This window comes from Chrysoperla carnea, chromosome 3 (genome assembly GCF_905475395.1).
Source record: "Chrysoperla carnea chromosome 3, inChrCarn1.1, whole genome shotgun sequence".
In the NCBI taxonomy this organism is placed as follows: Eukaryota; Metazoa; Arthropoda; class Insecta; order Neuroptera; family Chrysopidae; genus Chrysoperla; species Chrysoperla carnea.
The window spans coordinates 70,123,904-70,265,645 of record NC_058339.1 but is presented as its reverse complement, the minus strand read 5'-3'; the positions used below and the strand labels follow the sequence as shown (position 1 = coordinate 70,265,645).

General features: G+C 28.6%; 5 protein-coding genes across 7 annotated transcripts; 1 reads left to right on the top strand and 4 right to left on the bottom strand.

Annotated features, from left to right (window-relative positions):
- Nucleotides 1–6,945: 6,945 nt before the first annotated feature.
- Nucleotides 6,946–9,048, bottom strand: LOC123295653. Of its 2 annotated transcripts, none has more exons than XM_044877071.1 (7): nucleotides 8,829–9,048; nucleotides 8,527–8,700; nucleotides 8,324–8,453; nucleotides 8,217–8,257; nucleotides 7,981–8,139; nucleotides 7,583–7,756; nucleotides 6,946–7,187 (listed from the first exon to the last, which is right to left on the bottom strand). In XM_044877071.1, exons 1-7 carry the CDS (start codon nucleotides 8,896–8,898, stop codon nucleotides 7,021–7,023), a joined length of 915 nt encoding a protein of 304 aa, XP_044733006.1. In that variant the 5' UTR covers nucleotides 8,899–9,048; the 3' UTR covers nucleotides 6,946–7,020. The 2 variants fall into 2 exon arrangements, with proteins under 2 accessions (XP_044733006.1, XP_044733007.1); XM_044877072.1 differs by having other exon boundaries at nucleotides 7,981–8,082; nucleotides 8,829–9,047.
- Nucleotides 9,049–12,495: 3,447 nt separating this feature from the next.
- Nucleotides 12,496–16,350, top strand: LOC123296212 (pancreatic lipase-related protein 2-like). Its single transcript, XM_044877673.1, has 6 exons — nucleotides 12,496–12,557; nucleotides 12,625–12,838; nucleotides 13,886–14,091; nucleotides 14,717–14,908; nucleotides 15,860–16,060; nucleotides 16,127–16,350. The coding sequence occupies exons 1-6, from the start codon at nucleotides 12,512–12,514 to the stop codon at nucleotides 16,348–16,350; spliced, it is 1,083 nt and encodes a 360-aa protein (XP_044733608.1). The 5' UTR covers nucleotides 12,496–12,511.
- A 9,836-nt stretch (nucleotides 16,351–26,186) lies between these two features.
- LOC123296211 (serine/threonine-protein phosphatase 6 regulatory ankyrin repeat subunit B) lies at nucleotides 26,187–88,684 on the bottom strand. Its single transcript, XM_044877672.1, has 15 exons — nucleotides 88,349–88,684; nucleotides 82,266–82,367; nucleotides 50,731–50,832; nucleotides 47,858–47,974; nucleotides 37,172–37,478; nucleotides 36,289–36,584; nucleotides 36,129–36,222; nucleotides 35,862–36,070; nucleotides 34,573–35,800; nucleotides 34,307–34,506; nucleotides 33,499–34,242; nucleotides 32,704–33,385; nucleotides 30,180–30,403; nucleotides 27,403–27,538; nucleotides 26,187–27,337 (listed from the first exon to the last, which is right to left on the bottom strand). Exons 1-15 carry the CDS (start codon nucleotides 88,682–88,684, stop codon nucleotides 26,967–26,969), a joined length of 5,148 nt encoding a protein of 1,715 aa, XP_044733607.1. The 3' UTR covers nucleotides 26,187–26,966.
- Nucleotides 88,685–106,824: 18,140 nt separating this feature from the next.
- Nucleotides 106,825–134,689, bottom strand: LOC123295217 (TGF-beta receptor type-1). Of its 2 annotated transcripts, none has more exons than XM_044876471.1 (9): nucleotides 134,535–134,689; nucleotides 127,636–127,747; nucleotides 120,713–120,861; nucleotides 110,633–110,878; nucleotides 110,334–110,564; nucleotides 110,094–110,261; nucleotides 109,167–109,339; nucleotides 108,858–109,097; nucleotides 106,825–107,581 (listed from the first exon to the last, which is right to left on the bottom strand). In XM_044876471.1, exons 1-9 carry the CDS (start codon nucleotides 134,608–134,610, stop codon nucleotides 107,456–107,458), a joined length of 1,521 nt encoding a protein of 506 aa, XP_044732406.1. In that variant the 5' UTR covers nucleotides 134,611–134,689; the 3' UTR covers nucleotides 106,825–107,455. The 2 variants fall into 2 exon arrangements, with proteins under 2 accessions (XP_044732406.1, XP_044732405.1); XM_044876470.1 differs by lacking the exon at nucleotides 120,713–120,861 and adding an exon at nucleotides 113,513–113,673.
- Nucleotides 134,690–137,729: 3,040 nt separating this feature from the next.
- LOC123295491 (TBC1 domain family member 13) lies at nucleotides 137,730–140,647 on the bottom strand. Its single transcript, XM_044876865.1, has 8 exons — nucleotides 140,560–140,647; nucleotides 140,423–140,496; nucleotides 140,225–140,350; nucleotides 139,705–140,003; nucleotides 139,270–139,468; nucleotides 139,000–139,201; nucleotides 138,153–138,275; nucleotides 137,730–137,971 (listed from the first exon to the last, which is right to left on the bottom strand). The coding sequence occupies exons 1-8, from the start codon at nucleotides 140,577–140,579 to the stop codon at nucleotides 137,845–137,847; spliced, it is 1,170 nt and encodes a 389-aa protein (XP_044732800.1). The 5' UTR covers nucleotides 140,580–140,647; the 3' UTR covers nucleotides 137,730–137,844.
- Between the last annotated feature and the right edge of the window lie 1,095 nt (nucleotides 140,648–141,742).

Here is a 141,742-nt window from a genome sequence, read left to right as displayed (position 1 = left end):
AACTCCCATATAATGATAAATATTTTTATTATATTTTATAGATATCTAAAGTATTCTTAATAATAAAAACAAGTAAAGTAGTGATATCAATTAAAAAATGGGTTGTTATAAGATTTTAATATTATTGCAAAAATTTAAACAATTTATTTGCGAACAATCTTTGTAGAAGTACGCAAATATGCACTAAGAGAGCTAAAAAAAAGTTTGGTTGCACTGTGATATCTTTAGCAAGAATGTGAAGCCGTAAGGAAATGAATTTCCACAAAACTTTATCGCGTGTTTTATATTTTATTATTCGCTAATTAATTATTAAAAAATATTTTTTATTATTATGGGAGTTGGATACTGGATACACTCAAACGCTTGAAGGATTGGAATACCTTCTCTTTATATTAATTTATTCTACCAATAGACCTTTTCATTTCAATTACGATTCATTTTTGTTTCGGACAGACAATAATAAGTTGAACAAAGATACAAGATATTTGTTATTCCTTTTATGACATTTTTTTAACAAACTGTCCGAAACAAAGGAAAATCACTTTTTATAATTAAAAGGTCTATTATAATAATATGATATCGCATAAAATATGATTTATTTCGTTTTATTTACTTCAACTACGGCACTACTAGCGATATATATTGACCTTTTTGATCCCTACTTGTTTTATATAAAGTAAAAATTGTCTCAAGAAGACTTGGATAAAATTCAAAGGCTTTACTGGCACATACGAACTTTATCAAGTATTAATTCTCATCAAAAACTCTTAATCATACAATTTTCTCACGAAAATTTAAATTGTAAGTTTTTCATTATAAAATTTGCTTGGGCTTCACAACTGATACTTATATAAAAATTTTTTAAAAATATCCTTTTTGTATACTTTCAGAATACCAAAGTAGAATTATTAATTTAAATTAAAAAAAAAAAAAATTAAAAATCGAAATACGTGTTTAGTTTCTAAACTAAAATAATAATATGGCGTTTATATTTTTTTATTATTCTATAACAAATTTTCTGAACATAACGAATTTATCAATATTTTTTAGCAGTATTTTTTTAAATAGTTGACTGTTATATTTCTCTTGTGACCAATTACATAATATTATACAAATTATTATATAAATATATATACTATTATTATATAGAAGAAAAGTAAAATATGCTAATTAAATTTTACAAGGAATATTATGTTTAAACAAATCTATATATATTAAACAAAAATAATTAAATGTGAATAAAAATTTTTATTTGAAAATACCACCTGATTTATATTGATATATTAATTATTATAGCTTATAATACAATAACTCTCTTGGTGACGAGAAAAGCTCTAAGGGTTATTGTCCGTATAATACACACAATACAAAATTCAAATCTTCTACAAGAGAGTTTTTTCTGTCAATATCTGTTTTTTGTGCCAAATATCACATGTATATTTGGATTTAATTTTTAGCAAGACGCGCCTGTGATACAAAGTACTTTCGTTTTCTAACATAATGTAAATTGTTAATTTTAACTTTATTCTCTAAAGATTTTGTTGATGATTCCTGGACATGATTTTTCCAGACCAATAAAAGTTAGTTTGTCTCGGGAAAAAATTCGTTCTGATTATATACGGGATATTTGTTGACATTCAAGGATAAAAATTATAGAAGACACTTGAATTTTAACGATCATTTCAGCTGTAAATATAGTTGTTCCAGTTGTTTCATTTGCCTATTCTTTAACATTTTATCACACCGGGAGAAAAAAAATCCTACTTAGCTTTTACCGTCACCGGGAGAGCTACTAATATGATCGATATACAATTGCGTTTTGTTTTTACTCAAACATTTAAATATTTTGAAATGGACTGAAATTTTAGTGTATGTTTTTAGGTCTTTAATAAACTTCTTTTTTTAATATATTAGATGTAAAGTAGGTGCAATTAAAATAAATTTAAAGAACTGATATAAATTAGTAGCTAATATTTTTTTTAAATCAACAAGATGTTACAATGTTAAGCTTTATCTTGTAGAATATTTGTTTAGTAACTATTTATTTTCGATCGAAATGTTTTAAGTAACTATTTTGAAAACAATTGGTGTTCAAAATTTTTGCATTTCAAAAAATGTAATTTTAATTTGTTAAAACTAGTAATTTTAACAAAGTAATTCAATTTTCTTCCTCGTCTCTCGACTAAATAATAATAAGGACTGATTGCCGGCTTACTATCACAATCAGACTGCTTGGTGTGTGCCACTCTTAGAAATACTGTAATCAGAGTAGGGCTATGAAATATCATCCTGTGTATTGGATTTTAATACTAAGACAGGCTCTATCTAGCAATAGAAAAAAGAACTATAGTTTGCAACGCCCATAGATACATAATATTTAATTTTTGTTTACAATCTTGTAAACCATACACTTATAAAAGAGTACAGCACATTAAAATGTATAATAAACTAGGTATCTTTTGCCTTTTAATTCAATAAAAAAAACAATAGAGTTATTTGAGTATGGTTAACATATTTAGTATGCTAAAATCGAATACCATGTTTAGTCAGAAATATTAGTCAAAGCAAGTTAAAATTGAAAGTCTACAATACTTTGGCTAAATTTGACGATTTTAAGTGTTTCTTTAAGTTATGGATTGTAGAGGTAAATATCACACTCTCTTTTGGCTGTATGACCTCAAATAGTGTCCACAAAATAGCATTAAATAACGGGGAAAAAAGGCACTAGTGTAACGGAGGGTATGACCTAAACTGAACTATATGTATATGTATAGTCCTCTGGTACTTTTCGTTTCACAGAAAATGTATTTCTTAGTTCTAGCCTCTACAATTTAAGTGGCTAAAAGTTTCTCTGCAGTGTTATGAAAGAAAATATGCTGGTGGACAACTCTTTCAATTTTATTTATCATTGTCATTACCGAGAAAATATTTTGCAAGGAATTGAGAATACATAATTAGTTTACATAAGTGAACTGAGTTTTCTCAAAAGGAAGCAGAAGGATAAAATTAAAAGCATGATTTCTATAAAAATATTTAATTACAATTTTCTATGTGGTAGGGCTTAAGATTCGTAATCTCTTGTGCTTAAAGCAATTGAATATCGATCTATATAATTATACAAAAAATATTTGTACTTTCACAGAGTGTGATTTAGAAAAAGAAAGTATTTTATATGATTACATAATTAATTATGTTGTATATAATATTTTTAGTATATTTATGAACAATGTTTATAAATGTATTATATTATAATATCGTATATATATATTATATATAAGCTTATTAATTATAATTATTATACAAAAATTATTGATTGTATTGGATCGAATAAAAAAATAAAATAATTTTAATAAAAGAATAAAATAAAATTAGAAACAGTTAGATGAAGATGATGATTCTCGATTTATAAAATCGATACTATATTGGGTCGAGAGCTAGGCGTTGTATCTTTTTGAAACGGCTGGACATTTGAAAGGCTTTTGTCAAGGTCGTGTTTTTTTTTCGCTACGAAAATTTGCATAACCGAAGATTTCTCTTTCTCAATGATTAATCATCAATTTTAAGCTGGCCACGCAGTTCGTTTGAAACATAATTTCTCGGATGTAAAAATTTTCATTGAACAAAAAGTTGCTAGACAAATGATAACAGCCTCTCAAATTGCCGACCGTTTTGAAATGACTGTCAACTACTACGCCCGACCCTAGACCTGTAAATGGTTTGTTAACTATATTATTATAGCGTCTCGTGTAGTTGTTGAAACATCTCTCTCATCGTGCGTAACATAAATATATTTGATTTTCTTATTTTTGTTTATTATTTTACTTTGTTTACGCAAAGCTGAACATATTATATATTCGTTTCGAATAATAACACGACGCTTTTTAAAATTTTCACCTAATAAGGATATTCATATCGAATTCTCCTCACTCAAATAGATTTCATGCACCAGATTGTCGATGGCTGTGTAATTAGTTTCGATAATGAAACGTTTTGTTATTTTGTAGGATAAGTTTTTTTCAAAGAAAAAAATGTAAGGCTATTATATCGGAAAAATTGGTCACCATTTACAGAAATTGCACGACCAGAAGTTTCTGTCAAAGAAACTTCATTTGTGGAATTTTTCTATGTCGAAAATGTGATTGCAATGCGCGCGCTGAGGAATTTAGCCTACAAAATGCGAAGAATAAAATAATCAATTTTAGATAGAGGAAAACGGTATGTATTTATTCGATAAAGTAACCGAGGTTTTTGTTTTATGTAAATGCAGTTAAAAATCTAAAATTTAAGCTATTTTAAAAATGAATTTCATGTATAATGCTTCGCATAAACATAGTAAATTTGTTTACTCTTTGTAATTAGGCTTTCAATCAACCATGCTCTCAGCCAATGACCATTATTAGTTTTGCTATCATTTTTTCTTTCCAAAGCTAAAATATTAGCTCTCTTTTTCTTTCTTTTTTAAATGTATAAAATAAACATGACTAGAATGAATTTTATGTGAGAAAAGTAGGAAATAATTATATTAAAATGTTTTTAGGCAATGAATTGAATGAAATTTTGGCGGAAAATTGACAGATTAAATGCAAAAAAAGCGTAGAATATTGTTTTTAGAGCTTTCAGCATTGCATAACACGTAATTATTAATCATTTTTTCATTATTTTCGTAAAAAAAAAAAAAAAAAAATGGTTAGGTTGGTGTTAACTCGGAATCCTACGACCTTTTAATGATAGCTCTGGCAATTATCACCTTTTAAAATTTTATTTGTATTGTAGTCAATTATTTTGGTAGACGTTGATTTTACCCAAAAATTGTTGAGAACAGCATTTCCAAAATTAATATTTCCTGAGGTAATTGACTTCGTTCCTAACCTTTTAGATATTGAAATGTTACGGTGGCACAGCTCTAATCATGAAATTTTCGCTGGACTCAGGATTTAACACAATTCTTAATGTTTTAAATATACTGAATTCAAATTTATTTTATCCAAAGAAACTGATGAATCAATATCGAAAACACTAGAATATTTTAATTTTTTTGTTCTTAAATTCATTATTTGGAAATATTTAATTATGTTTGGACTCACTATAATTACGTGTATTCAAAAATAGTTTCATTTTCATTTTAAGAACGTGTTTTTGGTTTTTAATGCACAGTTTTTCTTTTTTAAGTTTCAATTTTAATGGCCAGTATCTCAATTGAACATAGTTTTCGCAATTTTTGTATACTATTCAATTAACGCTATATCTATAGTCACAAATGAATATAAAAAACGTACAGTTAAATATAAGTAATTATTGTAATTTTTATAAACTTTTTAGTTTAGAGATTTAAACAAAATTTTTTTAATTATATTTCAAAATTGAAATATTATTTATTTCATTAATAACTAATATTTCAATTATAATAGTAGCGAAATATAATAAAATAAGAGAAAATACTTTTTGTTAAACCAATTTTAAATAGATCAAAATTGAAATTTTTGGTATCTGTGATTTTTTTTAAATTCTTGGTCTAAATGAATTTACGATTTAATTGGTTTAATAAAAATGTTGCTCACATTATTAGAGGGAAAACAAACCATAAAACAGCTATTTATAATTCTGAAACAAACGCTTTTTGCACTATATTTAAAAAAATAATAATTTACTAAAAATGGCCAAATTGGCTGAATATATTATTTTAATTATGTGTAATTTTTAAGTTCCAAGAGCTATTTTTTTGTATTAATTATAATTATTATTATATACCTAATGTTTTAAAAAAGCTGATATATGTAGTTACTGAAAAAAATAAAAAAATTATAAAACTATTTTATTGTTTCGTTTATCACTAAGTCATAAAATGGGAAAACACCTTCTATTGCAGACGGCCTGCAACATTTAACCAGATCAATCGAATGTCCATTGGTAATTTATAATATGCCTCTCTACTAGGGTTTTCGTATTTCCGGGTATTATCGAGAAAAAACTAAATGTTGAGTAAAACATCATAATTTCTTTTTTTATATGTTTATGTATTATTATGTAATTTTGATTGACTTAATACTTTAATAAATATCGGTGACTATTTGACTGGTTTCTGTAAACCATCGCAGATTATTTTTACACAAATATTAGCGAATATTTTCAAAAATAACAAATAATATTGCTCTAGAAATATGCTATAGTTTTGTGTGATGTCATTAAACAAACAGCCAATGCAAACCGTTTTTCATCACGTGAATCAGCTAACAGCTAAAAAAAAGTTTAAATTTTTGTCGAGGTTTTTTGAAAACATGCAAAATCATTTTTCGTACAAAAATACTAATTTTAACTACCCCCTACTATAGAGTTCCATAAATTCTGTATGATACATACAAATTTATTCAGCTTTATCGAAATTGAGTATTAGAATTTTTTCTTGATTTTTTTTTTACAACCACTTTGAAAAAATCAATAAAATTGCAACAAAAATTTCTCATCATAATAAGATAAAAATTGGTTTAAAAGCTAAATTTGACCACAAAAAAAGCTGTATTTGTGTTGTTTGGGCCAAATTTACTTTCAAATTCAATTTTTAGCAAATTTTTACAAAACTCATATTATATTGTAATATCGTATATATATTATATATAAGCTTATTAATTATAATTATTAATTAATAATCAACTGTTCACAATAATCACATTATTGTGGCTAAGTGATTTTAATAAAACTGCACCATTTTGAATCTATTTAAATGCGAATTATTAATAGAAAATGTGAATTTCTTATTACCATTAATTTCAACAGGATATCTATTAGGGATAGGATTCTGTATTATTATAACACATTTATGGGATAATAGGAATATCTGGATTTGATTTGCAATATTTAATAAAAAATAAAAAAACAATTAAAATAATTATTTTCATTAAATTTTATAAGTAATAAATCACTTCAAGTCCTTAAATTAATACTAAAAAATAGTTAACAAAGTGAAAAAAAATTTATTATTTACACATCATGTTTTGACATAATTTCAAGCAAAAAATTTATTATTTACACATCATGTTCTGAAATAATTTCAAGCAATTTGATTTTCACCCGATTTCTGTTAGGTCGAGTCATTCGTTTTAATGCTGGTGCTAATGATAGTAAAAATAATATATCTTCATCGTCTTTGTATATTTGTTTGATATTATCATCGCAGTCTTCCTCTAAATGTTCTAAAATGATAAAAATATAATTTACAAATAGACCTATAACGCATGCTAAGTCTATGGAATGCTAACAAGAAATCAAAATCGCAATTGAGAAACATATTAGCTTGAAATAGGTAAGCACGTATCCAGATTATTCCAATCGGGACAATTGCTCCCTCTAAAATGTTAGTAAGTCATTAACTCAAACAAATTGAAACATAAAAAGCATGTTAGCTCATAATAGGCAACCACTGAGTCCGTGCGAATTCCAACCGGGGCAAGTACTCCCTCCAAAATTTAAGGTAGTTATTAGCCCATGGCCATAATACAGTTTAATGGCTTTTGGATAGAATGTAACATCTCAAAATTTTTTCGGTACAGAGAATTAATGCCATGTTGTATAATCAAATAGTTACTACCTTCTTCGTATTCCACAAGATCTTGAAGATTTTCATCGTCATTGTAATTTTCCTCCTCGGTTTGACTCGTATTTTTCATAATTGACGAAAATGAACTTTTACTATTCTCAAATTCTTCTATGTCATATTTTCTTTTCTTTGTCTTAGATTGCTGATTTTCCGCATCAGAATTATCTAAAAAATTTTAAGTAGAAAAAAATTCGAAATTATGATTATAAAATTTTGTTCTTCCAAGTGTGGTTCTTAACTATTTAATATAATATTAACCCGTATTTTCCAATATATTTGAATTGAAGGAGTTTTGTATTTATTCCAGTTCTCCGATTTGGAGGAAAAAGAGCAGTAGACATTCAGACTCATAATTCAATTTAAACAAATAAGTTATAATAGAATTATACCTTCGTTCGTAGGTGCAACAAATAATTTCCTAGCATTCCATGGTTCCGGAATTGTATGTTCTGGTAAGGAGTTAGATATCGTTATGATTTGCGAACTATCATCTGTAAATACAAATAAAGGATCACTTAAATCGTCATCCGAATTTGTTGTATCATTATCTAAAAAAATTCAAGGCGACAATGAAGGTTGATATTTCCATTAAAATTTGTTTCATCTAGTAAATAAAAATACATACGTGTGGTGTTCTTTGATTCTTCTTTTATCGCACCAGAGTATCTGGAATATAAAATTAATTTTTAATATTTAAATCAAAAAAACCTATTTTTCTAAATAAATTTTTACCTTCGCGGTTCAGGTAAATAATCCGAAAAAAATTCTAATTGATTATATAATCTCCATCCTTTAGTTCCTAATCGCCTTTCTCTCACAAATCTATCTCTTAAATTTCGATATCGTTTTTTAACAGAATCAACTATAAAAAAAAATTTGTTTAAAAAAACTTACTTAAGTTTAATTTCATCTTAATCATTTATAATAAAACGAACCATCAAAATTTAATTGTTCACTAATCTTCACCCAACATTGTTCTTTTGCAATTTTATTTTTATGTCCAGGATGAGAATGATCATACAAAAGTGGATTCTTTTTAACTAATTCAATTAGTTGTAAGTTAAAAATGTGACTTTGTTGTGAATCCATCTCAATTTTACTATAAATTTCTGTAACAATGAGAAAATAACGAACATTTAAAATTAAACTAATCAAAACATGCCTTTATTATTAAAACGAAAAATGTTAAACGGATTACTTAATCCGTTATAAACATTTGACAATCACAACACTGTACCTTCGTCTTTATTTACAACTGTATAGATGCTATTACGTATAATTTTATAAGGCGTATGTGAACCAGACATTATTTTATTTCTTTTAAATTCACTGTTTAGGACATTAATGTTGTAATTGATAATAAATTAATCATGCAATTGAAAATATACTAGCTGAATAATCTGGTAAAATAATCCCGTTAGTATCACTAAATTTTATTATAAATCTGACAATTTATGCTTCCAAACGCATCAAACATACGTCATGCATTCAGTGCTGCCACTTTATTTCCGTATGGTACTACACGTATCTATAAGCACTAGATTTCCGTTAAAACTCATTCGTTTACTTTGGCGGTTGTTTATTATTTACAAAACTACGCATACGCATACACTCTGTGATACATACCGACCATGATTACAAAAACATAAAATATTTTAAATGCCTTAATAAATTATTTCCAAGGATTGATGTTACTTTAGAATGACTTTATTAATCCAAATAAGTGAACTATTTTGTATAATTACCAAACTATTGTATATTTTCAAAAACGTAAAAAAATAATACTTACGTTATTGTATGACATAATACTGCTCAGAGTCATCACAACTGTTTAAGCAAAATTCTTCATAAATTTTAGTATTTTTATTTTGCCTAGCCTACTCATGCAAACTTTTGATTTATAATATTTAGAAATTTTTTTCTAAAAATACACATTTCTTACCGTAAGCGTACACAAACTTTTTAGCGTAAGCGTAAACTGCGTTCACACTGTTAATATGTCATTTTAACGGATTTTTTGAATAATCTTCCATACTTTTACTAATACTTAAGGCAGCCATAATTGTGTGCGTTGTTTAAACTCTTCTATACAGCGTATTTCAACAATTAAATTAATTGTTTGTTTTCACTTGTTTTTGTTTTTGTTTCTTTTTTTTTTAAATTTCTTCAATTTGATTAAAGCCATAATATTATCTACGGTTTTAACGACTATTTTACATCCTATGAAATATATCAGAATATATTAAGTTTAGTCCCAAAGTAATACTTAGAAATTTTCATGTAGGTGTTCATAAAATCACCTTTTTAATGAATTTCCGTCTGTCCGTCAGCACGATAACTCAAAAAGGAAATCACATTGATTCCCGCGCTCCTTTAATATCGCTATGTCTGGACGAAAGCACTGGCGTTACTAAACCTATACGTTTAGCTATTTTGGCTCAATATTGCGTTGAGAACGTCAAAATTATTTGACAGCACGTCTACGGCCTAATTAAACAGTTCTTTAGAAAAAATGGTACGTTGATAGATAAATGTTCGGCACCCCTGGTCTAAAAGACTCATTTATACATTTTATTCCAAGAGCATTTAATGTTTAAAATTATTAATTGCTTAAAATATGCTCATGAAAATTTCAGAGCCTCAGTTGGCAAAGCTTTTTATTGTTTCCACCCAAAAAATTCCTGGAGTAAATTTAAAAAGTTTGAAAGCAGCGAACGCTATACTGCTTTCAAGTGCTCAGAACCGCTGTTTTTGACATGACTCCAGTTAAATGAAATAAAATTAAAAAATACTAATTAATTTAAAATTATAATTTTTTTAACTTGTTAACTTATTTTTGAAATACTATAACACGCCTCCCCATCATAGTATAGTTTGATGGACCCTATAATTTCGTTAACATTTCTTATCATGTTCCATTTTTTTATAAAATCCTAATAGGTAATATTATTATTTATGTATTATTAATAATTCGTATTATAAATTTGATAAGTTGGTCACTTTTTGGAACAATGTCAGATTAACCCAAAATTTGTATGTTGTATAATTTTATAATTAATAAAAAATATAAATATATATTTATTAATATTATTATTCTTTTTTTCGTTGCATAGAATAATTAATACTCATTAATTTATCGAAAAAACAATTTATTATTATATATTCAATTTTTATCATTTTTTATGAATATTTATTTTATTTACCATATGTGTGTAAATTTTTATTTTTATTTTAAATTATATTTTAATTTTTTATTTGAAATATTACTACTAATATTAAAAAAAATAGGTAAAATTTTTGGCGTCTTCGTTTTACGTAACAAATACTTACTGTTACCTATAATGGTGAAAGAAATAAAGTTCGCTAAAGATTCGTCATGTAAAATTCAACAAAAAATTTGAAAATTAATACCAAAATTTCTTAGGATTACATACTTGGTTTATTAAAATTGAATAAAATTTACTGGGGATAAAGCAAAATCAATTTTTTTAATTTTAATGATTTGACGCAGTTAAAAAATTTTTTTTATTAAAATAAGTTGACCCGATATGTAAAATTCAGCAAAAAATATGGGAAAATTACCATAATTTCATTGGATATTTGCGTATGATAAAGCAAAAACAACTTTTTGGATTTTAATGATTTCACCAAGTACAAGAAAATCAATTTTTTGGATAACTTTGCCAATCTTTTTCTGCTATATAAAATCCAACAACAATTTTGAAAAATTTAACAAATAATTACTAGAATTAGATACATTCTTGGTTTGTTAAAATGGATTAGAATTTGCGGGTAATAGAGCAAAATTCATTTTTTGATTTTGATGACATTGTTAGGTACAAAAAATCGACTTTCCATCCCAAAATCAATCAAGTGATTCGGAGTATAAATTCGTTCATAATCGATATTAGCGCATTCCTACAAAAGAGATGTTTACAAAATATGTGATGCCCTGACCAAGATTTTGTTCCACGTGGGCAAAAGCCGTGGGGCAAACATTATTAAATTAATAAACCTGTAAAATGTTATTTGTTTTTATTGTTTTAATTAAATAATTTTATTTAACGATATCCAGTTTCACTTTTTTGTGGATATTTAGGAGAGCTTGCCCAGATAATCTTTCCTGTGTCATTGAGACACGCAAGTTAGATTTTACTCGCCGAGGTATATTCAATGAGATGAGGTGCACACTCTGGTATGGCGGAATTATTTTAAAATTCTCTTTTCCACCACTAGGCCAGAGTTGGTATTGAATATGCGGTACATCTGAACCACTTTTTTCACTGTCTCGATATCGATATCCCAGTTCCTGACACTAACATTTGGTTTAGATTGAAAAACTCACAGTTGAAATAGGTCGAGTACCTCCAGAAACAAAGTTTGCCCCAAACCATTAATGACGGAATCTAATAGACGTATGAACTGTACATGGGGATTTTAATATAACTTTCAACTGTTTTGCTTACTCTATCGCCTCTGAAAATAATTACTTGAATACTTTCTTATTTATTTTATGAAAGTATTGGATATAATATCATCAGCTTATCGATCTCGTTAGACCTTGATTGTGCTTCGTGCCCATATGGATGGATCCGCACTTGTTTGGCCTTTACCTAATGTCTCACTTCTGACGCCTAGATAAATAGAGGCGGTTATACAAAATTACTGAAAACTTTTATTTACTCACCTTTTTAGTTATATTAATTAACGCCAATGATAAACCAACGAATTAATAAACAATGGAATTTTGTAGAAAAAAAAGTAGATTAAAATTTAAAAACATGATAGGTACAATATGAAAAAATGTTGCCAAACAACTTTTTTTTTATATTTAAATATGATTTGTGAAGTGCCTCAAAATGAAATATAGTTTAATTAATTTTAATCTAGGTTTGCGAAATAAACGTATGCACTGTCGAAATGTTCTTTATTGGGATATTATTATTAGCGATTTCTCAAATTCAAGGTGGTCTCTCTTATAATTTAAACTATTTTTATGAAACAAATATTAATGATAAAGTTCTGTTTTATAGCGGAAAATAGTAGTGATGTGATTAAATCAGAATTGACTAGAAAATATCCGGGATATGGGAAAACATGGATGTTTTTTCCGGATGGTGAAGGAAATCCAACACCTTTAATTTTAAATCCAGAAGCTGTTGATATTGACACTGAAATGATGTCTCATAGTATGGCTAAAGCTGCTGATTCGGCAGCAACGCGAACTGAATTCCATTTATATACCAGGTATTATGGATGTATGATCGTATTAAGTATTAAGGAAGTTGGTTTGTTTTTATGTAGTTGGAAAAATTCTAAAATAATCCTGAAAATTTTAGTGGGGTTGCCTGATTATTTAAATAAATAAATGACTTCAAAAATAATTATATTTAACATTTGTCTTATTGGAAAACGGTATATAGATTATATGTTTTCATAGATTTCTCCAAAATTAGTCTGTAGAAATTTTCAAAAAACTATTCAAATTAAAGTTAAAACCTTAACAAGTGAAAACAAACAATTGACTGAGTTAATTGTTGAAATACCATGCATAGACAGTGTTGCTTACTCTATCACATTACACATACATACATGTCACACATACGTAACTAATATCCCCATATAATACAAATTATACAATTTACACCTAATTTGCGCCCTCACAGATAAACAGTGATGTTTACGAAAAAAAGTTTCAAACAAAAATTGTTTATTTTTTGACAAGGAAGATTTTTTACAATTAAACTTTTGTTCTATCTATAACGGTTTACAAGATGGGTAAAGGTAAAGACCCCATAGGTAAAGACCCAATTGACCTATGTTGCTCATTTACGAACTTGACCTCACTTTTTACGTCCTGGTTACGCTGTAAAAATTTCCGCTTGATATATTTTTTCGCATTTGAGTTATCGTGTTGGCAGACAGACGGACAGACGGACAGACGGGCAGACCAAGTCTAACAGAAACAGTCTACATTAATGAAGTTGTAACAAAATTTATCATCAAAGTTGAAAATAAGGTACAAATAATCTCAACTACAAGTCTAAACTTGCCTTGGCGCTTGTACCACTTTAAATATTATTAGTGAACTTTTACACGCACCCAAAAAAACTCGATTAATGTAGTTGGACAGAGGCGTACGCAAGTATGCAATGAAGGGGGTTTGAAAGTTCAACCCCTCTCTCCAACTTGAAAAAAATGATAGTAAATATACATTGTGTAAAAATTTCTTAAGTTTTTAAAGTAAATGACTACTATTTTATTGGTTTCATTTTATGCTTAATGGGTTTACAGGCAAAATAAAGAAGAGTACTTTGAACTTCAAATAGATGATGAAGATAGATTGAAGGTCTCTAACTTCGATCCATCCAAAGACACTAAATTTATAACACATGGTTGGAGATCGAGTGGACGTGTTGATTCTTGCAAAAAGCTTAAAGATGCTTTTCTACAGAGAGAAGATGTAAATGTGATAATAGTTGATTGGTCGGACTTAGCATGTGAGTCTCATTTTTATCAAAATTTCCAATTCTCTAATCCCTCATCCACACTTTCGTGAGTGAAGTAATCATTACGACACTCTTGTCTTACTTCACAATATGGAGTGTAGAGGTAATCTCTATCCTATTCTAACAACGGGTTTAGATCTTTATCTTACTTCTATTACCTAGAGCACTTCTTTTAAAACTTACACTTTTGCTACATCAGCGTCATACTTATTTTCTGTATTTTTTTGGGCATTTTTTATACACAGATATCCTCCTTTACTCTACCTTCAATACTTCGCAAGTATCGCATTGTTAGGACTGACATACCTAGCAGTGGCAACACTTGCTGCGGTCGCTCTCTGTGTGCAAATCGATTACAAAATTATCATCATGTTTATAATAAAAAAAATTCTTTTCGAATAATATAAATAATCCAAGTACTCGTCTAGATGCCTCGAGTGCCTGCCTCTGACTCAGTTACAAAAAGCACCCTTTTTCCGAAGTCAGGCAAGGCGAGGCGAGCACAAACAAGACACCTCAAGGATAACCTCCACATTCTCGTTTCTTGCCCGATTTCGTACTACTTCGCAAAAGTGTAGACAAGACATTACAATTATTTTTTTTTTTTAAATTTAAGCAAATATCATATATCCCGTTGCAAAAACGTATACGAAAAATGTAGGAGAGTACTATGCCGAAATGATTGATTTTTTGGTGGATAATGGTGCAAAAACTGATCAAATGCATTTAATTGGTCATAGTTTAGGTGCTCATGTTTCTGGTGTTGCTGGAAATTCAACCAAAAAAGGCAAAGTTCACAGAATTACAGGTAAATTTGTAAAAATTATATATAATAATAAGAACTGCATACTAGGCGCTTACTGTGATGTAAACTCGAGAGAAACTTCCCGGTTCTTGGACAATTAATTGCCTGATTATACCGCGTTACTTTGGGCGGCTAATAAGAGAAATCTCTGTGAGAAATACAATGGCGGGCTAAATATTTACATTGCTATTCCCCTTGGGTTGAGCTTTAGACAAATGTAATAAATGCAATACGTTAGTGGTTTGTGGCCTTAAGTTTTGCCATTTTCGGTATGGTTGCAATGTGCTTCAAAACTTATGATATTAAATATTTTTGGTTTATTTATTCAAGTGTTGCAATCTTGGCATTTGAATTTCTTTTAATTTGTTCAAATTTTTAGAACTATTCAATATTTCTCAAAAGGAATCCTTTTACTGATCTTGTAAGAATAGGTGGGTAAAATTATCCCATTCCATTTTTTTCAAATAGTTCACATAAAATATTAATTGTTCTTTTACATTGCATCAACGATTACTATGAAAACAAAAATCAATGGTAAAATCATGTAAATCAACGCATTCAAGATCATATGATGGGGGATCATTTTACCAATTATAATTTTAGACACAAAATCGGTATTATTTTAACGTATATAAAATGTATTATTTTACCCGTAACAACATATTAAAATATCGTTATACAAACTGACCTTTAAATCTATTATATGCCTATCAAAATGTGTTATAATATTATCAAAAGTCAACAGAAGCCAAGAGTAAAACAACTAGCCGGCGAAAACTAGCACAAAAAAAATTGTTGCTGAACGACTAACTTGATCACGTGGAAACTCCACGGTGGAAATAATCTATCAATAAATGTACTAGATGGCTTACAACTAGGGATCATTTTACCCTGAAGAATCATTATATGGTACTTTCCTATCTTATATCTTGAAACAAATTGACGTTTGTGTAGGTTTGGATCCAGCTATGCCACTTTTTGAGTCAATGGCATACAACGAAGATCGTTTAGATGAAGGAGATGCTTTTTTCGTGGATACTGTTCACACTTGTGCAGGCATACTTGGATTTTCGGGTGCATTAGGTCATGTCGATTTATATGCGAATGGTGGAAGTGCACCACAACCTGGATGTGGAGGTTTTTGGGAATTTGTCGGTATGATTTTTCCGTTTAACAAACGAGTGAGTAAATGATATTTCTTAACTTATATTATGTTAACAGAGGCTTGCAGCCATGGACGATCATGGGATTTATTTCATGAAACTGTTATCTCAGAGGAGCCTATGAAAGGTGTTAGATGTGATTCTTGGGATGAATATGTTAAGAAAAAAAACGATAAAGATGCATATGATACGGTAATTGGATATCCAGTTGATACATCTACTAGAGGTACATTTTATTTCGAAACTAACCCAGCATCTCCTTACATTATGAAAAAATTCTAATATTAAATAGATTAATTTTGATACTAAATGATTACCCATTAATTATAATTATTATTTTTATATGTAATTTGTATTTATTTTAAGTAATAAAGTTTGCCTTTAATATCTGTTAAAACCAAATGAAACAATATATAAACTTAAGGTAGTACGAGCACCAAGGCAAGATTTAGGGTTGAAATTATTTGTACTTTATTTTCAACTTTGTTAATGAATTTTGTTATAACTTCATGAATGTAGACGAAAAATAAGAATACATTTTTTCGATATCTGCGTTGGTTGCACTACCGTGCTCATACATCCTTAATTAGTCGGGCACAACAGGTGTTTTTTGTTTTCTTTAATTTATTGAGGATTTAACTTTAATTTAAATAGTTTTTTTATTTAATTTCCACCGACTAGTTTTGTAGAAATCCATGAAAACTTATCCATCTCCCATTTACCAATAAGACCAATGTTAAATATACCTAAATAAATGACCTTTTGAAGTCATTTATTTATTTAAAAAATCGGACAATCCCCCCTAAAATTTTCAGAATTGATTTAGACTTTGTCCAACTTTATATAAAAAAAAATCAAGCTTGTTATTTCAAATTGCCTTGGTGCTCGTACATCCTTAAGCCTAATTCGAACAGAAATGAGCTAAATAGGTAATTTTATAAACATCTGAACTAAAATTTTGTTTCTTTATAACCAATATTTTTAATCGTTAAAAGCTTTAGACTAAATTTAATACGTCCTTATATGATTCATTTTTGTAGCGTCTAAAATTATTTCCAGAATATAGAAGTTTTTTCTTCTTTTTTTCAAGCAAGAAACACTGATTTCTTGGTATGAATTTCGATGAGCACAATTTCTTTAGATAGAATTCAGTTAAAAAATCCTTTTCAAAAAAAAATTGAATAGAAATTTTCTGGACTCTTGCCTGTTATTCAATCTCTGCATCTTAATCGGAATTTCAAAAATGATTTAGCGTTATTACTACAGTTATCAAAATCGGAATAAATAATGTTTTTCGATCTGGATTTCCTAATCCCTAAACATTTTCGACACGTAAATTGATTTTGAAACCAAAGAGACTGGTAAGAAAGTTTGAAAACTTTGGAAATAAATAAATAAACTTTATTTAAAACTATTTTTTATTAACAAATACTATTTTCATAACATATTAAAAAAAATATAGTAACAGTTAAATGTAGAAAAATTAATCAACAATAAAATCTACTTATTGATTACTATTCAAGTCTTTGATTTCTTCTTTTGTTTAGTGTTTGATTTTACATTTGATTGATTATCATCATCTAACTAAAGTGTTGAAGCCATTACAATCAAAGCAAACTGTTCGAGTTCTAAACATTTACTAAATTCTATTTATTAGTTAGGCAGATACAAGAAGAATGGATTATCTCTTTATATCCATTTGCTTAAAAAATATTGAACTTAAAAAAAAAGTCATTGTAGCTCGGAGATCGGTAAAATAACCCATACAATTCTTAGATATCAATTTATCAGATTTATTTTTTTTGGTTAAATTTTCCCAAATTTTTCCCAATTTTGACTGATACATCAGCTTCCCAAACTGACTTTCTTGCTTTATCCGTCGTTTTCTCTTACTTATATAACATTAAACTTCAAGAATAAACTGATTGCTTTATTCAGCGATGTAAAATAGTTTCATACAATTCAAGATTTCCAATTTCCGTTAGACTTATTCCAATTTTACAATATCCCTTTTGCTCTTTTCTTTAAGGAATATAATTGTGTATAATTATTGGTGATCCATCTGAGTCAACGTCCTCTTCTTCTGATGAATCAATTTCTTCGTTTTCTACACGTTTTTCGCTGTCTTCTAACAAGCCTCTATACTCTTTAACAATTGATTGCCAATCAACAACATTTTCTAATCTATTAACAATAGCCATAACATTCATTTGTGAATCTAATCGATTAAATTGAGCAATGGAATATGAATCATTTGAAAATTGTCTATATTTTCTAACTTGAGACATTCGTTTTTTGTTTAGTTGTTGTATTCGCTTGATTTCCGCTGACGTTGGGCGTTTTTCACAACAAGCTAAATGGGCAAAATTCAATATCAAGCATTAATAATCGATAAATTTAAGATACGTAAAGATTTAAGACTCTACAATATAATTGGTTTGTCTAATATTAGTTTAGGTTCCAGCGAGGTAGGTTCTAATCGTACTAATGGTATTTGCTTTTCAAATTAATCGGAATTTCGCATTTTTGGGTAATTTTTATTTGTAGGGAATATTCATGAAATTTAAATTTGGTTCAAATATTTTTCTTCCGTAACTTTAATGACTGGAAATTTCCACTAAATCATTATTTTAGTAATTAATATCTTTTTAATTGCTTAAAATTAATTAATAAAAGTACAAATTCAGTGAGGGCATTTAAGAGTTTGTAAAACGGAAATTCAAATTTTTTATACGGGCGTGACATCATAGTACGGGCTTGTCAAATTTGTTGACATACTATATGATATTAATTACTTACATTTTATATGGTATTTCATTAAATTATACTATTCTACGGCTTTTTATTAAAAAACTTAATAATAATGTATGTAAATTCTGTGTTGTAAATTCATTTTTTTAAAGTGTAAATTATACATTGAACTGTCACCAATTGACAGATCACGTACTTATACGTCATCAACAGAGAGCGCCAAAAAATTGCGTTTAAATATCTCAAAATTATAATGTATTTTAAATATTTTTTACACTTAAATACAGTGTAATTATTGTTTCAGCACCTTTGACGTTGTATAAATAAATTTGGCGACTATTTTAAAAACGTCCGGACGTCCTATCCTGATTGACCCTGTATATGTTTGAACATTTAACCAACTTTATAATTTGTGTATGAATTCGATAATTTACTTACCTTTACATTTGCAAACTTCACATAAATATATTAACCAGGTGGTAATTAAATTCATCGGTGCTGGAGATGTAGTTGTATGATGCATTGATCGAATTAATTTCGATAATCCAAATTTCCATTCTATGTCTGATTGAGCCTAAATAATTTTTTTTTTTCATTTTTAAGTTTATTAAATAATTTTTTTTTGTGCTCAGTTTAATGCGTAAATTTTCTACTCTAAATTATTTGGAACTGTCCACATTTGTGCATGCAATTCACTACTTGTGATAGACATTAACATTTATATAGTCTAAGAGGTGAGAGACAAAAAATTGCAAGCATTTTCTAAAGGCTGATTTGGTAATATTTACGTTATATTTGTGGAGTAGAGAAATTATGTAGCGTTTAGAGCGTGAGAGCGGCTTTAACTCTGCAAAAAAGTAAAAGTATTTTCTAAAATTTGAAAATATTTATATTGGCGCAGAATATTATTATAAACATAAAATTTATAGTCAGCCAGAAACTTGTCACCTTTAATCGGCGACTGACACCTTTTGTAACAGAAATATACTGACTGGCTTTATTTTTTATATTTATAATAATATTCTCCACCAATATACAAAAATTTAGATTTTAGAAAATACTTGAACGTTTTTGGCAGAGTTAAAGCTGCCCTCGCACTAAACTCTACAGAAACCGGTTGACTGACGGCTATTTTTCTCTCCCACCAATATAACGTTAATATTACGAAATCAACCTTTAAAAAATGCTTGCAATTTTTTGTCGCTCACCTCTCTACTAATACGACGAGTAAGTAAAACATAGGCGGATTGAGACGGAGGCCAAGGCCTAGAGCAGTAACATTTAGGCGGAGCCGAATTAAAAAAGTTTAGGTTAAATTGTTGATTTTAATTTAAACATTGTAAGAAAAGGGGGGCAAAAAAGACAAATTTGTATAAGAAGAGCGCATCAAGGGAGCTCCAAGTTGATTTACGAAGGTTAAATTGATTGGGTTTGGTCATAAAAAGTTTGTGTTTTGATGCCTTGGACCTAGTGTGCCATCATCACCAAATCCGCCACTGAAGCAAATTATTTGCTTATTAATGACTAGGTACTTATTTTTTTCTTTAAAAACGATAGAGAAATTAATTTTGACTTGGATTTGCAGTAAAGAATATGTTATAAACACATCCTATTAAATAAAATTTTTTTGCAGGAATGCCCTTTTTTAAAATATTCGGATTTAGCCTGTTTGATACCCGTCGATCCATCTAACTTATATACTTATATTATAGTCAGTTCAATTTTTTTCTAAGAACGTATTTAAGGTAGATAGTTCTCACACTCATCTGGTTAAATTATCTTAATTTAGTAGCAACTTTATCGCTTTATCGGTACGATACAAAATGTCTTATAGGAATTATCAGTCGTTGAGTGTTTTTGTACTTTTAAAACAAAGGATTGTCGTATATGTAAGAATGTCGAATTATCGGCAATATCGTTAGCCTGACAAGTGGTATTCTCTCCCGAGACTGCGAAACTTTACAAATATCATTGGAAATTTTAACCAAAGAGGTTCTAAGTTCTGTGATAATCTAAACAAAATCAACGATTGCTATTAATTAATCTGGAAAATATTCTCTAGCTACTCTAAGCAACATTTCTTCCAAAACATGCCCCTTTTCCATTTACGTTTTTCCAAATCTATCGATTCACTCATCTTCTGTTCGTAGAAAGGGTGTTCTATTTTGAAGAGATTTGTTTGCACAATGAGTGATGAAGTACTTGCTTTGTTTCTAAGCTGTTTTTGCAATGGCTAATGGCTTTCGATAAAAAAATTTTATATTTCGTGGCAGAAAGTTATGCAAAAGAGTGAATCGGCCATTAATAATAATTTAGATGTAATATATTTTCGAATTTTTAAGGTTTTTTCAAAGATAATTGATTGAACTCATGAACTTACTTTTAGAAATATGTAAGACAAAACACATAAATAGCAGTTTACATATACATGCAGGCTCTTAAATTTTTGGTTGGCCTTGTTGCTTCACAATTCTAAACACTTAAAATGAAAGTTTCTTTGTTTTATAAAATATGCCATAGGCTTAAAAATGTTTAAGCAAATAATCATTTGACAAGTCGAGCCTTTCCTCCACTCGAACAAAGGGGCTAGTAAATTCCCTTGTGATGAATCAATTTTTAAATATGATGTTATGATAAGTCTTCTCTTCTATGCCTTTCAATTAATTCCAGAAGAGTTTTTCGTAAGACATGATATTTTTACAAGCAATTATTTAGTTTTACCTGTCGCGGTGTCTGTAATCAAATTTTACAACTTAAATTCGACCCACTTCCCGGTTTTGGATTGAGCTGTAAATACGACCTGATTTTCCCATCGCTTCCACCAAATTTGGTATATATAGGTTTTTTAGTTTTAAATTGAAAATTTGAATAAACAATAATTTTTAGGAACAAGTTTTTTTAAAAAGTAGTAAATAATTTTTCTTTACTCTTAGAAGACTATTTGTAAAAGTTTGACGCGCTACGAATCATTCTTGATATTTTAAATTGAGCTCGTCCAGCTTTTACAAGTATTCATGTATGGTTGACTTCAAAGAAACATCATTTCATACTTTTTACTACCTATAATAAAAGCTTGTCCCTAAAAAAGAGTTTTTTATCGTGTATTATTAAATTTCTTCAAATCTCATATTTCGTCCATATCGAACAGTGAGTGAAATGTTCATGATGTACCGCTTTCTGAGCGAACAATAGCTAAGCTGAACTTAATACAAAATTTTCATTGGTTTCCATTTTTATTTTAACACATTGGCTAAAACGAAATTCAGAGTTCTTCATTCTATTGGTTTTTGCTTTTTGATTTTCCCACCTTCAGCATATTTCAAATCAAATGATCTATTTGCTTACATTTTATATTAAGCCAATGACATTTACACACAAAAATTTATGCATTCATCTAATGATAATTTATAAACAAATATTGGTATTAAAAACAAATGGTACACAAAATCATGCTAAGAGTATATTTGATTGTTTTCTAAAACGAATCTCGAACAATTGTTTTGTAAGACGTCACATAAAAAACATATATTGGGTACATTTATTACACAGAGGAACAGGAGAACCACATGCCCCATGCATTAAACAATTATTTAATTATAAGCTCTAATTCTTATATTAATATACAGTGGCTTTAAAAGAGATTTAGAATTTTAAATGAGTTTATACATAGATCGTAATATAGCCGGAGAAAATCTTCAAGTATATCTTGCTATTTTTCTACCTGTTTCGAGGTATGACTAGGGCTCCACTTTCAACGAATGTTTGTTTCAGAATCAGTTCAATTTTTTTGACTTTAAAAAATAAACTTTGGCAATTTCTTCTATGTTGAATATACAAAATGCAATACTTATATTACGATTGCGATTTACGAATCTGAATTTTTTTCCCCATGTAGGTACTTTTCACTCATATCCTAAGGAAGCATCCATAAACCACATAATTTGGTTAAAGTTTGGTTAAAAGGGAGGAGGAATCATTGAAAGGGCTACGTTAGGCTACATGGAAGGAGGAAGGGATTCAAATAAGCTAAAATTGAGTCACGTAGTTTATAGACACTGCTATGAATGAAAATAATTTGCAGTTAAAGTTGCGAAGTATGGATATTTAATTTCAATCATTGGGTACTTTTTAATTTGGTTTGATAATGAAAAACTACACTCCATACCGGGGGAGGGGTGGTAGAAGGAGGTCTATGGTAGGTTACAAGGCGGTGAGAGGGCGTGTTTTTCCAAAGAATCTGGAATTGAGCAACGTAATGTATGGATGCTCCCTTATTTCGCAGAGATATAAACGATATGAAAATTATAAGCTTTTAAAGTTCTAAACTCTTTCTTTAGCAATGCACTGTATGTAGAGTATGTACAAATCAAATTATTTGTTTTAAATCTCAGGTTTTAATAAATCTCAGAATCATTAAACTTTAAATAATTACTCCTCTTTAGCTACTAAGAATTACTGGCGATAGACGTTATCATTCGCAATGTAGAGTGTTTCCTCAAAATGACCACGCAATAGTAATAGTATTCACAATAAATATATTGTTCTCTGGAGTGAACTAGAGAACAAATTTTTAAATTTATACCAGGGGTAATACTTTAGAGACCGTGGGACGTACAGAAAGGGTGTTTTATTAAATGATTAATACATACTTGAAACTTCGTAAGTGACTTCATTTTGGCAAATCTAACTTCTCTCTACGACTTTTTTCGAAAGTGCAGCGTTTTCAAATGAGCATGATAAAGGTATTTAAGCTATCGGCCTGAAAAAACGTGGCATGGAATTTGCTGGACACTATAACCACTTGATAACATTAATAATTATTAAACAATTCAGCAAAAGTGAACCATGTATGTATTCAAAAGCAAAAATACAAAAGTACGGCATGTTCGAGGTGGTAGACAAGCTCATCGGAGCAGTATTTTTGTCGGACAAAATATTTTATTGTTTAATAATTATTAATGTTATCAAGTCGTCATAGTGTCTGACTTCCTTGCCATTCCTGTATTTTTTCAGGCCAATAGCTTAAAAATGACCTTATCATGCTCATTTAAAAAACAGTACTTTCGAAAAAGTCGTAGAAGGAAGTTTGGTAGACTCACCAAAAGGAAGTCACGGAAGGAAGCCGAAGGAAAACACTCTATCTGTCACACGGTCTATTATCTTTTTTCTATTTGACGCCAAAGAGAGGCCCCGAAGAATATTTATATCTTTTTGGTGCAACTAATTAATATCTCATTAGTAGCTATATCTGATCAAAGAGCCTTAATCATCATCCTATTGTCCAAGTGTGGTCATTCTGTGTCACCCTACATACAGAGAAAAACTGAAAATAATAATTTATTGAAATGCACATCGATGATTAAGAATTAGAAGCGTTATAATTTAAATAATATAACACGATTGAGACAAGTACACGATTACACATATTTATTGATTAGTGTTTGAAGCATTTTATAATCACGGGTGTAATTTAATTAATTTTAATTTATCAATATCATCGCACTATATTTTTTATATTCACATTTAGCTCTAATCGTTACCTGTATCCTCTGATATGTATCGCTCATCATTGCGATAAGCAATTTAGTGAGTACAATCACAGAAACCAATAAATACACTCCGAACACGATTTTGAACATTTTTTCAATCCAATATGGTTTTGGTTCATTTGTTTTTAATTTTTTTGATGGGGTTTGACCGAATACAGCGAATAACAGCATTCCGAATATTTCAATAGGATTCATTCTAACTGTAATCATAGAAAATAATTTGAGATAAATAAATAAAATATTTTATAAATACCTGAGATCCATTTTTTTTTTTTTGGTTGAATAAATGACCAACATATCAATTAATGCTAGGTAGAATTTTGAAAAATAGACATTGCCCGTCCATATAAATTATTGGCGTAATTTACTAAAAAATTATAATATTTACAGTCTTTTTAACATTTTATTTAAAACTCATGCAACGATTGCATAATATTAATTTCAAAAAACCTTGGCTTGAAGGATTCAAAAAATTCAGATTTAAAGTTTTTTTGAAGATGATGATTAATGTTGATTTTCAGTTTTATTATTTTCTTTGAAAAATCCTTAAGTGATTTTTAAATCTTTAAATATAATAAATTGATCTGTTTGCTCGCTGACAAAAATTTCCAGACAGTAACTCTATATGGTTCTAAGAAAAAATTACAAAAGATTGACTCGTTTTAGTTAAGTTTGAAAGTTCAAAAATATAATCGATAAAAACAGGACGTTTTTAACACCTGACAATAATTTCCAGCTCTTATATCTAGCGAGTGCGAGAGTATTGGGAGTGTTGGTTATAGCGTGAGATGGTTTTCCATTTATAAAGAGAAAAGATATTGGAGGTGTTTTACGGATCAACTGTCCTCTAACTATGCTACTTTTTCTTTTCTACATACGTAGGTACAATGCAAGTAACAATAGGAATACCATTCCAGGAATAAATCGGTTTGATAAGAGTTTCTAATGTCTAATCATGATATGAAGACAAAACACAAAATTATTGTTTATAAAAAAATAAAGATTATTATTATTTTTAGAAAATAAACTCAGTAAAATTAGGCATTTAGTCACATGGCAGCAAACATCAATCAGAAAGTGTTACGTCACGCCATGCCAAATACTATTAATGTTGTTTACATTTTATTAGAACGAAGCAAGTTACTTGATTTATTGTTAAACACAAAAATATTTGTTTATTTACAACTTTTACAGACAAAAATGATTGTTTGGCAAGTCTTGATGTCATTCAAGATGCCATGCAAAATGCAAAATACATAATACAGAGATTTTTGTTAAATAATACTTTTTTGGTGTAAATCAGATATTAAGGTGACGTATAACTCAATTTTTCAAATTTGGGACAAACGCCTATTAGATAAGGACAATTATAATATCCCATTATAATTTGTCAGTGAGCAAATAAATTTGAATAGTTTTATTTGTTTCCCAGAATTATAAAAAATGAAAATATCTTGTGTTTAGGTCTTTAAAAATATATACGAACATTGTATTTATTAACTAAGTTTAATATCAAATTAAATACTATATATATAATATTACATTTTCCAATAAATAGTAATCGATCAACTATCTTTTTTGTTTTTAATCGAGTGTATTTACAAAGAACGTTGTGTTATATTTATATTTATTTATAAACAATTACTTTGTTCAATTATACATCCGAAATTCTTCTGCACCTTTTCAATGAAAGTGTAAGGAAGATCGAGGCACTTTTTTAAGAAGATAATAAATTCATTAAAAATAGAAAAAATAAATTTTATAAAATTATTTAATGTGAGTACTTAATTTTAATAAACAAAAATTAAAATTTGACATTAATAACCGTCCCGCTTGACAACGGTAACTTTGTGGTCTCACAGGGCATGTGCAAAATATTATTCGAATCATACAATATTGCATTAACTTTGGATCACGGGCAATGCCTTCGATGGGCCTATATACGTCCGGCACTTGTAAGTTCGCTTATCTGAATGTGGCGGCGGATTGTATCTCATGTACATCTGTGAAGCTTATACGCAGTGGTCGGGAGATAAAATCAGCGCCTCCAAATTCAGATATGCGAACTTACAAGTGCCGGACGTATATGGGCGTACTCAAAACCCAGAGTTAACTCTCATACTTTTCTAGTCTTCTTGCAGGATTGTTAATGTCTCAATTAGAAATAAGAAGTATAAATCATAATTGCCAACTCGAAAAAAATTCTTTCATTACAAAATTCATGTGTATGGTAAAAAATCATTAAGTTCAGTTCGTATTTTTTGATAGAAATCGATTGCTGAGAAAATGAATGATTATTTGAAAAAAATTATCTAAATATTAAACTGATGCTTCCATAAAAAATGCTCCGATCTCAATTTATTACAAAGTAAATGTAAAGTTATATAATTGAGCAAAGTAAAAATTATTGAATGTAAAAAAACTTGATGTATAAAAATATTTTCTCCAGGTACAATTTTACATATAATTTTATAATTACAGTGTACATTTAACAAATTATTATATTAAATTTTAATTAAGGCAGGGAGAGAGACCATGTAAGTAAAATTACATGTTTAGTAGTGTAATTTATTAGAAAAATTGTATGTGCCGTCATATTTACTGAGCGGGTGCAGCAGCACCACCCATAGCTGCTGGTGGAGGATTGTCACCATTTTCCTCATCACCTTCTTCAATCTCATCTGATGTATCTCTAACCTCTTCAGCTTCACCCATTAATGCACGATATTTTTTCGCTATCGCCTCCCAATCAGTTACATTCTCAATTCGCATAGTGGTACTAGTAAAACTTAATTGAGACCCTAATGGACTTAAATGTACAACGGATAGTGCAACTGAATCTTTGGGAGCAACTTGCCCACCTTTTTTGACTTTTGATAGCCATTTTGCACCAGCTTTCGTACGTGCACTCATTTGATCTCTTTGTAATCCCATCATGTGCACTAAACTTGGACGTTTCTGAGTTTTCGCTACAATTAATTACAACAAAATAAATAGAAAAACGCTTTTATTTTGAAAAAAGTTTTTGGTATACCTCTTGCTTTGCACATTCCAACAAGATAAAAGAGCCAAGTGGTTATTAAATTGATGGGCGAAGGTGCCGTTGTTGTACGGTGCATTGACCGAATCAGCTTAGATAATCCAAATTTCCATTCGATATCTGATTGAGCCTAATAAATGGTTTTTGTTATTAAAAAAATGCATTTTAAAATTATGAAATTTTTGCTAAATATGATGAGTAAACTAAAAATGATCAGCTGCGCGATCTGTTTAAGCGCGTATTGTTTGATTTGTGTTATACAACAAAAAAAATTCATGTTGAGATTTTCGAGATTGTCGATATACATGCATTGTTCATTTTGAGATGAATAAGGCGCGTCTAAACTTATTCAAGCAAAAATATTGAACTGAATATAAATTAGCGGCTGAATGGAATCGTATCTACATGCAAATTTATTTTTGGAATATTCTTAAATTGTAATTTTTGTATGTACGATTAATTGAATTGATTTAGCTAAAGCCGCAACAGCCAAATTGGATGTGTGTAAAAAAAATATGGTTATTTGAGTTTATTGAAAGAACAATGGATGCATTCAACTTATTTGGAAAATTCATGCTTGGAGTATATAATATGTCTGCTAAGATTGCAATGGTTTTAATACTTTGTTTATGTTCCTTGCAGACGCAACAGCGAAATGACATTAAGTACTGAGTAAGTCATTTTTTTAGGAGAAAAAAGGAACATCCACGCTTTATACATACACTTTGAAGTAGAGGATCAGGAGGACAGCATGCTCCATGCATAATAAATATTCTTAAGTTGACATTGCACACGAGAATTAAAAAAAATTAAATTAAAAATGAATTTCATTATGCATATATTGATTATAGTGCCTGCTCTCATGCCATGGGTGCAGCTCTTATTCAACACACTAAAAATAAGCCGTCAATTAGAAAAGAAACATACAACATAATACCAACTCAGGAAACGTCCAAAATAAATCTGTTGTAAAATTATCGTAATTACGTTAATGTCTAACACTTCCAGATGTCGATTGAAACTTTCTAATGGAATTTTTAGGAAGAGTTAAAAATATAGGTACTATAGGTAGGCTCTTTTGTAATCCGACCAGTAAAATATCTATGCTTGTTTTATTTTGGTAATCACATAGGTAGGCATATTTTAGCGTTTAAGGGGGTATTCTAAGTCTAGAAGCCTAAATTGAATGAAGCCTAAAAAAATGAAAACCTTTTGATAGCCTTTTTTCATGTTATTTATTGACATTTTAAAAATATAATAAAAAAATAATAAAATTCTTCGAATTACAGGACGGTGAAGAGCTACAAAAAAACACCGCATCCTGGTTGACAGGATTTCAGGCCTTTGGAATGATCCGAAAGAAAAAAAAATTCGAAAAATTGGCCCCTTTTTTTGGCTTTTTCGAATTTTGATACTCAAAATTGAAATTTTTTTTAAATCCAAGGTTCAGACGAGAGGGAAATTTATAAAGAATATTTCCACCAAATTTCAAAGGAATCCCTCGAGGAGAACTTGAGATATCATGTCAACCACCTCGAAAAATGCAGTTTCAAAAGCTCGTTTTATGTTTAAAAGACAATTCCTAGTACCTCGGATATTATATTATTATCTTTGGATTAATCGGTGATCTCAGATCTATACATTGGGCCTTCTTTTACTTCATACGCAATGTCTTGCAAAGTTATTCCTGATTATCGAGCTATTTTGCCTTCTTTTGTAGCAACAGCAGCTCGGGGTACAGAGCTATTAATTCGAACTTCGTTACCAAAAAATCCGCTGTATCTCCGAAAATAATAAGAATTTTGAAAATTACGTTGAAGTACGTACATATTCTTAAGGATCTAGCCTTTAAAAATGTGCAAAAAAAGATCGATTTCATTTCATTTTCAAATTTCTAAACCAGAATTGTGCCTTAAGCAAAAAATTGTCGAAGTAAGATGTCACATTTCTAAATGAGAAAGAAAACTCAAGATTTATACGAGATTTTAAGTTGGGGGGGGGGGGGTCGAAGAAAGCTTTGTATTCTTCCAAGAATATATATAGATATGTTTCGAAGGTCTTGTTGAGGTAATGCTGTTGCTGATACGCCTCGCTCTGAATAGTATTTATCTGAACTGCGCGTAGATCAATAGTGTGTAGATCAATAGCGCGTAGATCAATTAGCGAGTATAAGGCTGTGATTAGGTATTAATGGTCTTCTTACTGGGATTATGTAATCCACTTTAATAGTGTGCACTTTTCACCGATTAGTAAACGATATGATGTTCACGTTTAATAAGTGACCTACTTTTTACGGCTGTTTTTTTTTCTACTTTACTAATATTGTAAATTAATATTGAATTGATATTCTCTTGTATGTTTACTTTCTACTGCATAACTTATTTCGAGGATGTCCAATAGGGATGTTCTCATGCCATGAGAGTTTGGTCTATTATTATTAACTTAAAGAAATATGGATTATGGTTTATTGGATAAATGTTACCTCCATAAAAAAGCAGCTGCCATACATTTAATTCATTACCTGAATCCTCTGGTATGTATCAGACATCATTGCAATGAGCAGGTTTATAAGCACAACCACTGACACCAATAAATACACTCCGAACACGAGTTTGAACAATTTTTCAATCCAAAGAGGCTTTATTTCGTCAGTTTTTAATGTTTCTGCTTGTGTTTGACCGAATACAGCGAAAAACAGCATCTCAAATATTTCGATTGGATGTTTTCTGACTGTAATCATAAAAATTAAAAAGAAGAAATCAAATGATTACCTGAATCCTTTGATAAGTATCTGACATCATAGCAATCAGTAGATTAATTAACACGACTACTGACACCAACATATAAATTCCGAAGACAATTTTGAATAGATTATCCGTCCACATAGGTCTATTGCGACGGTTATTCGGTCCACTCATCATCATTTCACCGTAAGTGGTTTGACCAAACACGGCGAAAAATAATAACTCGAAAGCGACCAATGGATTCATGACCACTGAGAACAAGCAATGTTAAAAAATTTATATATATTATCTGTATAATATATTCTTTAAATATGTGTTTAGTAGATTGATGCTCTAGAATCTAGAGGCTAGAGGCAAAATACACCTAATAATACGAGACAATTTGAGACAAAACGAACACGGAAAAAAGAACAAAACGAGTAACAAAGGGAACTTGCAATCCCTTGACAATAATCACATTTTTTAATTAACAATAACTAAAATCTACAATTATTATTGGCCTTGTGCACAAAACAACACACGTCATTGCAAAAAATATGCCGCATGGAAAAGAAATAGTCACATTATACTAAAGGCAAAACTCTGATAAGTTTGACTTACGGATTTATCTTTTAAATAGAAATTGATGAAAGAATTTACCCTGGCAAATAGTTGATTTCCAGAAAAAAAGAAGACATTAAAACAGAGACAAAACACAAGAAAGAAGAAGAGAGAAATTTTATTGAAAGAAAAATGCAATCAAGATCTAGCAAACTTGCACACGCGCACAAACACACAAGAAAAGAGGGGACAGATACACAACACACACAGAAAACACAAAAAACAATTTTGTCTACAAATTACTGCTAACATATTTTTTTTCTCAATCAGCTACAAAATACGAGAATAGCATTTGAAAAAGATCACACAGTTTTGTAATATCACTTGCGAGTCGTTTTTTGTAGACTTACTCCCCTCCTGTGGGACATTCTTCTTTTTGATTTTGGCATGTGTGTGTGGATGATTGAATGTATTCGAGTCGTCTTCAAGCCATTCTGATCCAGGTGCAATGGTGGAATCGTCACCAACACCAATGTTAGTGTTGTGATCTGTTAGTTGTGTTAAATATGTGTATTTTTTTGTGTTTTATCATAGAAATTATGATTTTTGGAATTTATATGTAAAAATATAATCAGACACAAAAAATGCATTTATTTTAAGAAATAGTAAATCCTTAATTCGCTGATTATATTTCCACAAAAAAAAGTTCTTAGAAAAGTTACTTTCTTCGTAATTTACTTTTAATTGGCACAGAAGTTTTTATCAAATTTTGATGTATCCAGAAAAAAAAGTCTGTGTTAAAATTGTGAGCAAAGATGGAAAAAACTGAAATGGATGACATTTTGTCATTTTCTATCCATTTTAAAATTTCGAGTTGTTTGCAAAAATTTTTCGTTTCAATACTAAATGGATTTCTTGATCTCGCACTTCAGTTTTTCCCTGCATTTTAAAAATTAGTTGTGGTTTTTTAATTTTCTTTTTTGTGATTGGGATTTTCCTCTATGAAGACAAAATTTACATCCATATATCAGAACAAAAATTTGGATTTATATAGGTAATCTTAAAGGCTGTCTTTACTTAAAATTTTGTAGAAATTCATGAAAAGGTTTTCCTTCTTATAAAAAGAAAGATTCTAATCGGAGAAATGAAATATAGTATCGAATCTAAGTGAAAGTGTTTTTCGATTTTTAAGGTGATAAGATATTTATTTCGAATTTAAAGAAAGCTTAGAAAAATCTTAATGTTACAGTCTTGCCTATGAACACTCAATTCTCAAAAATAAAATCGATCCTGATAAAAATATGCGAGATGTTTCAATTTGAAAAAGAGTTTGGAATTAGTTGAAAGAAAGACAAAAGTTAATCTATTTGTCGCAAATACTTTTAGTATTTAAATGACATTTTAATACCTTGAGAAGATAAAATTGAATGCTTATAAATAATTGTTTGCCCAATATGTTTGGCTAACGCAGTTTAATTTGGATTGGCCTGGCTTTCCCCGAATGCACGGTTGTTCTTATAAAAGTAAATTTCAAGTCAGATCAACTTTAAGAAGTATTGTCCCAACCACGAAAAATAAAACAATGCCATGGAACTTATTTTATAATGATCCTCATTTGATTTCCACACTTTTTCGAGAGTATAGGTTGAATTAAAGAGTTTTGTAGTATTTTAATAGGAGCCCTAAGCAGTTTGTGAAATAAAAAATTCTTTCAAAACGGTTTCCTATAAATATTCGTAAAAAATTAATATAATGTTATAAGCCCTGGTGATTTTTCCTAAGACGCAGAATGAGAACATTTATCTTACCAATTGTTAACGATATCGTACATATTTAAACTATTTACATTAATTTTTAAGAAGTTTTATTCATTCTCTTATTAAATAGACGGGCAATTCAAAATAATTTTTTCTAATTTAATAAAAAATAATTTAAAGACAGTTGAATGTTGGCACATTTTTGAGAATTAAAGTTAATTAATTTGTAATATAAAAAAAATTGTAAAACTTACCATCAGAAAAGTAACCGGCAAGATCAGTGCGAGGTATGTTGTTCGTTTGATAATTCTCAAAAGGTTGATTTAATGCGACAAAATGCATTGAAAATCCAAACACGAATATCGCTAATACTGTTAAAAACTTAGCTAAATCCTTCATTAAATTACCAATAATAATAGCCCATGGACCGAATAAATGATGAAATGATAAAAAGTCTAATATTTGTACACAAGCTAATAGAAATGAAACAGCAAAAAATTGATTCCTACAATACATCAATGTTGGCCAATATTGTTTAGCTATAAAAGCAAAACCAGTAACATGAGCAGCAACGCCCATCATACCAAATAGTAATACAGTTAATTTGATCCAACCAAGGCCAGATTTATCACTTGGATTTGTTAATTCGAATAATAATAAGCCACTAAGCCATACTAATAGGACCCATTCATACCAATATGGTAAAAGACTTGGTCGAACGACTTTATATATTGGGGTGATACCGACAATTAATAGAAAAAACATTAGATATACGTGGGACGTTAAATATGACATGAACTTTATAATGGGAACCTTATTATATTTATGACCTAAGGGGAGTGTAAATATTATCCAGACAGGGGGGCATAAAATGAATGATATGAACAGGAGTATTAATTTCCATGGCGTCCAGTTGAGTGACCCTCTCCAAAGTTCCTGGAAATAAAATACCATAATTATTTGGTGGTCGCTAATAGACAAAAAAAAAAATTGTTGAAAAAATGAATCAAACTGACTTTATAGGTTATAGAAAATTACCTATTATTTACCTGGAGATATCTTTGAACAACAGTATGCGCAATAACTTCCTTCTGTTCATTTTCAATTAAAACATCTAAGAATTCAATATTTCTACGATCCGTTGCCGTCAAAATTTTTCCCGCTGAATCAGCACCCGCTGCTAATGCTAGTAATTCCGTAGCCATTGCTTCACATTGTTTACCAGCTGCTATTAAATCTTTAGCTCGTTCTTTTTCTTTATTTGAGAGAGCTATAAGAATATTTGATAGTTTTGCTGCCGTATCAACTGGCGCAGGCGATACTAAAACAAATTCTTCGATGGGTTTATTATTATGCGCTTTGGAACATACCATTAAATTATATACAAATCGGCGATCTTCCATTAAAGCGTATGTATCGTGTTCTTTGTGCATTAAATATTCTAATACGTCATTATGACCTTCGGAGGCCGCGAACCATATTGGTGCACAGCCTAAATTTGTTTCAGATTTTGGGGAAGCACCAGATTCAGAGAGGAGTTTAACAACTTCAAAGCAACCAGCTTTAGATGCACAATGTAACGGTGTCCATCCATTTTTATCGGTTGCGTTAATTTCAGCTCCTTGCCCAAGCAATACTTCCACCATTTGGTAATGACCATGCGTAGCGGCAATATGTAAACCTGTTTTACCATGTCGATCAGAACTTTGGAGCAACTCAGCAGAACGACTTAGAAGTAAACCAACAACTGACATGTGCCCACCAAAACATGCTAAATGTAGTGGATTATAACCCTAGAAATAAAAATTAACAGTACAGCCAAATGTTGCGCTTATGATTAATCGCAGCAAAACCTACATTTTCTGTTGTAGCAGCGTCAACTTGAACACCAGCAGAATTAAGCAATAGCCGTACGACATTTTCATTTCCAGAGTAAGCAGCTAAATGCAATGGTGTCATTCCAGATTCATTTCCCAACGCTGGAACTAAGGACGTTCCATTTGGTGGATCTGATTTCACAGCCCCAGGAACGTGTGACAGTAATTCACGTACAGTATCTGGAGTATACAAAAGTTTGTTTTAATATACTTATTTCAAGCTAAAAGTTTTCGTCGAGTGCTTACCTGCTTGGCCAAAATAAGCAGCTACATGTAAAGCTGTTACTCCCAATTTTTTGCTTGTTACTCGTAATGTATTCGACGACCTCATTACTTCCAGTACTTGTCCATGACCGTTTTGTGCAGCCAAATGTACAGCTGTAAATCCAGCCCTATTTTCATCGGTACACGATGCACCTGCTCTAACTAAAGCTCTCACAACTTCTGCATGGCCACCCTCAGCAGCTAATTGAAGTGGTGTAGCATCAGTTAATTTATTTCTCGCCGTTATAACACCTTGTCGATCAAATTTCATCAATTCCTCGATCACTTTAACCGATCCTTGAATAGCTGCAATATGGGCACACGTATTTCCATCTTTGGACGTCGCCATTACCAAACTTGGATGTTGTTGTAAAAATAATTGGGCTACTTCTGAATAATTATTTTGGGCAGCTGCATGAATTGGCTTTTGACCCATATCGTCAGTTGCATCGATATTTGCACCAAGTTCCAATAATAACTTACAAACTTCTATCTGACCAGCCGCAGCTGCTAAATGTAGTGGAGTTTGTTTTCTCAGAGTTAAAATATCAATAACAGCATTATGGTCTTTGATTAAAAATTTAACTAAATGAGTGAAACCATTCATCGCTGCTAAATGTAAAGGAGTTCTACCCACTCGAGATTTAGAGTTAATAAAGGCTTTATGGGTTAGTAATGCATCACAGACTTGTAAGTATCCTCGTTCGGCTGCTAAATGCAAAGCGGAACGACCATCAGTATCGAAAACATCTACCCTCGCATGGTTCCCAAGTAAATTATTAACTAATTCCATGTGACCACGATGCGAGGCTATCAACAACGGTGTCCATCCAACAGCCGATTGACGATTCATTGCTTTTTGAATGTCAGTCGATGACATATTCGATATAATTTCCGATAGTACATCATTATTACCAGCCATTGCAACGTAATGTAATGCACTTTCGTGTGCATGTTTTGTTTGTAAGCCGATATCAGCTCCATTTTCTAATAATAACTTCACTACTTCTCGATCTGACAATGGAACTACAACCTGTTCTTTTTCAATTTGACATGCATAATGTAATGCACTGCACCCTTCTTCATTCACGTTATTTATATACGACGTAGCTTTATCCGCTCCTTGTTTATCTTTCACAAATCCAATTAAATGTCGAACTATTTCTGATTGACAATTTCGACAAGCTAAATGTAATGGAGTCTCACCATTCTGGAAATATATTTCATATAAGTTAAATCATTTACAAAAATATTTCATAGCGAATATTTACTTTGTTTTTGTATAACGGATCCCCTCCATCTTCTAGGAGAAGTAAAAGTGTTACTAAATTTCCATGTTTTGCGGCAAAATGAACTGGAGTTTCACCATCGTCATTAGCTAAATTGGGTCGAGCACCCGATTTAATTAACATCAGTGCACAGCGGTCCCCATCTGGAACTTTTGCTGCTAGATGTAATGGTGTCTCATGCAATCTGCCACCTAGTTAATTCAAATATCGTGAAAATTTATTCGAATTCATAGTCTGCATTATACTTACCTCGTACATGAACTTCAGCTCCATATCCTAATAGTGTTTCAACAACCGCAGGTTTTGCTGACTCAACAGAAATATGTAAAGCCGTATAATTATCCTAGAAATACAAATAATTATCCATTATTTAGCGCGGTTTTTTTAAAATTTAAACTGAGCAACTTACATTTGTGGTAACATCAACTTTTTCACCTTTTTGTAATAAAGTATTAATTATTCCTACATGACCGTATCTAGCAGCTGTATGGATACTTCGAGCACCACCCTTATTGGGCATATGTAAATATACACCTTTTTTAAATAACATCATTGCACAATCTGCGTGACCATTTAATGAGGCAATGTGCATTAATGTGCTACCATCTTTGGTACGTTCGAGAATACTTGCTTTAAACTTATCGGCTAATAGTTCTATAATATTTGCATGGCCATATTCAGCCGCTAAATGCATAGGAGTACGATCTGGAAAGAAAGTTAATCTGAAGTTAATAAATAATAAAAGTGAATGAGTTTATAGGTTCTCCGGTGGAATTTATCTTCTAGAGTATAGATCTGATCATGGACTCTATTAGAAGAAAATGTCTTTATCAAAGATACATGTCTACATCAAAGCTCTAATAATTGAAGAAGAATCATGTCAACTATAGTTAATGGTTTGGAATATTATCAGATAACTTGCTTTAAGAACCATAAATTCTGTCTACGAGAGTAGACTAATTAAACAAAGAGGAAGATATAGATTAGTGACGTCGTTGTCCGATATCACCATAGACATACATACAAATACATATAAATCTAGTTTTGCTAAAAAGAGATGGGCAATCAATCTTTGAATACTTTTTTTTCCCCTAAAAGGAGATGGGCAATCTTTGAATGCAACTTTGCTTATAACTTCTTCGTTTTTAAATCAATTTTAATTTCACTTTCAAATTTGGTCATTGCATAAAATCTAGTTTTACATTTTTATGCATAATAAGGCAAATTCAACATCAGGCAACTACCGTATTGTCAAAAGCTTAAAAAATTTATTTAAAGTAAGGATTTATTACCTTGATTATCAGTTATACTAGCGGATGCACGCACTCCATAAAAATATTTAACAAGAGTTTCATCGCCTTCAGCAGATGCAATATGTAAGGCGGTTTGTCCTTCACCGTTTTGTATATCAACATTAGTACCATAATCAACCAGAATGCGTACCATATCCACATCACGACGACGTGCTGCCAAATGTAATGCTGTATCTCCATTTGCTGTGGTCGCTTTTAATTGATCCGTGGTCTGTGCCCCAAGCAATTCACGACACATAGACTGATTACCAGCCTCAACGGCCAATAGCAGAGGAATTTTACCTCTCTGAAATAAATACAAAATAAATTAGAAAAATCCATGATTGTTGGGATGGATTTGTGTAATATTTCGCCCTAAACCCAGTCAAAGTGGACAAAAAGAATTATTCAAAATTTTTTTGTACGGTTTTCACAAAGGGGCTTTTCAGACACTATCTACTCTGTAAATCGAAATGAGGTCTAAATTTTTTTAAATAAAATACTAGAATATACGAATTATGAATATATGAGCCCGAATTTGTTTTTAGCACTTATGGTTTAATTTGATAAAAAACTTCCATCTCAATCTCACTCGTCACACGAGCTTGTCTATTTACTACATATTAAATATCCAAGTTTTATTCCAAAAACTACACGTCATATTAAAAATAAATAAATTTTTATTGATTAACTGTGTTCACTATTGATTAACAGCATATTGAAAATCCAGGTTTCGATATCGAAAAATCACCAATTTTTAAAATTAAAACTATATCTCTTAAGAAGTTTTATAATCGGAAACTATTTCTTTGAATTGCACTTACAGAAACATTTTTAATCTTTTTAATTCGTGGTATTATTTCTTTAAACTGCTATCCACTAAAACATGCCGCCTTATGCCCTTGCCCTAAACTCTCTACTGGTAAATCCGCCACTGTTAAAAATACTTTTTACAATTATTTTAATTTTGGAAGTATTTTTTCAAGTTTACAAACACAAACCCAACAATGATTTCATCACGATTACGAACCACCAAACAAAGTTTTTCTTTGGATGAAATTTAGTTTTATTTGCAAATGAAATATTTTTTCTTAATCCCCACCAATTTTGACCTTAAGTGCAACAATTTTCAATAATTTATTATTATAAACAATTTTCATACCTTATTTTATAAAATTGCTGTAATTTACAATGTAAGTACCTACTTATTTTTTAATGTCACGAATTTGTATATGAAAATTGAAAACATTAATATGTCAGCGCAAATCATTTCGTTTGAAATAAATTTTCTTTTTAGTGAAATAACACTTTAAATTTATTGTGGTAGGTAACTTATATTTAGAATTAATAGCCAAATATTGAATAAGGTGCCTTTTACTTCAGGCATCTTTCATTTCGATCATGAATACTGACGTTATTTGTTTAGCATTGTCTAAATTTCAAGGAATTCGATCAAATTTTATAAAAACATATAATTTGATTTTTTTTAAAATGATAATATAGTTTTATTTAAATCAATTTACTTTTTTATTCTTTGATGGTAATCATTAGTTAATAATTTTAGGTGCATGGTAGTGCACAAAGCGAATTATTTTTACGGTAGATCGAATTCAAAAGCTTTCGTTAATATTATTTGAGGCATGCAAATCTATTTTTTTTTTTTTTTTTTTTTGGGTAAGTTATTTAAACAAAGTGCCACAGTAAATTTTTCATTTTTTACTGCATTTTGTCCAGTTTGAGTTTTGAAAAACAATCTAGACTTTTGATAATTGGAGGTTTATATATTTTTTCGTTCTCTAGAATCTTATTAGAAGACATTTATTTAGAATATTTCTTCATAACATTATTTATAATTTATATTTTTCTCATGAATCTTCTCAGAATTTCTCATGTGTTAATGACAATGGGCTCGACTTAAATCTGCATGAATTAACCAATAATGAAATTAAAAATTTTGTTGATTCAATTTCTAGTTTTGCTAATTAATGGATTGAATATTTCGTCAAACTGTTATTTTGTTATAAACTTAAATACTTTATTTCAATATCTTCCCCTAATATAAGCTATCATAAAGGCCACCCTGTTAAGACTCAACCCATTTATTAATTGAACGAGGATGAATCGCCAGGTGAAATAATATTTACTGTTAAAAAATTTTGTACGGGTCTTTTTTCAAAGATAAGAATCAAAATTGAAAATATTTCAACAAAAAAGAAACTACTTCGTGTATTTTTATTTCAACACGTAATTTTTTGTTTTTTCTTTTATTTGGAAAATATTTGCGAAGTAGGAAACAAAATTTGGACTTATTTAAGACGATTATTATCTATTCATTACGCTTTATATAACTGTAAGTTTGAAACTTAACCACTTATTACCAAAAATATTACCTATAAATTTTTAAAATTGTGAAAATAGTCTGTTCTCAGTCAATTATTGAATAAATACACAGAAGAAATATACAGAAGAAATATACAGATATGGAAAATGTACACATATCATGAGAATCGAATCATGTACCTTTTGGGATCGTGATAAGCGTTTTTCCATTTGATCACAGATGAGGGTAAAAAATTCTATGCATAAATCATAAAATTTAAAATTTTACTTTTAAATCATTCGAATATTTGAACAATAAATTTCTTTTATAAATTAAAAAGGAAATTAATCGAACTATAAATTAAAAATGAATATTGCGAGTTCATCGAACAGTAATTGTAATATAATTTTATCAAAAATTCTGTATAAGTATAAAATTTATGAAAAAAATTTTCGTTATTTTAAAAATTCATAAAATCTCAACTACATATCAAAACTGAATAAAACCGTTTACGTTACGAAAAACAAATAAAATATTTTAAAACCATTATTTAACGCGCATGACAAGTGATACCAGTAAATTTTTTTTGAGAGTCATAAAACTTCGGACTATTTCGTTATATGAAAATAAGTATAAAATATTATCTCTCTGATCATTTTTGCATATTTTAACTAAATCATTTCGAGATACCTCATCTGGTGTTAATCTTGCATTCACTGTATGATGTAACTTAATTAATTTACGCCACGAAGACGACATTTTAAGACACTTTTTTCACACAAATTCCTCTATGTTACACAAAATAATTAGTAATTGCACAGCCTGTTGTTTTGGTTGTGATAAAGGACTCATTTTAATTTAATTTTTAAATTAAATTAAATAATATTTGATTTCAAGTGAACAGTTTAAAATACGAACTGTTTATGTCTAAAAATTTTTTTATAAATATTGGGGACCTTGTTTAAATATAATATAAATATTATAGGTACCATACAGGTATCGGGGAATCAGCAAATACTTTTATTTAATTTGACAGAGAAAAGACATAATATTTTTTTGGTATACCATCAAATATTGAATTGACGGAATAGAAACACGCGAATAAATAGCCAATGGAAAAATGATCGTTTTATAGATTTTTAAAGAGATAGTAGTAGATATTGTTGCACAGTAGATATTGATATATATGATTTTAAAATAAATTTTATGTTATCTATAGGTTGATCATTATATATTTTAGATGTATATTTAAATGTTTTTTTGGTACATTTTAAATTTTAATTTAACTATCACCTTTTGTAATTTAATGCGCACGATAAGTTTTAAAATTCGTAGCACAGGAGCTGCATTAGCTAAGCGAATTCCCACAGAAATTGAAAAAAAGAAAGTCTGAAGTACACTAACTAATTTTTCACTAAAAAAAGAATAATCGAAATCGGTTGGCGTGATATTGAGTTATTCATCCTCTTGTCGTACATGCAAATTAAGAATTTTTCAATAATGACTTTTATAGTTTTCTCATGGATGCCGTTCTCAGAACTGGAGTAAAATGAAACGGGACCACACGGGAAGCAACAACTTTCAAATAGATAAAGAATGATCTAAATCGTTTCACCCAGTCGAAAGTTCTAAGGTAACACACATAAAAAAATAATACAGTCGAATTAATAATCTCCTCCTTTTTGTTTGAAGTCGGTTAAAAAATAGAATTATACCCGTTAACCGATTTCGTTGTGATGAAGTTTTAGATAATCTAGCTTGATTTTTAAAAATGACCTTTTTACGGGCACACAATTTATTTTAGTTCACTTTTCCCACCGGATATTGATAAGTAATATACTTTTTAACAAACTCAACCTATACGACTAAAAGAATTATCGCAATATTTTATGATGTCTACATAATTTATGTTGCATTTTCTTTGCATTTATTGGTTGTTTTCTTTTTTGTTAATATTAAAAAGCATAACATACATAGATATTTCTACAACTTTCATTTATGTTTCTGTTATAGTAAAATTGTTTATTTTATGATAATGTGATTTTACCATGATAAACACACCACCACCCTCTGAAAACATCAAAAATATCAACTACGAGACAAGACAAGACAGCATGTTATAAAAATATGTCGTAGGTATTCAAAAGTTTTAAAATTGTTTTAACTAAATTATTTTTAACTATTATGGAACTTTGTAATGTTGAAACATTTTAAAATTCTTTGAGCTTTTAAAGTATTATCCTACTAACATAAATAAAATCATTATTTTCAAAATGTAAACAATAATATTAAATCCATAATTTAATCGATTCACCTCTGGCATCGTACCTCCTAAACGGATTAACTGATTTGATTTTTTTGAAGTGAAAATTTATAAAGGCACGTTAGACGATATATAATATATGTATAAGAAATAATCACTACATATTATAAAACAAAGTCGCTTTTTCTGTCCCTATGTCCCTATGTCCCTTTGTACGCTTAAATCTTTGAAACTACGCAACGGATTTTGATGCGGTTTTTTTTAATAGATAGAGTGATTCAAGAGGAAGGTTTTTATGTATAATACATCCATATTATAGTAGAGTAAGAGGTTGAAATAGGGGTTGAAAGGGATATGCTTCAAAAAATAAAAAAGTTGTGCATCGATTAAGCTCAAATATTGACACGATATACAACCAGCTTCAAAGATCTATTGTTTTTATCTACTTTTAACCTTCGGAGGGTAGAAAGGTGTAGCGAGAAAGTGTGAAGGGATTATCGAATATTTACAAATATACCTAAGTGGGGTATCAAATAAAAGAGCATGACGTGTACATTACAAAACTGTTATCCCACGCAAGGAAATGTGGAGGGAGGGGTGCATGTGGGGATGTTGCCCAGCAAAGCGGGTAGTTCACAGCTAGTATTTAATAAGGTAAACTCTTATGGTTTCGCGTCTTCAACATGCTATGAATAAAGCTACAGATATAACACCATAACCTAGGAAAAACGACACCTATGTAAATATAATTAAAGCTGTACAATTAACTATTAATAAAGTGATTATGATATTTAGTAACTTAAGATTACTGTTCATAAATAGCTGGTTTTTTTAATATTATTTCAATTTACACAAATTAGAAACTGTAAAATTTTAATTATTCATACTGTAATTAATTAAAAAAAAAAAAAAACGCAATTATTTAAAAGTTTTACGTTTTCACTTCTGTCGACAGTTCCCATGGCTGACTATCTTTTTTTTCTGTCTGAAAGGTAATTTGAGGTGAATATTTTGGGTATGTTTCAAGAAAATCTGCTCAGCCGTTTGAAAATCGTCTCATTTTTGTTTTGTTGTTTCGGGTACGGGAACCTTAACTCGCACTTCGAATCATAGCTAAGAACATTTCGATCAAATAATAGATACACAGTCTCGTTCAAATAACAAATTTTACTTGACGATATTCTGCACATTTTCAATTTTTATTACTAATTTACCAGCGAGGTGGTAAAATTTTTATACCATGTATATATGTAATATATATATTAAGGTATATTTAGTTAAGTTTAGTTCCGAGTTTGTAACGCTTAAAAATATTGGCGCTAGGAAAAAAAATTTGGTATAGGTGTTCATAAAATCACCTAATTAGTCCATTTTCGGTTGTCTGTCTATCTGTTTGATATAAAGCTGAAATTTTTATAACGTGCTCAAGACGTAAAAAGTGAGCAACATTGGTAAAGGTCTTTTGTCCGTAGGACCCATCTTGTAAATCGTTAGAGATAAAGCAAAAGTTTAAATATAAAAAATGTTCCTTATATAAAAATAAACAACTTTTGTTTGAAACATTTTTTCGTAAACATCGTAAACAAATGTACAAAAGGTGCAATACTTTTTTCTCTAAGATATATTTGGTGATATACATGTGATATATACATGTCATACCTATTTTTAACAAACCTTAGAAATTTTAAACCTTAGAAACCTTAGAGTTTTTACTTATTTAATAAATAAGGATAATCAACTAGTGCAAATTTTGTGACGATGAGATATGTGTGACATGTAGTATGTGTAATGTAACAGTGTAATCAACACTGTCTATACATGGTGTTTCAACAATTAACTCACTCAATTGTTTGTTTTCACTTGTTAAGTTTGAAATCTGTACGTCTGATGTTAAATTAACTTTTATACTAAACAATAGTGGATATAAATTATATAATGATCCTGTATCCAATATCAACAAATAAATAAACCTTGATTTATGAATATCATTTTAATTGGAAAATAATTTTAAAATTCCGTTTAAAATTATAAATGTATTTTTTGTTAAATTAAAAATGACAAAGTAAATATTTATATAATTTATATTTTATATAAACCAAATATAATATAATAGAAAACAATGAAAAATTACTTGTTTTCTTTACAAAACTAAGTATAAACAAAACGATTCATTAATTAAAAATATTTAGCTTCCGCTAAATAAATCATTTCATACCTAATTAAAGTAAACAATAATAATACAAGGGAATTATTTTATTTTTATTCTAAATTAAATTTTATGAATCAATAAAATTTTCATGTGCATTTTCATTTCATGAAAAAACAGGTCATTAATCTGATTTCATTTTTTAAGTAAAATGCAAAAATAATAATAAAAGTTTGATGGTATATAATGGAAGTATCAATCAGTGGCGTAGCTAGTATTCTCTTCTGGTGGAGGCAATCAAGATTATGTATAGGAAAAATTAAAGACTTTTTAGTAAAAAACTTTCCAATATGCTGATCATACGATTTGGAAAAGTTGTGAAACCTTTTCAAAAGTGGGTTTAAAATATAATTTCGATTTTTTGTCATCTTCAAGAAAGTTTTCATTCAACTGCATGATTGTTTTTTAGTGGTTTTTAGCCCCTTGCGGTGTTAACTTTATAGATTTGAGCTGTTAAAGTTTGTGTTTTTAACATATAAAACCAAATAGAAGGGTTTTTAAAGGTATGCTTGATTATGTTACAAGGCTAATTTTCTTAAAATTAATTTGTAAAACAAATATTCATTAGTTAAAAGCACGAAAAATATTTTTCTATACAGAAAATTATAACAAGCAGCACTTGTTTTTCCATAAAATACATATTTAAGTGATTTTCTGGCATGAATGGTATCAATATTTCGAAAACAATGGTATGTATCGAAAACTTTTACTCTTAATTTTCGTCTAATTTTCCCAAGTTTTAGCCGAATTCAAAAATTTGAAACGTAAGTCTCAAATGTTTTCATACACTTATTTTTTTTGGTAACGTTCAAACTTTTTTCTTAACATTATAAGTAATAGAAACCATCACACACTGATCAAACAAAACTTAACACACTGATAAGTTTTGCAAACAAAATATTTTCTACAAAATATTTTTTTAACGTCTTTTTGTTAGAAGACCTTAAAATCTTTTTTAAACAAAACAGTATGTTTAACAATGATTTTGTTTGATCAGTATCTGTTAAATGGTTTTCTGTGACAAAAAAACGTTTTATCTAACGACATTTCAGAGAGTTTTTTTTATAGAGAGAGATAAGCAGAATGTCGGGAAAATATAAGCCTTCACGTTTTCTCTCCAATTTTTACATGCTATTATCTCCTTTCATTCCTTTCTTTTATGTTTCAAAATTGGCTTATTTTAAGAGTAACGCTGTTCCTCTCAAAGATTAGTATATGTCAGCTTAGTATATGCTTACCAGGAAAAAGGAAATTTTAATATAACAAGTTTTACACTTTCATCTTTCATACGAAAAATTATTCGAATAGAGAATATTGCTTATTGGCTATATTTTAGTTCACTTTCTATGAGATAAAACTTTGATTGTCATTTCAGTATTTCTAAGTTCCAAAATTTACTCTCGAAGGCGAGACTAACTTTCCATCAAAATAATTGCGCCACTGAGACCCGGCTATACACGGTTAATTATATTTTTCTTATATGAACCTATGTAGATGATGTTTTTTTTTTAAGCTTTAAAAACAAAAAGTAAATAAAAATAAAAATTTATATGTATGTTATTGCTTGGGTTGGGAAAAGTCGAAAATATTGTTGGTACCATTCACCGCCTATCATCCAGTCAGTATATATGTATATAGGTATATTGTTGGGTAATTTTATACACGCGACAAAATGTCGATGAATCCAAAGTACAGAAACTATACCATATTCTGCTTTTATGCATACAGAAAAAAAAGTAGTATTGGAAGCTTTGTGTATAGTATTTTCACATATTTATATGAACCACGATGGAGAGGGGGAGATGATTCCACCTCCTCTTTTGGAGGTATGAGAAGAAACCGATATCTGTGTTATATTTTTGTTATTTTTAATTTTTTCACAGGATAAAGAGTACACTACCCTTTTGATGTCTGAATTGTATATGTTTGTTTTTGTTATGGTTTCGATTGAGACATTTTTTGTCTGTGGTTTACTAATATTTTTTTTTATTCTTGAAATTTATTCGATATAGGACCGTAGTCTTGAAATAATAATAAATTTATTCGTGTTTTTATCGTGCTTAAAGTTTTTGTTCTTTGAATTTGAACAGTGTTTACATCGAAAATAATAGATCGGGCTAGGAACTCGGCCCGTGAGGCTTGATTTTAGGGTGAACATTTGTAGGAGCAATAACTTACACGTTTTTAAACAATTAAAATGTCTTAAAATATTTAACATAAAAAAAATTTCCAAACACATTATAAGCCAGTCAAATTCTACATTAAAATCGCAAAACGCGATTGTCGATATATTTAATTGTTCAAATTGAATATAGTTTCAAAAAATAGTAGCAACTAAATTAATGTCAAAAGCTCATAGACTTTGAATTGAACTGCAAAATTTAAGGCAACTTTACTGCAGATAGCATAACTTTTCTTTTCTTTGGACGCCCCTAAGGGGTCCAAATAACATACTTAAAAAGCAGCTTTACACCGCTCTTCGCATGCGATTTTAATTGTTTTTTTCGTAAAAAATTTTAGTTAACTTTTATTGAAAAATTGAAATCGATTCAGTTGTACAACTAAGTTAAACTGGGTTATCTTAGCACGGACTAAGGTGTAGTTTTTGATTTTTTTGAGAGGAACATTACACTGTGTCTATGCTGGTTATAATTATTGTAAAATTACGATCTGAGTACGTCATATACATATATTATACAAAAAGCAATAAATGCTAATTTGTAATATATTAATATACAAGTATATAATAATTAGAAAATACTTAAAAGCAACCCCTGTTATCATAAATTTTGTTGAATGAATTCGTGATTAAAATATGAATTATTGCTTTTCTAATTATAAAATATTTTTGAATATATTGATCATTTTTTGAAATATTCATTTATTTTATTACATATTAACAAAGAGATTCAAGGTCCGTTGTCAATATTCGATGGTAAAAGGTCGTCGTAATCACCGCCATTTTTGAATTCAATTTTTTATAGCTTCTGTTTTTTGGTATTATTTCACAATTTTTAATGCATTAAGTTTAATTAATTAGTATTTTTCAATAATTTAAATTGGACATTTTCTATAACATTAACATGTAAAGAACTGCAAATTAATCATAACAGCGTCCTTTATCGCCAAAATTTTTCACTGAATGCGCTGGCATCAATTTTTTTGTTACTACCATGACTACGCACACATATCAAGTAATGCGATGAAAAGGTAAAAAATATGACTCAATATGAGTAAGTAATTGACCAGACTGTTGTATAGGTATAATATATTCCTTCGCCAAAAACAATGTGTATTGTTAATAATGGCGCAGGGAAGTTGAAAACCGGTTAAAAGTATTGCTTATTTTCTGTGAATGAATCTTTGTGTAGCTTTGGTTTTATTCTTATTGTTTTGAATTCCAAAAACATTTTTTTTTTAAATAATTAATGGTAAATAAATTAACAGCTATCCATTCTAATAAAATTTTATTTAGGGACGGAGAGAAGATATAACTTATAAAACGTGGACAGTGTATTCGTGACCAGAATTGGAAAATTTTGACAACAATCTTGTCGATTATTGTTAATTATAGTTATCGATTATAGCAACTCTAAATAACCAAGTTAAACATGTTCATACATGCGGTAGAAAATATTCATATTTGATTTTAGCAACAAGAAAATTTATTCGCTATTTCGACATTTCAAGCACTCTGATTAACCATTTTGCTCTAAAGAGATTGCAAAATCTTAAAAATACTGAATAATCCATTATGTGAATTATTAACTTGACATTAAGATATTTTGTTAATATTTCTGGCGATGGGCGGGTAACGTTAAATTATTTGAGGGTATATTCGGAAGATTATCGAAATCAACCGATGTGAATTTATTAAAAAAAGAAATTTCTACTTACCCCGTCAACTTTGAGCCGAATATCTTTCCCAGCTGCAGCTAACAATGCTCGTAATATTGAAGTAGCCGTACCAGTTTGTCGGGATGCCACCAAATGTACAGCCGTTTGTTGTCGCGACTAAAATAATAAAAATACACTAATTAAAATAAAATTATAAATAAATATAACTATTTATGTAAAAACTATGCGAACTATTTTCAATAATAATTAAAAAATATCAAACACTATAAATTAAATGAAACTTCTTCAACATTTAGAGTCAAATATATCCTCCTGTAAGTGAAAGCAAGAAATTATATGGACAATTTTGGGACAAGATTTTTGTTTCCTAGAAAGGTAATAAATAAAGTTTCTCGTTTTTAAAATTGCCATTCCAGGTCTGGATCACGTGTCAATATCTAGATGATGAAAGTTATAAAAGAGGGAATTATGTACTTATATTTAGGTACTCATTTATTATTTCACAGGAATATATATTTAAAACACGCTGGATTATTTAGAACGTTGTTCTACTTTTAAATTGCGTAGACTTTTAAATCATCAAAAAAATTTAAAATTTGAGTTTGAAAATTTCTATTCATTTTAAGTACCTATTGAACAGATTTCTTCCTTGAAAATTCCGTAAGATAGTAAATGATTGTACTTCTCTCTTGGATAATTTTCGTTATATATATATTACCACGTGTATTCGAGCTAGGATTGATATTCTAAAAACGAAGGTCTCTATTTTCTTACCTCTTCTAAGTTTTTTCTACTCTATTAGAGAATAACCCACTTTAATTATAAATAAACAAAACTATTTATTATTAAACTATGTAAAAACTATTTTCAATAATAATAATTAAAAAATTTCAACCACTATAAATTAAATTAAACTTTTCCACATTTCTAGAGAAAAATTCACTTTTTTTCATTTAAAAAATCAACACAATGTTAAAACTTTTCGATTCGAACTAAAAAACTTTACAATGTTTTTGCAACAACAATTCTGTTTACAGATAAAGTATGGATGGTTTTTATCTATGTTTTTTAGTTTTTTATTTATTGTATGTAATTTAAATTTGCAAAATTATTATCGACACGAACTTTCATTTATTTCTATTTAAATTGTGTTAAATTTGTTATTAAAATTGCAATAACTATTTATTTTACTTACTATTAGGTACCTGTAGTTTTATTTAGTTTTCGTGAGTGTAGTAGTAAAACTATTTGTAAAATTGTGTATATGTGTGTATGTTTGTAAAATGTTTAGTGAGCTTTCAATATTGTAGTTCTGAGATAGAAGCTCACATTCGTACTTAGTTTGTTTTCTATATAGATATTTGTCACGTATAATGTGCTTCAGGGTTAATGTGCTTTTATTTCAAATTTTGAAATTCCAGAACTGCGTAAGTCATAATAGTAAATTTTTGTGTTAAGAATACAAGACAAAAGTGTCTATCGGCTTTATAGCTTCAAGATTATAAGATGAGTGGAATCATTTATTAATTTAAATTTTTAAATCCCTATCTTACCTAAAATTCTTCCTTGATCTGCCTTATCCTAGATCACATAAGCAATTTATAACAAATTTAACACAATTGGCTTTAAAGGTGAAAATCTGACAGCGACCTCAAGTTTGACCCTCAGGGTTGCTTAAAAATCAAATCAAGTTCGAAGTTAACAAGAGAAACAGTCTTTTAATTAGAAAGCTATATTTCTTCGGTAAAAACTAAATATTCTTGTTGAAAATCGACCGAATAGATTCTGCAGTAGTCCAGTGCACTTACGGACTGACCCAAAATTTTTGATACTAGATTTTTTTTCATTCTTTCAATAGGGAGTAGTTTGAAAACCTTAAATCTGATTTTTCGTATTCGGAAAATTAACGCTTTCGCCGCCATCTTGGAATATATTTTTCGTTTTGGCCCATATCTTGTGTTCTATTTGCGTTTATCTAGCGCAATATTCTTGCACCCATAAACGGCAAGTCGTTGGACTTGCCTGCGTTTTATCTTCGAACCCATTTATGTCAAAGTAAACGATACGATAGATAGAAAAAAAGTTATTTGTGTTCAAGTCAAAAAAATTTTTTTTTATAACAGGTTTTTGTAAAAAGTTTTTTAGTAGTGTATCTTCTTCTTCAAGAGATATCAGGCTGAAATCTTTTACAGTGTGCTTAGGACGTAAAAATTGAGATCGAGATCGTAAATGAGCAATATAGGTCAATTGGGTGTTGGGTCAGTGGAACCTTTTTTTTAAACCGTTACCGGTTGAACGAAAGTTTTAACGTAAAAAATGTTTCTTATAACAAAATAAACAACTTTTTTTTTCTCGTAAACATAACTGTTGCAAAAAGAAACTCACGAAAAAATTCATGAATACCTTTTTTTCTAGTATACTGTGAAATAAATGGGTTTGAAGATAAAACGCAGGCAAGTCCATCGACATCAAAATCATCAAATTTGAATGAATAGAACGCAAGATATGCGCCAAAACGTAAAAAAAGTCTTTTTCCAAGATAGCGGCGTCTTTTTCCAAAATCATGTTTAAGGTCTTCAAACAAGCCTCTATTGAATGAAAGAATAAAAAATCTAGTGTCAACACTTTTGGGCCACCCCTCTACGATTTACGTAAGTGAATTGGACCAATTATAAAATTTATTTTTACAAAATTATAAAGCTTTTTTATTCGATTTCTACCCAGTTCTAAGAAAATAGTTTACAATATATATTTTACTTCTCTTGGGAGTCTGACCGTTTATCAAAACTTATTTTTATTTTTATTATTAATTTATTTTTACATGCAGTATATTTATCAAAAAAGAAAGACTAAGAAATTTTTTTAGGAGAGCAATTAGGCAAACAAAGTTCAAAATATTAATAATTACATACCCCACCAGTTGAATATGGATCCACTCCACGTTTTGACAACAGAAGTTTAACGACATCTTCACGGGAGTACATTGATGCAATATGAAGAACATTGTAGTTATCCTGTAAAAATTATACGATTCAAATACTAGAAATAAAAAATATTGAAATTGTGTAATTTATAAAATTGGCAATAGTTCAAATATTTATGAACTAAATTATATTAAACATTGATAATATCGAACAGAAATTCATTTTTCATATAAATATAATACATACGTGAAAAAAAAACTGAACTTTCAGCATTGTATAACACATTATTCACATACATTTGTCTCTTTACAATAAATATGGTGGGAGCGCAAATAAATATGTTATACATAGTAAAGAGGGATATACTATATAACTTAATTGCGTTTCCACCTTTTATTATTTCAGTCTATTACACTCAACAAAATTTGTTTTTTTTTTTTTGCCACATTGATGCGAGAGACATTTCTTATAGTTTTTGAGGATGCTGAATTCGAATTCGGATTGAGAATTTCTCTAATACGTAAAGTTTTCAAAATATTTTAAGCTAAAAGAGGAAAATGGTTTTTTTGTTATATTCGAAATTCCGTAACACCACTATATATTTCTTTTTTCATATGAAAATTTGAAAGACTTCCTTTTCTTTCCCTCTTCCTTTAAAATACTTTTCGAATTATTCCGATATCCTTTTTGCTCTTCCAGAAATCATATCACATTTATTATAGTTAAAATACCTATACATTGTATTACTACTAATATAAATATTTATGTATAATTAATTAATTGTATACTTATATATTTATATATTACCTATTCCTTTTCTTGGAAGAAGATTTTGGAAAAATTCAAAAAGGCTTTTGAGGGGAATTAATGGTATTTTCTAATGGTGTAAATTTTTTCGTGAGAAAAAACTATTAACGGGTGAAATATGACCTCAAATTAAGAAGAAGAACAAGTTTTTTCCATGTTAAGGGACGAATTTCTCGATAACGTAACGTGATGAAGCAATTTTGCGCTCAGATTCATAGTCAGCAAGTCAAGTACTTTTCAAAAAGTAAAGTCATGCTTCTGTGCCAAAATTGTGTTGACCAGTGTTATTATATTGCAAAAGATGAATAAGGAATATTGATGATTTTTTTAATAAAAGCTCATTCATATAGCAAACAGATTATTTTTCAAATAACTATAAAAATAACCAAGATAAAATCCATCAAAGATTTGCTTGTGTCTCTTTCTAACAAAACAGAATGTATGGCAAACATGGTCTATAACGTTAAATACTATGTCCGATCTCTCTGTCTAATTAGTAGTTTAAAATGCTTATTTCATTCGTATTTCTTGACCGATTTTAATTTTGATTTTACTTTTGTCATCTTTTTTACGGTATTTTCATATTTTGTTAAGAAATGCGAAAAATTCATAGATATTCCCTATTGAGATGAAAAGTAGTTTTTTTTTTTGTACAACATTAAGCAACGTTAATAATGTTGTTGGAACAAGTGAGTCAATTCATATATCTTGGCGCGACCATTACATCAGACGGTAAATGTATCAGTAAAATAAAACGACGTATAGCTCTGTCGAAAGTAATATTTAATAAATATAAACAAATATTAACGAACGAAAACATAAGTAATAAAACCAAATTTCGTATTTTAAAAGTTTGACTGGTTTTATTATATGCATGTGAAACATGGACAGTGTCCATTGCTGCTGAAAAACTATTAGCTGCGACATAAATGTGGTTCCTGGTTCATGGACCCAACGAACAACAAATGAAGTTGTTCTACAAAAAGCGGGTGTAGTCCGTGAACTAATAAAGACTTTATGGTTTCGTGAGGTCAATTTCTTGGCTCATATAATTAGAAAAAAGTGCCAAGAATATGATATCCAAACAGGAAAAATTTTTGGATCTTTGGCGAGAGGAAGAAAACGTCATAGTTATCTTAAAAGATTAAAATTAAATATGTCAATTATTGACATTCTTCATCTCGCCAACGACAGGGACGGGTGGGATCACCAACGTTTGTTAATAAAACATGGTACTTCATTGATTGAATAACGTATAGTTTTCTTTTTACTCTTCGAAATGATACAATTCGTTTTAAGACTGCGGAATATTGGATATTTCTTATTGTACACATTCTAACATATTTATCATTTCTTTTGTGTTTATTTAAAAAAAATAATGATCTAGTTGCTTTAGTTTACAAGTAGTTTATGATTGTTTGAATAATCTTTTATATAAAGTACATAAAAACATTGAATAATGAATAATATTATAGATTTTATAATACTTAATTATACAAAACGATTTTGTATAAACTTATAGTACATCTATTCATCTGATAATATAAATATTATTTGTAAAAGTAAAAAAAACATAATATACTATATGGTATAGTAACAGTTTTAGAAATTGGGATAAAAATAAAAGTAAATAGAAACATTTCGACACTTCCGTTACAACTATTTGATTAAAATTTATGTTATCTAAATGATTTAGCATAATAATAGATATACAAAAATAGACAGGTGAGAAAATAATTTATTAAACCATATAATTTATAAAAGGTCATTAGCCTAGAAAATTTTTACGTATATTTACCAATTACAGTGAACCTCCGGTAATCCGCCAAACGTTTTGCAAGGCAGTGCGAAATTTTCGAATTTGTCGGGCTATATAATACTGTCACATTTCAAATACAGTTTCTGTCGAGAAGGTTTTTAGTTTTCGTACGTTAAACGTATCTACACATTCTAGTTTTCCTTGTCCTTCAGAACATTGTGATTTAAGGAGAGAATTTTATCTTTATTCTGAATTATTCAGAAGAGTAGATTTTGGTACATTAAATTTGACACAGACAATTAGTGTCTTTCCACTTTCGTAAACGGATACTAACCTCAGTTTTTCACGTAGTGATAGCGTTTTGAGCCTTCGTTTCGGCATTTTTCAAATTAACATCCGTATGACAGTAAAGAAAAACTCAAACTGAAGGACATTGAGTGTCAAAATTAGTTAAATGCGAAGTTTGCTGGTAGAATAAGAATAAGTTATAATAAACAAACAAAATGATGTTATCTCAGTTCTCAGTTACAGAGGTCAATAAAATATAAAATTGTCTCATTGTCTCATTGAAAGAGGTAAATATGACGATAAAATTAAAAGAATGAATCCCAAATCTAGAGCTCGAATGGCTCAATTGGTAAGACGCTTGGCATGAATCCAAGAAGTCCGGGTTCGAGTGTATTTTTTTTTAAATTCTCTTTAATTAAAATTTCTAGACAAGATATTTGTCAATATTTAGTTTACGCTGTATGTATCATATTAAAATCGTCAACTATAATCGAGAGTCTTTGATGTAAATAAATATCGTATACATGATTAAAAGTAAACAATACAAAAAATAATAAAGGTTTGCTTCGTCCCACTAACAGACGAAATTCAGTGGCAAAGTGTTCAGTGCCAAAGTGGACGTCAGCATGAGTTCTAGTTATGAAGGTTATCCTTTATCCAAGTCCCACTTAACTAAGTTCCACTATATAATACAAATGAGTTAAAGAAGCACTTGCATAAATATACTTGTTAAAACATGGTTTTTTGATAGAAGTAACAACTGTTTAATAATACTATTACCTAAATAAATGCTTTTTAAATTGGTTTTATTTTATATGTATAGTATTTTACATTAAATTTCTTATGCAGTAGTCATGTATCAATTACATTGTATTATAGTATATTATGTCTGTATTGCAGATAAATATTATAAATTGTTTAAAAATGTAAAAATATTATTATTATATTTAAATATTGTTAAATGTTAAATAAAAATTTTGCATATTGTTGTTATGATTGTTGTATATTTTTTATAACAAAAATAAAAATATCAGCAATATTTATTTATATGGTGTCAAATCTTCACACCACATCTATGTATGTAATCTTTTCCAAAGTAGTTCCCTGTTCTTTCGATTATAAAATCAAAAATAAACTGAGTCTGGCGCGACCTCAAAGTCTACACGAAAAACTTTCCAGTATAAAAAAAATTATAAAAAGGTCTTGTTAACATTTATAGATCATGTTTCGAACATGTTTTGCAGCTTATGCTGGAACGATCATTATCTCCATAAATAAATTTAGAGTTTAATTCACTTTTCAGATTCTGTTTATCGAGTTTTTTCGATTTTTATACCATGTATATATGAAATATACATAGTATATTAAGTTTAGTCCCAAGTTTGTAACGCTTAAAAATAATGATGCTAGGAAAAAAATTTTGTCATAGGTGTTCATAAAATCACCTAATTAGTCCATTTCCGGTTGTCCGTCCGTCCGTCCGTCCGTCTGTGGACACGATAACTCAAGAACGAAAAAAGATATCGAGCTGAAATTTTTACAGCGTACTCAGGACGTAAAAAGTGAGGTCAAGTTCGTAAATGAGCATCATAGGTCAATTGGGTCTTGGGTCCGTAGGACCCATCTTGTAAACCGTTAGAGATAGAAGAAAAGTTTAAATGTAAAAAATGTTCCTTATCAAAAATTAAACAACTTTTGTTTGAAACATTTTTTCGTAAACATCACTGTTTACCCGTGAGGGCGACAATTAGGCGGAAATTTTATAATATGCACTATACTTGATTATCAGTTATGTATGTGTCACGTGTTTGTATGTGTAATGTGATAAAGAAATCAATACTGACTACGCATGATATTTCAACAATTAACTCAGTCAATTGTTTGTTTTCACTTGTTTATATTACCATTAAAAAACGGCTCAACCAATTCTGCTGAAAACAATTCTTAAAGTTTCTGTTCTTAAATCCGCGATTACGCGTCGAATAAGCAAAGTCACGTGTTCATGTCATGATTGGCTCGCGAGATAATCGAGGCAAAAGAATCCGAACGAACATTCGCAGTGTAGAAGTGATATCTAAGCACCAAGAGACTTATACCCTGCTTTCAAAGCTAAAAAAGCTACTTACGATTGAATATGCGCCTCTTCCTGGCATCTATTGGAGTTTATGGTAGTACGAAATAAAATACATTAGCAAAACATCATTTTAACTCAAAAAATACTGAACAAAGCTCGGTCATCCAGGTACTCTACCTTAAAGAGTAATAACTAATAAAGCAATATTTACTTTGTTAGTTTTGACCTCTTTAGAAAATAAGCATTGTTAACCTTTACGCCCATTTAACATAATTATATTAAATTATAACCACTAAGCTTTTCGTTTACATACCTAATATATCTACTATAAAATATAAACTTACATTTCTAAGTGGGCGCAGATAATGTCTAGATAAATAAATACAAATTCAAGATACTTTCTATTAAAAAAAAACATCTGATATTTATTAGCCATAATTAAATTTCCATAATTTACTGTTTTTTCTCTTTTATATTATTTAATGATATTATAATAATATCAAGAATTACTAAGAATATATGTGAATAAATTTCACGTGAAAAACGTCCGAATAAATATACTGAGACGGTTCACAGAGTATCGTTGTAATAAATTAATATGGTCCTAGTTTTTCGCACGTGAAATAGGAATTTAGATCTGTAAATCAATTTTGATCGTAGTCTATTCAGAATTTTTTTACCAGTCTTTGTAATTTTGACCTATAAAAATATATCTTTTTTGACGTTCAAGCCAATAAAGCATCTTAGATCTCAAGAGAGTGAATCTCTTGAGAATGAACGCAAGTTCGAAAAATTTTGAGATCAAATAAAAAAACTTGTAGTCATACACTTAGAATAAAATTATTTTTTAGTATTTTATTTATTTATTATAATTTAGTATGTACTACCAAAAGCCTATAAATATAAATTCAATTAAATTCAATTAAACTAGTTTATATTTTATGTATACGTTTGTTAATCATTTCCAACTTTCGATCAGCAAAAACTACCTAGAATTTCGTATTGTGTTTAATAAAATAGGCAAATTTCAACGGAAATATCTACCTGTCTCGTGCCATTAAATTATCTCTATGTTTCAGTTTATTCCCAATAGCTCAATTAAAAGTACCTAAATATCTGTGAAATTTCGAACTATTAGCTTAATCGCGGAAAATTATAATTGATCAATAATGGTGTCTGGATATTATTGCGTTGAATGCTTAAAATTTTTAAAAGTGTACATTTCTTCTTCAACGTCCCCTCAAAATACTTAAATTATTAAATGATATTAAACAATAAAAAACTTCCTTTTCTCCTCAAAACCCTTGTATAGTCTATATATGTGTAATCAGTAAAACAGACCCGAAATAAATATATACGGAAAAAATAGACCGAAAAAGAAATCCAAAGGTTGTAATTACGAGTTGGTTGGGTTGAGTTTGCCGACCATAGAGGAGATTGTAGGGTTCTGAAGTTTTTAGTCCTTGCGTTCAAAAATGGGACAGAATTTTTTTTCGGTCTATTTTTTCATAAATCGAATTTATACTCTACATACAGTTATAATATATACCAGCGATTTTCTATATAACTTTCATTCCCGTGTAACAAACTTAACTCATGGCTACCAACTCGTGTAAGTAGCCACAATATTAAAGAAAATCATTAAAATGCGTAGGAGTCGAAAAGAGACTAACTGAAGAATGATATATAAAAATATTATGTATAAAAAATCATATAGAAAAGAATCATATAAAAATTGTGAATGAATCATTATAAAACACGCAAATATTCCATTTAGATATTTTTATGGTATTCATTTTTAAATTTATTCTTAATTTTTCTTTATTATTTTTGGTATTTCTTTTAGTTTTGTTTTATTTTGGAAAAAACACATATTTCAAATAGTTTTTATAGGTAACCAATTAAAATGGTGAAGAAATCTATGCAAATATTAAACAAGTAAAGAAGATTGTAAGTAAATTAAAAATTATCTATTTTTTGAACATAATTTATTTACGATGTCTATTATTAACTTTTTTTATGGTCCTTCGTGTAAAAAAGATATATGAAATATCTATAAAAAACATGAATTAAAAAATCTGCTATAAAAAATTATCCTTGATGAATTATAAATAGAACAATTTCCAATTCCACGACGTATCAAAATCATAGTCAGAAAAGCAGACTACGAACGGTCATTTAAAATTTTCAAAAACAAATAGCAGTGAGGTTTTCAACACAGCGAAAGCTGCCAGGAACTGGTGATTCTTGAACTGAAACTCTGTTAAGGGATATTGCATGCTATTAAGTCGAGAATCATTTTCTATAATAAAATCGAGATTGTGAGATATTACCAACCGCAATTCTCTGCAATTCAATACCCTAAATCACAATCATTAATAACATTTTCTTTGTCAATGAAATTACAATTTTATGATTTTTCTCTATTGTCATTAATACATCAGATTTTTCCCGTTGTTAGTGTGATTGTGAACTAAGACCTAGATTATTCTTACAACTCACGATTTAGTGAAATTTACACAAGAAAAAGTCTTTGCACTTACAGTTTAAAAACAATACGAACAATGACCCTGTTAAATTATATCTATCTTTTATCAATTATATCTTCGTATGGAGTCTTGTTAATAAGTTCTGACTGTATGATTAAAAGAGCTAACCCGTTTAGATCATTTTCTTGTACTTAAAGATAGTTTTCCACCTGCTAAAAGAAAAAAAAGCTTCTCTAACCTGAACATTTTGTTGCTGGTGTTCATAGTGCAATGTGCTATTCCCACGTTTGTATAAATGTGTGTTCTCTAAATTCTGTTTTCTGTTTCCTTGTTTAAATGATTCAGAATGTGGTTTTATTAAAATTCTTTCAGATTAAAGGTCGTATTAAAAAGATACGCAGTCCAGAACGAAATCACTTTCTAAAGAAAATGGCTATTTCCGTCAGGGTCAATGGTAATAGCTCGCACATTTTGCTAGAAAGAAATACTTATCGTTATTTCCATTGTTAAATGTAACGAAGAACTGAAACTTTGCTACCCTGTTGCGAACATATTTTATTGAATAAAGAACAACATATTCCTTGCAACTAACAATTTTTTTTATTTAGTATAGTACGGAACCCTGAATGGCTCACTGTCAATTTATGAGAACAATTTTTAAATGTGTACTACCCACAAGTATAAAACCAACTTTAAAAAAAAGTTAAAAGTTCACTTTCAACAAGTGCACTTGTGTCTTGTGGCATTATGGAAACGAACCTTTTGAAGATGTCAATCGGTGATGACTATCCTTTAACTAGACACTACAGAAACTGTCTGGAATTATTAATAATTATTTAATAATATGTCCGGATTTATTAATAATATGATAATGTTTATAGTTTGTCTTATGTAGTTAGTTAAAAATTTTCTTTAGTAGTATTTAAAAAATATAATGCTTTATTTGTTGATGTTTATCTTTTGCATCTGCACATTTCTAATTTCTAACCTTTAAAAGTATTATTAAGTGTTTATTATTACGTTTAATTAGAAATTTGCACATGACAAAATACCGACATCTTCAAAAAGGTTCGATTCCATAATGCCACGAGTCACAAGTGCACTTGTTGAAAGTGAACTAGTGACTTTTTTTAAAAGTTGGTTTTATGCTTGTGGGTAGTGCACATTTAAAAAATAGGCTAGTGTAGCGTCAGTTTCTCATAAATTGACAGTGAGCCATTCAGGCTTCCGTAGTATAGTACGTAAAGCAGGAGTATTATTGCAAATTATGACTTCTAAATATGTGAATATTAGATTATATTAATAAGCTCCAATGTATATTTTGAAAATTAAAAGTAATTTTTCTGCACAGTTCTTGTAGACTTCTACAAGGTCGTTCAAACGTTTTACATATGTTTTTGAAGATTAATTAAAATTGATAACAAAACTTAAAGGGTTAAAACTGAGTAAGCAACTCATAAATCATGACATTGAACTATGTATGGTATATGTAATCCAAGTGTTCGAAACTGAATGCCTTGTCGTAATTTTCTTAATGTTTTAATAATTATTTTATTGATTAATATAAACAACAGTTTGTATAGGATTAAAAAAAGTTTTTTTTTTATTACAAAGGTACACTAATTTTGTCACTGATTTCATATTAGATTATTAGCATTTTTATTAGTCAAGGTCAATGTGAATTATTAGTTTATGTTTTTTTTGTAGATTAGTATCGAAATAAAATAAAATTGAAAGTATAATAATTATAACAAGATAAAAAAAAGTGAAGTATTTTTCTTAAACTTAATTATGAATACTCAGTAATCAGTGTGCATTTTAAGTTTTGATCAGATTTGTTCCTTACAAATTTTTGGTAAAATAATAATTGATGGTTCTTCTCTCTTCGAAAATTTTCGTTATATAAATATTTTCATGTGATCTCGGTGTGGGATCGCAATTTTAGAAAAGGGGAAGCTTAATTTGATATCTTTTTCTATCTTTCTAAAAAAGAAAAGAAAAGACTTATCTAGATAATTTTTTGTTTTAACGAGTATTTACTGATCTATATTATATATTTTATCGTTTTTATTGATACAAAGGACTCACCTACATCTAAAATGCAGAAAATTTATCATTTTTTGGATTTTCTTATGCAAAGTAAGAAAATCTTGAATAGTAAAATAAGTAAAGGGTTAACACTATGATATTATTTTAATAGAATGCGCTTTATATTACTCGATAATAATCGTAATAATGGGTGCGTTTAGCAGAAAAAAGCGCTAGGAAGCGCTTGTAAGCAAAATGGCAATTGTTAAGCGGTAAGCGCTGTCAAATAGTAAATAGCTATATTCCTCTAGGACGCTAAGTTAGCTTTAACCGGGGAACCTAACCTAATTTAAATATATGTTTGTAAATTATTCATATTAAAAAATTACCATTAATGAATAATATATTAAATAATGTTGAAATATTGAATTATTGAAGTTAGCAAACATGTCCTGGCCGAAAACTGTACAGTTTATTTTTCAGCGCTAGTAAGCGCTCTCAAGCGCTTTTTTCTGCCAAACGCACCCAATCTTTGCCATGAGGTAAAAAAAGGGGAAACTTTTAATTTAAAACTTATTTATAGAATATTCTTCTTTGAAGATATTAACTTTTTAGCAAAACTTGAATTAAAAAATGGTGTTATTTTTGTGTTCTTTATAGGAAGGAGTAAAATAGAAGTAAAAAATTTGTAGACTAATTTTTTCTTATTTTAAAATAACACTATTTTTCTCTATCCATCTATAATTATTATACAAATATATATTTTTTATTGGTCCGGTTTCTGAGAGGTCAAAGCCTACTGCGTATTCACACATTTTTTTCTCCTATTAAAATACTCAAATATCAGTTTTGTATTTTCATATAATACTTACTTATATGTACAGTGGGACCTCAATAACTTTTTACGAGTTTTCGACTTAACAAGTAGTTTGTGTACAGAGGATTTAATTGCTAAAATTTCGACTAAGAAAGGCGCTATTTTCACGTCATTATATTTTACTATGACTTAAGTTACAAAGTAATAATATATTATATAATTATACGAGTAATTCTTGTATATAAATTTGTAAGTCGTTTTTGGATCGAAAAATCAATCTAGCTAGGTTTTATTTTTAGAAAACGCCGTTTTATGCATGTTTTTAGAAAAACTGAAACATAAAATCTTCAAAATATAACTCTTCCTGACATCTTTTATCGAGTATATATACGTGGTTCGTTTCGTATGCATTATATAATGTGTGGTCCGTGCGGCTATGTTAGTTTTAGTTGATTTGTAGCTGGTGCGAAGAAATAAAGTACATTACTGGGACATTCAAATTGGTATTTTTTAAGAAACATTTTAAACAGTTTTTATATAAGTGATAAAATTTGTGTCTTTTTAACTCAAAAAATACCAATGGGTTATTCAGGTATTGTACTCTCAATATCTCGAAGGGAAATAATATTTTGTTCGAGTTATAAAGTCTAAATAATTCGAGATACCGCATATCTAAGGGTTCTGTGTTTTTTTCGACTTAGTGAGAATTATGATTTAACGAGGTTCGAGTTCGAGGTTCCACTGTATTTTATTGGTGTGAAATTGATATAAATCAACTATAATTTATTATTGTTTTACAAGCTACTCAGAAAAAAAATAACGCATTATCGCCGCTTATCTAGAAGACATTTTTATCATACCATCGCAAGCATTATTTATGATATCAATGCAGTATAGTTCAATATCATTAACAACCGTTCGTTTACGAAGACATTTTCAAGGATTGGTTGTTGAGAGCTTCAATTTGTGGAAGTCCATGATAATCGTTATTTTGTTTAAAGGTAAAATAAATTAATTTTACAACTTTTTGTTTTAAGTTTGCAATTCCACTTTTTATTTAAAATTATTTAAATTTAGTTGACATGTTTCGGGTTTTATCCCATTGTCGAAACTGTGAAGACATCGTTACAGGTGGCTCTTATTTATACAAAAATTTTTTAAACAATTTTTTGAAAAACAAAAAACATAATATTTTCAAGGATGTTTTGCTTTCTTTTTGCTTTAAAATGGATTTTAAAATGAAATTGCATGTGTTTATAATAAATAAGTTGTATTGTTTTTATGATTGAATAATCATTTATGAGAGAAAAATACGCGTCGAGTAATAACTCATGCAATTTCATTTTAAAATCCATTTTAAAGCAAAAAGAAAACAAAACATCCTTGAAAATGTCTTCGTTAACGAACGGTTGTTAATGATATTGAACTATAAAAAATGTTGATTCAAAACATAAAGGTGGTATATTATAAAATGTAAAGAAAGAACTCATACGTATACGATTTATATATTAAAACAACACGTATTTCATTGCGTGTCATATACGTTTCACGATCACGTCTTAAAAAGTAAAGTAAAATAGATATTATAAATATTATAATGGTGTTAGTACATTATTATTAAGTTACAATGCCCTAGTTTTGTTAGTAGGTATACCTTATTATATTATTAATTTTCACAAGCAGCTCATAAACTTATAATGTTAGATCGTTAGATAAAGACAAATTTAGGTCCCACACGTTTCTGCCTTGAAAAGCATTCAAAATGTTTTCAATGTTTAATAAAATGATTCCTTAAGGGGTTAGGTGTAGTCAGAATTTTCAATAAATGGTTTTTTGCATTTTCTTCAAGTGTCTTAAATATCTTAGAAATATTCTCTGAAAATTTGAAGTAAATCCGACAAATAATTTTCGAGTTAATCGATAATAAGCAAAGGATTCTTAGGCGTTCTGGTAGCGTTTGAGAGCAGGTTGATAGCAGCAGCTGAAAGCGGCCGGCAGATAAGCTTGCTAGCGACAACACTCGAGAAGGTAGAATGTAGAATGTACGTAGACAACATCAAATAAATATTTTCGAAGCTATTACAACTTCTGAAGAACTATTATATGGCCCAGGAATAGATGACTTGGTGTAAGTAATACGTATTACTTTACGCAAATTGAGTGTAAAACTTCAAATGCGTTTATCTCAAAACTGTGTTTTTTGAACTGGTGACCACTGTAACTCGAAAACCCTTCAATAGATTTCAATGAAATACAGCTTTTTGAAAACATGAAAAACTATGTTGGTTTTTTTCCCGAAAATCTGGAGAAATTTTTTCTGAGGCCATTTTCAAATTTCTGTCAAGTCAAGTCGAAACCTTATTTAATGATGCTATGTTTTTACTTTTATAAAATAAAATAATTTACTGGCAAAATAAAATTCTTTAAAATTGTCATTTTTTCATGTCCCTGGCTACACCTAGCCCTCTAATCTAGGTCTTTTTCAATCCTTTAAATTTGGCCTTTCTCAGATCTTTCACCGATATTTATGACGGGTTCGGGAATTACAAACTTTGGATGGTAAAAATTTTCTTAAACGTAGAAAATTTTATTTTCTTGTTACAAAAGCATGTCCTAATTTCAACTCTTTTGTTACTTGCTACACTTATGTCCATTCCATTCATAGGCTGTTTCAAAATAAATACGATTTTCGACATGTAAGCGAATGTCAAAACTTCAGAAATTGCCCCTCATTCAAAACTACTCTTTCATATTCTTTTACCCAGATGGAGCATTTCAATCCATCATTATCCCACGGTATAATAAACGAACGGTTTAATATAAAATATATGTTTTGTTTGTTTCATTGTAGTAATTATCTCCATAATAATTATTACTATAATTATACAAATAATTTGCTAAAGACATCGTAAAAAAGATTTGTTTTTAATTTAATTCATATTTAACATTCTTATCATTTAAATTTATTTAATTGTATTTATGTAATCGTTTAAATATGTGTAAATAACTTTTATGTTTTTTAAAAATAATACAAAATTTAAGCAAACGTATTTTTTTAAAGTAGGTATAACCATAATTATTCTAAAAAATAATTTGTTTGTGTCATTTATATATGACTATATAAATATAAAAGTTTCTGTGTTTTTTGGTTAAAATGCTGAATGAGGCCTGAGTTAAGACTTTAAATAAAAATACAATAACAGGCTTAAACTGAGTTTCAGAAGCGTTGAATCAATATATGGAAATTAACTTACAAGTAAATTGTTCAATGTAAATTATATAATAAAAAAATAGCATACTCTCTAATGGTCTAGTGGACCCCAAAATTCTCTATTTTTAGCCAACAAGTACATCATCACTATTTCTTTAGTATTTAAACTTCGTTCATCCAACACATGCCGATTTTGACGGCGTCCTGAACCAAAATTGGTTTTCGCTGGTTTCGTTCATCCTCAATTACACGGTGCCTGTATACTTGTATAAGAATTTATTCTCATATACCTCCTATTTTCGCTACCATAGATCACTTTTGAGTTCTAATCGACTTCAATCTGTCGATATAGACCACTTTGAGAATATCTGGCCCTAGCCTTTTGAGAGACTACTACTGTGTTTTTTAAGATTTAAACTTAGCAAGGATGCTTGACGTCATTAGTGATTTTCCCAAAACATAGGGTATGAAAATTTGTAAAGAAAGTAAAAAATGAAAAACCAAATTAATAATTCTCTCCTTGGTAAATTACCTGAACCCATATCCGTGCCATTTTACAATGTAAAAACTTTTATCTAATTACTTAAATATCTGATTTCTAATAATAATAAATAATCTTTGATAATATCTCTAGAAAATACTTAATGAAACTCGACAAACCAATATATATATAATATGAACCATAGACTGACTTATTGCACATAAATTTTAATAAACAATAATAATAAACAATAACATACAGAGTGTTTTGAAAAGATCGCATTCTGACAGTATAATAGATCTTTTAAATTTTCAACGCCCCGTAAATGGTGCCGTCGTAGGCCCAGTTCTTACGGACCTAAGCCTACATCCATCACTGACGATAACATTCTTAAGTATAGAGAAGTTTTTAAGCATTTCAGGAAAGGCATCCTTTACAATTGTATGCAACAAGAACAAGATAAACTTAATTATATCACTAGTGACTTATTACGTGATCACTAAAATTTTTCAGTTTAAACAGTGGATAGACCTCGTCGTTCTTGTGCCCGAGATTTGTGCCTTTAAAAGCTTTTGATCTAATCATCAATCAGGCTTAGAAATCATAGGATCAGAAAGTTTTATTGAAAGTATTATAAGTGTAATCGAAAGTATTTCTTCATAACCTAGCGAAAACCCTGACTTTTCTGTTTGAAATTCCATTCTCTTTTTCACTGTAGGTCCTCAATCATTTCAAGACACTCTATATTCTGTTATCTCATATTTATAATCTAAAATACATAAGTTAAAAAAAATGGCAAACTTATAAAATTGCATAAAACTTTATAGCAAGAAAAAAAAAGACGTATTATATTTTTAATAGTAGCCTAACATTTAACCATATAATTTTAACCTTGATAAAAAAGCACTTGTTTATTAACTAACTTTGATTGATTGTTTTTCATGTACGTTACGCTTGTAATAAGAAAATAGCAAATAATAATTTTCATAACTTATTACCGTTAATTATAGTCTCATGTATCATATTTTTAAAATATTATTTTGAAAAAAACTTGAAGATATGCATAAATATGGAACTTTAAAAATAAATACAGTAATCATAAGGTTGAAATGGTACTAGTATTTTATAAACCGATATTTTTAGCGGTATTTTCATCCAGTCCCAGTTTTAGGTGCTTCCTTATTTTAAATATTTTAAACCCAATCACGTTGTACTTGTTACCAGCAGCTTTATATTAAATTTATAATTGGCTAAAATGTAGTTTTTTAGATTTTAAAACCACCTTGCGTAATATATGTTTGTAATAACAGAAACTTGGTAATACTTGAAAGAATTTCCCTTTTTTTTCAAGTTTAAGACTAGCCGCCCCCAACCTTTAGATCTTGTTTATTTACGAAAATTCACTTTCTTTCTACCAGCTTGAGAGAAAAATTAACAGACACGTTCTTGAATATATAGGCTTTAAGTTTTCAAAATTAAATTCAGGTTCTTATTATTCAGCTTGTTTATTTTTACAATTTCTCGTCTGTTTTGTAGCCTCACATAGAACTTATGAATATACCTTAGATATACCATAGATCTAGAAGGGGCCTTAGAAAAAGCTTTCAGTTAGAGTTGAAGTTTTTAGAATGGTCCGTCAAAAATTTTATAGCTTGCTTATTTGTAATAATACATGTATATTTTCCAAATTTCGATTGGAAGTTAGCAAGTAGTGCACCTTAAAAATACGTCCCGAAACGCGTTGGGTTGGCATTAGCTTTCTCTGAATTCTTAAGAGTAACAAATACCAGATTTTGTTGCTTCTTTAAATAAAAACTTCACATGGAAGTTGCATTATTTTAGTTGACTTTGTTAATTTTGGCATTTACCTAATAATATAACGATACGAATATGCATGAAAATCTTAACATTTTTATTATAAGAGCTTTATCAAGACGTTTTTGTCTTGGCAAATAGCATTCAATGACATTGAAATTCCAAACTACAAATAAAGGATAAGTTAAACGCCATATAATGACATTAATAATTACAGTTATTTTAACTGTTTCTATCTAAAGCTCTATTTATTTTTCAAGAATCTATTTTTGTAAATTATATTTTTTTTGAATAAATTAAGTATTTTTGATATTTATGTATATAATTTGTACCTACATACCGGAAAAAATGGAATTCTTTTATATGATTGTCAAGATCTTGTGTTTTTTTGAAAATAAAAATTAAGTGTAGATAAAAATCTAAATCAATAAGAGGTTCCGTGTTACATTTGTATGATATATCCGTTAAAAGAAAGAAATCCGTATGTAAATACATGTTTTCAATGTCAAGAGTTGAATTTGTATTGAATTTTAAATTAAATTCCTGTGAAGCTGTTGTTTCGAGAATCATAAGGGGGTATCCATAATTAAATACAAACGATAAGAGGAGGGGGACTAGTCAAAGGTGACATTGTGCGACAAGGGGCACGGTAGTCAAAAGCTTTGTGACGTCTCGTGAAATTTGTTCGTAAACAGAAACTGTTATACTTAAGATTTGTTTAGGTTTAACAGGAAATTTAAAAAGATTGAATGTAAATAAAAATTTTTTTGAAACGGCTACTTTGGCCGTCCTTTAAGGAGGCCGGGTACAAAAGTAACACTTTGTACTTTCACCTTGGTTGCTGGTTAGGTGTTAGTTTTTTAATAAAATTATTATACCCATATATAAATTCCGTGCATGCTCTTTACATTAGTATCTTTATTTTCCTTCTAATAGTATAATTTGTATGAATCACATAGACTTAAAAAAAAATTCGTAAGTTGTTACTTTCGACCATGTTAGCGGGTCGGAAGTAACACTTTGGCGGGTCGAAAGTAACACGAGGGTAACAGCACAAAGGGAAATAAATATGTTATGATATAAAGAATCCACAAATGACTTATTAGAAAAGTTTTTATGAACAAGAAAAATATACATTTGCTTTCAAAAATTATGTATTTTATGGAAACAAATCAATATTATTAACTCCTCGAAAGAAATTTTCTTAGTTTAAGTAATGAGATCTATTATATTATATGATTATCATATTTTCTAATCAGATTATTCAATATCAGTCTTAAGTAACATTTTACTTGTGTATTTGTGTACCCACTTGTATAAGTAAAATGTTACTTTTGTACCCATTTTTATCCCAAGCCATACAGATAACTTTAAAACGGATGGTGGCAAAAACGGATTAAAACATTGTACAATCAATATAATCAAGAAATAATATGCAAACAATCAAATTAATATCATGCTATTAATACGACGTAAATATAAGTAAACTTCAAAAATCCTACTTTTGATTTGTAAAATCACATATTGTCCCCTCACGAAACCTGATAGCACGGGGTCCGCGCGGTGGCGGATTGTAAATAAAGAGGGCACCACCGGCTACCATTTGACGCCAGTGAAGCGGTTTTTCGACTGTTAGATAAACCTACAGAGCATTTGCTACTTCCGACCCGCCGTTACTTTTGTACCCGGTCTCCCTATTTGTATCGATTGCCTTATTTGTATCGAACTATTTGAACAAAGCCCCACGAATTTTCTTAACATTGATAATAATTTTTTTTTAAATTTTATGTGGTTAGTTTTAATAAAAATAACGTTTTCGTCGATCAATTTTTGTTACGGTATGTGAAAACACATTGGTCATTCATTTTAAATGTTAAAAAATACGAAGGTCATTGCGGTATTGAAAATATTTTCCGCATACAATTTTTTTATTCTTCTTTAGATTAAAATTAAATGTATGAGTTGGTATATATACTTTCTTTTTTTTCTAAAAATACAGATATTTAACTTTGATTTCAAAGTATTCTTTTAAAATTACATTAATTAAAGCTTTTTTATTTAATTTATTCGTGTTAAATTTATTCATAAAACTTGTTAATTGTATTCTATTGTGAGTGTCCGAATTTTATACTTTAATTAAAAAAGTTGGACATAAGATATCTTGGAAATTTATTATTTGAAAGATTATTATTGCAATAATACACGGTAAGTAGCTAAAAATGAATATTAATTTGGTAATAAACTTTTCGCGATGCTGCTTTTGGCATTTGAAGAAACTCTTATAAATAATATTTTGAAGTGAAAACTTCTTTAACCGCGTTGAACAATTTTATTATAATAGTTTTTTAGAAGGAGATAATAATTTTAGTTTGGTGGTCACCATGGTACGACGTTGAAAACATCGATTCACAACCGACCAATGAAGTTGAGTAACATTGGACACAGTCAGTACTTGGATAGAGACTGCAAGAAAACATTGTGTGCTTTAGCCTTTTTATTATCTATAATAGTTTTTTGTACCTATGGTCGCAAAACTCTAAAATAATCGATGAATTGACTTGATATACTGGCAGGTTACTGCACTTATACCTAAGAGTACTTCTTATACATAATTTACATCCCGAAGTTATCACGGGGATTAATATTAAAAAATAACTTAAAAAAGGAATGGGAATCATATCAATAAATGTCAAATGCTTTTCTACTGCTGCTCTTATAATTAATATCAGACAAACCCACATCGAAACTTGGCCGGGTTATGCTCATAATTTCCACGAAGGACACACAGTGTGTCCACGAAGGACACACTGAGGCTATAGAACCCCTTGTGATACCATATATGTGTTTTACCACCTTTCCGCTGATAATTTCATTTATCAGCTGCTCAATTTCAGAGTCTGAGTACACCTCTTTCATGTATATAATATCATGCACTACACCAGCCCATCACAACTATTAATTAAATTAATTTTGTTGCGACGGCGGGAATGAACCCACTACCCTAGGCATATCGCGGACGGAATCGGTCACGCCTTAACCAACTGAGCTTAAAGGGTGAAAATTAACTTAAAAATTAAATAAAATGTTTTAAGTTTTCACCTCTATCGGCAGTCTCCATGATTGTCTATCTTTTTTTTTTAAAGATATCTCATATAAGACTTGCTTAATTTAAGTTTCAAGTTCGGACACTCTTAAAGGAAAACTCTTTATATGTGTTTTTAATTAATTAATGAAACCCTCCCCCTTTTGAAGTAGTATTTAATATGGTAAATTTTTCGTCTATTTTTAAATACTAACGTAAATGATTTTGCATATTTATGTTATCCTTCTATGACGTCATATGAATATAATCAGTATTCTAGTCTTAGTTGCTTGAATAAACCTCATAAATTTTGATGTTTTATTCAATTTAACTTTATATATATTATTAAAAATAAAATTTGATTCTTACACACGCAGGCTATTGAGTCATCTAAAAATGCACATTTTTAGTTCACAAACCAAATGTTCCTTGAAGGGAGAATTGGGTAAAAAAATTTTAGATCCCGGGACAGGCGTAATATTTGATAGTCATTTCATAACGTTTGGAAATTTGAGAGTCTATTGTCAAAGCCGTAACTATGCATCCTCCTAGAAAATATATATAGACGATGAGTTCCCTTTCGGGGGTAAGGATATAATTGAATTTAAAGACGTAAAAATCATTTTATCTGGAAATCAAGAAAACAATCCGTGGATAGAGTCTGGTGCGACCCTTGAGGTCTACACGAATAACTTCCCAGCATAATAAAGAGTTCTAAAATTTAAAAAAATAAAAACTCGACCGGCTCTATAAAATTTTTTTCGGATCATATTGCCGTTAATACGCTTTGACCGGCACCTCGACGAAGTCGATATCATTTTTGTTCGCGCGATGTCAACGATTAAAAATGTCTACGGGCGTACGACACACACACGCGCACACATACTTCTTCTCCAAAATAGTGTTAATGCCTTGTCCTAACCATGAAACGTAAAGATATTTTGAAAATTTCAAAAATCCGATCCATTAAAATAACTTTCCATGGTGGGAAGTTAACAAGATCTACACGCAAAAAGGAAAATCTGTTCATTTTCTTTTAATTTCTATTTTTTATTTCACTGAACGATTTTACGGAGTATATAAGCATTAAATTTTTTTATTCGCTATTTTCTTTCGAACAATAGTTTTAAGCATGACTATAATAATAAGGAAGTATGAGACCTTATTTATGAGCACGTATATGTTTAATTGAAAGTGACAAAGGTAAAGAAATTTTGTTCACATAATATATACTCACTGACATTATGTAAAAATATTGCATAATAATTTATATACTGAGAATGATTTAGTACTTTTTTGATTTAAATTAATATCTGTTTAGAAAAATTCATGTCGGTTTTATCTTTTTGCTTTTATAAAAATAAATTAATAATATTTATTCAAGTAGATAGTACGAGAGTTGGCAACGTTTTAGAGAGTTTATTTTTATTTTATTTTATTTTTTGAGAGTTTATTTATTAAAAGATTAAGTACTGGCTTGTTCCTTATAGAGGTTGCGTTATCTAACGCTAATTGTGCTCTAGAAAAGTAAACTCAAGAAAAATAAGTATCAAGATAAATGTTTCAAACGAAAAATATTAATTTAAAAGGCGCACATCTTATACGGGTATTGAAAGTTTTCCGATTCAATTAAAACCCATCTCTAATTCATAACTGGCAAACATTAGAGTAACACTTTAAATTAGAAAGTTTTTTTAAAAAAACGCAAATATTTTTTGTTTGAAATGTTTTTTGTAAACCAAATACTTTAGACAGTAATTGATAGCAAAAATACCTTCCTTCTAAGACCCTATAAAAAACTAAATATCATAGCTTTTTGTGCGTTTCTTCATTCAATTTGAACAAAAAATGGTCTTTATAAAAAAGTAAACAATTTGTAAATTTTTTTCAAAGAGTGCCTAGATTTCGCAGATGACTTACGAGAAAACAATTTTTGGGTAAAACTTTTCTATACGTTTTTCCTTAAACTGTACGGTTTGCGTAAAAATGTTTTGAACAAAAATTGTTACTTTTTTAATCAATAACAACTTTCTAATTGAAAGTGTATATCTATTACCTGGTATGGAATAGGACGAGCTTTCATTGAGCCTGAAAAGCGGGGTCTGTAAAGTTTAACGTTTAAAGCGGGGTTTGTTTGCGTAAAATGTGCGCCTATAGATCCAACATTTTTTGCATGAAAGGATTTTATCGATGAAATCTTTCTTTCGAGTTTCAAGCCTATCTATGTCAACTTAAAAAAGCCCTCTGTATTTTATTTTTTAGCCTGTTTTTCCTGTCCATGCTATATCTTTATTATTCCATTATCAAATCGCATGATTTAACGCTCATTTTCAAGTTTATCGTGCTGGCTCTTGAAATAAAATAGACTCACGGTCAAAAAATATACCACTTAGGAAAAAACCGAATAGAAAAATAATTTTCACATTTAATTTTTCTCATTACGTAATTTGTATATCATATGTGTAATAAAATTACCTATAAATAAAAAGTAAATTACTATTGATATTATATTATTTCTGAAGAATTCTCCACGGGTCGAGCTTGTAATATTATTTAGTTGTAAAACTAAATCATATTAAAATTATTGCCACACTTTAATGTTTTAAAAAAGTTTTTTTTTTATTGTTTGAATAATATAGTGCGATGTTAACAACGTCAAAACTGTCAACGGCTAAAAATTCTTGAAAATGATTTCAAAATCAACTTTTTTGCAGCTTTTTACGGGAAAGCTCATTAAATAGTACCTTTGATTATCGACTTATGAATAATTGTTTTGAACAAGCTACATTAGAAAAAATGGAAAAATTAACATGTTTAACGTAATTTATAAATTTTCTTTAACGGGAAATCATTGAAACAAACTTTACATTAATCGAAAAAATTATTTTTCTAAGAATATACAGAAATAACATAAACAGTAATTATAGCGACCTACAGGATGACATTTTAATTTAAGGAAATTGAATTTTTCTTTATGTATGTACTAAAGTTATTTAGAGTACCTGCTCAATAAAATATATCTAGATTATTTGATATCATAATAACTGTAGTACGTAATAATAAATCATCAGAGTTATTAAAGTATAAATAAAAATTATTTCACTACGAAGGAAGGATTTTGTAATTTAGGTTACGGAGAATATTGACCGATTTACATATTGTTCTAGATTCTAGGTGTTAATAATATTGTGAAATAAATTCGAATAAAATTCCGGTAATTATATTATTTTTTGTTTAAAAAAGTAATTCGAAAATGACCAATCAAAAAAATTTCTTTGATATTAAAAATACGGATGGATACCTTGATAAAAAATTGTAAAAATTAGTAAATAAAAGAGTCAAAAAGTACTTAGAATTGTCTAATTTATAGTATCTAATGACTTTCATATTAAATTTTTTACTGAAACCACGAAACAATGCTTATTTTCATCAATAATAATTTCTGCGAAAATCTGATTTTTTTCCAAATAATTATATCTCGAAAACGGTGAGATTAGGTTAAAAACTTCAGATATAAAAATTGCTGAGAATAGGGGTAATGCTGATGTCAAAATGGCTGAAGTGATAAAAAATCATTTAGTCCGATCACCTATTGTCTAAAAATCGAATAATTTTCTTAAATGTTAACTAAACAGCATGCGGTTGATTTCCGTAAGTAGGGTACTTCTGCCCGACCCTACACAAGTACACGTGGATATGATTTTATTGAGTACACTCAGACAAACATTTGCCACCGGCTTCGATAATAATCCACTAACGAGGAGTCGATACCTGGGTCAAAAACTTCATTGCGTACAATAATTGTATTTTAAGAAACAAATTGATAATTGTGTTATTTTGTGTAAATTTCACAGTTTAAATTTGGAATAAAATCAGCAGTAAAATGTGAATGGAAGTAGCTTTAATATTTGAACCAGGAATTTTGGGTGATCAAAAACCGATGCTGAATTATTTCCCCCTTGAATTACTTATGCTCTACGTATTACTTAAAACATTGTGCAAATAAATCAAGGGATAAATAATAATTTCATTACTATCTGCAATAATCCATTTAAGTTATTAAATATGATATTAAAAGGTCAGTGTAGGTTAGATTTGTTGCATCTTATTAAATAAGGGTGTTGCCAGATAATGTGATATTATATCACCTATAAATTTACATTATTTTTTAAATATCAGCTTAATAAATCAATTGATATAGGTAGGATTTTATTTATAGCTTATTTATGGCTTTAAATTATGATACTACTAGCGTGATACCGATCCGCTTCAATCCCCCTTCCATAACATTGGAAATAGTAATATGGATCACAGTTAACACATATGTACAGTTTCAATTTTTAAATGTAAAATAGTCATAAATCATTAAATATATCAGAACAGATGACCATAAATTGTATCTCGTTCACCATTCTTACAGAAATCTTTGATTAAGCTTTAAAATGATTTAGATGGCGCAATGAAATGCCAAAGACAAAATTAATTTTTTTTTAAATATATTTTTATAATTATGGCTCATGTGTTATTTTTTGTATGAGCTATATTATTGTAAAGTTCCATTCAAACGCATTCAGTAGTTTTTGCGTTAAGGCGTAGTAAACAAACAAACAAATAAACAAACAACCTTACTTTCACATTTATAATAAGGAATTTATGAAAAAATTATTTTCAATTATGCTTGATTTTATAACTCGATTTTTTTGAAAAAGTTTCATTATATTAGAAATCATTTCTGATTTGACTCTCCTCCCCCCTAAGAATTGTTAAAATTATAGCTATTCAATTATTTTTTCTTTACCATTGATTTTTCGATTCTACATTTAGGAGATGCAAGAGAAAGATGGATATCTCGAGAAACTAATACCAGTAAGAGATATCGCCCTAACTGCCGTTTTGGAACAAGACTCGATCAAGTTACTCTCATCAGAGACAGATATAACCTGCCAAAATTTAAATGACTCTGTGGAGGCTTAATCAACACAGCTGCATCACAAGATATATGGGAGATGTTTAGCAATGAACTAAAACTGAGTCAAAACTCCAGATAGGTGGATATCTTTGACCGGACGCGGTTATCTCGCACGGATTTCCCAAACATCTCGTGGGTCAATACTTTTTCTCAATCATATTTTTGCTTTTTTAAAGAATCAACCTTTTTTTGTCCCCTTCACTTAATGGATATTAAAAGAATTTGCTTATTTTGGAAGAAGGCCTAAAATTGCAATTTTCTGCAGTACGGTAGATACCGCATTATTTCAAGGGTAGAATAAAATGATTTTTGTAAAGTTATAGAACTTAAATAGTAATTTCTTATGGGTTTAATTTTCTCAGCAAAGTAAAAAAAAAAACAACCTTGGTTTCTTGCAACAACTTTTTTTTGGATTTTCTAACCTTTTCACGAATAATTATATTCATTGTCATGATAAAATGTACTTGACTTACAAGTAATCAAACCACTCAACTAGTTAATAAATTTTTCTTTTTTTTTCTAAACATTTATGGTATATTCGATATATTAGTTTGAAAAACATACTTTCATGAAAAATAAATATAGCGTTAAAATAGAAAAAAACAAACCATTATCACGCATTTTGAAGTTATAACTTGGAAAAAAACATTTGTGTGAATAACAATCATTTAAAATGAAATTATTTTCTTTTAAGTTATTTGTTGCAAATTTATTGTTATATAAAGCTTTGTTCATATTTGAATACAGTGTTGAGAAATTGCGTAGAAAAATATTGATAGGCATAAACATGTGAGCCAAAAAGTTTATAAACATTTTTACCTAGAGCTACATATTTAGAGTGATTCGAAAATTGTCTGAATAAAACATCGACCTTTAGTTTTGATCTTAAAAGAAATGTTTCACAAATTTGAAAATTGCTACAAATACCATTCTAGAGAGATGGGTACTAAAAGCGCCTGATGAGTTTCCAGATTTGAAACTATTTCCTTTATCGCACCATATTTGTTTGCTGGTTGGGAGTTAAAACCAAAAAAAAAAAAAACTGCAACAGACACTAAAAATCCACATCTAGGTTACCTAGGAAAACTACAACTTTTTCAATCGATTCAGGTTGCCATGAGTTATGAGAAAAACATTGTTTTAAAACTGTCAATTAGTATTTTTTGTCAAAATTTTATGTTTTATCATTTAAAAAAAAATATTTGAGTTAAATTTTTAAGAGAGATGGGTACTAAAAGCGCCTGATGAGTTTCCAGATTTGAAACTATTTCCCTTATCGCACCATATTTGTTTGCTGGTTGGGAGTTAAAACCAAAAAAAAAAAAAACTGCAACAGACACTAAAAATCCACATCTAGGTTACCTAGGAAAACTACAACTTTTTCAATCGATTCAGGTTGCCATGAGTTATGAGAAAAACATTTTTTTAAAACTGTCAATTAGTATTTTTTGTCAAAATTTTATGTTTTATCATTTTAAAAAAAATTGAGTTGTGAAAGTTATCAGAAGTTAAAGAAAACAGAGATAATTTAAAGTAAGTACAATGAAATTTTTATGTTATGTCATAATAAATATTCTAATAAAACCAAACATAATGTATTCACATATTGGGTTGACTACTTAATCAAAAGTATGCTTTTTTTAAACTAATACTAGAATTCAGTAAAAATTAAAAGTAGCTATAAATTAATTTCTTTAAAGAATCAAACAAGTATTTGACTTCTAAAATTAATACCTTAAATGTTCAGAAAAATATCTTTTAAAATAAAAAAATTAAGCGCTACATTTATGATGTACCAAGGTACGAAAGGAATAAAGTTTCTACCGGGTGTCCCACGACACGTCACGATCTGTTTTTGTTAGATGATTTTTTTATGGGATATATTTTTTAAGGGACGGTCCATATACTTCGATGCTTTATTCCAGCACCTTTAGAAAGAGGGGTTCCATGTAGCCTACCGTAGCTTTTATTATAATAATCCCTTGAATGGAACGTCGTTTTTAAAATCAAGCCAAGTAAACATTTTGTATTTTCTTTTTAACATAATTTCTAAAAGCATACAAATTTATTAGTGTGAACTTACTTTTAGAAATAAAAAACCTTGCTTTACACTTTAAAACAAAACTTTTTATTTTATTTTAAATAATAATAGTTATTATTGTTATTTTTTTGGATTTAAACATAAATACATTATTAATATTATTTTCCAATTTTCATCACGAAGCTAGTTATACTGTAAAGTTTTTATTTTTCCAATTCGCCCATTTATTGACCTAATTGATGACTTTTAACAAAGTCAAACAAATCAAAAACCAAACCTATATGTATTTTTCTAAGAAAGAAATCGACGACTTTCTGATTAAATATAGAATTGTATTCATTTCAAAACTATTTCAAGTTTCAAATATTAAAATTAAAAATCAATAGATATGCTATACTTCGCGGTATATTAATGGCCAGTGTTTGTTTTCCCTTAAGAGGATATATAAGCTCTAATTAAGGACTGATTAAATGCCTTAACATTTTGAGGTTGATCATTCCCGAATTAAAATCATATTTGAAGGATTGCTTAAGCTTCGTTCAAGGTTTGAAAACAACCTAACTTGTCTAGTAACGGCATAAATTCAAAACCCTCAAAAAATTCCAAAGATGTAGCCTTAATGAATAGTATGGTCTGTTTGATTATTTAAGGTATTTCCAGCATTAATGTACTTATAGGCAGATTTGGCCTATTTTTCTTACAGACTCAGAATAATCTTAGCTCTGAGATCTCGAAATTGCATAATTTTTTGTCGTTTAGATCGCGAGATAATCAGTTGCAAAGATCATGGTTTCCCCATTCAAAGCATGCAAAACTCACTGCCCTCCAAGCTAGTTTCTACGATATTAAGAAATTCTCTCGACAGAATTGAAAAAAAGTAAGGCAGTTGAAAGGAATTTTTTTAGAATAAAATATAAAAAATTTTTAGATATTTCTGTTTTCGAAATATTAATTTATTATATCGTGTTTTTAACGGTCAAAGTTTCTGAAACTTTAGAATTTAATAGTAAGCTCTATTAAGTTCTGAAATTTAATTTCTCGTTAAATACTGTCGAAAAAAAGATTGAGAGGTGTCGTGGGAACTATATTTATTTTCGTACCTTGGTTCATTATTGATGGAGCGCTTACATACAAGATATTTTTCTGAAATGTATTAATTTTAGAATTCAAATACTTGTTTGATTCTTTAAAGAATTTGATTGTATACCTTCTTTTAGTTTTTACTGTATGAATTAATTATAATATTAGTTTAAAAAAGACATACTTCTGATTTAGTAGTCAATCCAAAATGTGAGTACATTACATTTTGTTTGATTAGGATATTTATAATGACATGACATAAAAATTGCATTGTACTTAAATTCTCTTTGTTTTCTTTAACTTCTGACAACTTTCACAACTCAATTTTTTTAAATAATAAAACATAAAATTTTGACAAAAAATAAAAATGAACAGTTATAAAAAGATTTTTACATTTTCTCGAAATTCATGGCAACTTGAATCGATTGAAAAAGTTTTAGTTTTCTAGGTAACCTAGATATCGGTTTTTGGTGTCTGTTGCAGTTTTTTTGGTTTTAATTCCCAACCAGCAAACAAATATCGTGCGATAAGGAACATAGTTTCAAAAATTTTTACCATATCTATTATACTAATATTTACTAATATTTACTATTTACTATTATAATTATATTTTGCTCTGCGTTCCCACCATAATGAAATACATTATCATATATAAAACGATGATTATTCGATCATAGAAATAATTTGCTTTATTTTGACGATTTTCTTCTATTTTCATAACTTTTTTTATCATGTCACGTCATTAAAATACACCCTGTGTAATGTAATTACACCTCTTTATAATAAACGTGACAATTTAATAATAATTATTTTAAAATTTTCAATATAGGTATGCATGTTTGATCCTATTTTTAAACTTTAACTTCATTGAAGTAATTATTAATACAATATCTAATCAAATTATTGTATACCGACAGAATAGGAATTATACATATAAAATGTAAATATTGCATGTCACAATGATTTGACTTGTGCTTACAAACGAACAAATTATCGCCTACTACCGACCTATCACTAGTGCTACCTAAACTATTTAAATATTCTTAACACCCTTTAATGATCATTGTTTAACGCATTCAATTTTCATGTAACTAGTAAATAGATATATCAAATGTAATTAAACTGGAAATTATTCACAAGGTTTTAATTATTATAGATTGGGAGGCACTGTTACAAAATTTATGATATTTGGTACGAGTATGGCAACGCTGCAAGATTGAATAACGAAATTATTAAAACAAAATTTAAAAAAAAAAGTGGATAATCACTGGTCATCGGGCTGGTCATCTGGTCTCAGGAAAGAGTAAACATATTGCGTACCGGTGCTTAATTCATACCGGGCAGCTTTCTCCTAATTGATGGCTTTTTTGCGAAAAATGATGATCAACTCACAAACTAAATGATAATCTAGATTTTTTTTAAAATTTAGTTTTATTCGGAGGTTAAATGTAACAAGTGGAATTTACAAAATTTAAAAAACCGCCAAAGAAATTTTTCGGGTACTGAACCCTTTTTAAACGTATCTAAGAACACTCTCCGTTAAAGTACCTTTTTTCCTTAGAGCCTTCTACAAACTGAAACAATTTTGAGGATCATCGCATATTTTTCAGTTGTTTCGGGTAAGGAAACCTAAACTCGCACTTGAAACATAGCTAAGAACACTCCCGAAACAAAAAAATCGGTTCACCCGTTTAGGCGCTACGATGCCACAGACAGACACACATAGCGGTCAAACATAAAAAACCTTTTTTTTTTGGTTCGAGGGTTAAAAATTAAAGGTGTATTAAAGGTGTCAAAAAATCAAATGAGTTTGTTATAATATTTTGACATTTTTATATAGCTATAAAGAATACGGCCACACTAATATTTTTCTTAAAGTTAAATATGGCCATACTAACATTTGACTATTTGGTCAGTTTCATACAATATTTTGAGGGGTTTCGATACCAAAACGAAAATGTTACCAAAAAACTGAAATTTTGTGTGTGTCAATTAACGAATATTTATTATGCCTTCTGTATAAATTTTAAGTCCATTCTCTGTACGGTTTACGATAAATAAATTATTATTTGAAACAGTTCTTTTGCATGGAGTGGTATATGATAAAGTCTTAATAAATGTTGGTTTTTTCATCAATAAGTGCTTTTAGAAATGTTAGCATTTAAATACAAATTTTTTATCAATATTCCTCAAATTTTAAGCTTTAAAATCATACCAAAATTAAGAACTGTGCATAAAAATGAAAACTTTTGTTGATGACTTTCATACCTAATTTCTCATAAACCGTTAAGAGGATCGATATGATATTTCCACAAAAGTCGAATAAAAAGATGATTAATTGATAAATAAAATTTCAAATTTTTGTTATTATTTTCGTTTTATGGTATCGAAATAATTTTAAAAGTTAGTTCGCTTTTTTTTATTTCCTTATATTTTCTAAATGGTACCAAAACAGAGTTTCTGAGAAAGTACATTTAAGTTTCTATGCTATGTTTTATCTATTCAACATACAATATTATTTTTTATTCATTCCTTGTGCAATTTTTTCAAATAAACAATTTTTATGATTAACTGTGCATTATTAACTATATTTTATTATCAACAAGAAAAAGTTTGTTTTGGAGGTCAATATTTTTCTTATGTATAATACTGGAGCACCATTTACATGACGGATAAGTACCATTTATCAATTGGTAACTTGTGGATGGTACTTTCTGATGCATCTTAATAAACAGCGAAAATTATTATAATACATTGTTGGCTTAATCATTGATTATGCCTACTCTGCCTTAAATACATCCAGAAAGTAATACCTTTTCATTCAATTTAAGGTATTGCTAGCATGAAAGCACTTGTCGGCAGATTTAGCCTATTTTCTTTCACAGAATCAGAATAATGTCAACTGTCAGATTCCGTTTCAGAATTTTTGGTCGTTAAGGTAGCGTAATATCAGCTGCAAAGTTTGCGATTTTGAGGGTCAAAGCATGTAAAACTCACTGCCCTCCCAGTTTTTTTTTACGATATAAAAAAATTATCTCGACAGAATTGAAGAAAAAGTAGGAGAGTTGAAAGAAATGTTATAGATAAAAAAACCACGTTTTAACGTTTTTGGTCAAAATTGGGACCGGAGGCATTAATTATCTTGTGTTTTAAATGATCAAAATTTCTGAAACTTTAGGATTTAATAGTAAGCCTTATTCTAAGCCTGTGAAAAAAAAATTCGTTAAATTCTGTCGAAAAGTGGGTTTTAGCATAGGAACTGCAAATACCATGTTAGAAATACCTGAATAAGGGTTGCCATACTTATGACACAAGTATTTAAATTTTGTATCGATTATTATTGTTTATTTTGTAAACAATTTTTGTAAAACCAAGACCTGTGTCCTCAATTTTGTACAATTTATGGGCATGAAAGACCTTGATAAATTTTAATAATATTTATAGGTATATTTTTACAAAAATAAATTTTGGTATATAATTTGCCTCTTTACCTAATTAAACAATAATAAATTTTCTAAAATTACATTATTAAAGTAAATTTATTTTTAAAATTGTTAGATATCTTATACTCAAATCAATGTTGATTCATTTTTTAACTTTGTGATACAGTTCTAGTTTTCGTCCCGAAAATAGATATAAGAAAAAGTTTTATGTTATTATAATCATAACAATGATTTTAAAATGAAAAAAAAAAAAAACTAGGTATACAGAAAAATTTTATAGATTCCGAACAAATTAACCGATCAATTTAAATTGATGCTGAGAAGTTTATAATTTTTCGGCTTCATAATAGTCAATTTGAACTTATGATAAAAATTGTAAAAAAATTTTGTTATGATTATTAATTTTGATATTATAATTAATAATTTTGTTTTAAATTTTGTTATGTTAATCACCAAACCATTTTTGCAATATTTACCAAGGCAATTTAATTTTAGTGGTAGTTATAAATTTTAACATTTTGTTTCCTATGCAACGCTTATTGTCGCGAAATATAGCCTTGCTATTTGTGAGGCGTTCTTTAATTTATAATTTACAATACGATAGTTTTTTGAAAAAAGTTTTTCAATTTTTCTTTAAGATAAAAGCAAAACAGCTTTAACTATCAAAATTCTTCCATTAGGTTATGTGAGTAAGACAGAACTATAATTTTCACATTCATTTTCAGGAAACCCAAACGCCAGAAAATTTTTGCCTTTGAGGTATACGTTGATTAAATAAAAATCATTTTTTTAAATGTGCTGAAAAATTTATTTCAAATATTTGAACTATACTAAATATTTGAAAGGCAACAATCTAATAATTTTAGATGACTAAATTATAGACTATTTAGAATCATAAGGGAAGTTTTTATAAATAAATTTTATTGTTATTGGTCTGCCCTCCAAAGTCAGTTTTCTTTTTCCTTTTTTTAACTGTTTACTGAAAAGCATGATATATTGCCATTTTAGTTATTTATAATTTTGTCTTTATCTTACATACAGGAGTACCATATTATATTATTTTTTTAATATTTTTTGTTCATAATTTATATACCAGTTTTATACATTATATACGTATTATATTTGAAAAACAAACTTACATTGTTCCTGGCACCGACATCTGAACCCAGTTCAATCATACGATCTACAAATGATGTTCGATTGTCTTTGACAGCATACATTAACGGTGTCATTCCTGTTGCCTAGAAAATAAAGAAAATTTTATAATGTAAAATTAGATTAATTTAATTTTAAATATAATGCAAAAAAAAATGCAATTTTATGATAGTAATTATTAATCCATTAATACTCATTTTACTCGAAGGAGAGGATCATGTTTTAGGCCAGTAAACTAGGCCTGAATTCGTGATATTTCAACAAACGAGAATTCTGTTTTATGACTTATAAAAAAGTTGGTTTAAGGGATGGGAAATATAGAAATTCAAATAGTAGAAAAACTGATCGTAGCAACAAATTTCGATTTTTGCCCCAATTTCGAATATCATTTTTTTTATAATATGGTAATACTTGCTAATTGAAATACGATTTTATTTAATATCAAAATTGATTTAGGAAATTGGGGTAAAATCGAAATTTATTTCAAAATATCCTAGAGAACTCATTTATTATCTTTGATTATATTTTTATGATCGTAGCAAATTCTTCTTCGTAATATCTACTTTCATTAATCAAATTTTTTTAATGATTTTTAAAGTGACTTGAGAGCTTATAGAAGCTAGTAATTGGCCAAACTTAAGCTAAATAAGCGCTCTATATCATTATAAAATGTAAATTCCTATTTTTGCTATTAATTTCGCAGCAATGAAGATATTTGAGTAACAAAATTAAGCTTTTGGTTTGAATAAAAATTAATATTAATTTTTTTTTTTTTTTGAAATTTTAATGCAGTAATTTCAGATCGCATTACGATAGCATTAAAGATTTTTCTAATGCGGTCAGCTTTTCTACAGTTAGGAAATTTTTTTAACTATCTAAAATTTTCTTTTATGCTTGTTAAAAACCACCAATTTCGTTATACCAAAGGATGAATAAACTTATGCGAAATTTTAAAAAGGTAATCATAATTTTCTTTTATGATGCTATTACATGACAGAAGAGAAATTATGCATCCACAAGTTGAAAATAAAGGTGTCATTATTAAAGCTATGTTTTATTTATGTCCAAAAATTTATGATCATATATACTACATTTTCTACATATATACTAAATAAAGTAAATATTCTTTTTAAACGTTGGTTTAAAAAATCAGGAATGAATTCCTTTAAAAAAAGACGTTTTTCAAAAATTTTATTTCAAAATTGATTCAAAAATCAATTTTTTAATTAAAAAAAGTTAAGAAACGTTTTTTTCTATTTTTCCAATTGTTTTTATACAATTTTTTTATGGATTAACTCTGTCCATATACCTTCATTTTCCGTGAGCCTTTTGATACCCCTCTCAAACGTTTAATTAAACAGACGTTTATTAATTGAAAAAAGGAGATGTGTACTTATGCGAACTCAATGTACGGTGAAAATTTGGGAGCTTTTGCTTTTAGTATAGGTACAATTAATCTTGATTATATTCATTGCAAAAACTTTATTATGGCAATTAAAAATGGGGTAAAAACTTGATCGTAAAAACTGTTCATTAATTTTACAATGTCTGAAGGTCTTTGAATGTCCATATAATAATTATTTATAAACAAAATTCATATAAACATAAATTTCGATATAGTAGGCAACATATTATTTAACAAAAAACATAATAAAACGTTTGTTAAAACAGACATCACGCGAAACAAATGTAAAAACGATTTTCGTATAAACTTTTTTAAAAATAATGTAAGTGTGTATTGTGGTCATTGTCAATCTTATGTGAAGGATTTTCTTTTACACATTTGTCAATGAAAAACGTAGAATTTAGGTCTGGGCTAAATAAGATTATGTGACCATACGTAGTTACGCATAGTACAATTATATTTAACCTACATTTTACAAACGATTTTAAACTTTATTTTTTTTATCTTATTTATAAAATCTGAAGAGGTAGTCCCTAACAAATGTGGTTTTGTTTATAAAATTAAATCAATATTTTAAAACGTGTTTAAAGATTCTATTTTCTTACTTTTTTTTGTAAATATTTCAAGGTTTAGTTTGGGTATAGTAGGCTGTCCTAGAAAGAGGCGCATTTATATCATAAGGTAACAAAAAGATCGTTGTGGTACCTAAAGAGATACCTATTTTAATCCATTTCAAGCCATTAATCTATTTCAAGCCATTTTGTGACCAACTTTGTACGTCTTTTGTGGTAGGTGTATTTAAGCAACACAAACAGGTTATTCCGGCAACACAAAAAGGTGTTGCCACACAAAAGCCATGCAGAAAAATTTGAATCCTATTAATGAGCATGACTAAACTAGAAACAAAATTTTAAACTAGAAAAACGAATCCTGCCACTAATTCAATGCCATTTGAATTATACCTCGGTCAAATATACCGATAGGCTAAAGACAGGTGTGGTTTTTTCGGTGCACTCGCAATACGCAATATAGCCAATTACGCAATCGTCCCATACCAATGTTAAAGGTACCCATATTCTGTAAATCTCTGCAAGATATCTTTATTTTAGTTAAGAAGCTGCCAACAGACTTTACCTTTGAAAAGGTGGCAAGACAAATAATTTTAATTAAACTCACCTAAAATGATAAGAAAATGTCATGACAGACCCTGTCTCACTAGCGGATCGAAAGATGTTTATTTTTGAATGAGTACAAAAAATATAACTAAATGAACTTATGCCTCAGAGGTGGTTCCGGCGTACTATATGCAATAAATATAATATACCCGCTCTTTTAACTTATTTTTGCCATTTCGGATTGATTAATTAAGAATACTTGACTGATCAGTTATATTTCAACAGTTGTGGTTTCATTAGGTTTTTTAAGGAAAATGTATGGAAATTCTCTTGATTTCTGAATTTTAAAAGGCGGTTGAATTTTCTTAGGACTACTTAGGTAATTTTATAAAACAATACTTGGTAAAAGTATTTAAGATTGTAAAAATATATATTAAAATTTAAAGAAATCTGACACTAAATTTGATCTGGTCGATTCGCCAGAAGTATCATAACTCCTAAACGGATACACCGATTTTGGTTTTTTTTTATTGAAAGATAATTTGATCGAGATTGTTCTCAGTTATGTTTCAAGAAAATCTACTCAACCGTTTGAAAATCATCAACTCCTTTCAAGTTGTTGATGAAGAAACAAAAAATCTAAGTTGATTCATTCGTTTAATAGATGTGATGCCACAGACAGACACACAGACACAAATACACGTTAAACCTTTTACACCCCTCTTTGTTAGTTGTGGTTAATAATGTCAAAAAGTGAATTTCACTATTCCATTTTGTCATGGTAATATTTTTTAAAAATAAATTAATATCTTATTCAGTATGTCTGTATATTGAATTCATTTTTGTCAACTGTCTATCGAACTGATTATCAGTGTCTTTGCGTAACATGATGTTGTGACGGTAAAGAATATTAAAATTAAACCAAAAAAACCTTAATAAGATTTTTCTCTTGATTAACCCTGACCCCATGACATGAATTTGTACGCATTTTATATAATTTGACATTGGAATAAATTATCACAGTAAATTGTTTTAGGAGTCAAATTTAAACTAGACACAGTTTCATTATTAGATAAAATCATTCATTAAAACGGAAAAAAAACATAAACCACAAAGCTTTACAAGTTGGAAATTTCAAATGAATTCTTCGAAAATCGCTTATAACTTTTTGAGAATGAATATTGTGCTATTGACATCTGAACGCTAGATATGAAGAAAAGTACCTACACCTGAGCAGTACCTAACGGAGTGAATGAAATTTCAAAACGAAATACATGAGAAGCTAATTTTTTGACTAAATACAGCCGATTTTATGTAGATAATAATAGTATGGCTTTATGGAGATAAAAATTCGAAAAGACTATTTTATCGAAAGTATGATTTTTTTCAAACACAAATTGCTGACTGCTATTCGTGGCAGACTATCTTATAGTACTTACTGTCTTCTTAAAGTTACTTAAGGATGTTCCCAAAAATCAAGTTTTCTTACGGTATTAAAATTTCTAAATTTGAGCTTTTAAAGTTTGCGTTTTTAACATATCTTATATTGAAGTGTTTTTAAAAGTATGTTAGCTAATTTTCTTAACATTAATTTGGAAAACTAATATTTATTTTCCCGAGTTCTAACAGAATCTACCCTGAACAATTAAAACGAAAGTCTCTAATAACTTAATAACTATCGTCACTTAGCAAGGAACGTCCCAAAGAGATTTTATTTTTTTATATTTTGGCAATTTTGTGTGATTATACGTCAGCCACATTTTCTTTCGTTGTCATCTATAAAACTGAATGAACTTTGAATACATAATAATTAAAAAAGGAATCAGGTTTATTATGATTGGTGGCTTCAAACATTTCAAATCACTCTGTACTATGGATTTTAAACATATTGATTGGTGGACGCGCTGGGAAGTCCTATTATTATTAAAACAGAATAATATTTTATGTTAAAATGTGTTAATTCATATGTTTTTCGTTTTGGTTTTTGAAAGCTTTACAGATTGATATCGTTTTGCATAAATATAAAAGTCTATTATTTTGTGCTTTGTATACAAGCTTTATACAAGTATAACCTTGAATATTTTAAATGGTATATATGTAATAAATTTTGATTCATAGTCAAATAACATTTTATATATAGTAAATTTCGTGATTCTTTTCAAAATTTCAAGAGGAGGTATTATATACTATATAACTTTATGGTATAGATTAGGTTTAATGATATATGTATACAGTACATAATTTTTTATGATATGTATATACATACATATCTACATATACAACCATTAAAATTTCCAATTTCTAATTACAGTTTTTTCTTCTTTAACAGAACAACAAACTGAAATATTTTTTAATACCCCACATATATTGAATTGATTATTAAATATAATTGTTTACTCTTTTCAAGTACGCAAAGAAATCAGATAATTTTTAATGTTAAAATAATAGCTGTTAAACGGACAGAAGAATTTGTGAACATGGAATAATTATATTAATTTAAAAACATCTATAACAAAATTTGTTTCTCCGATCAATATTTCTAGGTTTAAACTAAAATAATATACTCATGAAAATGTTTTACAAAATTGAATCATGGAAAAAAAGTTAATATGATTATTACCAAAGATAACAAAAAAGGAACTTTTCGAATTAAATTTCCGTTTTTCCCAATTTCTTAGATCAATTTTTTTTATTATATAAATACGTATTTCGACTACCATGTGGTTATCATCAGTATGAATTAGCTAAAATCGTTATTGCGACGGTCTGTACACTGCACGTGTCTAGGAAATTGGAAAAAATCGAAATTTAGATTAAAATTAAAACATATTGAAAATTGAATAATGAAAGCGCTCAAATTAAGATGTGTTTCAGAATAGCAATTTACTTCAATGGTTTAATTCAAAATTGGTTTATTTGCTAAATATTGATTAATAATTTATTTAGTTTTAATTTCAATATTTTCTTCAAGACCCGTATGCATCATATATGATTCATTAAAAGGTATCAAAGTGATATAAAGAGAATAATTTTCACCGAAATTTTTCGAAATTCGAAAAGATAGTTCGGGTACAGTTTGTGGAATAAAAATATATAAACTTTCAACTCAAATTGCCGGGAATATGAGGTGTTTTAAAACAAATAAAAAATAAATTAATATAAAAACGTAATTAAACGTGGCCTATTCATCTGTAAATAACAAATCCTCCAAATAACAAAAGAAAGCATTTACGGGATGGAAAGATTTTTCCAATGGTTGAGAAGTTTGGCAATTTTTTTCGAATAAAAAACAATAATTTTTTGAGCTAAGCTGAAATTAGTGCTTGTAAAATTTATTTAATTATGGAAAAAAAAAGAATTAAAAAGTAGTTAATTTTTTGTTACAATGTCAATGTAAGTTTTACTATTCAGTGTAAAATGTCTAGACATGCTTATAGACTGGCTCGTGTGACAATTAATTCGTATCAGTTATTTTATCTTAGCAGAATAATTTTCATAAGTTTAGGTTTTCGTAACTTATTTCAGAAAAAAAATTAAAAATACTTACTGGATCTAAAATACCAGCTAATGGTACCAAATTCATATCTTCCCCGCCAGCCGCCACAGCTTTTTCAATCGCCTTAAGTACCGAATCCACCGGGGGCCATTCTCCTTTTTGCGCCAATTGTAGAATTCGTAAAGCACCATCCCGCGTTGAAGCTCCTGCACTTTGTGGTTTTGCTGGTACATCGCCATTTTCACTTTTCTTATCACCATTTGATCCAGTTTCATCTTTACTCGCTTCTTTCGGTGGACTTTTATCAACTTTTGCTTCTTTTGTTTCATCTTTAGTATCTTTAATGGGTGGACCTTTTGCAGGCCCCCCTTTTTTCGATGTTGACATAACTATTTATGTTAGATTTTCGTCCATAATAATAACAACACAAAAATAACACAAAATTGTTTTTAATCAGAAAATAATTCGAATTATCCATAAGGGAATAAATAATAAAATGAATAAATAAAACATAAATTCGAAAATAATCGATGTCCATAAATTTTATTTAACATTTTTCCAAAAAATTAAATTAAATTTTAATCGATAGAAAAAGAAAATCAAAGAATTTTTTTAAAATGTTTTGAAAATTACAAAAAATGTAATTTATTTATTTGGTTTATCATTTTAAAATAAAATAAAACTATAATAATAATAATAATAATAATAAATAGGAATTCTTCTACACGTTGCAATGTCTTAAAGTAAACTGTGCCTATTTTGCATATCACAAAGGGTGAGGAGTTTCTAGATGCCGTGATTTGCAGTATCACAAACGTTAGTATAAGTATATTTTATTATATAGTTTTTTACCCCCTATAATATAGGCAGTCGTTTTTACTTATAGAGTTTTATATGTATATATTAATATTATATATAGTTTATATTATTTTTGTTGTTTTTTTTTTTTGGAGTAGGGATAGAAAAATTTGAAGAAAATTTGCTTAATATTAATTTTTTTTGTAATAAGTAGTTTTATATGTAAAAAATTTACATATGTGATAAATTACATGTACAGTTTCATTTTTTTATTCCAAAATAATTTTTTAATAATTAGTAACTAATAATTTTTAAGAAATCCTTTTTTTTAATTTTTTTAACCGACTTCAATAATGAGGATGTTTTTTTTTTTTTTATTTATGAATTTAGTAAATGTTTAGTTGTGGCTACCTGTTATTGGAAAAAGTAGTTCTTATTCGAAAAGCAATTGTGGCGCTGTACACATGCAAAAGGCCCAAAGTGAAACAGAGAAGCTTATATCCCAAAATGGTTCACTGCCAATACATTGCTGTCATAAGGCCCACACTATTCTTTGGGTCATTAGTTTGGTACAGCACATGAAAAAAGGAATCCTCCAAAAAGATCGGGCAAAGTACAACGATGTAGTTCTGCATCTCCTGTTAACTGACTTACTTGAAGGGAAATGTGCAGCACATGCTACTCTCAAGCTAAATCTGGTCTCACCCTGAACTGAGACACATTACGGCCATGGACGAATTTTACAAAGGTATTTACTTCCAAGATCGTTGACTACGTTCTACCCTCTCCAAACTTCGGGAACAAGTTGTCAGTAAAGATAACCATGAGCAAGGATGAGAACTTAGTAATTCAAAAGATGTGGGATTTTCTCTGAAAATCTAGATTTAAGGCTTTCATTCCAGCTGTCGGATCATTTTAATCACTGTAGCGTGTATCAAGCGGTATTGAGGGCTATTTACGAGACATCTGAATGGATAAGACTAACGCTCTCATGTGCAGCAACATTACCATCCTCACCGACAGCCAAACAGCGCTAAAATCCTTCAGCTAGTTCTACTATACCGAATGCCGAATGAGGTAGTGGAACAAATGAATGTAAACCTGGTATGAATATCTAGACACAGAGTCATTCCAGGAAATTTTAAAGTCAATGAACTTGCTGAAAATGGTACAAAGCTGTCGGGCGAAGCATCAATTCAGGAGTTCCGTTTGCGAACCATTAGTTGCTCCTGAATGAGGATATCTGAAAAAGGTTCATCATAGATGTTAGGACATGGGTTGAGTATAATCGTAGTTGTTCCGAAGATCTTATATCGCTTCAAAGAGCCCCTATAAGCAAAATTTTTGTTTGTTTTTGCTTATCCAGCTCATGACCTCCATTTTTTCGCGAAAATTTTCCTCCTTTTTCAATATGTTGTAATTAATTTTTAAATTGAAACGATCGGTAAATATAGAACCTCGTAGAATATAGAGCCTGGTGAGGAGAGCTTTCTAATTTTTTAAAAATGGTTATAGTAAAATTATGATTTTGGACTGGGATATATTGCGAAATATTGTGAGTAAAACCCATTAAATTAGAACTGAACAGGGAAGTGCTGTCAATTTTTTATCCAATTTTCTTCCACATTCAAGTATCCTATTTACACACTTAAAGTTTTTTGAACTTTTTAAAAAATAAAAAATTAGATACTATTATTCAGTTACGCCATTATGTTTTATTCAATTGATTACATTATATGTATATAATTTACATAAATTCTCAGACTTGCTGAAAATTGGTATTTGTAAATATAGGTATAACACAGAATATTCTATATTTAATTCTGAAATAGATACATACCATTTATAAATTTACGGAAACAACCAAATAGCTAGCCCCAATATTATTTTATTTATATACTGAATAAATACCTCTTTGAGTCAAATCTTGAGGCAGCGAAGTAATAAGTTAAGACATCGCACAGTGGAATATTTATATCAAATTTCCAGTCAAAAGTCAGAAAACATTGCATTAAAAAATGTTTTTTGGTGAAGTTAGATAACCACTCCATCAAAAACACGCCACTTAAGTTACCTCAACTTCACACCCCGACTGTATAAGCCGTAATCTACCTGCTCTTACGGATGCATTTTATTCTTGTTGCCGATCTCGTTTCACCGAGTCATTCAATTTAAGTTTACATGTGTTTGCAATTAAGTAAATATTTATATTGGTTATTGAAGACGAAAGTTTGTGCTTTATTTACTAGCAGTTCAATTTTCAGTTGTTTGATAACAACAACAAGTTCAAACGTTGTTCGATAAAATGAAAATCGAACTGAAAAATCAATTGAGATAACAGAAACCATTACTGATACTGAAAACCAATTATAGAAACAAAACGTCTTTATACAAAACGTGTGTTTTCAGACTTTCTGCACGTTATTTGTAATGTACTTACTGGGACTTTTATAGAGGTTTAATCTCAAACCCATTACTGCATTCATAAATAAGTTAATGGTGAACTAAATTCATGGATATTCTAATAGCTAATACTCGACATATTTACAAATATTCTCTTGTAAGTACTCATAGTCATAAACCTATTAAATATTATCATATAAATTTATTAGAATTGCATGAATACTTTCCTAATTTTCAAACAATATCAATAAATGAATCTTTCTAAAAAATATCTTCTTTTACTTATTTACAATTTATTATTTACCAAAGTTTTTTAATAATTTTTTTAAATATTTATCAAAATAGTATGTCAAAGTAAATAAGGCTAACGGGTTAAAAAAAATAAAATAATACAAATCTGTTTCGGTAAAAGAAATTTTTTAATGGAACATTTTCTCTTTTGGAAAATTTTTTGAAAAATTCATAATATTGTGAAATTTTGTGGTAAAATATAGGTAATACACTGTGTTTCATTTATGAAAGGTTTATTTTTGTGTAATTAATGATACTTAATTCGATAAATTAAGTACGATATGGGGAAATCTTTACGGCTCAAAATCCTATGACCTTTTTATTTTTTGAATGTCATATACATGTATTACGTATATTAATCGGTTTATCGTAAATAACTTTGTTTATCACGAAAACCAAAACATTGAAAAAAATTTAAAAAAATTGTGATTGTACAATAGCCACTTAATTAATCACAATTCTTCGTAAGTTCTTCGCAATTTGCTTCTTAGAATCAAATCCACCACAATCTCTTTATTATTTTAACTTATAAAAGTACATAGTATAAAGGTAAAGTATATATTTTTAAGTATAAGATCGTCCTGAAATGCTTCATATTTAACCCCCGACTAAAAAAAGGGGGATATATGTCTGACCGCTATGTGTGTGTCTGTCTGTCTTCGTTTGAAAAGTAATTTAATGTAGAACGTTCTAAGCTATGTTTCAAGTGCGAATTTAGGTTTTCGTAGCCGAAAAAACTAAAAACTTGGCAATCATTTTCAAAATCGGCTCAGTTCGACAATTTAAAGGCTTTAAGGAAAAAGGTAATTTAATGGAGAGAGACGGGGATTTTTTCACTTGTTTAGATTTTTTGGATACATTTTTTGCACATTTTAAGCACTCTACAGGCCACACCGTTTGACTAACCGTAATAATTTAATATATGTAGTTTGAAGAACAAAGCGAAAAGTACCATTGTTTTTTAAACGCTTTCGGCAGTTTACAGGGGTACTTTACATGAGCTCCAAGATACTCCAAATGGAAGACTTTTAAAAGGTGAGAGATGTAGAAAAAGTGGAAATAATATTAATTAATAAATAACTTGTTTGAAATTTTTTTTAAACTAATTTAGTTTTTCAATTTTATTATAATAGTTTTTGATTTTTAATTTTTCAATCGGTAGGTTTGGATGGTACAGTTCAGTGTAGCCCCACTCCAGATTTTTTGTATATTGAAATAAATATAAAATAATTTAAAATACAATTATTCAACTTATTATCATCAATCAGTTCTACGAATCAAGTTAATAAATTTTATATTTTAATAAAAGAAAATTAATTTATTCTAATCATAAAGTAATTAAATTTTTTTTTGTCATAATATCTACATTAGTTCTTGTCATAAGAATATTAGTTTTAAAAAAACTGACATTGAAAAAGTAGAAAATGTCTTGAGGGTAACAAATGAATAAATAAAATAACAGTTCCCTGCGCCTACACCATTAAATCAGTTACGTAAGTTAGTGTGTTAATACATAATACAAATACCGTACTCTGATTAATTTTATAAACTTTTTATTTAATTATTATTAGAAATAAATTGCAGACAATTGGGCTTTTTATATCATTTGTACTTACATTAAGTTTAAGATATTTATAGTCATAATTTCAACGAAAATATAAACTAGTGTACTGTATCGAAGGTAAACGGGGAGGGATGGAGGAGATTATAAGTCCGTTTTGTAGTCCATAGAATACTATTTTTGGTTGTTTGGTTGTTTGGATGTTCCGGGACACTATTTGAGGGGTTTTGGAAATATCTGAAATCTATTAATTTTTTTTCTCACTGCTTTTAAGCACCTCTAGCAGCAACCCCTTCAGTTTTCCCTACAAAATCGCTGAAATTCGGTATTTAATTTCATTTTACAAGTAGAACGATGTGAACGACAAAAATATCGGTTGATTTCATCTAGTTTGAAAGGGTTTCCAAGAGAAATACCCCATTTTTCGACTTAATTTTGCTAATCTCTGTAGTCACTCCAAATAAAGCTGAAAGATTAAAAACCGGTACGTAGATTAAGTTAATGTCAAGGAAGTTTCTTTTCAGTTGGGATATCAACTACCCAGCCTTTCTTTCTATTTTGTGTCGAAAAATCATGGTTTTACGTGATTTTTAAGGCTTTGTGCATCTTTAAATCTCGCCCAAATTGAAATTTTTAAATTTTGCCAATCTCTACAGCCTCTCCAAATTAAGCTAAAGAATCGAAAATCGATACGTAGACTTAATTTACGTAAGTGTCATGAAAGTTCCTTCCCAGCTGGGATGTCAACTTCCTATATCCTTTTCCTACTTGTATTTCGAAAAATCAGGCTTTATGTACCTTCAAAGCAAGAAAAGATACAAATCCACTTTCAATAGAAATCTAATGAGGGAGAAATATGATTTTAATGACTGAGCTGTTGCTCACAATTTTTTTTTTTTTTTTGGTTTTTGCATTTGAAAAGAAAATATCGAAATATCTCTAACCTTGAAATACTTGTTTTATTATTTTTTATTGATGCCATTTCCTAAAATCCAAACCACCAGTCAATTCTTTTTCAATGGCTTTAGGTAATTTAATTACTTATTATTAGGTATTATAGGTATATTTTTGTGGTGACGTAAATTTTTATGTCACGAAATATACAGATTATGTGGCAAATAAAAGACACATTAATGTGTGTTTTTATTTCTTTTTTTTTTTTGTATATAAGAATGACCTTAACCACGAAATAAATTAGGTATAATATTATAGAATATTGTACTCAATATATTGGTTTAACCTTCGAAAATTGAAAGAAATACGACGACGGCTTCTTTTTTCAAAACTAATAAATAAAAAATAGTAAAAGAGAAAAATAATGTTTCGAAGAACGAAGTAAATCGTTATATCGAACGCTTTCTTTCTTGTATAAGATCGATTCTCTATATCCATAGTGTTAAATTCTTATTCAATCCTTAAATGTATAGTGTCTGTTAAATAGATAAACATGCAAAAGCGTACAAATTGAAGAGGCTCTGGTGTCTTAAGGTATCAACTTATTGGGTCAAATCAATTTTAAAAAAATCTCAAGGAATTAGTCCCCTTACATTAATTTATGAGAATCAATGGAAGACAGTTGTGTCTTGGACCACTCTTCAGTTTCTTGAAAAGAATTGCTACAAATAGAAAATGGTTTTGCCATACTTTACCTATAACCATAGCGTAAAACGTTGAGGAGGTAAAGCTTGAAAATATGCACCTTTGTGTACCTAAGGTCAAAACAAAGACCGATATAATTGATCAATGATAATGGTAAAAAGCAATAACAGCTTCAACTGCCTAATTCATTGATTCAAAGTACGTCACGCTGACCTATAACAATGGATAAAATAATTGTCTAGTCCGTGTGACAATTATTTTGTTCATGTTATAGATCAGCATGACGTGATCTGAATCAATGGAATTGTTTTTTTATTGATCAATAATATCGTCTGACCTAAGGTACACGAAGGTGCATATTTTCAAACTTTACCTCCTCAACATTTAATGCTATGCTTAAAGCTACAGTGGGGTATAATAAATTTATTTTGTTTTACTTGAAAATAAAAGGACAATCACAAACATTATCTATTTGTAAAGCTGTTTATGTGCGCTCAGGGAAGAGAATTTCCATAAGAAAGGTTACATGTTGAAAACGACTCCCAAATAACAACAACGGGGGGTGGGAGGTTATCCAAGTTATATATAATGATTGGTAATTCTTATTTCTTTTTTATCTTATGGAAGATCAATTGGATTAATGGTTGCCATCTCGCATATATTACTTTGGTTAGGCTAACAACCAATTACCCTCAAAAAGTGAGCTTCAAGACTTCAATCAAGTTGTTTTCTTTTCTCTCCATATGGCAACTTTCAAATGTAAAAGAAACCTCTTACATTTTTGGTTCCGATGCCGGGAAATGAGCCCGAGCCTCCTGGGTTCGATTAATCGTTAGATATACTTGAGTAACTTCTTTGTTTTATGGTAAAAACGCGCGTATAAATTTGCTATCTCCAATTTTTGTACATTGAGATGTAGGATGAAAGGTAAAAAACTAATTTTTCCATTTAGAAAATAACACTCATCGACACATATTTTATACCCGAAACAAGAGTATACTTTTTGAATGGTTTTCAGCACGTTTCGTTTTCGAGAAATTCGCCCCTTAATATAGAAAGGACGGAAATAGAATAAATAGGTAATATCTACTATGTGGAATTAATTAATTATACCTAAATATTTATATTAGTAGTACCTAATACAGTAAGTATTTTATCTATAATAAATATCATATGATTTGTCGAAGAGCCAGAGGGATAACGAAAAGATTCCAAAAGTATTTTAAAGGAAGGGTAAAGAAAAAGAATGGCTTCCAATTTCCTTATGAGAAAAAAATTACATGGTAGTGTTGCGGAATTTTGAATCTAACCAAAAAAGGACTTTTACCTTTTTTAGGTGAAAATATTTCGAAAACCTTATGTCTTCTGAATTCGAATTCAGCACCCCAAAAACTATCGAAAATAATCGATCGCATCAATGGTATAAGTAAATATCAAATTTTGTCGACCAGTGTAATAAGAACGAATGTTTTCACTTTTCCTAACTTATACTACCCTAATATCGTATAACGAATTTCAGACCTTAATTGAATAAAAAAGGAAATCCGTTCTAGTTTCTTAACAAAGATTTTCAATTTCCCTCGTTACCACTAACGTTTCTTATATTACCTATTAATTAAAACTTAATTAAACACTAATTAGTGCTTAGAAAACTTCTTAAAACAAATTACAATCTCTTCTTTCGCGTAATGAATATTTTTTTTAAACAAAAATCGATCTTTATTAATTACAAATCAATAAAAATTTATATTGTATTATTTAAAAGAAGTAAAATTTTATGTGTATAGTTTTGGATCCACCAAGCTGCCAGATTCAATTGTGTATATACTTAATAATCTAGACAGCGACAAATATATACTTAAACATTTTATTACGATGAAGAACGTTGTACATTTGAATCTGGTTGTTCGTTTGATTTGAACAGTACTTTGATTGATATCATAAAGTAAAATAATTTTTATATACCTTATACATCGCGGTTATACCTACAACAATATAAGGTAGAAAATTTGCATGTTTCGTCACAATGTATATACGATCACCAATCAGAATCGTTATTTAGAGTATAGCGTGATATCAACTCGCACGCCATTTCCGTTTTTATATGAACGTTGAAGGGGTATACATACAAAAATTTTCTATTTTATTATAAGCCTACACTGTAAAAAAAAAATTATTGGATTAAGGTAAACGCGTTTACATGATTGTTAATATTCTCATAACAAGTAAATATCTCATGAGTTAGCGATTTCAATATTTAATTCAAAAATATTATTTAAAATATTTACTTGCTAACATATTTTCTTGCAAATAATACTTTTTTTTACAGTGTATGTATATATTGTGTTTAGAATTCATATTCTATGTGGCCTATAACATATACGGCACAAATTTGTTCAATATATTAGAGTCAAAAGGCAAGAATGTTTTATTTGTTTTCTTAAATCCGTGTTCTCAAATACATAAAAACACTTTTTAGAATTTTGATAACGTAAGCAAATACAAAACTAGCCGTGGGATGAGTCTGGTCCAAACTTTGAGGTCCACACGAATAACTTTCCGGTATAATAAAAAGTTATAAGAAAAAATTAAACATTTATATGTAGAAAACTAAAGGTAGAAAAATGTTTCCTTAAAATGTTAAAATTAACAACTTTTGTTTGGAACATTTTTTCGTAAACATCACCGTTAACCGATGGGGGCGCAAATTAATTTTCGAATCATATTGCAGCTAATACAATTTTCAATTTTAGCAAATTCATTTAAAAACCAAAGCAATCATAACTGGATCTTATTTGTTTATTATACATTAGGGCTGACCATAGACATATATAGTAGGTTTTATATCTATGGGGTCGACTGACCAGCTCTGTTGTCACATTTAACTAACTGACTGACATATAACTGTTATTTGTATGCAATATACAATCTATATAACAATTTTCAGTTTTAGTAAATTCATTTAAATACCACGGCAATCATAACTATTTTGATAGCATATATCTGACCTATGTTCTACCGTTCGCTTGACTGACTGCAGTATGTGTGTGTACACAACTACTATAACCACTCCTCAAATGATCAACTTTAGTAAATTCAAAGAATTTCTATGGCCTGGCTCTTAATACAATACGAACTACAAGTATGTAGGACTTTAATAACATTATAAATTCAAAAAAGTTTCAAAAAGCCAAATTTAATTCGTTATATAATATCTAACCAAAAACTTGAACTCGAGTGTACATACACTGATTTACAAATATACAGCATTTATCAATTGTATTATAGGCCTACTTTTATGTAATATCAAAGCTAGGTAGTACTTATTAAACCTTAACTGTAGTTTCTTCACCTGGAGATACAGTATCCAGACTTAAAGGATCATAGACGGTCAATTAAATTTTTTAAACGAAAAAGTCTCGCGACTATAAATCTTCGATTAAAATCTTTATGAATAACGTTCTATAATTTTCGTGAGATAATTTATTTTAAAATTTATCAAAGACTAAAGTGGAACGACTTTCCGTAGGTTCGATACAATTAAAAAAACCCACAGGTGAATTCTTTGAAACGTTGATATATTTTACTAATTCTACTTATATATTTTGTTATTCTACTTATATTTGGTAAATCCGAGATTAAAGTTTCCTTCATAAGACGATGTTTTCTAAAAATGAAACCTAGCTAGATTATAGATTTTTCGTCTCCGAAACCTCCTACATACTAAATTTCATGAAAATCTCTTCAGTCGTTTCCGAGAAAAAAAAATGAAATGAAACCTAGCTAGATCGATTCTTCGCCCCCAAAACCCCTGACATACTAAATTTCATTAATATCGTTGAAGCCGTTTTTGTTTTAATGGAACCTAGCTAAATCGATTTTTGCCCCAAAAACCCCTGTATTCTAAATTTCATGAAAATCGTTGGAGCCGCTTCAGAAATTCCTAATATATATATACAAGAATTGCTCCTTTAAATACATAAGATTACCATGGATACCATATTAGACGCCAGACTTAATTTCATTGTTTGCTAGAAAAGATTTAGAACTAATTATAAATCTTCTAAATTTTTATTTATTTCTTTGATTTCGAAAATTGATTACCAAATTTCACAAACTTCTTTTTTAAAAATTTTTGGAAAAATGTATGTGAATCCATGAATGTGAGAATTTTTTCAAAGTGATTTTCTTTGCAACCCTTTTTTTGAATTTGCCCAGCTCTACATAGACCTATTGTAAAAATCTGAGAAAAATTATTTATTCGTCATACTGATTATATTAAAATAGAGCTTACGAAAGAAATAATTGAATGGAAATGCGTTACTCACAGTTCTTAGAATAGTACCTAATAATACAGTTATAATATTGTCATATTGGGTTAATTACGGTTATATCAGCAACAACAAAAAACTTAATTTATAGCATAATTATTATTTATGAAATAAATTATTCGTCAAAATTAGGTTGATTTGACTCTAATTAACGAATATTGAATGTACTTTTTTAACATTCACGATAAATAGTTACCTACTTGATGCGACAAGTTTGAGGAGAAATTAATTTGAAAAACAATTTTGAGAAGATACATAATTTTCCCTTTCTTTTTTTAATTTTTTCCAACAATTCTGTTTATAGTGTAGGCAAGGATTAATACTTAGAATTAGACACCTGTGCGTCAATAATCGCTTTTCTCATAGTAAGTAGATATATTGAGGCTAGATTGGAGTTTGTGAAGAGAAACTGAAAAATTAAGTTGGCAAGCTTTCGGTGCCCGAAATTCGAGCCCTGTCAGTTTCGAGAAGACAAGTTTTGAACCCTAGCACAATACCAGGGTGTATTCAAGGATGGACATTCGGTTCAATTATCTCATCCAAAAAGTAGTCGTCTATTTTGAGCAACCAGCCAAGAACTTACAGGTTCTAGACTATACAACTACCCTAGGAAAATGTCGGATTCTTCATAACAAGAATGGAATAACTTCAAAAAATTGTCTAAAATTTGGATAAAAATTCTTTTCTATAGAGATTTCAACCCAAACAATACAAAAATTAGAATTAGATTACAATCAAGACTTCTAAAACTTGTTCTTCAATACTACAATCATCAAATCAATCCAATTTTGATGTTTATTTAAGGTAATAAGGGTCCAAATTATAAAACTTTACTGAAATGAAGGCTTGTGGCGTTTTTTACATGTTATTCTACTGAATTAGAGGTTTTTAGGCGATACCTTAAAAACTGTTTACCTAATCGTTAGATTTTTGCACTTTTTGGGTCAAAACTAGTATAATTACAACGTTCCATTAATATCCTAACAAAAAAAACCTTACTTACCCTTAAGAAAATTACAAAATATCGGGAAATATTTCGTCTCTGATTTGGATAAACTCATTTTCTAGAGTATTTGAACATAAAAAATAAAAAAATCCGATCCATTTGCGATTGGATGTATGGTTTTTGAGGTTTCTTCCAAAATCATATATTAAAAACGATTTTCCAGAGCAATTTCAGATATTTCGGAGAAATTTCCATCTCAGAAGTTAAACCAAATTTGCATTATTTTTAGTTTAGCATTAAGTCCAAGATCAGTAGGCAATAAACAAACCAAAAATAACAACATGGATAAAATCATTACTAAAAAAATTTTCTGAAATTTTTATTGGATAGGATTTCATTATTTTCTAAAATCTACATTAAAATTATCAACCTACAATTTATAACATATTGGACGATAAGTTAATTGAGTAAATAAAGATAAATATTAAAAAATCATGACAACATTTTCTCAGGAAAACTGTAATAATTTTCCATGTACATGTGCATGCTATATTAAACGGATATCATAATGTATTCAATTTTTATTTGGTTATCGATAATTAACAGTCAATAAATAATTTCAATATAATACATCAAATATCAAAATAGGAGTGGTTCTATTCATGTCAAAAATAACTTCTTGTATGAACGACGTCGACATCCAAGCTATTAGATAATTTCCTGTGCATTTCATATTTTTAACATATGTGTGTAATTTATATATTTAGTCATGGGATAATAATTATTTTATTTTATTAAAAATCAAATATTCTAAAGTAATTTTTTTCATATTAAATTTTTATTTTTTATTTAATAAAAATATTAAACTGAAATAAAAAATTGTATAGGAAAATGAAAATTTATTACTAAATCAAATAGTATTAGAAATTAAGCTTTCCGGAAATTAAATTTTGCAAGGGCGTCAAACCTTTGTCATAAATAAACTCTGATTTCACCTGTCGATTTTTTTCTATATTCCTTTCGTAATAAATAAAGAAAACTCTTTTGGAAAGATGAATATTAGATTTTAAATTCAATCAATTAAAAAAAAAAAACAAAGCCATAATTAAAAATTATCCTTAATTAAATTTATTGCACAGCTTCATTGTTACCTCCTTCTTATTCTTTGCCTCCTCAATATTAGATTCTCTTATTTTTTCAAATTTCTTTTATTAGTAGAGTCGACAAATAGTTTCAGACAAAAAAAAATTCGGAAGTTGATAAAACTTTGGGATGTTGTTCAGAGATGGTTAATTAACATTTTTCCAAATTGGAACTGCAAAATTTTCGTCCTTCCTTCGGTTTTTATTCAATAACGTTTTCCTTACTTCCTAAATCATTCCAATATTTTTAGAACGTTAAATTTCTTACGATTCTGATTATTGGCATACAAATATGTTTGTCAATTCGTTACCAAGTCCAAAGTTGGTGAAATCACATCCAAATTTTATACAATTTTGATCAACCAAGTATGTATTCATACTAAATTTGGGTTATGCTTTTCAAAAATGTGATCAAAATTAACCTAGATCTAATAGGTTTCAAGAATGTGGAGTCCTGGCCCCAGAATTAAGCACATAAGCGCTGGCTATCAAAAAACTGACATCGAAGCTGAAAACAATGACACAAAATTAGTGGGTTTCAAAAAAAAATTCCAATAAGATCTGCTCCAATTTGCCCATGTTAAATTGAATTTTTTAACTTTATGACGTCATCAGAATTCAAAATTATGACATGGTCTGAATTGACAATATTTTTCATTCATTTATTATTTAATTATTCCGATTTTTGTGCTATATACACACTTCGTCTACTTCGTGGGAAAATAATTCAAATATTACTTTTTTTACCGTTTCGAACTACTTGAAATCATTATGCAGCAGACAATTTCTTGATTAGAAATAGAGAATTGATATGTCGAGCCGTGAAGGAAAAAATTGCTGAAAAAAAACTTATGATTTATATTACAGTCATTAGTAAACATTTTTTTAGAGGAATATCAGTCTCGTTGCGCGTTGCGGAAGAAAGGCACATAAGTGATCCTAAAATCTTGAAAAAAATAACTATTCTAAAAATATTCAATAAAGAAAAAAAACACACAAATTACTTCAAATATCTTTAATTTTGTTTTTATGTAAATAATTCACAATTTTTTACTCAAAAATTCTAGCATAAAATTTATTAAATTCCAATTCAATTAAATTTTTTTATAAATCTCTTGTATCATCATTATTAGTTTTTTTTTTCTTATCAAACATTATCCAAAAACTGGTAGAAAAGTGTGATTATTTTTTGTAATTTTTTTTGTTTTAAATTCATATAATATATTAGCAAACCATTTCTTGAAAAGCAATAACATATTTTAGGACTAGAGCCAATCGTAATATTTAACGCTTTGATAAGTCATTTTAAAATAACGGTAAATTTGAGAAGCTGTTGTCAAGGTCATGCCTAACAACTGTTTCTTATATAAAAACTTTCATATCTGGAGACTTTTCTCTCATGGAGGTTATTCATTGAAGACGGGAACTCACTATTTATTCATAGAGTATGAAATTCAAATGAGAAGAACGAATTTTGTTCGAGGCTCAAAGTGTCCTTTGTCCGAAACATTGAAAATTTTAATTTCTAAGATATCCCGAAAACAAATATCTCGTTCTTTCGAGTGTCAGAGAAAATTATTTTTGTATTTTTTATCCAATCATCTTATTTGAATATCGCCCTCAAAGAATATTCATAAATTTTAAGCTCACTGTGAAAATAAATAATTTTTCTTCCCCCTTGAAAAAGAACCCCCCTGAGAATATTTTCAAAAAGGAAAAAGATATGAGTCAACAACTTATCAAATTTCCAGCTGCTCTAAAATGACTGTCTAAAATATTGCGCCTGGCTCTATTCCAATTTTTTTTAAATAACATATAGTACGTAAATAATTATATTAATGATTTTTTCTGTTTTTTTTGCTTGTTTTTATTATAAATAATTATTATAATCGGGTACAAAAATTGTAATAATAACAGTTTTATTTGAACTTTTGGCAGTAATTAATAATAAAAAACAATTAATTGATTTTCATTGTGTGTTTTATTAACTATTGTCTGATTGTTTATTACAGTTTGTTATTTGCACAAAGTTTAAAATTAATTTTAAGAAGTTAAAAATGGACGCACGTAAGAAGTTATACATTTTGGTAATAACAAATATAATAATTTATAAATAATGTAAACAAATATAACATACTCCAATTAACAATTGTGTTCATAAATGAAATTTAATTTGTCATCCATCTATCCTTGTCTATTTTAAGTGACATTAGTTTATCGACTAACTTCATGGTGTTAAAAATTGTAACTATCTTCAACATGTAGTTTTCGCGTCACAATGTGCACACGAGACATAAAACTTCACTCTCATCATTTTTTTCTTAACACGTCTAAAGAACTATAACTTCATTAAGTTGTTTTTTTGCAGTTTAGTAGGAAAAATTAAAAAATTGAATTTTCCATAGAAATTAGGACCCAAAAGCCTCGAAAATTCGATTCATTTGACTATTAGACAAATATTTTATACGAAATTGCATAAAATCGAATGAAAAGACTCTCTTTATATGTAATTTCGGCTGATATGTCAGAAATTATGCATTCAATCGTCAAATGAATCCCATTATGTATTTTTTGGGTTAAAATTACCTTATATTTTTAGTTTTATCCATTTTAAAAGCAACAAATTTTTCTCGATTTATTTCAATTTTCGTAAGGCTTACCCTTGGGAAAAATCGAAGAAATCATTATGATGAAACTCGATATATAATGTAAATATGATACAAATAATTGTGTTCATTTGTTAATTGGATGAGTATTTTCTATGGTTTTTCGCGAAATTCTTATCCCTATAAATCCCTACAAATAAATTTTATACTTCGTGCAAATAATATATTCGTAAAAAAGATATGGAGCATTGTTGTGGAGCACATAGTGTCCTATTATACATGGTATGGAGATCAAATTGAGAGAGGATACCACTTTAAAATAAACGGATTGTGTTTTTATACAAAATAGGAGTTTGTCGTTACAAAAACATTTACAGTGACACCCAAACATTTTTGGACGAAAGAAAAACTACTGATTTAAAATTAATATTATGAAGACGTATTTGTTGAGAATAAATATTGTTTTGTTAAAAAGCGGATACTTTAACAGTCGTTTGGTTAGAAAAAAATAGATACATATTTTGAGATTGTTATTTTTAAAAGGTTAAAATTTGTTTTAACTTTGAAGGCGTTCAAGTATTACGAAAACCAGCGGCTTAGGAGGTAAGGGCTTAATATATATAACATATGGCGAGTTTAAGGTTTCAAACCGAAATGTAATTTCTATTTCATAAAAGTAATTTACTTTAAATTTATTAGTTGATATAACAAATTTTAAGAAACAAATTCATCTTTCAGATACGCAAATGACCATAATGTAAGCAAATCAATAAGTATCGCATTCCAAGAAAAGAAAGCCGATTTACGAGAACCTTGCTTTGGAATTTAAGGTACTTCTATCGGAATGAGAGAGAAAGCAATATCTTAGAAAAGGAAAAATATAATTCTCTAAATAGTAGTGCAGTAAATCTGTCAACGCTACAACAGCCTAGCAAGCAGCACATTTAAATTGAACGACTTGGCCGCTGGTACAATTCATTTCTAGACTAGACTAAATATTCGTCAAAAACTAACTTTGTTTATTGTTTTTTTTTCGTGAATAAAGGGTAATTAATATCCTATTTAGGCTCAAAGCACCCCTAATTTATTTATTTACTATATATATCTAGTTTTGTTTACAAAGTTACTTTCTGTAGCAAAAACACGTACGAAATGTTCAAAAATATCTTTTAATTATATATTATATTAGGGATTCCTATCCTTAGCGTTTTAAATAACGATAACTTTGAAATTTTATATTAGCTAACAGAGAACGGATTAATGCTTCTACAATTTTTTTTACAACTTTATGTCGTTGAAAACTAACTCTTTGCACAATTTCGTGCAAAACTACTTTTAGTCTCATATCGGTAGAAATACCTTAAAATTTAAATATAAAAATTTTACCGTTAGAATAGAAAATTTAACAGTTTCAATGACAAGTCGGAGTTAAAATCTATAGTTAATGAAATGATGTTTGCGTACTTGAACACCCCCATTATTTAAAATGTAATTAATTATTCTAATGTGTACGGATGACGAAGGAAATTGTACAATAAAAAATCATTTCATTTCAATTAATTTTTGTGTGTGGAGTTTCGTAAAATGATTTGTTGTGCAAATTTTCAGATTAAAATTAACTTGAACGCCGTCTTTCGTTCAAACTGCATGTATTGTTTAAATCTAAAATGGAAACTATTCTACAGGTATTGAGTTTCTAATCTATTTTTGAAAAAAAATATGTTTAAAATTTATTTTACGATTATAAGAATTTTTGGTAGAATTATTAAATAAAGTACGTAAATCTCAAAATTTGTTTGTTTTGTAAATTAGTACGAACGGTTTTACTGTTATTTTTACTTATAAATTGTCTTTATATTGATTATAATCGAAAAGCAAAAACCGGATTAACTTTCCCAGTAAAACTTAAAATGTTAAATGAAAATTGGAATGTATTTATCGTAGTCTATATTTTATTTATAATAAAATTGTGATTGAATTTTTGGATTTTGTAGTCGTTTCAGACACTTATACATGCAAAATTTAATTTAATAAAAGCTTGAGCAAAATCTCACAATCCAAAGACGCAAATTTCTGTCAGAGACGCCGAACTAATAAATTCAACATGATAAAAATTCTTTTAGAAGTATGTTACTGAAACGTGTTTTAAGCGTCAAATTATCTTTCATATCATTTATTAAGATAAAAAATGATATATTTTTAATAAATATTTGAATACATTTTATTTCCGTATATATGGAAGCAGCACAAAAATTTAGTTCATAAATCAGGCTTGAAGTGTCAGAAATTGCTGTCTTTCTCGCTATTTTCTTTCAGACAACTCTATCCTTTATATGTCAACCCTTATTACAGTATACCTATGTCTCCACCGATTGGCTTAAAAATTATGTAATACAATTCTATTATGGTTAAATTTTAAGCCCCAGATGCGTAAATCAACAAAACAGTTCAATTTTACATATCGATATAAAAGAGGCGCACCCGTTATAAGTGTCTAAATCGAATACGAACACCATTTTTAAATGTGATTTCAAAGACATTTTATAAGTGTAGTTATAAAATAAATACTTTGATATTGTTTGAATTAAAACAAAAACATAATATGTTACATCATAATTAATTATTGGAATAGGAATCCTTTTTTTCAGTCTATATTTGAATTAGTTTTTAGTTGTTGTTTTTTTTTTAATTAAAATATTGGCATATCGTTTATTTATTTTACAAATTAAAAATTAAAAATAATAAAAAAATTTACTAATTTAATAACATAACAGTGATATGAGTTTTTATTAAATTAAATTATATTGGAAGTACTTGCTTTGTACATATTTATTTATACAAAAAGTTCAGATCTATAAATTTGATATAAAATAAAAATGTGTTTAAACAGTTATGTTATTTAATTAGTAGTTTGGGAACCACTGGTTAATTAATCATTTCATAATTTGAGTATATAATTTACAGGTTTATAGTCAGGCGTAGTATTTGACATACATTCTTCCTGCAACATTTCCATAGACGAAGATTTCACTTGCAGGAGGCTCAAAATTATTTAACTACAAAAGCAAAAGTTCGAGATATCCGCTTAGACCATATGATTGTACATAAAATGGTCCATCATTTGTATCGATGCTATATAAATGGTGTCCATCGCACACGAACTGGCGCGCATCGAGTGTAGGGCCTTCTTAACCATATCGGACACCAAAAGGCACCCTGGAAGAAAAATCACCAAGAACGAAAATGTATTGAAATTTGGTAACAGTCACTTAACTTTCCAGCTGTTCTGAAATGACTGTCAATTACTACGTCTGACTATTGTTTTATGTTGTTTGTTGTCTTAAAGTCTATTTTGTTGTTTGTTGATTGAATTATTTGAAAACTACATACTTAATTTTATACAAACAGTACTTTTTCTTTTAAAATAAAATACGCACACAACATATTTTCTGTATATATTCACACAAATAATATATTAAATTCACAATTTTAATTCTTCAGCTGCACCTAGATTCGCTAATGTTTTCTTAATCCGTAGTGCAGTCAGTCTTGCCGCTGCGTTGTGATACCAACACTCTTTCATAACTTTAGACATAGCATGTAAAGCCTGCAAAAATAAAAATATGTAAAAAAACGAGTTACAAATAAACATCAAAGATTAAAGTGGTTCTTTTTGAAAATTATACTTTAAAATCTTTTCAAGATGTATCGCCTACTTAAAAAAAATCAAGACATCTTTTGTATTTAGAATATATTGCATTCGAAATAATTTGCATCGGTTTGTCACCACATTTTAGAAATTTTGTAAATAATGAATTTAAAAGCTTTTAAAACATATACACATTTATTTGTACCCGCACATTCATATAAATGTGTGTTTATCCTTACATTACCGACTAATATTTCTGACAACTTCGTATAATTCACTCACAGAGGGCGAAACTATAGTTCGCATATACCTCAAGACTTAAATAGCTATAGATACTAATTTTATCTAATTGTAAAAGATGATTATTTAAATTTTATATTTTTTTAACAGATTGTCTGAAATTGATCCGAAAAATCGCTAAACATATGGGATTTTCGTTGATATCTCAAAAACCAGGCATGCAATCGTTAAATTAACACGATTTTTGAATTTTTTGGTATCCTATGTATTGAGTTTTATCGAAATTGGTGACAAAACTTTATTTCTCTGTTTTTTTTGAAATTTTTATTTTTTCAATTTTCTCAAAGGAGTACTTTTTGTTTCGAAATTTGTAGAAACCCGCTAAATCCAGCAATTTTGATCCAATAAATTCAAAAATGCAATTTATTTTTAATCAAATAAACAGTTTCCGAGTAATATTCTGTAATACTATACGAGATGGATATGTCAAATCGATTTTAAGGGATATGGCGGGAAACTATAAATTCAGTCGCCAGTTATCCCAAATTTTGGGTTTTGTTGGAAACGAAATAATTATATAAATTCAATAAACAACTAGGTAAAATAATTTTCCCACTTTTTCGAAAGTATCACTAAAGATCTTCAAAGACCGAGAAACAAATTCACAAAACTTAGTTTGCGATTTAAAATTTCAAAAAATCAACTTATTTAATAAATAAATAAGGGAAAAATTAAGCCTTAAAATTAGATTGAGATTACGGTCAGTTATGCCGTTCATAGCTATGAATTACTAACAATCTAGACAGTCCTGACGATTGACATTGACGATTTGACTAATGGTTCATGAGATATTATCAGAAATCATTTATAAACTAAAAATATAACCGACTTTTTTTAAGGAACTTGATTATTTCTTTACATCAAAAATTAAAAAATTTAAATAAATATAGGAAAATATTTCAAGTTACTAAAAAATGGAGAACTCAATAGTTACCTCACAACTCTGCCATCTATTTGGTATAGATGGCCTTTGCCTATCATAACATACAACTCTTCGCATCTCTTCAATACTTGGATCTGGTGGTACAGCATCATAGAATGGTAACTGATATTCATCGTACATCCCAGCAACGCTACATCGACGCGCTATCTCCCACAATACTAAACCTAATGCATATACATCAGCACGTTTGAATGAATCAAAATGTGACATATTCATTGTTTCATCCAATACCTACGAAAAGAAAATATTTATTATGGTAATTTTGTACAAAGTGATTAACTTCGGCAAAAAATTACTTACTTCTGGAGCCATATATCGTTTTGTACCAACACGATTATTTAATGGAATATCAACAGTATCGGTGGCAACATCATGACGTACAGCTAAACCTAAATCACCAATAGCGCATGTGCCATTGGATTTTACCAATATATTCTTTGATTTTAAATCTCTGTGAGCAATTGCAGGTTTTCCTATAAAATAAGAAAATACAAAGCCATTGATTAAAAAATTTTAACTTTATCGCATTAATTATTTTAGAAAATTTCAATAGTTTTAGAGAAAAGATACTTTAATGAATAAAATGATCTCTCTGAGCTGTTTAGAGGGTAATGAAAAAGCAGACATCGGCTGCGATCTTTTATGAATGACATCATAATGCCATCACGATATGACACTTAGTATTAAATATATGGCATATATTTCAACTATTGTCATGGCATCATAATACTATTCGTAGTCATTCTTTTAACAGAATAGAATCAGGTCATTTTGCTGTGATGGGAAACGGGAGAACAGATTCGGTAGTATCAGGAGTCATTACAAACGCTCAAAACTAATTGCCAATAATCATTTTGTACGACAAACCAATTTTCATGGTGGAAATATTTTTATTTATTTTAATAATCAGCCTCGAAGCGTATTATGCCTAAACATCCCGTAATATGGAACATTTACCTTAAGTCTTTACAAAAATCCAAAAATATTTATTTAAAGAGGTAGCATTGGTAATCGAAAAAAACACACTCGGAAAAAGTAGATCGAAAATTTTATAGAACCGAAGTATTGTTGTAATCACGAGTTGATTACGTTGAGATTGTCGAATAAAGAGGAGTTGGTTGTGTTCTGAAGTTTTTAGCCCTTGCGTTCAAAAATGGGACTCTATTACAGAAATTTTTTTCGATTTATTTTTTCTAAATCCTCTTAAATATTATAGGTGAAATTTACCTTGTGTTCCTACAATATCCATATGTAAATGGGCAAGACCTGTAGCAATAGACAATGCCATACGTATCATACCAGCTGTATCTAATGTGCATCGTCCAAGATAATCGAACAATGAACCATTTTCATGGTAGTCAGTAATTAACCATAATTGAGTCCATGTACCATTATCTATTAATTACAAAATCAAAATATTTTATATTTTATCCATTTTTCACAATATATTTTATTTAGATAAATCACCTTTGTTATCTGCTGCAATAAATCCTAAAATATTTTCATGTCGTAACATAACAGTTTGGTATATTTCAGCCTCTCTAAACCATGAACGTTCTTCACGACTACTAAATATTTTCACAGCAACATTTTCACCACGCCAACGGCCACGCCATACTTCACCGAAACGTCCTTTGCCAATCGTTTCAATTAATTGAATTTGTCGTGCAATACTCCGTTGAACCAGTAATGGTAAACCTGAGAAATAGAACAAGTTAAAAAAATAACCCGACTACTTTGTTGCAAGGAAAAGTTAGTTAAATTACCTGAACCACTGCCACTGGTAGTCATTTCAATCATATCACGTATTGAAACACCCCCAAGAATTGGATGATCTGGTGCTTCAATTGAGTCATCATGGCCAAGTTGGTGATGCGTAACACGACGTTGTTGCCATAAACTTACACCCACCATTGTTAATAGACAAATTAGAAATACCGGTAATGATATTACTAATATTGTTTGCCATTGTTCTAATGGTTTTTCATTATTACCTCGACCATTTTCTACAACTGTTGAAGTTAGAAAATATTTATAAATATTTTGGAAAATACATGATGACACTAATATGCGTGTTGCTTACGTAGTATTTAATTTTCAATCCTTTATTTAACACACAACGTTTCATTTGATTTCTAAAACTTTTTCAGTCATTTATGACATGTAGGAATTAAGAAATAAACATCTCAGGAAATAAATTTTGTCTAAGTGTTTTTCTTGGGGAAGTTTTAAAAATAAAATGAAACTTGAAACTTCTTGCAACATGCATCAACAATTTTTCTTGTCACAAGTAAATTTGTTCTGGTTCCAAGAATATCAATTCTTCCTTTTAAATTCTGTTTTCAAGAAGTCATTTTTTCAGTGATTTTAAACTTACGTAAACAACACCCATATTTAAAAATTTTGTATAATATTATGAAATTTCCCACACACATTCCCAGAATATTTTGTTTTATCAAGAACAATTGATATCAAAATCAGCAATTTTCGCAAATTAAATCATTTTTGATACAAATTGATACAAAAAAAACATGAGTTTATTTTGTAAATATTTAAATTTTTTGAAAACATTATTTAAAAATCTTCACAATGAAATACATTTTGGAATTTTAAAAAAAATGATAACAATTAATAATCAATTCATTTATACACACACATGTGCGTCATTCGTTTTCCGCAGTAGATTTAAGTGGATTTAATTTGGGTCAAGTTAAGGAAGATTCTACTTTCAATGCCATAGTTTGTACTGCTTAGAATTAGCAAGGAAAATTTCGATTTTGAGATGCAATTCAATAAATTTTAATAGCATTATGTACAGGTTGAAACTCGATAAATAAATTTAATCAAAGGCATATGTTAAAACCGACATCAACTTCGATTTAAGCTTTTAAGTTCAATTAAAACTTCACTCTGATGCATAAATGCGACCAATAGATGAACTCTTTGAATTAAAAGATCTTTATAAATACGTAAACATTTTTTGTAAACCTTAGTTTAGACAGTAATTGATAACAAAAATCTAGCTTTTTGTGCGATTGTTCATTCAATTTGAAAAAAATGGTCTTCATAGAAAAACAAACCACTTTTATTGGATTTGTTGAATAAATTTTTTCGAAAAGTGCTTAGATTTTGCAGAAACCATCATACAAAAAAACAGTCCGTTTTTGTCTAAACTGTACGGTTTTCGGAAAAATGTTACTTTTTAATTTATAACAATTTTCTAATTTGAAGTATTCATCTATCGATTACCAGTTATGGAGTAGAGTGGGCTTTTCATTGAGCATAAAAACCTACGTCAAGTTTAATGTATACACACCAAAATTTTTCGCTTAAAGCATTTTTATGGATAAAATTTATTTTTCGAGTTTCAAGCATATGTCAATTTAAAAAAGGACACTATATATATAGTTTTTAACTCTTCAAAAAGTCTTTGGTCTAAAACACATTATCAATTGGTTACTTTAATCCTCGAAAAACTTAGATCTAAATATTTATTTTTAGATTTTATTTAATATAAATATAATTTATTTGTCTTTTAACGTGGATATCATAAAACCGTATAAATTTCGATTCATCCCATAAAAATTGATTTCATTGTGAATATTTTTATTTATAAAGAAAAATAAAAATTGATTTTTGGTAATAAGATGTATTATTTACGTGCAGAGATCCCATAAAAGTAAAAGGTAATCAAACATATACGCATGCAAAAGCATTACATAAAAATTCAAGCAAAGCTATAAAAAAAAATCAGAAAAATGTACACATGCTCCTAAAGACAAAATACATTAAAAAGCAAATAAATAATCCCTTAATAGAAATTTTATAGACTTGTTTATGAAATTGTAGCTTATTTCTGTACATAGTTTAAGCTGAAATACCTACTCAGTTGATGTATCTGGAAATCCATAGCTTTATTCATTACATCCTGTAAAATATATGGGTTAAATCTGAGTATACCTGTATTTAATGCCCTATTTGATGGGAATCTTCAGAGGAATTTGTGTTTTGACTTTATAATTTCTAAAATGTGGGAAAATACAGTAGTAACTTTGATAAGGCGCTAAGCTCGAAATACGAGTTAAACGGTTTAATGTTAAAGAAGTAGAAATTATCATCAATATTTTTACTTTGTGAGGTTTCTTAAAATGCTCCTCCAGTCTCCGATTATGCTCCTGCTTAGAGATGGAAGTATCAACAAAGATCGGGTGAAATATTTCTAGTGAAATAGAAGAATATAAGACCACTGAACGTTAACCAAATAAGTCGAAACTGAAAATTATTGCTCCATAAGTGACCTATCGTGTCTGTTAAACAAACATACTTTCTACCAAATAGAATGATTTTTAATTAAGAATACTCAAGTATTTCAAATGCTATGCAAGCCTCATCAGTGGAAATCAGTAAATGACACTTTTATTATCTTCTGAAATATCTGAAAATAAAAATAAATAAATTCCCCTAAATTAAAAAAAAAATTAACATTACATGCAGATGTAATAAATCCAAAAAAATTAAGCTCGAAACCCTTTGATTGACGTGGACAATGGACTATTAAATAATATATAAAAAAGACATTTCATACGAATGATATAACAGTCCGCCCAAATTTTGATCCATATTTTATAATTGATTGTACACCTAACCTGAGGTTAATATCATATCTGGCGTAATTTGTAGATCCAAATTGCATGATTCATAAAGACCACAACATTGGTAAATAATTTGTGTTTTAGTGTGATCTTGTACTGTATAGTTACACCATTTTGAATTGCCGGGAGGAAAATGCATCGCTTTATCATAGCATCTAAGATTATAAATATTACAAAAAAATAAATTATTAAACTTAAAGACAATGTTTTTCAATATTAATAAAATATCCTGTAAATAATTTTATAATATTAAAAATAAACAAGAGAAAATAAACAATTGACTGAGTTAATTGTCGAAATACCATGTATGGACAGTGTTGATTACTCTGTCTGATACTATAACTGATATAACCATAACATACATACTATACAATTTTGTGCTCTCACGGGTAAACAGAGATGTTTACGAAAAAATGTTGTTTAATATTTTATAAGGAACATTTTTTACATTTAAATTTTTGTTCTATCTCTAACGGCTTACAAGATAGGTCCTACGCAGCAAAGGCCCAAATGACCTTATGACTCGAAAAATTCGAAAAAATCGTAAAAAATTTTTTGTTTCGGAATTTGATGAAACTCAGTTTTCTAAGGTAATTTTGACCCAAGAAATTCAAAAATCGAGTTTATTTGGCGATTGGCCGAATAATTTTCGAAAAAAACGATATTTCGGATCGATTTCCGGTATTATTTCGAGAATTATTCGCCCAATCGTTTAATGAAACCGAATTTTGTATTTTTTGGGTCAAAATTACCTTATATACAGAGTTTTATCGAAATTGGAGACGATAAATTTGTATCGATTTTTTGCAATTTTTTTAAGGGATACCCCTTAGAAAAATTCGAAAAAATTGTAAAAAATTATTTGTTTCGGAATTTGATGAAACTCAGTTTATAAGGTAATTTTGACCCAAGAAATTCAAAAATATAGTTTATTTGACGATTGGTCGAGAAATTTTCGAAAAAAACGATATTTCGGATCGATTTCCGGTATTATCTCGAGAATTATTCGCCCAATCGTTTAATGAAACCGATTTTTGTATTTTTTGGGTCAAAATTACCTTATATACAGAGTTTTATCGAAATTGGAGACGATAAATTTGTATCGATTTTTTGCAATTTTATCAAGGGGAACCCCTTAGAAAAATTCGAAAAAATTGTAAAAATTTTTTTGTTTCGGAATTTGATGAAACTCAGTTTTCTAAGGTAATTTTGATTCAAGAAATTCAAAAATCGAGTTTATTGGGCGATTGGCCGAATAATTTTCGAAAAAAACGATATTTCGGATCGATTTCCGGTATTATTTCGAGAATTATTCGCCCAATCGTTTAATGAAACCGATTTTTGTATTTTTTGGGTCAAAATTACCTTATATACAGAGTTTTATCGAAATTGGAGACGATAAATTTGTATCGATTTTTTGCAATTTTTTTAAGGGATACCCCTTAGAAAAATTCGAAAAAATTGTAAAAAATTATTTGTTTCGGAATTTGATGAAACTCAGTTTATAAGGTAATTTTGACCCAAGAAATTCAAAAATATAGTTTATTTGACGATTGGTCGAGAAATTTTCGAAAAAAACGATATTTCGGATCGATTTCCGGTATTATCTCGAGAATTATTCGCCCAATCGTTTAATGAAACCGATTTTTGTATTTTTTGGGTCAAAATTACCTTATATACAGAGTTTTATCGAAATTGGAGACGATAAATTTGTATCGATTTTTTGCAATTTTATCAAGGGGAACCCCTTAGAAAAATTCGAAAAAATTGTAAAAAATTTTTTGTTTCGGAATTTGATGAAACTCAGTTTTCTAAGGTAATTTTGATTCAAGAAATTCAAAAATCGAGTTTATTGGGCGATTGGCCGAATAATTTTCGAAAAAAACGATATTTCGGATCGATTTCCGGTATTATCTCGAGAATTATTCGCCCAATCGTTTAATGAAACCGATTTTTGTATTTTTTGGGTCAAAATTACCTTATATACAGAGTTTTATCGAAATTGGAGACGATAAATTTGTATCGATTTTTTGCAATTTTTTTAAGGGATACCCCTTAGAAAAATTCGAAAAAATGGTAAAAAATTATTTGGATGAAAATTATTTTTAATGAAGTCGTGGTTTTTTTAATTTAAAACTTTATGTGTGTATGTTTAAGGCCGAACGCAAATTAAGAAGTGCGTTGTGAGTTTTATGCGGCCCCACCATGAACAAACCTGCGTTACCCACAGACCTCCCTTCACGGAATATTTTACAGTTATCTTAAACGGCTGGTTATTAGGCCAGGTAACTTTTTTTTTCTATACAATTTTCATAGCCGAAGTTTTACCTGAAAAATGTTTTATTGTGCTACCTAAAACCCATTTATGAATGTTCATTGAGAACGACAATCAAATAGATATAATTGAATAAATAAACAAATTAATTAAAAATATCAAAGAATTCGACTGCGTAAAAAGTGAATCAAAATGAGTAAAAAATGAACTTTAATGAACGGAAAAACAAGGCCAGTGGTCTACATGGCGATTTTAACAGTCCAGGACCATTAAAAATCTTCTCAATAATGGTTCCCGACACTTAAAGTCACTATGTAGACTACTGGACTTCTTTTCACGCTCAAATTTCTAACCGTTCTTTAATAACTGTCAAATATTACGTCTGACCTTAGAACTATAATTTTAAACATTGATAAATGCATTTGCAAAGTTTTATTTTATTATTAATTGAAAAGTAGCATATAATCAGGGGGAGGTATGAACAGCAATCAGGTACGTTACTCTTACAAGTGAAAGTTACTTTTTTTTTTTAAATTCGTGTGTACGTTTTTTTTTTATTATTATAAATCTTTTAAAAACATAAATCTATAATTAGACAGAAACATTTCAAATATAAAAGTATATTTATTTTATTTATTATTTGATAAACTTTTGATCTTTTGTGAAAACTGAAATTATTATTTAAAACATATATACGTTTACAGAGTGTTTGAGAATGTGTGGGCACTATTTTATAAATATGTTTTCTTGATGAGGTTGGCAAGAATCAACTTTAAAAAAATTCTCTGATGGCTCGATAATACTTTTCTCTTTTTTCGTTTGTAGAAATACATACATATAAAAGTCACAAAAGTCCAGTTTATCGTAATCAGAAGGTTTTTTCACCAAATAAAATTTATTTATTTAGTTTTTGCCCTGAATTTTAGGATATATCTCAAAAATTGTCAACTGAACTTGTTTCATGAGGACTTAGAAATTGTAGAAAAAAATGTTGTCCTGCTTTTTGAATATTTTAGAGTCAAGAAGACGGATATCATCATTTTCTAAGAAATAGTAAAAATTTTTCCAAGAATATGAGATTTCGGATAATATTTCAGCAGCTATGCATCTTTTTATATTTTTTGATCATAGTTACCTAATGTACTAAGTTTTGTCGAAGATTAAGAGCAGATTTTTTTCTTTGGAATTTCAAAAAATTCGATTGTTGAGAAACATGGATATCGGTTTGATACTTTAATTTGAACATTATTAGAATTAGAATTATTATAATTTCTATATATAGTATGTTTGAAATCCGATATTTGGATTTTTAAATTTTCTTTATCCTTTCAAATTCTTGAACACTTAATACTAGGTATTCATATTTTTGTATCATTAAAAAATATGTGTATTAGGCGGTTTTTTGATGACGTATATATATTATAATTTTATAATGATACTCGATTTATCATATGTAAATAAATGTTAAATATTTTTATGCATTTATAATAATTTAACCCTTTGACGACAGTATTTTTACATTTGTTGCCATATTCAAAATTGTTACTATCTGGTAGGTTCCTGCGCAGGAATTATCAAAGGAAGGGGTTCAAACATTTGTTCGCCATGTAAGGTCATTAAGTCAATAAAAACAAGAAATTCTTTTTTCGAGAAAGAGAACATTTAATTAGGTCAAAATGTCATATTCAGTTACTATTTTTCAATAAGATAATTCTGCGGGCTAAAGAAAAACTTTTCCAAAAGTCCATGTGCATCGAACTCTACACCACAATGTATATTGAGCGAGAACTAAACCGATCTAAGGTATGTTTTGAGACGACGCAAGGTTGAAAAGGAGCGTTCATTCGTCGCTGTTTGTCACAGGCAAAACTATCAGAACGCGAAGCATTTGATAGACAATCGGAAACGCATCTTTGTTCAAATATCGAGTGCTTCGAGTGAATTTTTATCACCCAAAAATTGAGACAAGCAAAATTTGACAAAATATTGCGATGATTCAAAAATGGATCTATAATCTTTAACTGAATCAGTCTGTATATTCGAGCGTTGAATCTATTATAGATTCAATGCTCGAATATATTACGGTTCAACCTTGGCTGCCGCACTTCAATGTAATATTCATTGCAGATATCGTTCATGGTTTTGAAAATTTTTTTGAACTCTTCTTCAGCGTTTCCTATTCTTTCAATCAAACTATATTTCGTAGAATGAGTCAATTTGATAGCTTTGGTCAGATCCAGGTTTTCTGTTTGAAGTACTCGACTCAAAGAATGTACCGAGCTCAAAATATGCATGAATATATGATTCGTCAGTAGAAATGCGTCTCATAAATGGGTGTATTTACAGGAATGTATTGTTAATTTAAAATTTACATTTTTATTATGAATCCAGCAATTAATGAAATACGCATTTCAACGTTTTTATAAGAGGAGGTGAAGAAAGTGTGCATTGCATAAAGAAAAAATTGATCTGAATTACTTGACCCCATCTCAACATGACAACGCCGGGTATTTCAACTTGTAAATAATGAAATAAAATAGAAAATAAAAACATTAGATATGACGACATTATATCTCATCACCTTTAAGACATAGATTATTAGTAAACAATATAGAGAGATATTTACAATAATAAAATAGAGAACATGATGATTATATGTAAACAAATTCAATAAAATCTCTGAAAGGTGACTTTGAGGTCTACAGAAAATGTACAATAAAAAAAATGTTAATTTAGATATTAGCACATTTTATTGTTACGTATATTAATATTTATTTATATGTAACAGTCGTACAGTCAAAATCGATTATAGCGACATTGAAGGGGCCAACATTTTTTCTGTGACAATTGGTCTCTATAACCGATATATGAGTTAATTAAGTTAATAAGTAAGGTTCAAAATCAGGCATGGGCGAGTTATTTTAAGTCCAAGTCACCATTGTTATAACTTTATTGGGTGCTATAAACTTTATTGTGTGTCTCTTTATACAAGTGCACATTGCTCATAGAGAAGTAAGCGAGATAGGTATACGACTTGTCTACCTATCTCAGTTTCTCTTATAGTAATGAGATAGGTAGAAAAAAATGTTGTCTCTCTGTCTTGCTCGTATTTTTGGTTGTCACTGTCTTACTCGTATTTTAGATACAGAAGTATGAGTGTCTTCTCTAAGCCACGTTTGTCCATGACTGCAAAATACTATTACGATGGTGTTTTTTGAACCTATATCATTTTCGTCGTTATAACCGACTTCTGTGTACTTATAACCGATTTTTATAGCATATTTAATAGATGCGCTTGTATTCAAAATTGGGTAACGTTTTTTTACTTTACCGTTTTTGGGTACCGTGAGTTGAGTCTGGTGCGACCCTTAAGATCCACACGAATATCTTACTAGCATAATAAAAAGTTATAAAAAAAATTAAAACTCAACCGCTTCGACCGAATGTAACGGAATTCTTTTCAGATCATATTGCCGTTAATACGCTTCAATCGACACCTTAACGAAGCCAATATCATTTTTTGTTCGCACGATATCGATGATGAAAAAAATGGCTACGTACGCACACACACACATACTTCTCCAAAGTGTTAATGCCTTGTCCTAACTATTAAACGTAAAGATATGCTGAACGATTTCGAAAATCGGAAGTTAAAAATTGTATTTTCTAAGATTCTCTCATAAACATTCAGGCTGATGGCTTACTGTGCGATTAAAGTTTATAATCTTTACACTTTTAATTTGATTCAAATTTTGCATTTACTTCCAGGAAATAAACCGAACCACGTTGTTTTTCTCAACACGTCACGAGTAATATGATTAACGAAATTTTAAATAAAATTTTTATTTGGTATGCCACATACGCTTAATTTGATTTTGTCAGATTGAATATGTTACTTAAGAAGGTCGGTTGATGTATCTTATCAGGTCGCTGAAATCTATCATTTTATAAAGTTTCAGTCTCTTTGATCAAAGCTAAATACATTTCATGTACTAAAATACACTTAAGTCAGAAACTTAGAAAATAAAAAAATCGGTGAACTTACTTAAAACTTATTTCGACATATATTTAATTTTAAATTGCCGAAAAAAATTTCCAAGAAACTTTTGAGGATGTGCAAATTTTGTTATTTGCACATCCCAACTGTTATTTATATACCCAACAATATGAAAAATCACAGATTTAAAGTTAAATTTATAAAGATGGATTGAATTGTTGATAAATTTGACATGGATTTATCAAGCCAAAACAGGGAGAAAAGAAATTCACTTGAAATAAAGGTGCTTTCAATCTAAAATCTGCCAAGAACATATAGGTATCCAAAATTGAGAAGTTTATGTTATTTTCAATTTTTCTTCTACTTGCCTTGGTTGTCAAAATTCAGAAATTCTCTCTCTCTTTGTCCTGATTTCCATTTTTCTTCAAAATTGGGGACTAATTCATTTAAAAACAGTGAAAAATACACTTAAGGCTACGGTTTAATATTCAAATAATAATAATAATTATACATATAGCTTTATACAGCTGCATAAAAAATAAAAAGATGCATGCAATTTTTTGAGGAAATACAGTTTTTGGTTTTGGAATATCCATAACCAAAATTATACACTTATTAGTCTAAAAAAAATGCAGCATTAACGTGCTTGGAAAAAACCTAAAGAACCTCAACCATAAAAAGTTAATAAAAAATTAATAATTAGCAAAAAATAAATAAAAATAAAAGCTGAAAATAAAAATTGGTGCAGTGAAAAAAAAAGTTTGTTTTACGTGAGAGAAAAAAAAATATAGAAGAGTGCGAAAAGTATATGTGCCAAATGCAGATACGAGTAAAGTTTTCTAATTAAAAAAAAGTGATATATAAATTAACGGTGTATGGAGAAAAGAATTGCAGTTTGTTTTGCGTTTATATTTTTGTTTACCTGTTTTCACATATAATTTTGGTTCCAATTTTTCATTACACATATCTGACTCCTTACAACATGCTAATACGAAAGAATCGTTGATAGCTGTTGAATGTTGGCACATTATTGGATTACTTGGGGGCAGCATAAGACTTTTCTCTAAACACCTGCCAGAATTTATTTTTATTTGCCAAAAATATTTAACTATACTTTTTATGTTTAAAATATAATATTGTTGTAAAAATTTGAAAATATAATAAATTTAAATTAATCATGGGTTTATTTTCTTAGGAATGGTTTTGGCTAATTAAAAAATTTAAGAGGATTCGTTCAGCAAACTAAGCTATCGAGAAGAAATAATGTTGAAACTATTAAAAAGATTCGAAAATTTTTACTTCAAGCTTTTGTTTACTTGTAGCTAAAACATATCAAAACAGTAGACTAACGGTTATTGTAAAAAAAATGGTCCCCTGAATAAGATGAACTAGCTCGACCCGTGTGGAATTCACTGTACGATACCCGTCGTTTAAAACAGGCTAGAGACAGAGCGTATAAGTGATACAAAAATTTTCTTTTTATTTATAGGCAATTTTAGTACAGATATGATATTCAAATTACATATTGAACAAAATTATACCTTAATATTATTTTTCTAGCCTATTTTTTCTTAAGCGTTACATTTTTATATCATGAGTCTATTTTTTCGTCAGTAGTCAGCATGATAAGCTTGAAAATGAAGGGTAAATTAGGGAATTTGATAAAGGAATAAGGAAGATATCGCGTAGACAGGAAAAAACAGGCTAAAATAATATATAAGATATTATTTTTAATAGGCTTACCAGAACATTTTCTATAATTACCTTCGTTTTCCGGATGATTAACGTGGTAACAAGCATAAATGTGACAGTATTAGAGACTGACCAATAGATATTTTTTATTGGAACATTTTAATTAATCTAAATGGATTAAGGGATCGAGGAGAAATAGAAATTTAACACGTTTAGTCTAGTCATAACAAAGTGTGTCAGAGCCGAAGTGACTTTGTGGCCGAACTATGATCGAATTAACTTTAATTAACAAATTATAGCAAAATTAAGGGTTCTTGAATACTCGGCGAGCCAAGCGATAAAAATGTTTCTAGATCTTCTCAATAGCTTATTATGCAAATTCCTAAGGTCCTGTTACTGAGAAAACATCAATATTTTCACCTACAAATCTGATTAGAACCTAAATAAGATATATTTTTTTATGTTATAGATATGGATGGAAAAATTCACTGTGATTTTCGTACCTATTAAGTTTGTTATGAAAAATTTAAGCTTCTATTATTTCAAAAATATTTTCCATTTTAATACAGAAAAAATAATTTATCCAAAAGTAAAATTTTTTTTGTTATTTAACCCAATATTCCAATTATTTCATTTTTAATTTTACTAAATTTCCATATTTTAAATAAATTTTATTGTTATAAATAAATACACTTAATTCAACTGAAGTATTATTTAATAGATAAATTAAATAAAACAAATATTTAAAAAAAAAAAGCACTGATAAAATTTGTGTAATATTTTTATTAATATTAATTAAATTATAAAAACATAATAATAAAACTAATTCATGAGTAGTTATAGTCACCATGTGGTAATTAATCAATTCTAACAGATATCAGAATATTAATTAATTTATTAAAATTGATTTATTAGATAAATTTTAAATCCCCTTACACTAAATTATAATAATTCATTGGAATGGTCTCATTTTTATCTAAAATTCTTCAGTGGGAGTTTCTCTCATAGGAAGGGTATTTCCATTAATTTTCTCAATATTCTTATATGAAAATTTCATAAATTTTTATCAAAAGTTGATTTTAAATGTGAAAGCCAACAAAAGTAAAAAGTTACAACTTTGGAATAACTATATTTTTAAAAATTTTTAAACGAGCGATAGTATTAATAAAAAATCAACAGCACCAAGTGTTCCCAAGCGGTCTCCCATCCAAGTACCTACTGATTGTGTCAAACTCAAATGTTTCATTTCAGTGGTGACGCGATAAAACCATAAATTTTACCAACATCAAAAATCGCTAGTTAAAAAAGTTTTACCTTAAAAATATTTACTGATTTCAGTGGAACCTCGATAATTCGAACCTCAATGGAAATGCAAAATATTTCGAGCTAATGACTTTTCGACTTAACAAGTAGTTCGAGATACAGAGGATTTAATTTCTCAAATTTCGACTTAGAAAGGCGAGATTATATTTTACTAACTACGACATCAATATAAATTACTACAACTATGACTTACGGAGTTTGCTTTTTGAAATTCGAGTTACAACGTATAAATATGTACTATCAATACCTCGCAGGGAAATAACATTTTATTCGAGTTACAAAGTCTAAAAATGACGAGATACCGCGTATTTAGAGGTTCAGCGGAAGAGAATGGCATTTTTTTCGACTAACTGGAGATTACGACTTAACGAGGTTCCACTGTTATAGAAATGCTTTCGTAATAATACGATATTGTCAACACGATTCGTAACACGTGATAAACTATCTGCTAAAAGGTTTGATTACTGAACTTATTTTAATCAGTTAAGAAATAAGATTCAAAACTTATGTATAAATCGAAGATCGATGTTATAAACTTCTAAGTCGAAATATTCCATTTGAGGTTATCAAATTAAGACTGCTAGTTAATTTCTGCACTCTCGATAATTATTTTATTGGCAATGACCTTTTTTATAAATTGCCAACGATTAGATAAACTGATATCGGTGACCAAAATGAACTACAAAACGATAGAAATAAAAACCGATCAGATTTAACAGAGAGAATGCATTTTTTTTTCTAGCCAACAATTTTGTCAAGCAAATTATGGTTATAAAATTTTATCTTTATCACACGTTAAGAACTTCCTATTATTAATTATCAGTGTGTATAAAATCCGAAAGAGGCATGAATGAAAATAAAATTATTACCAAAATAGGAGTGTTTTTACTCAAACAATACTAAATGAAATGAAACAATACCACCTAAGTTATAATTAAAAATTCATTCGATAAAATAAATATGAAAAAAATCCAATCAAATCATGATTGTATTATTTATTCCCGGGAAATGGTAAGGTATATACCAGGTGTCTAACAGCACTCGCCCATTCTTTCTAAAATTTAAAATTATTTATTCATAAATTGGTCATGTCAAATCCAGTGGCGGCGTTCGTCGGATTTTTACTTTTGGTGCGGTACTCTCGATTTGAAAATAAAATACAGCCATGTTACTTGGAGATATTGTAACATTCTATAGATGAAATAATTTTTTAAATCGTTTAAGTAGTGAACTCAAAAATGACTGAATGAAAATGATTTTTATACAAACTTTCATCCTCTATTTCCCCGTTTTAGGCTCAGTGTTGATAAATCAGTTGTCGGCATTACGTTTTATCCCCTCAGATTATTTTCCCCTTCGAAAATGTTCCTGATTTTGAATAATAGTTTAAAAAATCAAAATTGGAGGTGTTATTGAGAACTTCTGAGCAAAAACATTCATTGATGCGACTAACTGTGATATTTGTCTTTTATTCCACTGTCATTTATCGTAACTCTAGTCGGCTTCAATAGATGTCAACACTAACATTGCAAAACAACAGTTTGGCTAGATTTGCGTTTAGTATTCCCTATAATACCTGAAAATTAATGCAATGAAATTGATCCCAAGTCGTTCAATGAAACATGTATCCCGTTCTCAAAATTGTTGTTATTTATTCTGGCCACATTTGCTGTAAGAACTGGGAAAGTCCCATAACAGGCGAAAAATATGTTTAATAGCCTCGCAAAATATACTATGCCTGCAACAAATTTAGTGACGGAAGTGACTCTTGAATCTCGTTATCATAATTGATAAAAGATGAAGGAACACTTTAAATAAAAAAGTTAATTCTTATAAAAAAATAATCACTCTTGTAGGTAACATGGTTTCGCAAAATCTGTTTCGAATTTTCATTAAAATATGTTTTTGCATTCGAGCCGCATCAAATTCATGTTTTTGCATTCCAATTTATATTGAAAGTATTCAATTTATAATTGAAAGTTTTTTCGAAAAAAGAACCATTCTAAGTTAATTTCGATTTTTGCCCCAATTTCCTACGTCAATATTTCGAAATTTTTCGAAACTGACTGCGATTGCATGACTAATTTACAAATAAAAGATTTTAAGTTTAACATTCGACGAATTTTTTTCAATTAAACAAGACGTTAACTTGTAGAAAATTTAATAGCCCGGTATATATTTATTGATTGTGATAAAAATGATAAAGAAATGAATTATAACTTCTTTTTATTTTTGTATAAATCAAATGACGTGTGTTTTATAAGGTATGTTTTATAATACGTAATAAAAAATGCATGATCTTATCTCTATGTTATAAACCATTTTTTTTTTTTTGTGAATTTCAATTCACAGTAATTGGATTCTAAATCTACCTCTAAAAACTTTATAATTACAATGATTGGAGTCGGTTCAGTATACGAATCACACGATAATGGTCTCTGTACACGAACAAGGTTCATTGAAAGAAGATTCCAAATTTCATGATGATTTCCAATTTTTTAGATATTGCTTGGAAATTCATAATGTCATTTAAAGGTGTAATTTTTGATTTTGTATTATTTGATTTTGATTTTTGTTTATTCAAAAAAATTCTAAGCAAGATTTCAAACGATTAAGAGTGATTAATTAATTAAAAATACACTAAATAACATATTCTATTATGGGTTATGTTATTTAATGTATTTTTAATTAATAATTACTCTCGTAATTGATCGGTAAGGTAGCCAAATTTTTTTTTTGATATAATAATATGTTTTGTTTACTATAACAAACTATAATCTCGGATCATTATCTACTAATTTTTTTTCTATTACTGGCGTGCTACCCTCCTTAAATGATCGGATTTTTGGAAACTGATTACCCTTAATATTGACTTTTATTTTTATCCAAATGAAAAACAATTTTTTACTATAACGATTTTATCTGCAAAGGGTGTTTTTATGATGAAGTCGACAAAATCAAAATATCCATAAAAATTGGCTTAGAAACTGTCTGAAATCGATCTGAGAAATCGCTCATCGAATGAGGTTTTGGACGATACCTCAGAAACTATGTATCTAACCATTAAATGATCCCGCTTATTATATTTTTTGAGTTAAAATTATCTTAGGCTTAGGCCATGAATTTTATCAAAATAAATTCTCTATTTTTCGCCATTTTCTTAAGGGCTCTACCGTTTTTGGTAAAACTTATTATTTGGTAAATGAATTCAGAGTAATTTTGACCCCAAAAATTGTTCCATTTGTCGATTGAACGAGTATTTTCTCTAATATCGACCTGAATCCTATATTATGAATAAATTTTCGGCGATCTCTATTCGATATTTCGGTGAGAACTACTCAAAGGGGTCGAATTTCATCTTTTTGTTATGGGTTTTGATAAATTCACAAAAATAAAATCGGGTAAAATCGAAAAAAATTACAAAAACTTTTTGAGATTGGGAAAAATATTGTTTAAGAAATTTAATCCCCAAAAAACAATCTCTAATATTTTAGATATCTAGAGATTTGCAATTAAGAGAAAAGAATCATTATATAAATTGTACTAACGCCTTTTAAATAACTGGGTGGGAGTCAAATTCAATTCTAGAAAGAAAATGGAAAGATTCAGATATTAGTATAAAATTCTAGAATAATTGCCTCTATGTGGATACTTCAATTCTAGCCCAATGACTTTTTACCTAAATTTGTTTTACACCTACAACGCATAGTTAGTTAAAAGAAAAAAATAAACCCTTATAAAATCTCCAACGGTTTAAATTGAGTTAAACTTTTTAAAATTGTTTGAGTTAGTACAAAAAAAAAATTAAAAAACAACACAAATTATAAAATTAAAACTCGTTAGTAAAACTCGGATTAATTTTCAAAAAAAAATTACCACTCTTAAACAAAAAAAAAAAGGATTCAACACTCGCTTATTTAAATTTTACCTGGCCCTTGAAATGTCTCAGGTTCTGTGTCATTTGTGACAGATATATCGTTGCAATAATCTTGATTGTAGCAGCATATTTTAACCACATATCCCCGAAATACCTTGTTTGGTGAGCACATGATAGGTTTCTCAGGTGGAAAATACGAATGTTTGTCTAAACATCTATGAGTGAGGTTATGTGAGTTAATAATACCCTCAATTAATATTGAACTGAATGATTTGGATTCAGGAATTGTTTTTTTGAGCTTATTAAAATGAGTGATTCCTTTGATTCCTTTGCTACTGAAGTTGATTGAATTTTATTGAATGATGAACTGTTTCTCTTCGTTTCATTTCAAATTTATTTTATTTCTAGTTATTTTTAACAGCTTATGGGCCCAGAATACTTTCATAACATGAATTGCAAACAATCCATAAACATGATGGTTTTATTTAGTCCAAAAGTAAGCATTCAGATTAAATAAAGCTATCATACATATATTAGAAAAAAAGCCCTTTTACATCAATTTATGAGGCCAGAAACAATGATTAGAACAGTATAAATCAAAAGAATCAAAGTTCAAACTCATTGATGAATTAATTCAATTTAAGAATTCATTCTTTAATCAAACTTCTTCAGTCAAACAAGATTCGCACAAACGTAATAATTTTGTGTTGTTAATAAAATTTTGTTGTTGTTAATATTTTGCCAATAATTGGAAAAAATTGGGTTAAATTTGTTTTTTTATTGAATGAATAAAATATTTTTGAAATAATTTAGCCAATTGTGTCGAATATTTTATTTCTTAAAAAATTAGAAAAATTTTAAATCTAAATTGCAAACAAAAATGAAAATATTAATTTTCGTAAAATTTATTAAAAAACGGAAAAAAAAAACCAAAAACAAAGCGCGTATCTTACCGGTAAACACGTTCCATAACTCCTTTATTCAATGATGTTGCCGTGAAACATAATCCATCCGTTTCGCATGTGTAGTTCGTGTCCTTACAGATGTCACAATGGCACTTCAATCCTTAAAAAAAGCATAATGTCAGCCATGAATCATGGTTTTCAAGTTTCCTTACTAAAGATAAATTTTCAAGACCACCAAACTTTTTGTGACAGTTCCCAACAAATTTTTCAAAGCGACTAAATAATAGTTTGTGAACTTAAAAAATATATTTGTTCAATTTTGTGATAATTTTTGTGTTTAATTTTAAGGATGTACGAACGCCAGGGCAATTTTGGATAAGAGGCTTCATTTTTTTTATATGAAGTTGAAGTCTAAACAATTCTGAAAATTTTAGTTAAGGGAGGGGGGTTTGCTCGATTATCTAAACAAATAAATGACTTCAAAATTAGGCATATTTAATTTTGAGCTTATGGGAAAACGGTAGATGAATGATATGTTTTCATAGATTTCTCCAAAACTAGTCGGTAGGAGTTTAAAAAAAAGTATTTAAATTAAAGAAAAAACCGTTGTTCCCGAATAATTAAGGATGTATGAGCACAAATTTAAAAAAAAATATTTTTCAATTTTGATGGTGAATTATATTATAGCTTGACAATATAAGACGCAAAGTAAAAATATATAGCTTTCTTATAGCTTATTTAACTTTCGATAGTCAATCCTAGTAGCTCAGTTGGTTAAGCCGTAACAAATTCCGTTCGCGGTATGCCTAGGCTGGCGGGATCAATTTCTGCCGTCACCCAGTCTCAGATATCGAACAATTTTTTTCTTATTTTGCGTCTACATTTATGAAGTTATAACAAAATTCATCATCAAAGTTGAAAATAAGGTACAAATAATTTCAACCACAAGTATAAACTTACTTTGACACTCGTACTACCTTAAGTGTTACTGTAATTTGTTGGTAATGTTTTACATATTTATATGAATAAATTTATCTACTAACGATGGTTGCGTTGCATTCGATATATCGATATTTAGTGAAATGTAAGTCTGCTGTATGTTTTTTAATTATGTAATTTTAAATAAAATTTCTTTATATACAATTTTATTTCGAGGATCGCGATATTTATTTCAATAACTATTAGAAGTTCAAAAGCATACATTTACAAACTATTTTATTAAAAAAAAAATTCTTCAAGACAGTTTCCAATCTTTTCTCCTAACGAATTTAACTTTGTAGGTTTATTTTTAAAACATCTCAAATTTTGTTTACATTAAGTGCATTTTCTATAAATAAATCTAAATAAAAATTAATCAAATTTCATCATACTTTTTCAATTCAAGAGATTATTATTATTTTGATTTAGCCCAAGTATTTTTAAAACTACCTTCAAGTATATATAAGTTTGAAATAAAATTGAAAACAGCTTAAAAAACTGATTCATATATAATTTAATTATTCCATGAAAACATAATGAAATACTTGAAATAATTAAATATAATAGTTCTAAAAATAAACTAGACCTATTAATAGTAACGAATATTATATTTACAGAAAAGAACAAGAAAAACATGCGTTTTAAAATAATAAGAAGACTTTCGAGGATGCATATACATATTCTGGTCGGTCACCAGAATATAACAATATGTAGTAATCATATGTTCTCAAAAAGTATTTATAAATTAATATACAAAGTACAAAGAGTTCTTAAAATATTCAAAGTAGGGGATGGAGAGGCAACTGTACCATACGTTCTAGTTTGTATCGGTATTAAACTTCCATCAAGTCGCGCATCGATAAGGAATGGATGGAGCACTTATTGAATTTCTACTCTGAGCTTGATTGATGAGTCTTCTCTATCTAAGGGAGTGCCTTTTTGGAGGGTTAATTTCGCAGCCCCTTCCCGCTATTTTATATACCACAAAATCAAATTTACTACGTGGTTTTAAGACTTTGCACACTTGCACAACCCCTCTAAATTGAGATAGAGGGTTTGAAATTAGTACGTTAGTTGAGTTAATTTTAAGGATGTGTCTTTTGAAGGTGGAAATCATGTTTTTAAGGCTTTATCACAACTCTCTTTAAAAACATGAACAGACATAAATTTCCATAAAAAGCATTTTTTTAACATCAAGAAACATTAAATAACATGAAAAAATGACTTTAGTAATGGTAATCTGCATCTCATGAGTTTCTTAAAAATTTTGTTTTGTTTTTGAGAGAAGATAACTTTTAAACTACCTTTTTTTAGTAATATTAGCTCGCGCCAACAATACGGACCCCCATTGTCCAAATCGGGGTCCAAAGCTCACGAAAATTTAGTTCATTTTAATATTAAACAAATATTTTCAAAAAGATTCCCTGAAATCCATTTGAGAAATCGATTTTCCAATGGTATTTTAGATCATTTCTTAGAAACTATACATTCAATTATCAAATCATCCCGCTTTCTTAATTTTCTAGTCAAAATTACCAGGTATGTACTAATTTTTTACCAAAATTGGAAACAAAAAATTTGTTTGATTTTATACCATTTTCTTAAGGAATTTGATAAAACTCTGTTTCGAAATTTTACAAAACTCACTTGATATATAAAGCAATTTGGATACAAAAAATACAACTGATCTCAGTTCACGATAGATTGAATATTTTCCTTGATATCGCCAGAAATCATTCATGAAATCCTGCATTTTAGAAATATTAAAACTTTCATGAAGATTTCAGTAGGAGGTTTTTGAATAAATAGGTATATATTAAAAAACCATTGTAATTTACAACAATACTATTAAAATGCCTGAATAAACTATGTAATTCGAAATAATCCTCTATTTTAATGGTCTAATTATTCCATAGCCCCCAATTTTTTAAGCCCTAAGCCTACCACATTATTTGCTTGACATCATTACTGATTTTTTCGCTAACGTAAATTTTAAATTAATTCAAAAAGATAGTGCTTAAAACATATATTGGCACTCTAAAACAAAGAAATTAATTTTTCAATTAAAATATTACACGGAGAATCAAACTTTTTTATATTCACTTTCAAAACTTATAAAAGCATTGTGGGTTTTAGGACCCTGAAACTTACGAAACGAAAAAAAAAATCAAAGTAGCCCCTTCAATATTTAGCAAACTCTTCATAATTTTTTGTATGCATACAAAGAGTTTCAACTTTTCAAATGTATTACCTTATTACGGGTTTGTGTATTCAGAAGATGAGATCGATTAATGAGATCGATTTATATATGGGTTTTTCAATTGAATAGTAAATAAGAAACTTTTATTATTCGATCACTTATCAGTTGACAATTGGACGTTTTGTGTCATTCAAAACGTTATTTAAATAGAGGTTTGTCAGTCAAATGTCAAATATTGGTTAGTAAACGATTAATAATCGTAAATTTTCTATGGAATAAAAGGGAGTTATTAGATCTATATGCATGACAATATGTAATCAATTAATTTTATCAATAAACTCATAGACTTGGAAACATTGAAACAAAATATCAAGTCATTTGTTACAAGTATGGTGACTCCTATAATAATTCGAATTACGTAATTAATCACAGAACGGTTAATTTAACTTGTTACAGATCTTATTTTATTTGTTAAAGGCTATTTTTATAACTAGTTTTCTTGAACATTCATGTCCAAAAATGATAATGCCATACTTGTTCGACGATTCTAAATATTTGTGGTGCGAAAGCTGACAATTTATTTTAAGGACGTTCCCAAAAAATAATGTTTTCTTAGGATCATCTTTTGTAAGCAAGTTAACATTTTAACACCCCGTACGGTGTTAAATTTATTTATTTGAGATGTTAAAGTTTTAAGATATAAATCCTATATTGATTAATTTCTTAAAATTAATTTAGAAAACTAATATTTTTAGTTAAAAGCATGAAAAATATTTTCCTATAAAGAAAATTATAAAAAGCGGCACTCGTTTTTCCATAAAATCCATTTAGAGTGATATGATGAATGGAATTTATTTTAATTTCTTCTATAAATGATTTTCTCAAAATCAAGCATTAATATTTCAAAAACTAAGTTATGTATCGAAAAATTTTGCTCTTAATTTCCCCAAATTCTAACAGAATCCTTCCTTAAATTACGTGTTTTAATTATTAAACTAAATCATATTAAAAATAGGTTTTCCATGACATTGCTAAATCAAGTATTTGCAACCGTTTGGCAGCTATTTGGAAGCGTAGAAAATCTTAGGATGATTGTTCGAAAGTGAGCTTAAAAATTTTTTTTTAAATAAATGAAATATCGTGTAACAAGTTCGATCAATCATTCTGCGATTAACCCCCGATAACCAGCACTGTAACCATCATTTCCGTTTCGATAATTACGTAATTTAACCTATTAAGTAGGGTTGCCATACTTATAAAGATTGATTTGATCTTTTTATTCATCAGTGTCTCCAAGCCTATCAAATAGAGTTCCAAAAGTGATATATATATAATTATTTTAATACTGCGGGCAAAAACAAATTAACTACATTATACTTTCTTGTGGCGGTAATCTGCTTTTAAGGTAAATTCAAGTAAATTTGTTCCAAAAACGTTATTTAAAGTAGAAATTTGTAAATTCAACTTTAAGAGAATACTTAATTTGATGTAAGTAGAACACTCATGCCAATCGAAGTTAAAAATAAGTCTTTACACTAGTATTAAATTTTGTCTATGCATTTTCGGTTGTTTGAAAGGATAACTCAAATTCTATTTAAATAATTTTGACTTCTTTTTTTTTTAATTTTTTTATATTTCCAAAGATTTTATTTTGTAATCATATGAAAAGAGAAGGAGCTCGAAATTCATCAAAAATTGTTTATGTAATTTTAGAAATGGATTCAGGAACGTCTATAATGGAATATTTTCGTTGAAATCTCAAGAATGAGTTTTTTTTACGAAGTAATGTTTATCGTTGCGATCATAAATTCGAGGTTTGCCTATTTTTAACTTCGTAAAGATTGCATCGGTATATGGTTAATTTTGTTCCCTCCTTCCTAAAATATATGAATTTATTTTACCAACATGTATTCCGTCCAATAATTTAAAAGTTAGATTAATTTAAATCTAAGATCAGGAGTTCTTGAATAATACATAGTCGACATTTTAATACGTCAATAATTTTGAAATTCTTTGTAGAATATTATATTTTAATATGTTTAAAATACATTTTCTAAATTCCTTTAGTCTACAAAAAATCCATATTTTGCTTTTATGCTCTATATCTTCATAAAGTCATGAAAATGTAATTAAACTGTCAAAAATATCAAAATTAGAGAGATTTAACGCCTCCTTTCTACTAGATAATTTATAATTTCATTTTCTTTTTAATATGAAAATTCATAAAAATTTTTTTATAGTTTTTCCAAGCATATACATCCTATCTTAGACAATTAGAAAATGTATTTATTATATGTACAGTAAAAACTTTCAATAGTGTCATCCTTACCGAGTTATTACAGTCGATAAACTAAGGACACATACAAGAGTCACAAAAAAAGCACATACGCTTCCCTGAAAAATTGAATGCCATGAATTTAGAAACTAGCTTACATTTTCGCGCGGTGTGATTTCGTGATTTTATCACACTTAGTTCCAGTAAAAATTTTCCATGTCTCTGACTGCGTAATGGTGTGAGAAAAATGCTTCGAAATAGAATTTAAATTCAACTAAAATATAATACAACATTATTGGAATTCTCGGGAAACTACATTTATCTTTTGATTTGAGACAGGAGAAGATCTTTTGTACTTCGACTAATTAGATCTATTGTATCTTTTTTGCTTCGAAGGTGCTCCAGAAATCCTATACTTTGAATAAACTTTAGAACACCTGCGAGCGACACAGTTGATTTCACTTGTATAGAGATAAGGTGATGTTTTTTTAAAGAAGATATCGAATCCCCCCAGAATGTGCATTCCGGTTTCCTCTTCTTCATGGCAAAATCTGCAGAAGTAGTTTCCTGTGAGATTGGTTTCGTGCATATGCTCATTGAGCTTACGGTAAATATAGCAGTGTCCTAAACTGAACGGCTTCCTCATTAAAAAGCTATCATCATTTCCGCATGCTTTTTAAAGTCGCCACTTATCATATCCTATGAGAAAAATTCACTCGTAAGCTTTGCCTCTAGAGGTAATTGTTTACTTTTATTATAAAACTATTTTTATACTTCATAGTGCATTTTTCGAAGCTGAATTTTTTTATTAATCATTAGAAAATGATGCTTAACTTTGTTTACGGTGGTACCAATAAATGAATTCTTGATTGAAATATTCACAGTAATATGATATATTCAGACGAAAGTTTTTTAATTTGCGATAGTCGATACATTTCTCAATTTTGTCATTTCTCAATAGACGATTTTCACTACAGTTATTATGCAGATAAGCATTACATATTATGCTATTTTTTATAAATAAGAAAATTGGGGAAAACCGGCTTAATTATTTCAAATAAATAGTTTATTGAAAATTTCATGCATAAATTTTACACCTAAAATTGAATTTCCGTCTTCTGAAAAAATATTATGACTGTATTATTTTATAGTTACTCAAAAGGTAACTAAATTTAAATAATAAAATATGCATTTTTAAGAGACCATTTACACAAAAATTCGTAATATATTATTTCAAGGTTAAATAGCAAATAAGTAAACAACTTCATCTTAAATACTACTCTCCCAAAAAAATTAAATAAATTATATCCAATTATCGTAACACGATTGAAAACCATTGTAATTAAATACAATACTTTATTAAAATGAACTAAATAAATTAAAAAAAGAAAAAAACACCCAAATAAACAAGATATATTTTAATTGTTTTTATTAATTATATTTTACACATATCTTTATTAATTTGAAAGAAAAAAACTTGTAATTATTTATTACCTTGAACATTATAACCAAATAGCCAAACACTCAAAATTACTACCAAAAAAATAGTCAAATTATTATAAAATGGCATTTTGAAAAAGATTTTGATTAAAAAAAAACAAATAATTAAATAATTCACAAGTATATTAATTTGTTATGTCAGCTGCTTGAAATATTTTTTTACTTTTCTACATTTTTCTGTATTTTAAAAACTTTATTTGAATATTTTGTTCGTATTTATGATAAATGTTGACATTTTATTAATATTTAAATAAGGTTTCCATTCATTTTTCACTATTAACATTTTGATTTTTTGCCATATTTGTTTTGAAAATTGTAATATTTTTATTTTTTTAATTCACTATAAACGTGTTTATTAGTACCACTGTCATCAGAGGATCAGACTAGACATTAGACTCGCAACACTCCGAACATCTATTGAACATATAATAATCAATATAAAACAATTTTTATTTATCATTTACAGGTTTACCAACTAATTTTTGATTTTCCTGTTTTTAAATAGAATTTATAAAAACAAAACACATACGGTGATTGTTTTTTGTTTTTTATTTTTATACCTTTTAGACATATGTTATCTATAAAGATATAATAAGTTTAGTCTAAAGTTTGTAACGCTTAGAAATATTGATCTTAGAAACAAGTAAAATACTCATAAAATAAACTAAATATGTAGTCAAATAGAAACTCGAGAAAAGATCTCATTAGATGTAATTGGAAATAATCGGGGAAATTAAAAAGTATCAAAAAATCTTGGGCTGGTATCATAGAAAGTACGTGATCATTCGCTCAATAAATCCAATTTATATATTTTTTGGGCCAAAATTACTCTGTACCTATTATAGATACCATAAATTGTTAACAATTTTTTCCTGCAAAATAGGAAAAAATTTCTGATCTCAAATTTCGATAAAACTTATTACATTCCTAAAGTAATCTTGACCCAAAAAAATCTATAATCGATTCATTTGATAGTTCGACCCATAGTATCTGAGTTATGTTCCAAAATATGTTACGAAGGGCGATTACTCGGGTTTATACACGCTTCATTAAGTTTTTTGGAAATATTTACTCAACAGATAAATAATCCACTGTATATTCATGACTTATAGACTCAAATTATTCTAGAAAATTCAAAAACCGCGAAAACATTTTTATTTTTGGTTAATTTTTCGGTTTACGGATTAAATCTCATAAAACCTAGATGCAAGTAAAATCATAACAAACGCAAAAGTTTGTTTTCGATTTTAATAATAATTAATATTAACAGTAATAAGTACCCATAAAACATCATTTAGCAGTATATCTAAAAGTTTTCGAGATATCGTGTAAACGTGATCTATGATTAGATAAACAAAGGGCAGTTGACATATTGCGACTCTAAAAACTAATTCGACTAACTTCTTTTAGTTGGTCAGTTCCGTTTTCCGATATTAAGGTACGAATATAGTTTCTAGACGGATATTTTTCTTAACGGATAAAATTTTTGTTTTAGAAGGTGTCTGAAATAATAATGATTGGCAAATTATACAACAAAACATTTATAACAAAAAATTTAAAAATTTTATTGTTTAAAAAATACAAATATAGTTTTTAAAATTAATTTACAAGGTAATTAAAAAGAAACTTAACAAGTATAGGAGATCTTATAATTAATAAAAAATTTAGAATAGGAGAAAATTCGATTCAATTCATTCTAGACTTGGCAATTCGATTAAAAAGAGAATATTTGATATAACTTACATTTATTTAGTGATAATAATAAGTTTTGTTCACTGATATTTTATTGCTTTCAGAAAGATATTACGCGCCTAAAATTTGATCTGCTATACTTAAATAATTATTACTTAAAATTATTCGATTTCAATTACTCGATCTAAATATACGATATAGATTACAAATTCGTATTTTTATCCGCCATATTATTTAAGCCGCACCTCCAAATCAATTCTCAATTCAAATTAATATCAGAAGCGCATATGTTATCGAATTTCGTCATAGAGTATAAATTAAAAGTGAAAGAAATTTTATAATAACTTGTATACTCCGATAAAAGTGTTACGACAACAGCTTAAATTTTGGTATTAGATACCACTTGGAACTTTTAGACTATAGATATTATGATATAAAGGTTGCTTTGTAAATCTCAACCAAATCGAGTGGAGAATTGAGCAAGGTGTCGCAGTAAAAAGCATTAAACTGTGTATTAATACTTTATTAATCCGAATTCTTTCTAGAGAGAAGTTCTAGAGTTTGTTTCACTGAACAAATTAGAAAAAATACGAATTCGTATCTAGATTTATCTATAAATTATATCCATGGCAAAATTTAAATATATAATTTTTAAATCTAAAAGATAAATTTAAAATTGACAAGAGTATTTTTAGTAGTATAATTTTTAAACACTAGCTAACAGCACCAGTCTATACAATTTTTGTTCCATGCTTTAAAATCACAATAAGACGATGATTTAAAAATCCAAATCTTGGCCGAATAAACCTAATCGAATTATTTTCATGAGCACCATCGACTTAACGAAACCTTTATTCGAGTTAACAATAGATCGAACAATAGAAACTACAGTATATGATATTAAAAATCTATTGCTGTTACAAAAATATGGCATATTCGACTTTTTCTAATACATTTTAAAAGATACGCATGCTCATTAAAAATATACAACTAACCCTTTTGAAGAACGGTATATACTCACAATAGAGGAATTTTTCATTTAGAAAAAGTCGTAGCGTGTACATGAATGTACAATAATTTATCCAAAATCAGTGGGGTAACAATATGATGGCAACACATATTGTTAAATTGCTCTGCCAATTTCTGGAATTATTCCATATTTAATTTCTCCCACAATGGCATAGAAAACTGTTAATAGTTCTACATTATTGTTTCACCACTGTTTGGAACTTCGAAGTTTAATAGAATAGAAATAAATAATAAAGTTTTTGTTCAACTATCATAAAGTATGTTTATCAGCTTTTTTTGTGATTTTTTGTGTTGAAAACATCTTTAGCATTATTTTTTGTACTTTTTTATAGGGTACTTATCAAATTACTAGGAAAATGTTTTATAACGTAAAGAGTAGAAGCTTCCCAAATAAATTCTTGAATTTTGTTTTTATCTTGTATAATTTTGTTTTTGTCTTGAATTTATCAACAGCTGAAAAAGCGCGAACAAAATTGTGAATAAATTTCTATTCTATTAATCTTCATATTTGGTAATTAAAAACTAAGGAAGAATTAATTCACAGATCATTGATATAGAATATTCTGATAAAACATTTTTATTATTATAAGGATCTTCCTGATAATTCAGCCGCCTTTGTTAAAACTAATTGAATATCAACTGTTGGAAAGTTTTGTAATAATTTTACATTGTGTGGAAAATCTCCTTTTATAAGTTGATTTCGTACCAACCTAAAAATAATTAAATCTTTAAAATAATAAAACAAAAATTATGTCAAGAATATGTTGTGGATAAAATTCTGAGAACTGGAAAGAAACGATAGTTTAGGAAATTATTCGAATTTCTTCTTAAAGGAATTTGCTTTCAATTGTTTAGGAATTTTAGCCACAAAAAGTGAAAAAATTTTCTTACATTATCATTGAGCAACAAATATATATGAGAAAATCAAAACGATTTTCATCTGCAAATAATGAATCCCATATTCTTAAAACATCTGGTAATGGAAATTCTTGTGATAACATTAAAGTTAACCATCTGAAATTAAAAACGTACTTTATCCAGGGTGTTTTTTTTAACTTGACATTTACAAAAAATGTATGAGAAATTTGAAAAAATTATCAATGATTTCGTGTAGGTGTTAAATAAAAACACTGTTTCACATTCTTTGAATTTTCTTAAAAGGAACACAAAATATGCATTAACACAAAATTTTTTCAGTTAAAAGTTATCTTTTGTCCCTTATAAAATACGAATCATCTACAAAAAGTATAGGGTTCCAGTTGAAAAAATTAAGTTGATCACCATTTAGGCTAGAACTTATCCACCTAAAAATAAACATGCATTTGGAAATGGTCGAGGCTTTGAAAAGGTATAATTTATGTATCTGACTTCATTTTTACTTTTTTTGTAAATGTCAAGTAAAAAAAAGACACCCTATATAATTAATTAGTCAGATATCCTGAGTATGTTTAAATGTTTCTTCTAGCTTCCATGGTTGAAGATTATTTGTGGGAAAATAAATAGCGCTAACTGTTAAAATGATCGTTGAATTATTACAAAGAAATTAAAAAAAACACACATCTCATTATCTTCAATAGATTTTTTGTATTTTATGCAGGGTACTAAATAATTAAATTAAATTATTTAATACTGAGACTGTTGGCACAAAATCATCAAAACTGAACACTTTACTAATCATTGCCTATCTGATTTAACTCTCAATGTTCTTGTACTAACAAAAATACATAAAAATTCGAACCTAAAACTATAATATTGTGGACATAATTCCAATTGATGTAATCGAAACCATACGTCTGGATCATTTGATTTTAGTTGAGCCATTAATTTCGACATCATACCATTTATACCACATTCGGCTTCATCTAAGGATTTTATAAAGAAATCTCGAATTTCTGACATTAAATTTGTAAAACAAAAGAAACTATCAGCCTCCGCATGTTCTACAAAACAAAATGAGTCCAAATTTTATATAGAAATTTGAAACTATTATTTGATACTTTAAAATTACCACGAAAGTTTTCATCACTATCTGATGCAAAAGTATAATAGATTGGTCCTATAATTTCATTCATTCCTTGAACATATCCTTGTCCAGGATTTAATTTTGCGTACAAAAATAAAATTCGTTCTACAACTTCCCAGTGAGCTTCCATTCCTTCAGGCATTGGGGCATAGTCTTCTTGAGCCTTTTTTGTTGATAAAGCAATCTATTAACAAATATATTTTATTATTTAAAATCTATAAAAATTCCCAATAACCGAAAAAGGATTTATAAGGTTTGTTGAGGGTTCCTTCAATTCTCTAAGGTAATCCGTTCTCAGTTGTTGGAATGTGAAGTTAAAAATTAAAAAATGTTTACCTGCTACTAAGAAATGCAGCATAGAAATAAAAATAAATTGGTTAAAAAAAATTCAGATGAAAAATATTTTAACGTTTAACTTACCTTCGTAATTCCTAATCCTTTTCGCTCAACATTTGCTGATTTTAAAACTGTATGTTGTACTCTCTGATGCAGCCTTTTAATGCCGTTACTATTTACGACTTGTAAACATGGAAAATCGGTGGCTTGTTGAAAAAATGAAATATCTGGACATAATCGTCGAACATCTTTATCAATTTGTAAAAGGACATCATTATCTTTGAAATATGTTTGCCATTTGCTTTCTGGATCAAAATTTAGTGGATGATCCATGTTAATAACATCTTCTTTATCAGCAGCTCCAGGCATTACTATCATTTCCTCTAAAATTCATGCAATAGGTATTATTTCCAAAAAATGTATTCGCTAATGATTTTTTAACGGCAAGATTTTTGCAAGGCTCGGATAAATATGACATAAAGTATTATTGAAATTAACTCATTTTTAGAAATTTACTTAAATACTTAACACTTAAAAGGATTTCTCGCCGGCTTATTGTGCCGAAAGAAGTATAGTATGTTCAACGTATCTAAAATCAACTGACCTACAAATTGTCGATAAATTTCTCTTTTACGAGCAAGAATTTCACTCCATGATACTTTAGCACTAGGTAAGTAATTTAATAATAATTTCCAGCATAATGCCCTACGACCATTTTCATCTGGAATACCTTGAAATAATATTTATCAGTTAGATTACACTTCTTTAAACAAAAAATTGGTTTTTTGCATGTTTACGTTACCACTAAAACAAAGGGTCCTTAATTTTGTCATATTTATGTTATCTGATTCGAATAGTTCATCGAAGTTTTTTAATCTACAAAATGAAATATTTAAATGAATGAGTACAGTTCTAATTAATGAATTATAAATCACTTACTTTTCTTTATATAAAGACATATTGAATCGATATGAATTGATAAATAATAAAATTAGTATCAATAAAATTCTGTATACACAAGCAAACAACTGTCTTACTTGACAACTCAGTGCAACACCCCCAGACTCTAATGTCATTTGATGTTTAAAATATGGTTTGTTTCATGGCTATTACATTCCGATAAATATTATTTTAAATGTCACTAGATGACGCCAGTCATTTTAAATAAAACAAGTGAAAACAAACAATTGACTGAGTTAGTTGTTGAAATACCATGCATAGACAGTATTGATTACTCTATCACATTACATATACATACATGTCACACATACGTAACTGATATCCCCATATAATACATAATATACAATTTACGCCTAATTTGCGCCCTCACGGGTAAACAGTGATGTTTACGAGAAAATGTTTGAAATGAAAAAATGTTTATTTTTTGATAAGGAAGATTTTTACATTTAAACTTTTGTTCTATCTCTAACGGTTTACAAGATGGGTCCTACCCAATTGACTTATGTTGCTCATTTACGAACTTGACCTCACTTTTTACGTTCTGATTGCGTTTGAGTTATCGTGTTGGCAGGCAGACGGACAGACGGACAGACATCCGAAAATGGACTAATTAGATGAATTTATAAACACCTATACCAAAATTTTGTTCATAGCATTAATATTTTTAAGCGTTACACACTTGGGACTAAACTTAGCATACCTTGCATATTACATATATGCATGCTATAAAATACATGTAATTGTAGAATCAAAGAATACAGATACATAATCTGCATTCTTTGGTAGAATGTAATTTATATCTTGCTAGAAATGGTTATGTAAACCTACTGTTTACATAGGTTCCTCAGGTTTCTCAGTATCCCCTTACTCATGATCTGTTTCCGGCAAATCGTGGGGTTTCCTTAGCGTTTCGCAAGTGCTACAAGTGCAGTATGAGTGCAGTGAATAGTGATTCGAGTAGCAAATTGTACAGCACTGTGACACTACCTATTATTAAAATTTCAAATGAAAATTTCTTTAAGGGGTTGTTATATCCAGTTACGAGCGCAAAAATACATGTTTAAATGAGTTTTTGTTTGGAAAGACTATTTATTTTACATAAATATAAAAACGTATACTTACACATAGGACATTTCTTTAATTTTAAGATCCCGTTGTCCGA

Excerpts from the sequence above, each read along its gene's own strand:
- LOC123295653 (XM_044877071.1), bottom strand. The coding sequence starts at position 8,898 with ATGTCTGGTTCACATACGCCTTATAAAATTATACGTAATAGCATCTAT. Across the intron at positions 8,258-8,323 it reads TATTTACCTGAACCGCGAAG|ATACTCTGGTGCGATAAAAG; the intron begins GTAAAAATTTAT and ends TTTATATTCCAG. Across the intron at positions 8,140-8,216 it reads AGAATCAAAGAACACCACAC|ATAATGATACAACAAATTCG; the intron begins GTATGTATTTTT and ends GAATTTTTTTAG.
- LOC123296212 (XM_044877673.1), top strand. The coding sequence starts at position 12,512 with ATGTTCTTTATTGGGATATTATTATTAGCGATTTCTCAAATTCAAG. Across the intron at positions 12,839-13,885 it reads GAATTCCATTTATATACCAG|GCAAAATAAAGAAGAGTACT; the intron begins GTATTATGGATG and ends ATGGGTTTACAG. Across the intron at positions 16,061-16,126 it reads AGGTTTTTGGGAATTTGTCG|AGGCTTGCAGCCATGGACGA; the intron begins GTATGATTTTTC and ends TTATGTTAACAG.
- LOC123296211 (XM_044877672.1), bottom strand. The coding sequence starts at position 88,684 with ATGTCAACATCGAAAAAAGGGGGGCCTGCAAAAGGTCCACCCATTAAA. Across the intron at positions 33,386-33,498 it reads TTGTTCAAAGATATCTCCAG|GAACTTTGGAGAGGGTCACT; the intron begins GTAAATAATAGG and ends TTTTATTTCCAG. Across the intron at positions 30,404-32,703 it reads TGCCGGTTACTTTTCTGATG|TGGTCATGAATCCATTGGTC; the intron begins GTAAGTTTTACA and ends GCTTGTTCTCAG.
- LOC123295217 (XM_044876470.1), bottom strand. The coding sequence starts at position 134,610 with ATGCCATTTTATAATAATTTGACTATTTTTTTGGTAGTAATTTTGAGT. Across the intron at positions 109,340-110,093 it reads GGATATTGTAGGAACACAAG|GAAAACCTGCAATTGCTCAC; the intron begins GTAAATTTCACC and ends CTTATTTTATAG. Across the intron at positions 107,582-108,857 it reads ATAGATGGCAGAGTTGTGAG|GCTTTACATGCTATGTCTAA; the intron begins GTAACTATTGAG and ends TTATTTTTGCAG.
- LOC123295491 (XM_044876865.1), bottom strand. The coding sequence starts at position 140,579 with ATGTCTTTATATAAAGAAAA. Across the intron at positions 140,497-140,559 it reads ATGTCTTTATATAAAGAAAA|ATTAAAAAACTTCGATGAAC; the intron begins GTAAGTGATTTA and ends TTCATTTTGTAG. Across the intron at positions 139,202-139,269 it reads TAGTGATGAAAACTTTCGTG|AACATGCGGAGGCTGATAGT; the intron begins GTAATTTTAAAG and ends TTTGTTTTGTAG.